This window comes from Bufo bufo, chromosome 3, assembly GCF_905171765.1.
Source record: "Bufo bufo chromosome 3, aBufBuf1.1, whole genome shotgun sequence".
NCBI classification, from domain to species: Eukaryota; Metazoa; Chordata; class Amphibia; order Anura; family Bufonidae; genus Bufo; species Bufo bufo.
The window spans coordinates 507,457,356-507,601,534 of record NC_053391.1 but is presented as its reverse complement, the minus strand read 5'-3'; the positions used below and the strand labels follow the sequence as shown (position 1 = coordinate 507,601,534).

Below are 144,179 nucleotides of genomic sequence, written 5' to 3'. Positions count from 1 at the left end.
TGCATGGGTTCCAGTCAGTGTGTCTGTGGCAGATGAGTGTGTTACTGGTTTCACTTACCTGCCATCTCCTTATAGCTGTATGTTTCCCCTCTCCTTGCAGCCTGGCCTCAGATAGAAACTCCTGTTACTCCATGACTGGGATGAACAGGTTGTCTCTCCCCTGCTCCTAAGTGAGGGATTACCAGGGCGACTTAGGGTTTCTAGGAATCCTGAGTATGAGTCGTCCTACCATCGGCGTCCGCTCATACTGTGAGGAGTCAGGGAGAGGATTAGGGATGCGGTAGGAGGTGACCTGCTCCCTTATTACTCCTTTTGGCCAGGCTGATCCCCCTTTACCCTCTGACACCTCACGGTGGGGGGTTTTCCCCACTCCCCGCCGTGACAATATGCTGGGCCAGTAAAACCACTGTAAAATACAATCCTGAGTTTTCTGCAGCCCCAGGTGACTCCCGAGAATGTTTTGGTGGGCTAGATCTAACACAAGATTGCAATAAGCCTTGGGGACCACCAACTGTTCAATAAGTTCACCCTGTAGTTGGTTTACCCGATACAACATATCTTGATAAACCACAAAACGGGGAAACACTGACTCTGCCCCAGGTTTTTGTGGTTCACTATCTACTATTAACAAATTGTCCCAGGTGCGGGATAGGGTTGGGTCCCGACATTGGGCGGTACCAAAATTATCCCCGGAAACATTGAGGTCGGTCAATTCAGGACCCGGCGGCAAGTCCTCCACGTCTCCCACCATCACACTTAGCGGGGTTGTCTACCCTTCTTCCACTTAAGTGGCGGTCACCCCTACTGCTGGCCCTTCAGTCTCAGGTTCCTAGGGTTCTGGTCTCCCCCCTGAGCCGGGCCACTCTGTTAGGGTTACTCCTGTCACATGGGTATCAGTCACTCTCATAGAAGGCCACAGTGCCAGGAAGCCCGGGAAGTCCCTCCCTCTTATAAGTTCATAGTGTAATTTGGGGCAAATGCCACTTTGTGAGTCCATCTGCCAGCCCCTGTGGTTAGAGACACCAGGGAGGTGGGAAAGTCTTTTAAGTCTCCATGGATGCACATGACCCCGGCTTTCCATCCAGTATACTTTGCTGACCATACCAGGGGAGCACTTACTAGAGACACCAGACTCCCTGAGTCCAGCAGAGCCTCCGCTGGAGTGTCTCCTACCTCCACCTGGTGCAGGTGGTCTAGAGATTTTGGGGTACCTGCTGCACACAGCTTCCTGGCATATAGCGACTGACAGTAGCCATAGTTAGCATCCATGGGTTCCGCCTGATGGGGACAATCAGCTCTTACATGGCCTGGCTCCGGACACCACCAGCAGACTATCGGAGCCAGGTCTGTAGAGGGTACACCCCGGGTGGGTTTGGTTGGTACAAGTCACCGGGTCTGGGATGGAGATTTACGGGGTTTGACTGCCCCCCTCCCAAAAGAACCCCCTGTAACAGTCTAAGTAGCCTCATAGCGCTCCACCAGGTCCACCATTTCTAGGGCGTTGCCAGGAGACACCTGGCGGATCCAGTGCTGGAGAGGGGGTGGCAGAGCCCTCCAGAACATATCAGCGAATAGTCTATTCATTTTGCAAGAGGTGGAGTAAGTCATAATACTGGGTCCTCGCAGGTTCAGCCGGCTTAAACCCCCACTGATGTACCCGCTGGGCCCGGACCAACACATTCACCCCTAGTCTTGCCAAAATCTCACCCTTTACTTTTTGGTAGTCGGCCGCTTGATCGTCCGGAAAGTCGAAATACACCCGCTGGGAATCGGATTCCAGGAATGGTGCGACAACCCACTGTTCACGGGATAGTTTTTCCCTGCTGACCACTTTCTCGTAGATCGCCAGATAGATTTTGATGTCGTCTGCGGGGACCATCTTAGGAATCGCGGCACAGACTGCTTTCCGCACATCATGGAAGCTCGGGGTTGCTCCTGCTGTCTGCAAAGCCATCACGTGTTGTAGCAGCAACTGGTTAGTCTCCTGCTGCTGCTTATTAGCCTCGCATTGCTGCAGGTTTGTCTCTCGCTGCTGCAGATTAGCCTCCATGAGGGCCTTCACAACAGCCTCCATTTTGTCGTGGGGCATTGGTTGTAATACAGCTGGTTTAATGTACGACATACAACCGTGCCTGAGAAATGCAGAAACCAAAAATATTGGCGTTCATGCTAGCCTCACTGCTTCTGCACGCATCCTCCACCAAATGTTGGGTTTCGCTCTGGTAGATAGGGTAAGCGGGCGCAGTACAGATTCAAAATACAAGTTCTTAATTCAAAACGTCAGTGTTTATTCACACTTGAGGCAATTGCACAAAACAGCATGTAACTTTGCAGTCTTGGTGTTAATTCACACACAATGGAAAGTTGATATAACACAAGTCACCTTGCTGGCAGTTCTGCCTCCAGTAGTCCACAGCAGGATTTAGGGGGCCTGTTTCACCATCACGGCACAAAGCCTCATAGCCCCAAAACAGAGACATCTCTGCTGAGCCCAGCTGCCTATTTAAGGACAGCCAGGTGCTGCCAAAACCTGGCCTGGACCAGGGGAGTAGTCACCCACCCAGCACTTTGACTACTCCCAGTAAGACTCATCCCGGATCAGCTATTTCCAGCCATACTAGCTAGCAAGGTGTCAAACAGCAACTGCTGCTGACACAGAAAACTGGCTCTTACTCCACCAAGGCCAGAAACCTCGGTGACACATACCTATCATTTACGATAGAAACATAGAAACATAGAATGTGTCGGCAGATAAGAACCATTTGGCCCATCCAGTCTGCCCAATATACTAAATACTATGGATAGCCCCTGGCCCTATCTTATATGAAGGATGGCCTTATGCCTATCCCATGCATGCTTAAACTCCTCCACTGTATTTGCAGCTACCACTTCTGCAGGAAGGCTATTCCATGCATCCACTACTCTCTCAGTAAAGTAATACTTCCTGATATTACTTTTAAACCTTTGCCCCTCTAATTTAAAACTATGTCCTCTTGTAGCAGTTTTTCTTCTTTTAAATATTCTCTCCTCTTTTACCTTGTTGATTCCCTTTATGTATTTAAAAGTTTCTATCATATCCCCTCTGTCTCGTCTTTCTTCCAAGCTATACATGTTAAGGTCCTTTAATCTTTCCTGGTAAGTTTTATCCTGCAATCCATGTGCCAGTTTAGTAGCTCTTCTCTGAACTCTCTCCAAAGTATCGATATCCTTCTGGAGATATACCTTCTTACAATATATATATATATATATATATATATATATATATATATATAGCCTCTCTTTCTCTCTCTCTCTCTATATATGTATATATATTTTAGGAAGGTGCAAGGGTCCGTCATTGACGGAAGGTACGTGTCACCGAGGTTCCTGGCCTCGGTGAGATAAGAACCGGTAATTTTGTGTGTCAGTGGCAGCTCGCTGAGACTGTTTTACTTAGTGTGGCTGTAAAGCCATTCCGGGCCAGTTCTTATTGGGAGCAGCCAAAGAGCAGGGAGCAGGTTTTGGGCTAGGTTTAAAAAAAAAAAACAGCCAGCAGCTCAGCTGGGTGTGGTATGATCCTCCAAGTGAAAGTGGAGATGTGGGACTCTGTGTTTTTGGGAGCTGAGGAGATCCGCCATATTGCAAGGCTGAGAGCTGCATGAGAGCCGCCTGCTGGGAGTCAGGCACCATAAAGCCTGCTGTGGTCTGCCAGGTGATTTAAGTTATTTTGGGAACTCTTGCTGTGTGAACTAACACCACGACCCTGTAAAGCATTGTTTTTCTTTTCTGGCTTCTCTGTGTGAATAAACACTGGACTTTTTTTTATTTAACCGCGGTCTTGCCTCTGTATTGCGTCCGCTTACTCTGCCTACCAGAGCAAATTCCTACACTAGGTGGAGGATGCGGGTAAGCGCAGTGAGGCTGGCGTGATCGCCGAAATATTTTTGGTTTGCACACGGGTGTATGTCGTTTATCAAACCTGCTAGATTTAAACCTGTGTCAAATGGAGGCTGTTTTGAAGGCCCTCATGCAGGCTAATCTGCAGCAGCGAGAGACCAACCTGCAGCAATGCGAGGCTAATAAGCAGCAGCAAGAGATCAACCAGTTGCTGCTACAACACGTGATGGCTTTGCAAACAGCAGGAGCAACCCCAAGCGTCCACGATGCTCAGAAGTCATTCCGTGCAGCGATCCCTAAGATGACACCCACAGATGACATTGAAACATACCTGGTGATGTATGAGAAAGTGACCATCAGGGTCGCTGAATGCGCTGGTCTGGGCCCAGCAAGTGCATCAGTGGGAGTTCAACCCGGCTGATCCCTTGAGACCCCAGTATTATAACCTACTCAACCTGTTGCAAAAGTGGCTACTACCTGACGTGCTGAGCCCCACTGCTATGCTGGACCAGTTGCTAGCAGACAGGTTCTGGAGGGCTCTGCCACCCCCTCTCCAGCAATGGATTCGCCAGGTCTATCCAGGTAATGCGCTGGAGATGGTCGACCTGGTGGAGCACTATGAGGCTACCCGGAAATTACAGGGGGGTTCTTTTGAGAGGGGGGCACTCAAATCCTGTGTCCCTCCGCCCTGGACCAGGCGACTGGTGCCCACCAAACCTGCCAGGGATGTGGCCCCTGTGGACCCCGCTCCAATGGTCTGCTGGCGGTGACGGGAGCCTGGCCATGTTTGAGCGAACTGCCCACAGCAGGGGGAACCCATGGACACGAACTATGGCTTCCGTCAATCATTATATGCCAGGAAACTGTGTGCCGTGGGTGCTCCGGAGTCTCTGAACCACCTGTGCCAAGTGGAGGTGGGAGACACTCCAGCGGAGGCTCTGTTGGACTCAGGGAGTCTGGTGACACTGGTAAGGGCTTCCCTGGTATGCTCCGCTGAGTACACCGGCCGTAAGGTTGGAGTCATGTGTATACATGGGGACTTAAAAGACTACCCTACTGCTATGGTGTCTATGTCCACGGTTTCCGGCAGGTGGACCCACAAGGTGGCTGTAGCAACCAACCTACACTATGAACTTATAATAGGGAGAGACTTCCCAGGCTTCCCGGCACTGTGGCCGGTTACGAGAGTGACTGATACCCATGAGACAGGGGTAACCCTAGCAGAATGGCCCGGCTCAGGGGGGAGACTAGAACCCTGGGAACCTGAGTCCGAAGGGCCAGCAGTAGGGGTGAAAGGGAAGAGGGGGAGACAACCTCGCTAAGTGTGATGGTGGGAGACATGGAGGACTTGCCACCGGGTCCTGAGCTGACAGAACTCGATGTCTCCGGGGATAATTTTGGTACCGCCCAGCATCGAGACCCAACCCTATCCCGAGCCTGGGAAAATGTATTAATAGTAGATGGTGAACCACAACAACCAGGGGAAGAGTCGTCTTCCCCCGTTTTGTGGTTCATCAGGATATGTTGTATCGGGTAAATCAGCTGCAAGGTGAATCCATTGAACAGTTGGTGGTGCCCCAGGCTTATCGCAAACTCTTGTTAGAGTTATCCCACCAGCATGTTCTCGGGGGTCATCTGGGAATGCAGAAAACACAGGATGGATACTACAATGGTTTTACTGGCCCAGTGTGTTTAAGGAGTTCTGTAAGTCTTGCCCGACCTGCCAGGCAACTAGCCCCCAGCACCTTTTTTGCAGTCCCTTAGTGCCTCTCCCGATCATCGAGGTACCATTTGAGCGAATCGCTATGGACCTAGTAGGCCCAGTACTGAAGTCCGCTAGGGGACATCAACACATCTTGGATGTCCTTGATTACGCCACTCGGTATTCGGAAGCAGTGCCACTCCGACATACATTGGTGAGACTTATAGCTAAAGAGCTAATGGAAATGTTCTCCCGAGTGTGGTTACCTAAAGAGGTCCTGACTGACCAGGGGACCCCTTTTATGTCCAAGGTCATGAGGGAACTCTGTAAGTTACTGCGTATTAAATAGTTATGGACGTCCGTGTACCATCCACAAACGGACTGGTTGAAAGGTTTAACAAAACTCTAAAAACCTTGTTAAAAAGGGTGGTGTCCAAAGATGGAAAGGATTTGGATCTTCTTCTGCCCTATCTCATGTTTGCAGTGCGAGAGGTGCCCCAGGCCTCTACTAGGTTCTCGCACTTCGAATTGTTATATGGCAGACATCCTCGTGGTTTGTTGGACGTAGCCAAAGAGGCATGGGAACAGCAACCCACTCCGCATAAAAGCGTCCTTTAATATGGTACCAGCGGATAGAGACCGTTTTGCCTCTTGTCAGGGAGTTGGTTCTATAATCGGCAGGCCTGGTTCCAGATCTTTAACCTGGGTGATCGGGTTTTAGTTCTGGTGCCGACCGTGGACAGTAAGTTCCTAGCCAGTTGGCAGGGTCTCTACGAGGTACGTGAAAAAATTGGAGAGGTAAATTGCAAAGTACACCACCCGGGGAGGCGAAAACCGGAGCAGGTTTACCATGTTAATTTACTCAAACCTTGGAAGGATAGGGAAACCTGAATGGAAGATAACCCGCGGCCGTGTTTTCTAGGGCAAGAGGTTCTGGCTCTTCTGTCTGATGCAAAGGAAGCAGTTGCCACAATAAAAATTGCTGACAGACTCTCCTCTAAACAGACTCAGGAAACCAGGGAGTTCGTTAGTCGGAACACGGATGTGTTCTCAGACCTCCCTGGACGCACTTCCGTAAACCAACATGACATTGTCACTGAGCCTCAGGCAAAAGTCTGGTTAAAGCCATACCGGGTACCCGAGGCTCGGAGAAAAGCCATCTCGGAGGAAGTGCAGCTCATGTTGCGGCTTGACTGTCACGGTGGGGAGTGGGGGAAACCCCCACCGTATAATTAGAGCTGTTACTAAGCCCGAAAACAGGGATAGGGAGCAGGTCACCTCCTACAGCCGCCCTAATCCTGACCCTGATCTTCTGACCGTATGAGCACCCCCTAAAGGTGGGAGGGCTCATGCACTCGAACCTGAATCCTACTGACCCTAACGGTCCCTTGCATAGAGGTCAGGGATAGGAGACAATCGGTTCCTCAAGGAAACAGACAAACCGGAGTCTCCAGCGGCCTAGTAATAGAAGGGAAAAGATAGAATCAGCAGCAACTGAACGGCAGGTAAGCACCTGGAGAAACAACAGCACAGCAGAACATCAAACACTTACCTGCCGCAGCAAAGATGGAAAAACACCAAAACAACCTGGACCCCCATGCGGACACTGATGCAAGGTGGCTCCAGGCAAGGCTGCAAATTTCTTTTAGGTTCACCCCTCCGGGAAACCAATGGGCCCTTTCGGAAGTAACAACAGACAGGGAAAAATATCAATCATCCAAGCAGATCACAACACCAAACCGACCTGACATGGAACACCAGACATGACATAAACAACTAAACCCCAACATAAACCACACCAAACAACATAACAGGTGAGGAGGGAAAAGGAGACAAAGGGATACAAACGTTGTCCAACTAGGATGCCCTCACACAGGTAAGACGACACATGCAGAAAGGAGCAGAGCTCCTACACATATACAGGCAAACAACCAACTGACCTTCAGTCTCACAACACTGTATAAGAAGAGCCAGAGGCCACACCCAGCTCCACCAAGCACACATCTTAACCCCGAACACACCAGGATGGGAAGGGACACACAACTTAAAGAGGAAGTGTCAAAACATGCAAAACAACATGTTGCTACCTGCAACAAGCATGCACGGCAAAATTGTTATGATCCACTACACCAGACCATGACACAGCCATGACACTCCCTCCCCTCAAAGCCCTCCCCAAAAAATAACGGGGAATAATACAATTTAAAAAAAAGTGCAGATTCTGTGTCAGCACATCCCTCAAAACTGGCGCCATCATGCCAGGACCACCAACTAGGCCCCTGGCAGCTAGCCAACAAGCAGTAAGGCGAAACCATACTGAACACAGCGTCCATCTCAGACACAGTTCACACTCTGGGCGGCTATCAGCAAGCATTCCCAACCAGCACACAACCAGTACACCAAAGGAATGCTGCCAGCAACCAGCCCAAGAGCAAGGAACAACTGAGAACGGAACGAGGGACACACCAACACAAGCAACGGTTCAACAACAATGGCAACACCTGTTACCCAGAATCGCGCCGTTAACAGTAACTCCCCTTTCACCCTCCCTCCGGAGGATAAGCATGTGCACCAAAAAATCGCAGGCGACACATGCTGAGCCCTCTTTCGAAGGCACCAAGCAGAGAGGCTCAGTTGGATATACTGTCATGGTGGGGAGTGGGGGAAACCCCCACCGTATAATTAGAGCTGTCACTAAGCCAAAAAACAGGGATAGGGAGCAGGTCACCTCCTACAGCCGCCCTAATCCTGACCCTGATCTCCTGACCGTATGAGCGCCCCCTAAAGGTGGGAGGGCTCATACACTCGAACCTGGATCCTACTGACCCTAATGGTCCTTTGCATAGAGGTTAGGGATAGGAGACAATCGGTTCCTCAAGGAAACAGACAAACCGGAGTCTCCAGCGGCTTAGTAACAGAAGGGAAAAGATAGAATCAGCAGCAACTGAACGGCAGGTAAGCACCTGGAGAAACAACAGCACACCAGAACATCAAACACTTACCTGCCGCAGGAAAGATGGAAAAAGCGCCAAAACAACCTGGACCCCCATGTGGACACCGATGCAAGGTGGCTCCAGGCAAGGCTGCAAATATCTTTTAGGTTCACCCGTCCGGGAAACCAATGGGACCCACTTTCAGAGGTAACAACAGACAGGGGAAAATATCAATCATCCAAGCAGATCACAACACCAAACCGACCTGACATGGAACACCAGACATGTCATAACTAAACCCCAACACAAACCACACCAAACAACATAACAGGTGAGGAGGGGAAAGGAGACAAAGGGAGACAAATGTTGTCCAACTAGGATGCCTATACACAGGTAAGATGACACATTCAGAAAGGAGCAGAGCTCCTACACATATACAGGCAAACAACCAACTGACCTTCAGGCTCACAACACTGTATAAGAAGAGCCAGAGGCCACACCCAGCTCCACCAAGCACACATCTTAACCCCAAACACACCAGGATGGTAAGGGACACACAGCTTAAAGGGGAAGTGTCAAAACATGCAAAACAACATGTTGCTACCAGCAACAAGCATGCACGGCAAAAGTGTCATGGTCCACTACACCAGACCATGACACAGCCGTGACATTGGCGTCATTGAGGAGTCTAAAAGTGAGTGGGCCAGTCCTATAGTCTTAATTCCCAAGCCAGACAGGACGTTACAATTTTGTAACGATTTTCGGAAATTAAACAAAATATCTAAGTTTGATGCATATCCCATACCTCGGGTAGATGTGTAGTGTACGGGGACTGTAATACCCGTCACTACCAAAGGTCACTTGGTGTGCTGTCGTCCCTCCTTAATTATGGAAAGTTGGTATATGTCAGTTTTATAAAATGTCATGTAATGTATGTATTTCCCTGTTACTGAAACTTGCATGTATAGGCCTGCTAGGGGTGTCATTCCTACTTCTAGTCCATAGAGGGAGCTAGGGAGCCCTAGTTTATATAAGGCCCAGACAAGGAAGTAAAAGGCAGTCTAGACCAGAGCTCAGAAGTTGCTAGAGCCTGAGGAACCATTCAGAAGCTGGGAGAGACAGAGGCAAAGATCAGAGGAGCCAGAGGTACTGAGAGAAACAGAGGAGGTACTTATAAGAGCCATAATCAAGGATATAAAGCCAGACTTAGGTTAATGGGCCTTGGTGAAGAATTGCTACATTCCAGGATCAGACAGAATTAGAGTGCAAGCTCCTGTGCTGCAAGTCCTGTGTTTAACACTCTGTAATTACCCTGCTGTACTGAATTGCCTGCATCGACCGAATTGCAAAATCGACTGTATGCTGAGGAACTGCGTTTCCAAGATTGTCTCTGCTTAAAACTACTAAAGTTCAAGTTCTGTTTTAATTCCACGTTTCCTCAATTTATTTCTGCTTTCCGCAAACGGCGTGCCACCGTTTACTTGGCACTGGCGTCACGAACTATTTCTAATTCTATACCTGCCCTTGCAGAGAGTCAGCTGTACCAGGTTAGTGTATATTGCACTACTACACCCAGAAACACCTACTACGCACAACTTGAGTACACTGCACCTCTCTTTTGGCGTCACGAACAGGATTCGCACGCTTTATAGTGCAAGAAGCGTGAACTTTGTGCCTTATACAAGTGCCCTGTGACCAAAGTGACAATTTGCCTGTTTTATTCAAGTGGACTTTGTGGACTGAAAATCATACCCAAAGTGTACCAAAAACTTCTAAAAAGCGCTGTGCAGTGTTGCGCTACCCAGAGGAAGAAAATCGCCGCATTGGAGTGTGGTTTTGTGGACTTTTTACAATCCTGCTTGCTGTCAGTGAATGGACAGCGTTTTGCTAAAGATGGCCACCGGCTGCCTGGAGTAAAGTTTCCCGCGGCGCTAAGGACATTCGTGGGCGGATCCCTGCAAAGACACAGAGAGTCCCGCCCCTCTTGATCATCGCACCGCCGCGGCCCTGCTTCTCCTGCGTCATCGGGTGCTCAGGACGTCCGGAACCTCGCGAGACTTGACCTGCGCAAGCCCGGCGATACCGGTAAGCACTTGTAACCGGAGGGAAGGGGAGTGTACCGGCCTCTTTAGTCGCCAGCGGCCACCTCTCAATAGACTACCATGTCAGAGCCAGGAGTGCATGAGCAGCCGGCCCCAGGAGAGCTTGCGGCTCCTGGTCATCCGGCGGCCCCCAGCATGATGCCCTTTACCATGCCCTACTATTTCGGGGCCCCATGGTTCCCCCGCTACAGGGGAGAGACCCATACCCTACGGGACTTTGAAGAAAAGTTGCTGGCACTATTCCGATTGTACCCTATAAATGCCGACCAGCAAATGGAAATCCTGCTGGCGCAACTGGAGGGGGCTGCCCGCAGGGAAGTGTTATCATGGCCTGCTACTGAGCGGAGTACTCTAGAACAGATCTTCACCCGCCTCAGAGCCACTTTTGAAACTAGGACTGCCTCAGAGATAAAGATGCACTTCTTTGGCAAGAGACAGAAACCCGGTGAGTCCCTCCGTGACTATGCCCTATCACTTCAGGAGGCTTTAGGGGCTGTAATTCAGATAGATCCCAAAGAGGCTGATAACCAGGACCAGACCCTGAGGGAACAATTTATCAACGGGGTGTCTAGTGAACAAATAAGGACCCAGTTAAAGATGCTGTCTGCCCAGCACCCTAACAGTGCCTTTCTAGACTTTAAAGAACTGGCTATAAAGATCCTGGGGTCCACCGTATCTCCTGAGTTGAGCGCCCTATCTGAGTCATCAGCCTGCAGGCCAAAACCGCTTATCACTAACCGAGCTGAGGCCGGCCAAGCTGTTCAAGTGTCAGCTACCGATACTATTGCCATGCTGACAGAGCAAGTAAATCACCTCACTAAAAGTTTAGAGAAGTGTGCAGAAAAATAGAGGAATGGGAAAAACCCATAATGACAGAAGAAGAATTCCTGTCATCTCCTAGGCCGTTCTCACCTCCATACCAAGAGACTCACCCCAGGGATCCTGGGAGGCGTAATAGAGGTCGCAAGAAGCCCGTGTGTACATACTGCAAAAAGCTGGGACACACAGAATCCACGTGCTGGCAGTTAAACAGGGCAACCCCTGAGGCTGAGGACCACCCCTCGGGAGGTAGAACACTAGGTCCAGAGGATCCAAAGTGGATGCCACGATATGTAGGATCCCATCCTAAAATCAATATAGAGATCAACGGGGTCCCTTTTGAAGCCCTATTAGATACTGGGTCTCAGGTCACTACTATTCAGCTGCCTGCATTTGAAAAGTTCTGGGACACCAACCAGTTGACCCAACCGCCTGAATCCTGGGTGGAAATTATCGCCAGCAATGGCAAACCAGTAAAGGTTCATGGATACTGGGAACCCACCCTGCAGGTGGGAGAAGTAACCCTGCCTCAACAGGGAGTGATCGTAGTACAGGCCGGTGACAGAGGAGGACATCCTGTCATTCTAGGCACCAATGTCTTCAAAAACTGTTATTCAGAAATACTTGCTGTATTACATCAGACTTTGCCCACTGCTTCCTCTGCATCCAGGAGGGTGATTCAAAAGACTATTACTGTGTTAAGTGCCCAGCAGAGGTTTGCTAATGAGAAAGGAGAAATTTGTACTGCCAGGATCCGTGATATTAAGCCTGTGACTTTGCCTCCCAATTCTCAAACTCTTTTGTGGTGTCGCGCTGTCCTGGGAGTCGAAGGCCGAGATTATCCAGCCCTGGTGGAACCGATCCAGATGGAGGATTATCCTTATGTGAGAGCTGCCAAGTGCCTGGTGAACGTCTCCCAAGGTAAAGTACCTGTCCGTCTGATTAACCTGAGTAATCATCCTGTTGCGCTTACTAAGCATTGCCCTGTTGCCCAGCTGTCCCAGGTGTCCTTCCAAGACATCATTCGTCTTCCAGTGACAGAAAAGCCGCCAGCTGCAGACAGCGGATGTTCGCCGGTGACCCAGCCACAAGTGCCCTGGTGGGAAGAGCTCCATGTCGGGGACGAGAATACCCCCCAACGGCAACAAGAAGGGATTATACAGCTTGTCAAAGAGCACCACCAGGCCTTCAGTAAGCATGCCACTGATTATGGAGAGGTGAGTGCCATACAACACACTATACCTACTGGCTCTCATCCTCCTATCAAGGAGAGGTACAGACCCTTACCGCCTACTTCATATCAGACTGTAAAGGAAATGATCCAAGAGATGAAAGACTCTAATGTAATCCGGGACAGCCGTAGTCCGTGGGCTGCACCCCTAGTCCTTGTAAAGAAGAAGGACGGTGGTATCCGTTTCTGTGTGGATTATAGGAAAATCAATCAAATAACCCACAAAGATGCATACCCATTGCCCCGCATTGAGGAGTCACTAACTGCTCTGGGCTCCTCTGCCTATTTCTCCACGTTGGACTTGACCAGTGGCTACTGGCAGGTACCCATGGCCCCTGCAGATAGGGAAAAGACTGCTTTCACTACTCCCATGGGCCTGTTTGAGTTCAATTGTATGCCGTTCGGGCTATGTAATGCCCCAGGGACTTTCCAGAGACTAATGGAGCGGTGTTTGGGTCACAAAAACTTCGAAACAGTGCTGCTGTATCTAGATGACGTCATTGTGTACTCAAAAACATATGAGGACCATCTGAAACATTTGGCAGAAGTATTTGAAATCCTTATCAAATATGGCTTGAAGGTAAAGCCATCCAAGTGTCACCTGCTCAAACCTGCAGTAAGATACCTGGGGCATATAGTAAGCGGAGAGGGAGTGCAACCTGACCCTGATAAATTGGCAGCTGTCCGTAATTGGCCGGTTCCTACTACTGTCAAAGAGGTGAGGAGTTTCCTGGGTTTTGCCGGCTACTATAGACGTTTTATCCCCCATTTTGCTCAAATAGCTGATCCTATCCAGGAGCTCTTGAGGGGGCAACCCAAAAAGAGTCCTAGAACTCCTGTGCCCATTGGGTGGAATGAGGAAAGAGAGATAGCGTTCCAATTGCTAAAAAAGAAACTGACCGAGCCTCCTGTGTTAGGTTATCCCGATTATAGCAAGCCTTTCCATCTGTATACCGATGCTAGCAAGCAAGGCCTGGGAGCTGTGTTAGCCCAAATCCAAGAGGGAAAAGAGAGAGTGATAGCATATGCAAGCCGCTCCCTGAAAGGAGCTGAGAAAAATGACCAGAATTATAGTTCCTTCAAACTAGAGTTCCTGGCATTAGTGTGGGCGGTGACGGAAAAATTCAAGGATTATCTAGCCGCCACCCCGTTCATTGCATTCACTGACAATAACCCTCTGGCACATCTAAATACAGCTAGATTGGGGGCCTTGGAGCAGAGATGGGCCTCTCGCCTTGCCAACTATGATTTCTCTGTAAAGTATCGTGCTGGACGTACTAATGATAATGCTGATGCTTTATCCAGGCTTCCCACAGAGACAGCTCCTGATGATGTGCGAGATGATTGGGAAGATGTAGAGATGCCGGCTTTCTATAACAAATTTGCTCAACAGGATCAGGCTCGAGCTACCAATAACAGAGCTGCAGTTCCTTCATCCTCCAATAGGCCTGAACCTAAAGAAGAAAGGTGGGTGAAACTACAGTCTGAAAGTAGAGTGCTGGGTGAGCTGTTGGACTTCATTACTAGTGGCAGAGCCCCTGAGAGGATTCGGCGTAAGAGTGCAGATCCTGAGCTCATCAAACTATGGAGACAGCGCCACCAACTCTTCATACAAAAGGGCCTGTTGCTACGGAGGAGCCTAGACCCAGTGTCCAACGAAAGAGTACACCAGATTCTCATACCCCGACGAGATGCAGGTATGGTGTTGGAGATGTACCACAATCAATCCGGTCACTTTGGGGTCCAAAAGACTGAGGCTACTATCCGCCAGCGGTTTTACTGGGTGGGCATGAGAGAAGACATGGAGAAGTGGTGTCGAGAGTGTGTAGCCTGTGCCTTGAAACGAAGTGAGCACCATGATCAGAGGGCACCACTGAGACCCATTGTAAGTACCCGTCCTCTTGAACTTGTCGCCATCGACCATGTAAAACTGGAGCCTAGTCGCTCAGGGTATGCTTATGCCATGACTATTATTGACCATTTCACAAAGTTTGTTGTAGCAGTGCCTGTGAGAGACCAGACAGCCAAGACTACAGCCGAAATGTTCTGGAAGCACTTCCTCCTGCCCTATGGATGCCCAGAAAAGATCCTCACCGACCAAGGACCTGCTTTTGAGTCCCATCTGTTCCATGAACTGTGCCGCTTACACAACTGTAAGAAGATCCGGACAACGGCCTACCATCCTCAAGGTAACGGATTATGTGAAAAAATGAATCAGACCTTGATAGAGATGCTGAGGGCCGTGCCTCCTGAAAACAGAGGAGATTGGCCCAGTCTGTTGCCACAGCTCATGTTCACATACAATCATACCATACATTGTTCCACCGGGTATACCCCCTTTTACTTGATGTTTGGGCGCCAAGGGACATTGCCTGCTGATCATTCATTGGACGTACATGTGCCTGACTGCATTAACCCGTTACCTAACACCGACTGGGTTGCTGAGCACCAAAGGCGATTGGATGCAGCCAAAGCCATTGTTCAGGAACGTATGGACTTTGCTAGAGACCGACAGCAGAGAGACTATGATCAGGCAGCCCATGCAGAACCCTTGACCATAGGGGACGTGGTATGGTTAAAGAATAACCGCCGTACCAGTAAATTGGACAGTAAATGGGAGCGAAGTCCTTATGTTGTCACTGCAACCCCAAATGTTGGAACTCACACTTATGAGATCACCCGGGAAGACAAGGGATCCCAAATTGTACACCGAAACCGGTTGAAGCTCTGCCTGACACCAGAACCTAGTGCCGAGAGTTCTGGATCTGAATATCCTGTGTCAGAGTCAGCAATACAGCCCGAGGATCCTATGCAGGCTGTTAGTAATCTGAGGTATGACGCTGATCCCATGCATTGGCTTCTGACGCCTTGGTTGAATTTGCTGGTGCCTGCTCCGGCCCCTGCTGTTTCTTCACCTCCAGAAGAGCCGGTTCAGGATGCCCCGGATCCAGTTTCCCCTCTCGTGGATATTGTTGTTCCAGTTGTTCCTGACCAAGGTCTCACGGATGGAGATCCTCCTGTTGCTCCTCTCTCATCTACCTCGTTGCTAAGGGGAGAGGAGACCCCTGTTTTGAGAAGGTCTACCCGGATGACCAGGGGACGCCCACCAGTCCGTTTAGGAGACTTTGATTATTCTGGTGGTGTCTCCTCCCAAACAGTTGCCACGGGCAATACTTTACTTGACATTTGTGCGCAAGAATGGACTCCCCCACGTGAGCCCTTGCCTGTGCTACACCCACAGGAAACCCCTGGGTAGTTCCGTTTTTATGCTGTCATTTTATTGTGCAACTTCATACTAAGGAAATGTGCCCAGAGATGGACTCCACCGCATGAGAGCCTCTGTGATTTAATAAGAAATAACCTGGGTACGGACTCATGTTTGGTATTTGAGCCTCCAAGAACTTTTATACCGTTTTCTACTGTTTTATCATGGACTTATTCATTGTCATGGACTATCCTGGTTCTAATGTTACGCTGTGCCAGGTCAGCGCCCCCGTTCCATTCATTATCCTGAGAGAAGAGAACGACGCCCCTTGTCACTACCCTGCACCTTTGCCAATTGGACCTGATGTAAATGCAGTTGAATTGCATATAGGTATGCCTGCATGTCTCTTTGTCTATTTCAGGTAGAGATTCCAGTTGGGCGACCCATGATGGAGTACGAGGGCGTACTCAGCTTAAAGCAGTGGGGTATGTAGTGTACGGGAACTGTAATACCCGTCACTACCAAAGGTCACTTGGTGTGCTGTCGTCCCTCCTTAATTATGGAAAGTTGGCATATGTCAGTTTTATAATATGTCATGTAATGTATGTATTTCCCTGTTACTGAAACTTGCATGTACAGGCCTGCTAGGGGTGTCATTCCTACTTCTAGTCCATAGAGGGAGCTAGGGAGCCCTAGTTTATATAAGGCCCAGACAAGGAAGTAAAAGGCAGTCTAGACCAGAGCTCAGAAGTTGCTAGAGCCTGAGGAACCATTCAGAAGCTGGGAGAGACAGAGGCAAAAATCAGAGGAGCCAGAGGTACTGAGAGAAACAGAGGAGGTACTTATAAGAGCCATAATCAAGGATATAAAGCCAGACTTAGGTTAATGGGCCTTGGTGAAGAATTGCTACATTCCAGGATCAGACGGAATTAGAGTGCAAGCTCCTGTGCTGCAAGTCCTGTGTTTAACACTCTGTAATTACACTGCTGTACTGAATTGCCTGCATCGACCGAATTGCAAAATCGACTGTATGCTGAGGAACTGCGTTTCCAAGATTGTCTCTGCTTAAAACTACTAAAGTTCAAGTTCTGTTTTAATTCCACGTTTCCTCAATTTATTTCTGCTTTCCGCAAACGGCGTGCCACCGTTTACTTGGCACTGGCGTCACGAACTATTTCTAATTCTATACCTGCCCTTGCAGAGAGTCAGCTGTACCAGGTTAGTGTATATTGCACTACTACACCCAGAACCACCTACTACGCACAACTTGAGTACACTGCAGATGAACTTATTGAGAGGTTAGGCCAAGCCAGGTATTTTTCTGTTTTGGACCTCACCAAAGGGTACTGGCAGGTACCCTTGACGGAGGCTGCCAAAAAGAAAACAGCCTTCATTACACCAGAGGGGCTGTACCAATATAAGGTCTTACCCTTTGGCCTGCATGGTGCCCCCACTACTTTCCAACGTCTAATGGATATTGTACTTCGTCCACATCGGCCATATGCCTCGGCTTACCTGGACGATATTTTCATTCCCAGTACCGACTGGAAAAGTCACCTGCCCAAAGTACAGGCCGTAGTGGACTCCCTTCGAAAGGCGGGATTAACAGCTTACCTAAAGAAATGTGCGATAGGGTTAGAGGAGACTAAATACCTTGGGTATGTCATTGGGCACGGAGTTATCAAACCCCAAGTAGGCAAAATAGAGGCAATACGAAATAGGCCCCGACCTGCCACCTCTAGACAAGTAAAGTCATTCCTGGGAATGGTGGGCTATTACATAAGGTTTGTCCCCCATTTTGCCTCTTTAGCGGCTCCGTTGAAAGGGCTCTTAAAGGGACGGAAGTCCCTGATAGTCCACTGGAATGACCAGGCGGAAGAGGCTTTCTCCGCTTTGAAGTCGGCCCTGTGTGGGTTCCCGGTTTTGGTGACACCCGACTTCAAGAGTGAATTTGTGGTACAGACTGATGCCTCCGAAATAGACCTCGGTGCGGTACTGTCTCAGGAAGTCAACGGGGCGGAGCATCCCGTTGTCTTCCTCAGCCGTAAGCTCACTCCAGCGGAGACCCCGTACAGTGTAGTGGAGAGAGAGTGCCTGGCCACCAAGTGGGCACTCGAGTCTCTCCGCTATTATCTGTTGGGGAAGAAGTTCCGTCTGGTGACCGATCACTCCCCTCTCAAGTGGATGAGCCAGGCCAAAGTGAGGAATGCTCGGGTCACCAGGTGGTTCTTGTCTCTGCAAAACTTTAAGTTCACAGTAGAACACAGGGCGGGCCGGTTACAGAGAAACGCGGATGCCCTGTCCCGGGTACACTGTCTGGCGTGTGTTCACCCCCTCAGGGTTGAAAAAATTGGGGAGGTATGTAGGAAGGCGCAAGGGTCCATCATTGACGGGAGGTACGTGTCACCGAAGTTCCTGGCCCTGATGAGATAAGAACTGGTAATTTTGTGTGTCAGCGGCCGCTAGTGCTCGCTGACACTGTTTTACTTAGTGTGGCTGTAAAGCCAATCCAGCCGGTTCTTATTGGGAGCAGCCAAAGAGCAGGCTGGGTGGCTGTTCCCCATGTCCAGGCCAGGTTTTGGGCTGGGTTTAAAAAAAAACAGCCAGCAGCTCAGCTGGGTGTGGTATGATCATCCAAGTGATAGTAGAGATGTGGAAGCTCTGTGTTTTTGGGAGCTGAGGAGATCCGCCATACTGCAAGGCTGAGAGCTGCATGAGAGATGCCTGCTGGGAGTCAGCGACCTACAGTATAGCCTGCTGTGGTCTGCCAGGTGATTTATGTTATTTTGGGAACTCTTGCTGTGTGAACTAACCTCAGGACCCTGTAAAGCATTGTTTTTCTTTTCTGCCTTCTCTGTGTGAATAAACACTGGACTTTTGTTTTTTCAACCGTGGTCTTGCCTCTGTATTGCGTCCACTTACCCTGCCTACCAGAGAAAATCCCTACAATATATATATATATATATATCAGTAAATATATCTGTATACACATATACATATATATCTATGTATCATTTATATATATGTATAGAGATATATATATTTACTGATATATCCCTATATACTGTATATGCTGGCGTATAAGACTACTTTCTAACACTAAAAATTATTTTCAAAAGTCGGGGGTCGTCTTATACGCCGGGTATACTCAGATCCGATGGTATATTCTAACACCCAGGCGTTCCCATGGTGACGGGGACACTTGCCTGGGGGTTAGAATATACAGGGCCCCGCCGCTCACAGGAGTATACATTTATTAACTGTAATCTGTAACTTTAACTTTAAATGAGCGCTCATGTCTTTACTAGGGTACCTTACTCTCAGCTCCGCTAACAGGCAGTGCGGGCGGTGCTCACTCACTGACGTCACGTGCCTGCTCCTCCCACTAGGTGGCGCAGGCGCGTGACGTCAGTGAGTGAGCGCCGCCCGCACTGCCTATTACCAGAGCTGAGAGTAAGGTACCCTAGTAAAGACATGAGCGCTCAGTTAAAGTTACAGATTACAGTTAATAAATGTATACTCCTCTGAGCGTCGGGGAGGGGGATCTGTGGATGGCACTGTCATGGGGGGGGGATCTGTGGATGGCACTGTTATGGGGAGGGAGATCTGTGGATGGCAGTGTTTAGGGGGGATCTGTGGATGGCACTATTTGGAGGGGGGTCTGTGGATGGCACTGTTATGGGAGGGGGATCTGTGGATGGCACTGTCATGGGGGGGATCTGTGGATGACACTGTTATGGGGAGGGGGATCTGTGGATGGCACTGTCATGGGGGGGGATCTGTGGATGACACTGTTATGGGAGGGGGATCTGTGGCTGGCACTGTCATGGGAGGTGATCTGTGGATGACACTGTTATGGGAGGGGGATCTGTGGCTGGCACTGTCATGGGAGGTGATCTGTGGATGACACTGTTATGGGTAGGGAGATCTGTGGATGGCACTGTTTAGGGGGGGGGGATCTGTGGATGGCACTGTTTAGGGGGGGATCTGTGGATGGCACTATTTGGAGGGGGATCTGTGGATGGCACTGTTATGGGGAGGGGGATCTGTGGATGACACTGTCATGGGGTGGATCTGTGGATGGATCTAAGATGCTATATAGTGTCATCCACTGATCCCCCTCCCCATAGCAGTGTCATCCACTGATCCCCCTCCCCATAGCAGTGTCATCCACTGATCCCCCTCCCCATAGCAGTGTCATCCACTGATCCCCCTCCCCATAGCAGTGTCATCCACTGATCACCCTCCCCATAGCAGTGTCATCCACTGATCCCCCTCCCCATAACAGTGCCATCCACAGATCCCAGTCAGTTCCCTGGACTGGAGAAGATAGTCTTGAAGACAGGGAGAGCTGGGCATTCAGGGGTAGTCTTATACGGCGAGTATAGCCCAAACCCTATATTTTAAATGGAAAAGTTGGGGGTCGTCTTATACGCCCAGTCGTCTTATACGCCGGCATATACGTACATAATATATAGATGATATGTATATATATATATATATATATATATATATATATACCAGTGGATATAAAAAGTCAGGTTTCTGTGCTGTAAAAAAATGAAACAAAGATAAATAATTTCTGAACTTTTTCCACCTTTAATGTGACCTATAAACTGTACAACTCAATTGAAAAACAAACTTGAAATCTTTTAGGTAGAGGGAAGAAAACATAAAAATTTAATAATATGGTTGCATACGTGTGCACATCCTTAAACTAATACTTTGTTGAAGCACCTTTTGATTTTATTACAGCACTCAGTCTTTTTGGGTTTGAGTCTATCAGCATGGCATATTTTGACTTGGCAAGATTTGCCCACTCTTCTTTGCAAAAACACTCCAAATCTGTCAGATTGCGAGGGCATCTCCTGTGCACAGCCCTCTTCAGATCACACCACAGATTCAGGTCTGGGCTCGGGCTGGGCCATTCCAAAACTTGAATCTGCTTCTGGTGAAGCCATTCCTTTGTTGATCTGGATGTATGCTTTGGGTCGTTGTCATGCTGAAAGATGAAGTATCTCTTCATGTTCAGCTTTCTAGCAGAAGCCTGAAGGTTTTGTGCCAATATTGACTGGTATTTGGAAATGTTCATAATTCCCTCTAGCTTAACTAAAGCCTCAGTTCCAGCTGAAGAAAAGCAGCTCCAAAGCATGATGCTGCCACCACCATGCTTCACTGTGGGTATGGTGTTCTTTTGGTGATGTGCAGTGTTGTTTTTGCGCCAAACATATCTTTTGGAATTATGGCCAAAAAGTTCAACCTTGGTTTCATCAGACCATAACACCTTTTCCCACATGCTTTTAGGAGATGTCAGATGTGTTCTTGCAAAATGTAGCCTGGCTTGGATGTTTTTTTTCATAAGAAAAGGCTTTTGTCTTGCCACTCTACCCCATAGCGCAGACATATGAAGAATACGGGAGATTGTTGTCACATGTACCACACAGCCAGTACTTGCCAGATATTCCTGCAGCTCCTTTAATGTTGCTGTTGGCCTCTTGGTAGCCTCCCAGACCAGTTTTCTTCTCGTCTTTTCATCAATTTTGGAGGAAGCCCAGTTCTTGGTAATGTCACTGTTAGGCCATATTTTCTCCACTTGATGATGACTGTCTTCACTGTGTTCCATGGTATATCTAATTAACAAACACATAAGGCAACCTCACTCTACAAACCAAAAGTAGAGTACAAAAATATATTACATTGTAAATGCTATGCTAATAACTTAGAGATGCTTAGCAAATACATTTTGTACAAAATCATTTGAGCCCGTCTGCCGCACGCCAAGGCAATCTCTATAAGACGGGTCCTAACACTAAAGCTCACCTGTTGGGTGCCTAACAGCGACCATGAAATCCAGGAAGTGCAGGTCCCACATGCATGCTGGGCCCCTGTTGATCCATATCTGTGTGGAGCCAAAATGGCCTTCATGGAATCCAGGGACTATAAATACAAGCATGCATGCTGAGCAGACTATATACTCATGCTAATTAAAATCAGCCTGTGAGGCAGAAGAGGCTAAGGGAGTGCACAACCCTGTCTATAGGAGTCAGCCACTACTCCTATATATACTACAAACACAAAAAGGGGCCCAGCATGCATGTGGGACCTGCACTTCCTGGATTTCCTTTTTGTGTTTGTAGTATATATAGGAGTAGTGGCTGACTCCTATAGACAGGGTTGTGCACTCCCTTAGCCTCTTCTGCCTCACAGGCTGATTTTAATTAGCATGAGTATATAGTCTGCTCAGCATGCATGCTTGTATTTATAGTCCCTGGATTCCATGAAGGCCATTTTGGCTCCACACAGATATGGATCAACAGGGGCCCAGCATGCATGTGGGACCTGCACTTCCTGGATTTCATGGTCGCAGTTAGGCACCCAACAGGTGAGCTTTAGTGTTAGGACCCGTCTTATAGAGATTGCCTTGGCGTGCGGCAGACGGGCTCAAATGATTTTGTACAAAATGTATTTGCTAAGCATCTCTAAGTAATGGTGTCACCCTTACTCCACAAGGGGTACCACTTATACGTGGACAATTTGTACTCAAGCGTGGCCGTCTTTCGGCACTTACATCTAGTCGGAATTCAATGTTGTGGCACCGCGCGACCTAGTCGCCGGGGCTTCCCCCAACGGCTCGTTAGTACCCAACTTGCATGGGGGGAGAGGGCTGCCTTGTGTGACCAAGAACTGCTCGCGGTGAAGTGGAGGGACAAGAGGGACGTTTACCTTCTGTCCACCATTCACGCAGACACGACTGTCCAAATTGAAAGGGCAACTGGAGTCATTGTGAAACCCCTCTCTGTCCACGACTATAACCTTCACATGGGAGGGGTGGACTTCAATGACCAGATGTTAGCTCCCTATTTAGTGTCCCGCCGCACCAGACGCTGGTATAAGAAGGTGTCTGTATATTTAATTCAATTGGCTGTATATAATAGTTTTGTTCTCTACAGTTAGGCTGGGAGAACAGGATCCTTCCTAAAATTCCAAGAAGAGATCATTTCAGAAATCCTGTATCCAGGAGGGTCCGTGCCCCAAGTCCCTGATGTAGTGAGCCGGCTACATGGCAGACACTTCCCGTCTGTCTATCCTGGTACCCCAACTCAATATTCCCCAAGAAAAAGATGTCGTGTCTGTAGCAGGGGTGGAATAAGGCGTGACACCACCTTTTTTTGTCCTGACTGTCCTGACCAGCCTGCCCTATGCATAGGGGAGTGTTTCTGCAAGTTCTACACACAGGTACACTATTAGTATAGGGATTGTGTGACACAGGACAGGCACACAGGGGTCTTAGGGCCCTTTCACACAGAGCTGCCACAAACCTCTCCTTTCACCTGGGACAAAGTGCATAATGTACTTCGCCACATCTCTGGGCGATTTGCGCTTTGCACATTGTCCCATGGGGAAGGAGAGGTTTGTCCTCAAAAGGTAAAAAAATTAAAAAAATCTAAATTTCTAATTCTAAAGAGCACCTTTAGGATTTCACAGGGCATTTTTTACGCATTTGGATTACAAACTACTTCTCACGCTTTAGGTCTTCTAAAATGCCAGGGCAGTATAAATACCCCACAAGTGACCCCATTTTGGAAAGAAGACACCCCAAGGTATTTTGTGAGGGGCATGGCGAGTTCATGTAAAATTTTATTTTTTGTCACAAGTTAGTGGAATATGAGACTTTGTAAGAAAAATAAATAAATAAAAAAATACATAATTTTCCGCTAACCAAAAAAATAAAAATTCTAGGAACTCGCCATGCCCCTCACGGAATACCTTGGGGTGTCTTCTTTCCAAAATGGGGTCACTTGTGGGGTATTTATACTATCCTGGCATTCTAGCACCTCAAGAAACATGACAGGTGCTCAGAAAGTCAGAGCTGCTTCAAAATGCGGAAATTCACATTTTTGTACCATAGTTTGTAAACGCTATAACTTTGGCGCAAACCGATAAATATACACTTATTGCATTTTTTTTTATCAAAGACATGTAGAACAATAAATTTAGAGAAATTTATATAGAAATGTAGTTTTATTTGAAAAATTTTACAACAGAAAGTGAAAAATGTCATTTTTTAGCAAAAATTTCGGTCAATTTTGATTAATATCAAAAAAAGTAAAAATGTCAGCAGCAATGAAATACCACCAAATGAAAGCTCTATTAGTGAGAAGAAAAGGAGGTAAAATTCATTTGGGTGCCAAGTTGCATGACCGAGCAATAAACCGTTAAAGTTGTGGAGTGCCGATTTGTAAAAAAGGGCCTGGTCAATAGGGGGGTTTAAACCTGTGGTCCTTAAGTGGTTAAAGGGCTTCTGTCACCCCCAAAACACATTTTTAAATTTTGGGCTTGTTAAAATCCTTATTGAACGACTATTCCCTATATAGGGCTATTACCTTGGTCTGTGGCTTCGTTTCATTAAAAATCGATCTTTTAAAATATGCAAATGACTTCACTACCAGCAAGTAGGGTGTCTACTTGCTGGTAGCCTCTGCAAAAAAAATGCCCCCTCCTCCTGTTGATTGACAGGGCCAGCGAGCGCTCTCCTCCTCCGGCTGGCCCTGTCAGCATTTCAAATCCCGCGCCTGTCTTCATTCGGCGCAGGTGCTCTGAGAGAAGGACGCTCGCCTCCTCAGCACTCCCTCAGTGCGCCTGCACCGATGATGTCTTCTCTTTCGGTGACGTCATCGGCGCAGGCGCACTGAGGGAGTGCTGAGGAGGCGAGCGTCCTTCTCTCAGAGCGCCTGCACCGAATGAAGAGAGGCGCGGAATTTGAAATGCTGACAGGGCCAGCCGGAGGAGGAGAGCGCTCGCTGGCCCTGTCAATCAACAGGAGGAGGGGGCGTTTTTTGAGGCGGCTACCAGCAAATAGACACCCTACTTGCTGGTAGTGAAGTCATTTGCATATTTTAAAAGATCGATTTTTAATGAAACGAAGCCACAGACCAAGGTAAGAGCCCTATATAGGGAATAGTCGTTCAATAAGGATTTTAACAAGCCCAAATTTGAAAAATGTGTTTTGGGGGTGACAGAAGCTCTTTAATTTGAGGGTATTTACATCCAAATCAGGTGAACGGTGTAGGAATTACAACAGTTTGCATATGTGCCTCCCACTTGTGAAGGGACCAAAAGTAATGGGCCAATTGTCTTCTCAGCTGTTCCAAGGCCAGGTGTGTGTTATTCCCTCATTATCCCAATCACAATGAACAGATAAAAGGTCCAGAGTTCATTTCAAGTGTTCTATTTGCATTTGGAATCTGTTGCTAGTTGAGATCCAAAGAGCTGTCACTATCAGTGAAGCAAGCCATCATTAGGCTGAAAAAACACAACAAACCCATCAGAGAGATAGAAAAAACATTAGGCGTGGCCAAAACAACTGTTTGGAACATTCTTAAAAAGAAGGAACGCACCGGTGAGCTCAACAACACCAAAAGACCCGGAAGACAACGGAAAACAACTGTGGTGGATGAGCGAAGAATTCTTTCCCTGGTGAAGAAAACACCCTTGACAACAGTTGGCCAGATCAAGAACACTCTCCAGGAGGTATTTGTATGTGTGTCAAAGTCAACAATCAAGAGAAGACTTCACGAGAGTGAATACAGAGGGTTCACCACAAGATGTAAACCATTGGTGAGCCTCAAAAACAGGAAGGCCAGATTAGAGTTTGCCAAACGACATCTAAAAAAGCCTTCACAGTTCTGGAACAACATCCTATGGACAGATGAGACCAAGATCAACTTGTGATGGGAAGAGAAGAGTATGGAGAAGGAAAGGAACTGCTCATGATCCTAAGTATACCACCTCATCAGTGAAGCATGGTGGTGGTAGTGTCATGGCGTGGGCATGTATGGCTGCCAATAGAACTGGTTCTCTTGTATTTATTGATGATGTGACTGCTGACAAAAGCAGCAGGATGAATTCTGAAGTGTTTTGGGCAATATTATCTGCTCATATTCAGCCAAATGCTTCAGAACTCATTGGACGGTGCTTCACAGTGCAGATGGACAATGACCCAAAGCATACTGCAAAAGCAACTAAAGAGTTTTTTAAGGGAAAGAAGTGGAATGTTCTGCAATGGCCAAGTCAATCACCTGACCTGAATCCGATTGAGCATGCATTTCACTTGCTGAAGACAAAACTAAAGGGAAAATGCCCCAAGAACAAGCAGGAACTGAAGACAGTTGCAGTAGAGGCCTGGCAGAGCATCACTAGGGATGAAACCCAGCATCTGGTTATGTCTATGCGTTCCAGACTTCAGGTTGTAATTGACTGCAAAGGATTTGCAACCAAGTATTAAAAATTGAAAGTTTGAGTTATGATTATTATTCTGTCCCATTACTTTTGGTCCCTTAACAAGTGGGAGGCACATATGCAAACAGTTGTAATTCCTGCACCGTTCACCTGATTTGGATGTAAATACCCTCAAATTAAAGCTGACAGTCTGCAGTTAAAGCACATCTTGTTCATTTCATTTCAAATCCATTGTGGTGGTGTATAGAGCCAAAAATGTTAGAATTGTGTCAATGTCCCAATATTTATGGACTTGGCTGTATATATATATATATATATATATATATACATAGAATAAAAAAAATGCCAGCACAGACACAAAAGCAATAGCAAATGGGAGCAAAGCCCAATGGGAATAAGCAATTACCCACAATATAAAAATCAAAAAGAGGACAGCACTCCAAGATAAAAAAAAAAATATTCACCCAAGTGGTACAGCGATGTTTTAACTCAACAATAGAGCCTTTCTCAAGCTTGAGAAAGGCTCTATTGTTGAGCTGAAACGTCGCTGTACCACTTGGGTGAATAAAAGTTTTTTCTTTTTTATCTTGGAGTGCTGCCCTCTTTTTGATATATAAAAAAATATGGGTGTCGTGGGGGGTGGCCTGGGAGTCTGATCGGCAGTATCTAATGTTTTCACAGGGCTGCAGCGATCCCTCACAGGAGCTGATCGGCAGCCAGATACAGCGAGAGAGGGGGGCGGGCACACAGGCTCTGACGTTTTGTGTACAGAGCAGGGCCACTCCCTCAGGCAGGGATTAGCTCGTACACAAAACGTCACTATAGGGAGCCTGGTGGTTGATGTCAGGGGTCACGTGATCCACAGCGGCGCGGCTGAAACAGGATAAATGGATAACGGTAAATATAATACATTACAAAAGTATTATTATGACTATAAGGAGACAAATTATAATATATAAATATAACTCAGACAACCCCTTTGAGTTAGGAGTCTGTGCCTGCTGCTGCTGTGCTATTCACCATGCTGCCCAGCATCTTCTGCGAGCTCCTGTCTATATTGCTCCAGTCTCTATTCCTTTAGGATGCACATGTGCTCACCTGTTGCCTCCTCAAGGGCCAGAGTGCACATCTGGAAATCCTTCCCCAGCCAATGGTTCCCTGGGTACATAAGGCTCTCTCTCCAGGCAGAGGTTCCCTGTGCTTAAGGTTACTTGTGACCAGAAAAGGTGTTGGGTCTTTTGCGACTCTCTTGCGTTATCCAGTCTGGGTTCCTGACTGGGTTCTTGCCATGTACCCATTCTGCCTGTGTTCTCCAGACCTCACAGTTCAGCTTTCAGTTCAGGTTCATGTTTAAGTTCTCCTAGTCTATCTGCCTGGCTGTTCTACAGTATCGGTTCCTGCGTGCCATCACTACCCTGCCTGTAAGCTCTCCTAGTGTTTCCAGTTCTATATTGCTAGGTTTCTATGTTGCTATGTTTTCAGTAATCAGAAAAGGTGTTTGGTCTTTTGTGTCACAGTTCAGCTTTCAGTACAGTATCGGTTCCTACCCGCAAGCTCTCCTAGTGTTTCCAGTTCTATGTTGACATTATCTGCAGTTCCAGTATTAGAGACAAGACTGTTTCTGCGATTGCGGTGTTGTTTCCTTTCATTTCTGCCATCCAGCCAAGTTTTCTACAGTCAAGCTTTGCAAAAAACCACTGTAACTGTTCAGATTGTACCTGTAGTTTTGGTGCATTTTATATGCTTAGAGCTTCTGGTGCTTGCACCAAAGTACCTAACCCTAGTTGATCAGCTGCAAACTATACTGGACTATCCTAAGAGGTAGCAGCCTGGTAGCTCTCCTGCAGCGAAATCTGGATCCCTTTATAGAAGGTTAAAGGTTGAATGCCAGGAGATCACCAGCTTTGGCACAGTTTCTCCACACTCACTGATCTCTGACAAATAATACAGTAAACTTACAGAAGTTGTTCTCTAGGCCAACTCTGTAATCTGAGGTGTTCATGTAGTTTTAAGCCAATTCAGCGTTGCTGTTCCATAATGGCCATGGATGGGATAGAATTTAAAACATATTGTAATGACACGTCTTTATTCACCAATATAAAATCAATCTGAGGAAAGAGCTTTTGATTTCAAAAGAATTTTTCATTGATAGATGTGGTGCTGTACATCACAGCTAGAAGGCATACAGTATAAGTAATGTCATCTGATAGTCATTACATTTACAGGTAATGATAGATTTATGTTTTTCTAATGTAGAGGTTACATCTGAACTTTTTACAACACGTAACAGAAATTTGCTAGAACGGCATTTGATGGTAACAATTTACAGACTAAAGTCAAATCTTTATTGAGTTGGCAGTAAGTTTCATGATAGAAAACCTTTTTCAATGTCATAAAATTCTTTCTGGCCCATAAGACTCCTTACACCTACTAGGCAATCTACATAAGGAGAAAAAGTACCTGTCCCCTACCCCAACCCCAAATACTGTCGACCTTTCACCTAGTTAAACCAGTTCACTCTGCTCTGAACTAATGAGGGTCAATCACCCTGAAACAGCTGTCTGCAGATGAGGTACTGGTTTATAATACTAAATTTTGACTCAAGACACCTTTTAAGGTTGAAAAATGACTTATAACTACCATTCATCTGGCGGAATTGGAGGGTCAGATTTATTTTCTTTTTGGAAAGGGAACTAATGTGTTAATCATAACATTTTGGAATGCTTGAATCCTTAAAGAAGTATTTCCCTTGGACATTTATGGCATGTCCAAATGATATGCCATAAATGTGTGATAGGTGTGGGTGCCACCTCTGGGACCTGCATCTATTTTTAGAATGCCAGTTATTTTTTAGAAACCCCACAAAAGTAAATGGAAAGAGTCATGCATGGGTGGCCATCAGAGTTTGTTTTCCAACTTTTTTTTAGTCCCACTAGGGGACCTGAATTTCCAATCTCAGTATTCTTTAATTTTTTTTTAAATAGACCTAATTTGTGTATCATAACAATTTGTGGAATGCTTGAATTTATTTTGACCTTTTTAGAGAGGCATTCCCATTTGTAAATGTCTGATAGGTGTGGGTCCCACCTCTGGGACCTGCACCTATCTTGAAAATGCCAGCTTTGGGTGGGGGGGGGGGGGGTGATGTTGTGGGCTCTGTATAGAACATAGCTTTTATCTATAATACAGAATATAGTATTAACCATACTAATTTTGGACCTATTTAGACATCAGTTTAGAAGAAAATAAGCTACATTACACAAGCTTTTATGCTGGCCATATGTTGGTTATTTCAGAAGGAATCTGTACTGTTTATATACCAATAACCAGGCTCGGACTTGCCCTCAGGGGAACAGATGAATCCCCCTATAGACCTCTGAGCAAGATGGGCCCCTAGTCCTCCACCACTAACACAAATTGCACACCATACAGTACACTGTCTGCATAGATAGGCAGCATACAGCATATCAGCCAGCCTATGTTCATAGAAAAGCTCTATAGATTATTTGGCAAACTACCCGTTTATTATCATAGATGCATCAGGAGTCTCATATAGCTTCTAGGTACAGATGCAAGTCATCCAGTGTCATCTTTCCCCTAGGATCTACCTTCTCAAAGTCACTGCAGACACCCCCATAAACACTCATCTTGTAGCATCTTGGTGATTCTGCCACTGTATGAGAAGATAATATTTGCAAGTAGTTGTACAGTGGGCCCCCCCAGAAAGAATTTTACTCATGTGATCGAGGCACCTCTGTTGGACACTGCCGATGTTTCTTCTTTGGCGCATGCACAGTACAGATTTCTTCTGCCTGGCAACCTTCAGGCTTGTACTGCGCAAGTGCTGATCCCCAAGGAAAACACGCAGGTGTGGGAGTTCAGGAGCAGGCATGATTGCGTTGACACCGCATTGGGGGGAGGGGGGCACAGCTTAGGTGCAACCAAGTGCAATGATGAAATATTCATTTCACCAAACAGGTCATTTGCATACAATAAAAAACATGAATTTCTCTGCAACAGGGCAATTGATCGAGATGGGGCAAAGTGTGTTGGAATCAACAGGCAAGCACACATCTAAAAAATAATTTAGATTAATTTGCAGGTATGTGGTGACAGATTAAGTATTTTAGATAAGAGATATTCTTTCCATCTATTTGGAAGTCACAGATTCTTCAGTAATGTCCAAATATCTGTTAAGTGAATAGTAGGTATTCTATGTCACTTACTGTATTAGACTTTTATTACACCAGAGATACTAGATGACAGAAGTTTGTTACAATGCAAAATTACTCCATTAAGGGCTCATGACTGTATGTTCGGTCCACATCCGATCTGCATTTTTTGCGGACTGCATGTGGACCCATAAATTTCAATAGGGCTGCAGAGATGTGAACGGCACACTGTGTGTTGTCTGCATTCATATGTCCTTTCCGTGGCCCCACAAAAAGATAGAACATGTCCTATACTTGTACATTTTGCGAACAAGTATAGGACATTTCTGCAGGAGTTAAAAAAGAAATGGAGGCATGAACTCCGCCGGTATCTGTGCTTTACGGATCCGCGAACTGTGGAATTCAAAATAGATATGGTCATGTGTATGAGCCCTAACTCTGATATTTTAATATTATATGTACCAACTAAAAGCCCAAAAAATTATAAACACTAAGACCCCTTTCACACGGGCGAGTATTCCGCACGGGTGCAATACGTGACGTGAACGCATTGCACCCGCACTGAATCCTGACCCATTCATTTCATTGGGGCTGTGTACATGAGCGTTGTTTTTCACACAGCACTTGTGTGTTGCGTGAAAATCGCAGCAGGTTCTATATTCTGCCTGGGAAGAAATAAGGTGAATGTAGGTATCAAGACCTATAGCTTAAAGAGGTTGTTCTCCTTTAGGCCTCCTGCACACGAACGTGTGCACCCCGTGGTCGTGCTGCGGCCCGCAAAATGCGAGCCGCAATACACGAACACCATCCGTGGGGCCGCCGCAGCGGATCGCGGACCCATTCACTTTAATGGGTCCGCGATCCGGCCGTTCCGCAAAAAGATATGACATGTTCTATATTTTTGCGGAACAGAAGTATGGGACGAAACCCCACGGAAGGGTTCCGTTCTGTGCTTCCGTTCCGCATCTCCGGATTTGCGGACCCATTGGAGTGAATGGGTCCACATCCGTAATGCGGAATGCACACGGAATGGTGCCCGTGTATTGCGGATCCGGAAATGCGGTCTGCAATACAGCCACGGAGCGCACACGTTCGTGTGCAGGAGGCCTTAGGATATATTTCACAGACTCCAGAGTGTGACTGAACCAACGGTGGTGATTATACTTACCCCCGGACAGTTGCGGCTCCAATGTATCCCAATATTAATACATACCACAATTTACTCCTTTAGAAACATATGAAACAAATCCCGCATCTCCTGTATATTATACCATAATGCCAAATGACTTATAAAAGGAACACAGACAATAACTAAAATAGCTTTATTGGACATTTTAATAAATTTGCATATGTTGCATTATAAAAGTTCTATATAAAGACACATATTTGATTTCCTTACCTAAATGAATTTTCTTTAATATATAACATAATAATATACAATGTAAATTATTCTATGAAAAATAACAATGCCATTTTGTGGTTACCCGTTTTGAGTATAAAATGCATCTGTACAAATATAAAATACATAACATAATTGTGGCACAAATACATGACATACCAGCTGTAGTCCACTGCTGAGCCACTGAATCCTCTACAAATAATACAATATTTTCATTTGTTTCATAATAGATAAATATTTTTGCTCATTTCAAAGACACAATTCGTTTGGCTGATATGACCAATAATAAGAATTTCATCTTTATTCTGTTCTATGGTAGAAATATGCAAAAAAAAACTGTACTTGAAAATGCAGATGACATCAAACATAGGCATGTAAAGTGAGGACATCTATAAGATGCCCATGAAGTGTTGAAGTATTGGTTGCAAATAACTCCCAATAGCATCTAAAAACAGAGCTAGTCCATGTTCACATTGTGTTTTTGTCCTTTGTATAATGCTTTCTCCAGGAAAAGCTCCCAATTTCTATGTTAAATGGAGGCTGTGATGGATATATGCTATACTGATACATCATAAAAGCCCATGTTGTATCTATTTAATGGATGACTATGATGAATACTATGGTGTGACATTTGTTATCTTTGCGCTACCAAAAAATAAAAATAAACACTTTATGTTATATGTTTTTGTACTGGACTACAGTAGATGGAACAGTATAGTCTTTAATACTTTCCTTTTAGTGGGATACTGACGTTTACTGGTTGGCCTGGCTAATAGACACGCATGGGCACATTTAGAGTATATGGTGAGAACCTTCCTTTGTACGTTCTAAACTTAAACAAAAACAGCAATCGGAATCCAGTTTTAGGGACACACTTTGCCTGGCATCCATCTTAAAAGGAACTATCACTTGCTGTCGGCGTTCTAGTATCACCAGATGTATTTACCAATGCTGATTGGCTGCTCTCTCGCATTTAAAGATGTTCCTCAGCAGATAATTGTTATCTTATAGTGGTAATACATGTAACGTTCTGTAACTTTCCATTTAAGAAATGTCTTGTGTTTCTCCATCCCAACAGGATGATGACATGTATCTTGATCTAGTGTTTCAAACGAATGACAGTTATATATACTAGATATTGTCATTGGTAGAAGTTTGATCCAAAGAACCCTGTGCCACAGAAAAAGACATTATAATAAAACACCTGGTAAATGGGGGGCTCTGTTACAGATTTTGCATCTATTTTTGTCTCTGTTATTAAGGGAATTTAAAATGGGTTGTCCAGGATTTTTCCATTTTTGGTTTATCCTCAGGATAGGCCATCAATATCTAATAGGCAGGGTCTGACACCTCGCACTCATGCTGATCAGCTATTTTCTGGTAGCTCTGGTGCCGGAACTGCACGGCCCGGTCAATTCTCTAGTGGATAGAACTAACTACTGCAGTGCTGATCCAGTTCATTTCAATGGGAGCAGCATTGCAGTAACTAGCTCCATCCACTACACAGTGGATGGACCATTGAAGTTCTGGTACCCATTTTCAATACCAGAGCTACTGTAGAACAGCTGATCTGAGGGGGGGGGGGTGATGTGGGGTGTGAGGCCCCATGATCAGATATTGAAGGCCTACCCTGAGGATAGACCATCAATAGTAAAATACTGGACAACTCCTTTAAGGCTCTTAAATGAAAAAGGGAATTTCTTAGTTATAGGTTTCCTTAAAAATTTGCGGGGAGATTTATCAAGACTGGCATTCCCATATGCCAGTCTTGATCTCCCTGTGCTGTAGTAAGATGCATCTAATTAATTAAGAAGCAGGTACCTCTTAATAAATTAGGCACATCTTTTGAAGTCCATGGGCCAGAAACTCAAGTCTACGCCAGCTAGGAGCTGATGCAGACTTGAGCCATAACTTATGCCAGTTTCTGGTGTAAGATATAGTAAATCTGGAGGGCCTTGCCAAACCCTGTCCCTTGCCGCTAAGCCCCACCCCTTTTCTCTACACTTTTGAAAAGTGGCAAGAACCTTTAAGAGTCACAAATTATGGAGAAAATATGGCGTGTAGCATGATTTGCGACTTTTTACTCCACAATAGTAGTGTAAAACCTTTGATAAATCTTCCCCTATGGTGGCCATGTCTAGTCATTATGTCAAAATAAAAAAAATCTCTAGGATTTTTTTTCTGTGTTAGCCATAAAATGTATACCAATAACTCAAGCAACAGATACATTTTTCAAAGTGCTGACACTGTTTGTTTTAGCAAATAGGACAACTTACGAATGTTTAGTTGTGTGTTTTGTTGAGGAATAGTAAATATTAAAGTATATATTCAACTATATCACCTATAACCCCCAACCAACCCCCCAAAAACCTGTTGATAAACATTTTCTTGGGCTCAAGACGCTTGACAGTATTTCACATGTGTTTACTACTTTTTTTAGTCAGTATTATTAAACCTAGATGGATTTGCTTAAGTGCTGATACAACACTTGAGTTGTGTTTTGGGTGTTCATAGTGTGCTTTTAGTCCTGCACCTTCAGAGGACCAACATATCAGAAGAGGTTTCCGTTTCATGGAGAATCGATTTATCTGCTTGGTTGAATGTCTCATATGCATGTTCATTGCCCTTGAACTTAATACAGGATGGTTTATCTTCCAGATTTGTTAAATCTTTTGGTTGACACCAACAGCATAAACATGACTGAAAAACAGAAAATATAAAAAATAAATTAAAAATGCATCCATATATGCACTGTACCTTATGAGAAGTCCATTTGGTGCAATTATATTCCCAAAGTAGGATGGGGCATAGTAACATTAACCTGTGCTATAAATATATATGGAGATGAATCACATAAGAGGCTTGGGAACTTTTCTTTTGTTCCAACTCAATTTTTCTTTGGTTAAAATTAAAACAGAAGGCAGAAAAGGTCCACAGTGAGACCAAGTATTTTGGGCTTACTGGATGGACCTAATGGGTCACACAGCTGAATAACAGCTATTCTTCCAAGCCTCCTATGCTCTATGGGAATCCAATATCATGCACACAACTGTAATTTTTGCCAACATCTGATCCATATTTTTTGTGGATCATATATGGACCCATAGAAAAAAAGACAATGCAGCAGCACCCTGCAAATCATATAAAGTACAATAATGCCATAGTCACAAAAAATATTATAGTGCTAATGCTACACTTATTTATAAAGTGAGATGCTTGGCAAATGCATTTTGTACAAAACCATCTGAGCCCGTCTGCTGTACGTCAAGGCGATCTCTGTAAGACGGGTCCTAACACTAAATACTACCTGTTATGCGCCATAATGGCCGCCATAAAGTTCAGGGAGTGTTGGATCCACATGCATGCTCTGTCCACTCTGCATTTTACCATTTTTGGTGCCATGATAGCCTCCATTACTTACAAGGGATGCAGGTACCAACAAGGCATGCACCTGCGCATTGGGAGGTGCTGACTAACCCCCTTTTCTTTGCTCATATACGGACCCATTGATTTCTATGGGGCCGCTAAAGATGCGGTTATTACACTGTGTGGTGTCCACATCTGTATTGCCGTTCTGTGCCTCTTCAGAAAATATAGAACATGTCCTATTCTTGTCCATATTGCAGACAAAAATAGGGATTTCTACAATAGTGCAAGACATGCAGAACGGTAAAGTGCAGGGCGTACACAGCCCGGCTACATTCTTTGTGGATCCGGAATGTGCAGACCACAAAACACTTATGGTTGTAGGAGACTCCCATAGACATTAGGTGGTCAGCTAGCCCCACTAAAATTGGTAGGTTCAGTTGGCATTTGTCTAATATGTAAGGCCACCTTAAAGGGCATCTTTCAGCAGATTTGTACCTATGAAACTGACTGACCTGTTGCATGTATGCTTGGCAGCTAAATGCATCTGTGTTGGTCCCATGGTCATATGTGCCCATATTGCTGAGATAAATAACATTTAAGATATGCAAATGAGCCTCTAGAAGCAATGGGGGGGGGGGGGGGGTTTGCAATTACAGCTAGAGGCGCATTTCTTTCTGCAACTGCCACACACTTGGACAACATTGTTCCCAGCAGTGACCTGGGAGTCCAAGATGCATCCAGACATCCTACGCATGCTGTTTCCGAAACAATTTCAGTGGTGTTTCCATCAATTTCTGTCCTTTCACTATGAACCAGACACCCTCCCCTCTTCAGAGCAGGGTGTACCTGGTTTAATGCTCAGGTTCCCCCATTGACTTCCATTGTGCTCGGGTTCTCGGTAGAGCACCCGAGCATCCCGAGGTGTTCTACTCGAGCACTTTGGTGCTTGATCAACACTACCCAAAATACATACATGGGGAAGGGTTTAAAAACAAAACATTCAATCCCTTTTACATGTATTTAACGATTCAGCTATACAAGGAAAAGTCATAGTCTTACTGTAAAAAAAAAAAAAAATCTGCATGATCATGGTAAGACTTTTTAGATGCCCCCCTAGCTTCTAGAGGCTCATACACGCACTCACCACATTCATGGACACACTCATACACACACTCACCACATACATGGACGCACTCATACACGCACTCACCACTTACATGGACACACTCACAACATACATCGACAGACTCACATACGCACTCACCACATACACTCACCTAAAGAATTATTAGGAACACCTGTTCTATTTCTCATTAATGCAATTATCTAGTCAACCAATCACATGGCAGTTTCTTCAATGCATTTAGGGGTGTGGTCCTGGTCAAGACAATCTCCTGAACTCCAAACTGAATGCCAGAATGGGAAAGAAAGGTGATTTAAGCAATTTTGAGCGTGGCATGGTTGTTGGTGCCAGACGGGCCGGTCTGAGTATTTCACAATCTGCTCAGTTACTGGGATTTTCACGCACAACCATTTCTAGGGTTTACAAAGAATGGTGTGAAAAGGGAAAAACATCCAGTATGCGGCAGTCCTGTGGGCAAAAATGCCTTGTGGATGCTAGAGGTCAGAGGAGAATGGATCGACTGATTCAAGCTGATAGAAGAGCAACGTTGACTGAAATAACCACTCGTTACAACCGAGGTATGCAGCAAAGCATTTGTGAAGCCACAACACGCACAACCTTGAGGCGGATGGGCTACAACAGCAGAAGACCCCACTGGGTACCACTCATCTCCACTACAAATAAGAAAATGAGGCTACAATTTGCACGAGCTAACCAAAATTGGACTGTTGAAGACTGGAAAAATGTTGCCTGGTCTGATGAGTCTCGATTTCTGTTGAGACATTCAAATGGTAGAGTCCGAATTTGGCGTAAACAGAATGAGAACATGTAACCATCCACTGATGGCTACTTCCAGCAGGATAATGCACCATGTCACAAAGCTCGAATCATTTCAAATTGGTTTCTTGAACATGACAATGAGTTCACTGTACTAAAATGGCCCCCACAGTCACCAGATCTCAACCCAATAGAGCATCTTTGGGATGTGGTGGAACGGGTGCATCCCTCAAATCTCCATCAACTGCAAGATGCTATCCTATCAATATGGGCCAACATTTCTAAAGAATGCTATCAGCACCTTGTTGAATCAATGCCACGTAGAATTAAGGCAGTTCTGAAGGCAAAAGGGGGTCCAACACCGTATTAGTATGGTGTTCCTAATAATTCTTTAGATGAGTGCATATGGACATATATACTGAAATATATATATATATATATATATATATATACAGTACAGTCCAAAAGTTTGGACACACCTTCTCAAAGAGTTTTCTTTATTTTCATGACTATGAAAATTGTAGATTCACACTGAAGGCATCAAAACTATGAATTAACACATGTGGAATTATATACATAACAAAAAAGTGTGAAACAACTGAAAATATGTCATATTCTAGGTTCTTCAAAGTAGCCACCTTTTGCTTTGATTACTGCTTTGCACACTCTTGGCATTCTCTTGATGAGCTTCAAGAGGTAGTCACCTGAAATGGTTTTCACTTCACAGGTGTGCCCTGTCAGGTTTAATAAGTGGGATTTCTTGCCTTATAAATGGGGTTGGGACCATCAGTTGCGTTGTGGAGAAGTCAGGTGGATACACAGCTGATAGGTCTACTGAATAGACTGTTAGACTTTGTATTATGGAAAGAAAAAAGCAGTTAAGTAAAGAAAAACGAGTGGCCATCATTACTTTAAGAAATGAAGGTCGGTCAGTCCAAAAAATTGGGAAAACTTTGAAAGTGTCCCCAAGTGCAGTCACAAAAACCATCAAGCGCTACAAAGAAACTGGCTCACATGCGGACCGCCCCAGGAAAGGAAGACCAAGAGTCACCTCTGCTGTGGAGGATAAGTTCATCTGAGTCACCAGCCTCAGAAATCGCAGGTTAACAGCAGCTCAGATTAGAGACCAGGTCAATGCCACACAGAGTTCTAGCAGCAGACACATCTCTAGAACAACTGTTAAGAGGAGACTGTGTGAATCAGGCCTTCATGGTAGAATATCTGCTAGGAAACCACTGCTAAGGACAGGCAACAAGCAGAAGAGACTTGTTTGGGCTAAAGAACACAAGGAATGGACATTAGACCAGTGGAAATCTGTGCTTTGGTCTGATGAGTCCAAATTTGAGATCTTTGGTTCCAACCACCGTGTCTTTGTGCGACGCAGAAAAGGTAAACGGATGGACTCTACATGCCTGGTTCCCACCGTGAAGCATGGAGGAGGAGGTGTGATGGTGTGGGGGTGTTTTTCTGGTGACACTGTTGGGGATTTATTCAAAATTGAAGCTCATCAAGAGAATGCCAAGAGTGTGCAAAGCAGTAATCAAAGCAAAAGGTGGCTACTTTGAAGAACCTAGAATATGACATATTTTCAGTTGTTTCACACTTTTTGTTATGTATATAATTCCACATGTGTTAATTCATAGTTTTGATGCCTTCAGTGTGAATCTACAATTTTCATAGTCATGAAAATAAAGAAAACTCTTTGAATGAGAAGGTGTGTCCAAACTTTTGGTCTGTACTGTATATATATATATATATATATATATACACTGCTCCAAAAAATAAAGGATAAAGGGAACACAAAAATAACACATCCTAGATCTGAATTAATTAAATATTCTTCTGAAATACTTTGTTCTTTACATAGTTGAATGTGCTGACAATAAAATCACACAAAAATAAAAATGGAGGTCTGGATTTGGAGTCACCCTCAAAATTAAAGTGGAAAAACACACTACAGGCTGATCCAACTTTGATGTAATGTCCTTAAAACAAGTCAAAATGAGGCTCAGTAGTGTGTGTGGCCTCCACGTGCCTGTATGACCTCCCTACAACGCCTGTGCATGCTCCTGATGAGGTGGCGGACGGTCTCCTGAGGGATCTCCTCCCAGACCTGGACTAAAGCATCTGCCAACTCCTGGACAGTCTGTGGTGCAACGTGACGTTGGTGGATAGAGCGAGACATGATGTCCCAGATGTGCTCAATTGGATTCAGGTCTGGGGAACGGGCGGGCCAGTCCATAGCATCAATGCCTTCATCTTGCAGGAACTGCTGACACACTCCAGCCACATGAGGTCTAGCATTGTCTTGCATTAGGAGGAACCCAGGGCCAACCGCACCAGCATATGGTCTCACAAGGGGTCTGAGGATCTCATCTCAGTACCTAATGGCAGTCAGGCTACCTCTGGCGAGCCCATGGAGGGCTGTGCGGCCCTCCAAAGAAATGCCACCCCACACCATTACTGACCCAATGCCAAACCGGTCATGCTGGAGGATGTTGCAGGCAGCAGAACGTTCTCCACGGTGTCTCTAGACTCTGTCATGTCTGTCACATGTGCTCAGTGTGAACCTGCTTTCATCTGTGAATAGCACAGGGCGCCAGTGGCGAATTTGCCAATCTTGGTGTTCTCTGGCAAATGCCAAACGTCCTGCACGGTGTTGGGCTGTAAGCACAACCCCCACCTGTGGACGTCGAGCCCTCATATCACCCTCATGGAGTCTGTTTCTGACCATTTGAGCAGACACATGCACATTTGTGGCCTGTTGGAGGTCATTTTGCAGGGCTCTGGCAGTGCTCCTCCTGTTCCTCCTTGCACAAAGGCGGAGGTAGCGGTCCTTGTTGCCCTCCTACGGCCTCCTCCACGTCTCCTTATGTACTGGCCTGTCTCCTGGTAGTGCCTCCATGCTCTGGACACTACGCTGACAGACACTGCAAACCTTCTTGCCACAGCTCGCATTGATGTGCCATCCTGGATAAGCTGCACTACCTGAGCCACTTGTGTGGGTTGTAGACTCCGTCTCATGCTACCACTAGAGTGAAAGCACTGCCAGCATTCAAAAGTGACCAAAACATCAGCCAGGAAGCATAGGAACTGAGAAGTGGTCTGTGGTTACCACCTGCAGAACCACTCCTTTATTGCGGGTGTCTTGCTAATTGCCTATAATTTCCACCTGTTGTCTATCCCATTTGCACAACAGCATGTGAAATTGATTGTCACTCAGTGTTGCTTCCTAAGTGGACAGTTTGATTTCACAGAAGTGTGATTGACTTGGCATTACATTGTGTTGTTTAAGTGTTCCCTTTATTTTTTTTGAGCAGTGTATATATATATATATATACACACACACACACATGAACATACAAGTAGTTACAGTTGCAAGAAAAAGTATGTGAACCCTTTGGAATGCTATGGATTTCTGCACAAATTGATCATAAAATGTGATCTGATCTTCATCTAAGTCAATCACAGTCTGCATTAAATGTTACCATGTTTTTAATGAACACACCATGTAAACATTCACATTGCAGGTGGAAAAAAGTATGTGAACCGTTGGATTTAATAACTGGTTGAGCCTCCTTTGGCAGCAATAATTTCAACCAAACATTTCCTGTAGTTGCAGATCAGACGTGCACAACGGTCAGGAGTAATTCTTAACCATTCCTCTTCACAGAACTGTTTCAGTTCAGCAATATTTTTGGGATGTCTGGTGTGAATCTCTTTCTTGAGGTCATGCCACAGCATCTCAATCGGGTTGAGGTCAGGACTCTGACTGGGCCACTCCAGAAGGCGTATTTTCTTCTGTTTAAGCCATTCTGTTGTTGATTTACTTCTATGCTTTGAGTCATTGTCCTGTTGCAACACCCATCTTCTTTTGAGCTTCAGCTGGTGGACAAATGGGGAATTCATTTTTCCTTAGATGATAGCAATCCGTCCAGGCCCTGATGCAGCAAAGCAGCCCCAAACCATGATGCCCCCACCACCATACTTCACAGTTGGGATGAGGTTTTGATGTTGGTGTGCTGTGCCTCTTTTTCTCCACACATAGTGGTGTGTGTTTCTTCCAAACAACTCAACTTTGGTTTCATCTGTCCACAGAATATTTTTGGACAGCAGTGGCTTCCTCTGTGGTATCCTCCCATGAAATCCATTCTTGTTTAGTGTTTTACGTATCATAGATTCACTAACAGGGATGTTAGCATATGCCAGAGACTTTTGTAAGTCTTTAGCTGACACTCTAGGATTCTTCTTCACCTCATTGAGCAGTCTGCGCTGTGCTCTTGCAGTCATCTTTACAGGATGGCCACTCCTAGGGAGAGTAGCAGCAGTGCTGAACTTTCTCCATTTATAGACAATTTGTCTTATCGTGGACTGATGAACAGCAAGGCTTTTGGAGATACCCATTCCAGCTTTATGCAAGTCAACAATTCTTAATCGTAGGTCTTCTGGGAGCTCCTTTGTGCGAGGCATCATTCACATCAGGCAATGCTTCTTGCGAAAAGCAAACCCAGAACTGGTGTGTGTTTTTTATAGGGCAGGGCAGCTGTAACCAACACCTCCAATCTCATCTCATTGATTGGACTCCAGTTGGCTGACACCTCACTCCAATTAGCTCTTGGAGATGTCATTAGTCTAGGGGTTCAAATACTTTTTCCACCTGCACTGTGAATGTTTTCATGGTGTGTTCAATAAAAACATGGTAACATTTAATTATTTGTGTCTTATTAGGTTAAGCAGACTGTGATTGTCTATTGTTGTGACTTAGATGAAGATCAGATCACATTTTATGACCAATTTGTGCAGAAATCCATATCATTCCAAAGGGTTCACATACCTTTTCTTGCAACTGTATACACCTATTTCTACACACAGACACTTATCTTTCCTGTAGACAGCTGATGTCTGGTCCTCACAGGCAGCCTGGAGATGTAGGTGCCATCACCCCTCTGTGCTATCCAGGGACAGCAGTGGAGGGGTTAATCAGTAACTTACTATGGGGGGGTCAGAGAACAAGACACATTGGGGGGCAGGCATTCTAGAGCTCTGAGTGCTGGAGCAGCCAGCCTGCTCTACAATAGCTTCACACTGGTGGGTGGGGCTTGATCGCATAAAGTTCTGCTATGGGCTGGCAGCTGATGTCATAGTAAGCTGCCAGCCAATAGAAAACAGAAAGCAGTATTGGCAAGTCATGTGCTAGTACTGCAGATCCCAGCGTGAGAACGGCCATAGGAGGAGGAGAAGACGGCAATTATACTGTATCTGCTCCTCACTGAGTAAGGACCTTCAGTGGGAGGAGCTCCAGCACTGCTGCTGTAAGTGGCATCTGCTTCTATAAGGTGCAGCAGTTGTGAGTAGGGGCAGCTCTAGATCTAATGAAACATTCAATACTGCTATGGGGCCCCTTCTGAGCTTGGGCCCTGAAGCAGATGCTTCCCCTGCTTCCCTGATACGCCACTGCTGTATATTACATAAAGGAGGGCCTCATTCACATTGAGGTACAATTGTTCAGGTAGTATGACTCCTACACTCATAAAGCCTATGCACTAAGTGAAAGGGCTGCCAAAAATGACAAGGAACCGGCACTCCAATACACCCTTTATTACACATAAAGGAGGGCATCATACACACCCTTGAAAAATTATGATTGATGGCCTGCTAGTGACCCTTAAAAACATTAGGAGAAAGGGCCTGATGGTGACCCTCTAAAACAATAGGGGCGAGGGCCTACTGCTGATCTGACATTCAAAAACATTAGGGGTGAGGGTCTGCTGCTGAGCTGACTCTCTAAAACATTAAGGTTGAGTGCCTGGCACTGATCTGACCATCTAAAACATCATGGGCGAGGGCCTGTTGCTGAGCTGACCATCGAAAACATTAGGGGCGAGGGCCTGCTGCCGATCTGACCATGTAATAAATTAAGGGTGAGGGCCTGCTGCTGAGCTGACCATCTAAAACATTATGGGCGAGGGCCGGCTGCCGAGCTGACCATCTAAAACATTATGGTCAAGGGCCTGCTGCTGAGTTGACCATTTAAAACATTATGGGCGAGAGCCTGCTGCTGAGCTGACCATCTAAAACATTAGGAGTGAGGGTCTGCTGCTGAGCTGACTCTCTAAAACATTAGGGGCGAGTTGCTGCGCTGAGCTGACCATCGAAAAAATTATGGTTGAGGGCCTGTTGCTGAGCTGACCATCGAAAAAATTATGGTTGAGTGTCTGCTGGTGAGCCGACTCTCTAAAACATTAGGGGCGAGTGCCTGCTGCTGATCTGACCATGGAAAAAATTATGGGCGAGGGCATGCTGCTGAGCTGACCATCCAAAAAATTATGGTTAATGGTCTGCTGCTGAACTGACTCTCTAAAACATTAGGGGCGAGTGCCTGCTGCTGATCTGACCATCGAGGGCAGCCTAATAAGCATGTTGATATGATGGAGGAGGAGGACGATGAGAAAAGGAAGATTGAGCCATATACCCTTGTTTGTGGGTGAAGGGGTGCATGGGAATATTCAATACACCAACCGGTGAGCATTTTCAGTTGACAGGCGGATGCGCTTATCAGTTTTATGCCCCCAGCAGCATTAAATACCCGCTCTGACAAAAAACTCTGGCGGCAGGACAGGCCAGCACCTTCAAGGCGTAGAGCGCCAGTTTGTGCCACGTGTCCAGCTTGGACACCCAATAGTTGTAAGGCACAGAGGGATCATTGAGAACACAGACACGGTCTGCTACGTACTCCACCATCTTCCAAAATGTTTCCCTCCTTGTGACAGTATGCCGCGCATCAGGGTGAGGGTGCTGGCGGGGTGTCATGAAACTGTCCCAGGCCTTTGGAGAGTGTTGCCCTGCCTCTGTTGGAACTGCTGTGTGTTCCCCTAGTCTCCCCTCCTCAGCTGCCCAAGGAACTACATACTCTGCCGCCAGAGTTGTTAGCTGAAAGTTTTTGGAGCAATTTTTCCACAAGGACCTTCTGGTATTGCACCATTTTGCTCTTCCTCTCCACCACAGGAATGAGAGATGAGAAGTTCTCTTTGTAGCGGGAAGGGGGAAGGGGGCGAGAAGTGTGAACAAAGGGTCACGGGAAAGGCAGCATAACAAAGTCAGCCATGTGTGCCAGAGTCCCAACAGACAAGACTTCGCTGTCCTCATCAGGAGGATGACTCTCAAACTCCTCATTCTCTTCCTCCTCTTCTGCGCATCCAAGCTAAACAGACGGAATAAACCTGCTATGGGTACTACCCTCTGTAGCAGAGGCAACCGTCTCCTGCTCCTCCTCTTCCTCATCATCATCCAATTTGCGCTGAGAAGACGAAATGAGGGTGGTCTGGCTATCACCCTGTGCACTGTCTTCCCCCATTTCCACCTCTTCCACATGCAAAGCGGCCACCTTCATTGTGAGCAGCAAACGTTTCAGTAGACACAGAAGTGGGATGGTTACGCGGATAATAGCGGCATCGCCGCTCACAATCTGTGTTGATACCCCAAAGTTGCGTAAAACCTCACAAAGGTTAGACATCCATGCCCACTCGTTGCTTGTGTAGAGCGGAAGCTGACTGGAAAGGCGACGACCATGTTGCAGCTGGTATTCCACTACTGCCCTCTGCTTCTCACAAAGCCTGGCCATGTGGAACGTGGAGTTCCAGCGAGTGCTCATGTTGCACAACAGTTGGTGAGCTGGCAATTGCAAGCGCTGCTGCAGCGTTGCCAGACTGGCAGCAGCTGTAGATGACTTTCGGAAATGGGCACACACGCGGCGCACCTTCACCAGTAGCTCAGGCAAATTGGGGTAAGTTTTGAGAATCCGCTGAACCACTAAGTTTAACACGTGGGCTAGGCATGGTATGTGTGTGAGCTTGCCAAGCTCCAAAGCCGCCACCAATTTACTACCATTATCAGACACAACCATGCCTGGTTGCAGGTTGAGTGGCGATATCCACAGCTCAGTCTGGTCCCTTATACCCTACGACAGCTCTGCGGTGGTGTGCAGTTTGTCACCTAAGCAAATAAGTTTCAGCACAGCCTGTTGCCGCTTCCCCACTGCAGTGCTACACTGCTTCCAGCTACTGACTGATAGCTGACTGGTGCTGAAAGATCACAATTTAGAGGTGGAAGTAGAGGAGGAGGTGGAGAAGGGGGGGTTGCAGTCACTAATGTAGGTGGTGGCGGAAATCCTGATGGAAGTAGGGCCTGCAATCCTTGGCATCGGTAGCACCTGTGCCATCCCAGGGTACGACTCACTCCTGGCCTCCACAACGTTCACCCAGTGTGCCGTCAGGAAAATGTAGCGTTTCTGGCCACAAGCACTTGTCCATTTGTCAGTCGTTGAGTGGACCTTCTCAATAACTGCCTTGGTCATGGCATGGGTGATGTTACGGGACACATGCTGGTGTAAGACGGGGACAGCACATCGGGCAAAATAGTGGCGGCTGGGGACTGAGTAATGAGGGGCGGCCACCGCAATCATGCTGCGGAAAGCCTTTGTTTACACAAGCCTAAATGGCAACATTTCCATGGAAAGGGACGCATTTAGTGCTATGGCCTGTGGGTGGGTGGCTGGGTATTTGCGCTTTCGTTCCAAGGCCTGGGGTATGGACATCTGTAAGCTGCGCTGAAACACAGAAGTGGATGGGCTAGCTGATGGTGCTTGCGAAGGTCCAGGTGCAGGGCGGGAGGCATCCGTGCCTGTGTCTTGGACAGGGAATTGGCCAGCACATAACACAGGGGAAAAGGAGGCAGTGGTGTGACCCGCCGACACTGATTGTTGACCCAGGCGTTCGGCCCACCTATTACGGTGCTTTGATGCCATGTGGCGGATCATGCTGGTAGTGGTGACGTTGCTAGTGTTCACACCCCTGCTCATTTTAGTATGGCATAGGTTGCAAATGACAATTCTTTTATCGTCCGCACTTTCCTCAAAAAAAAGCCAGACTGCGGAACACCTACCCCTTGGCAAGGGAGATTGCCGCAAGGGGGTGCTCCGGGTAACAGTTGCAGGCCTGTTTGGTGTTGCCCGCCTTCTCCCTTTTGCCACCCCACTGCCTCTTCCAGCCTGTTGCGGTGCTGCGGATCCCTCCCCCTCTGTAATGCTGTCCTCGCTCGGTTTGCTACCTTCCCAGGTTGGGCCATTGACTTCATCGTCCACCACCTCCTCTTCCACTTCCTTACTCTGCTCATCCTCCTGGCTTGTTGACCTAACAACAAAGAGCTCCTCGGAATAGCCAAGTGTGGGATCACTTATTTGCCAAGACTCTCCATGGTGGGAGGAAGGAGGATCAGGGAGAGGATTCTGTTGTCCAGACTCTTGGCTACTGAGACTGGACTTTGTGTAAGACAGGGTGGTGCTTAACCGACTGGAAGCATTATCTGCTGCAATCCAACCGACCACCTGGTCGCACTGGTGTGACGTCGAGAGTGGTGTCCTGTGCCGCCCTGCAAACTGGGACATGAAGCTAGGTATTGTGGATGAGTGTGTTTCTTGTGCTCTGGCAGCAGGCACAGTTTCACCGCGCACAGGGCCACGGCCTCTGCGTGCACGATCAGCAGCACAGCCACTTCCCTGTCCCTTACTGCTCGCCTTCCGCATATTAAATGGTATATATGCTTCCAAGTATGTCACACGTACAGTAGCGCAGGTTTTGAAAGTGTATGTGCAAAAAAATTGCACTGAATGTCACTGATATTTTGGATGCGCTAACGTTATACTGGAGATGTAGTGCAGGTAATGTCGTTGTCACCAGCAGCAAAAAAATTACACTGAATGTCACTGATATTTTGGATGCGCTAACGTTATACTGGAGATGTAGTGCAGGTAATGTCGCTGTCACCAGCGGCGAAAAAATTACACTGAATGTCACTGATATTTTGGATGCACTAACATTATACTGGAGATGTAGCGCAGGTAATGTCGCTGTCACCAGCGGTAACAAAATTACACTGAATGTCACTGATATTTTGGATGCGCTAACGTTATACTGGAGATTTAGTGCAGGTAATGTCGCTGTCACCAGCGGCGAAAAAATTACACTGAATGTCACTGATATTTCGGATGCGCTAACGTTATACTGGAGATGTAGTGCAGGTAATGTCTCAGCGGTAATGCAGCGGCCAAACAATTGCACTCAATTTAGACTTTTGGCTCTTTACAATTGCACGCAATTTAACGCAGGTTGCGCTAAAAATATATATTGCTGCCAGACACAACAATAGTCCTTAAAAGGACTTTCGGGTCTCTAACACCAACCCTGCCTAACAAAAAAATAAAATTCAATTGAATTAATTCCCTACACTATCTGTTCCTTCTACAGCACAGCTCTCACTGACTAAGGCCTCATGCACACGACCGTTGTGTGCATCCGTGGCCGTTGTGCCGTTTTCCGTTTTTTTTCGCGGACCCATTGACTTTCAATGGGTCCGTGGAAAAAATCGGAAAATTCACCGTTTTGCAGCCGAGACCGTGATCCGTGTATCCTGTCCGTCAAAAAAATATGACCTGTCCTATTTTTTTGACGGACAACGGTTCTCGGACCCATTCAAGTCCATGGGGCCGTGAAAGAACACGGATGCACACAAGATTGGCATCCGTGTCTGGGATCCGTGGCCGTAGGTTACTTTAATACAGACGGATCCGAAGATCCGTCTGCATAAAAGCTTTTTCAGAGCTGAGTTTTCACTCCGTGAAAACTCAGATCCGACAGTATATTCTAACACAGAGGAGTTCCCATGGTGATGGGGACGCTTCAAGTTAGAATATACTAAAAGAACTATGTACATGACTGCCCCCTGCTGCATGGCCCCCCCTCCCCTGTAGTTAACACATTGGTGGCCAGTGCGGCCGCCCCCCCCCCCCTCCCTTCCCTGTAGTTAACTCATTGGTGGCCAGTGGGCCCCCTCCCTCCCCTGTAGTTAACTCTTTGTTGTCCAGTGCGGCCGGCCCCCCTCCCTCCCCTGTAGTTAACTCGTTGGTCGCCAGTGGGCCCCTCCCTCCCCTGTAGTTAACTCGTTGGTGGCCAGTGCGGCCGGCCCCCCTCCCTCCCCTGTAGTTAACTCGTTGGTGGCCAGTGGGCCCCCCCCTCCCTCCCCTGTAGTTAACTCGTTGGTGGCCAGTGGGCCCTCTCCTCTCCCTCCCCCTCCTAATTAAAATCTCCCCCCCTATCATTGGTGGCAGCGGAGAGTACCGATCGGAGTCCCAGTTTAATCACTGGGGCTCCGATCGGTAACCATGGCAACCAGGACGCTACTGCAGTCCCGGTTGCCATGGTTACTTAGCAATTTGTAGAAGCATTATACTTACCTGCGAGCTGCGATGTCTGCGTCCGGCCGGGAGCTCCTCCTACTGGTAAGTGACAGGTCTGTGCGGCGCATTGCTTTATGACCTGTCACTTACCAGTAGGAGGAGCTCCCGGCCGGACGCAGACATCGCAGCTCGCAGGTAAGTATAATGCTTCTACAAATTGCTAAGTAACCATGGCAACCGGGACTGCAGTAGCGTCCTGGTTGCCATGGTTACCGATCGGAGCCCCAGTGATTAAACTGGGACTCCGATCGGTACTCTCCGCTGCCACCAATGATAGGGGGGGGAGATTTTAATTAGGAGGGGGAGGGAGGGGAGAGGCCCACTGGCCACCAACGAGTTAACTACAGGGGAGGGAGGGGGGGGCCCACTGACCACCAACGAGTTAACTACAGGGGAGGGAGGGGGGCCGGCCGCACTGGCCACCAACGAGTTAACTACAGGGGAGGGAGGGGGCCGGCCGCACTGGACAGCAAAGAGTTAACTACAGGGGAGGGAGGGGGGCCCACTGGCCACCAATGAGTTAACTACAGGGGAGGGAGGGGGGGGCCGGCCGCACTGGCCACCAATGTGTTAACTACAGGGGGGGTCTGCCCCCTGCTGCCTGGCAGCACCTGCCAGGCAGCAGGGGGCAGTCATGTACACAGTTCTTTTAGTATATTCTAACCTGAAGCGTCCCCATCACCATGGGAACGCCTCTGTGTTAGAATATACTGTCGGTTTTGAGTTTCACGATCTAACTCATATCCGACAGTATATTCTAACATAGAGGCGTTCCCATGGTGATGGGGACGCTTCAAGTTAAAATATACCATCGGATTGGAGAAAACTCCGATCCTATGGTATATTAACTCCTGACTTTACATTGAAAGTCAATAGGGGACGGATCCGTTTGAAATTGCACCATATTGTGTCAACGTCAAACGGATCCGTCCCCATTGACTTGCATTGTAATTCAGGACGGATCCGTTTGGCTCCGCACGGCCAGGCGGACACCAAAACGACTTTTTTTTCATGTCCGTGGATCCTCCAAAAATCAAGGAAGACCCACGGACGAAAAAACGGACACGGATCACGGAAAAACGGAACCCGTTTTTGCGGACCGCAAAAAAATACGGTCGTGTGCATGAGGCCTAACACTGAGCCGAACCACGTGTCATCGGGTGCAATAACTTTTAGATTTTTCCCTCAATTTACTGTAGCATTATGAGGGCATCTTTTTTTGCGGGACAAATAGTAGTTTTTAATCACACCATTGTTGGGTACATGTAACTTATTCAATAACTTTTATCAACTCTTCCTGGGGACGAAAAGATAAAAAAACTATTTACGTTGTCATTTTTGTGACATTCACTTTGCAGCACAAATAACATGATAACTTTACTCCCCGGGTCAGTACAATTACAGCGATATACCAAATACATATAGTTTTCTTTTGCATTTTACTACTTTTGTTCATTTTATTACTTTTTTTGTTTGTTTTTATTAAATATGCTTTTGCTTCGCTGCATCCTAAGACATTTGTGGGACAAGGGAGCCCCCACCCTCTGAAACCACTTAGATCCCTTGGCAGCATCAAAAGGGTTAAACGGCCAATATCGGCACTTCTGATGATCTGATCTGTTAGACCAGGAGCCGGCTGTCATACAAGAGCTGAGCTCCTACTTTTCACTGCAGTGCTTAGACTATGCCGCCTAGAATAAGGCTCCTTTATAACTTCCATAAAAAGGCGTATCAGTGGTCATTAAAGGGATCAACACATCATATTTCAAGTTATCTACACTAGGTTGTTTGAAATGGGTAGCTGCTACAGATGAGTCTAGTCAGGAAGGATTTATAGGGTCTGGTATCTCTTTTTCGGCATCATGTTGTTACAGAGTAGGTACACTTTGGCCAAACTTTTGATGTGTCATAGTGACATACTGATCACTAAAACGAGGAGTTAGAGGCAGGGGCATTGCTAGGTTAAAACATTCGGGGCCTGGGCCCCTGATGTTTTTTCCCAAGCTCCGAATGTCCTGCCTGCCAGATAGATCCAACTGTATTGCCATCCTCAGGAGGGCAATACAATTGAATCTAATGCCTTGCAAGAGCTGAAGGACCTGTGATGACATCACAGTCCATGTGATCAGTTCTAAATGCAGTAGCTGAAAAGGACCTGCAATGATGTCACCATCAGTGCAGTAGAGGACGGCTCAGCAGTGAAGAGAAGTCCTGGGAAGAAGCTGTGGTAAGGTCTGCTACATGAGGAGAGGTAAGTGAAGGGGTAAATTACTCAGTGTGAGAGGCAGAGCAATATTGGGAGTTGTAGTTATTTAACTGGGACTGTATGTTAGGGCTGAAGTAATTTACGTGGGACAGTGGGGTAGAGTGATTTTATTTACATGGGACTGTATGTTGAAGGTGGCTGGGGAGGGGGTGATCTTATTTACGTGGGACTGTATTTTGTAGGGGGCTGTAGATAGAGAGGGATCTTATTTACGTGGGACTGTATTTTGGAGGGGGATGTAGATAGAGAGGGATGTTATTTACATGGGACTGTATATTGGAGGGGGCTGGAGAGATGGTGTGGTGGTATTTACATGGGACTCTATGGCGGAGGAGGGAAATAATATTATTTACATGGGACTGTATGGTGGAGGGGCTGAGGAATTATAATTTCTGAGGACAGTAAACGGAGGAATATAACTACAGTGGGCACTGCAGGGGGCATTATAAATACTGGGGGCGCTTCAAGGCAAGCATTATAATAGTAGGGGGCAATATAAATACTGGGGGCACTGTGTGGGCATTATAACAGTAGGGGCAACATAAATACTGGGGCACTTCAGGGTGAGCATTATAACAGTAGGGGGTATTATAAATACTGGGGGCACTGTGGGGACATTTTAAATCCAGGTGACATTAGGCATTCTTGTTACTACCGGTGGCTCTATAGGAGGGAATTTTAGATCCACATTATTTCTATTAGGAGCATTATGGGGGCCTTATTACTACTGAGGGGTCTGTAGAGAGCTTTATTACCACTGGGATAACAATAGGGGGGCCTTATTTCTACTAGGGGCTCTGTAAGGACATTTTTAATACCGGAGGGCTCTTCTACTAATGGGGGCACTATCACTGTTGGGGGCACTGTAGAGGGCAGTATTACTAACGAGGGCATTCTAGGAGGGAATTACTATTGTTGAGACTATGAGGAGTACTATTACTATGGGGGGCACTCATTTTTCTTCAGGATAGTATTTGGGGGTAGAGAAAAGTGAGGAAGCTAAGATGTCTGTGTTTCACACTCTGCAGAAATGAGGCGCAGCTGAGAGAAGTTGTCCGGACCGAATGGAGAAGATGATGACAGAGAAGATCTACATCAGAGGAGACGTCACCTGGGAGGCACTGGATGTGAAAGGTACGTGCTGCTGTATAGCTGTATAGCAAGTACAGTGAAATGTCTTCAGTGCTAGTGTTTGTTCATTGGGGCTTGGGCCCCGGATCTTTTGAGACCCTAGCAATGCCCCTGGTTAGAGGCATTCAGCTGAATGCTTTTACTCCTAGCTGCTGAAGATTGAAATGGAGATGGCTTCATAGTCTTCAGTTTTGTTTCCAGCAGAGAGTTGAGATAGTACTTGGCTGAATCCTTCTAAGGGCTGTATTACACTGGCTGATGGTTGGCCAGATTATCGCTAACGATCATCTGTAGGAACACTCATTAGCGATGATCTGGCTGTGTAATACTGCCACCGATTACCTGACGAACGATCGGGCAAACCAGATTTTTAAGCATGCTTACAAATTCTTGTTTACCAGCAGCAGATCATGCTGTCTCATCATAATCTGCTGCCGGTAAACCATGATTAAGTATGGGGATGAGCAGTCGCTAATGCTGTGGAGTAGATTGCTACATGTAATAGCAGCGGCCTCCTCCACTGACAAGCAGGCGATTGCTGGATAGTAACGCTTCCCTCCCGACAATTGCCTGCCTGATCGTGTAATGTAATATAAGCCTAACTCCTCTTTGTAGTGATAAGGAGGGGTCTTAGCACTCAAATTGTGACATATCAAAAGGTTTGCTAAAGTGTAGTTAGTCGTTAACCTACAAGAGCTTGCATCTTTTTACAAATGTACAGGGTGGGCCATTCATATGGATACACCTTAATAAAATGGGAATGGTTGGTGATATTAACTTCCTGTTTGTGGCACATTAGTATATGTGAGGGGGGAAACTTTTCACAATGGGTGGTGACCATGGCGGCCATTTTGAAGTCGGCCATTTTGAATCCAACTTTTGTTTTTTCAATAGGAAGAGGGTCATGTGACACATGAAACTTATTGGGAATTTCACAAGAAAAACAATGGTGTGCTTGGTTTTAACGTAACTTTATTCTTTCATGAGTTATTTACAAGTTTCTGACCACTTATAAAATGTGTTCAATGTGCTGCCCATTGTGTTGGATTGTCAATGCAACCCTCTTCTCCCACTCTTCACACACTGATAGCAACACTGCAGGAGAAATGCTAGCACAGGCTTCCAGTATCCGTAGTTTCAGGTGCTGCACATCTCGTATCTTCACAGCATAGACAATTGCCTTCAGATGACCCCAAAGATAAAAGTCTAAGGGGGTCACTGGATATGCGAAATTGCTACATGATGATGTGTTTCCCTCTTTATGCACTGAAGCTGGCACGTTCCCTGAGTTTTTCCAGCAAGATGGTGCACCCCCACATTATGGGTGTCAGGTCCGAGCATTCCTAGATGAACAGTTTCCTGGAAAGTGGATTGGTCGTCGTGGGCCAGTTGAATGGCCCCCAAGGTCTCCCGATCTGACCCCCTTAGACTTATATCTTTGGGGTCATCTGAAGGCAATTGTCTATGCTGTGAAGATACGAGATGTGCAGCACCTGAAACTACGGATACTGGAAGCCTGTGCTAGCATTTCTCCTGCGGTGTTGCTATCAGTGTGTGAAGAGTGGGAGAAGAGGGTTGCATTGACAATCCAACACAATGGGCAGCACATTGAACACATTTTATAAGTGGTCAGAAACTTGTAAATAACTCATGAAAGAATAAAGTTACGTTAAAACCAAGCACACCATTGTTTTTCTTGTGAAATTCCCAATAAGTTTCATGTGTCACATGACCCTCTTCCTATTGAAAAAACAAAAGTTGGATTCAAAATGGCCGACTTCAAAATGGCCACCATGGTCACCACCCATCTTGAAAAGTTTCCCCCCTCACATATACTAATGTGCCACAAACAAGAAGTTAATATCACCAACCATTCCCATTTTATTAAGGTGTATCCATATAAATGGCCCACTCTGTATTATGTTATCACATACAGTACACCAAACTTTACTTGTATAATGTTCTCATCCTTTAACATAATCGGAAACCTCAATATGACTTGTGTCTTTTGATCCCATAATGCACAGAAATATGCATTTCATTTGGTGATCTTTACTAAAATTTGTTTAGTCTGCATACAACTATTTAAGTATTTGCAGTCATCACCTTTATCCTTTACATCAAGTAATGTTACCTGGTAGATAGGAGCATTTTTATACTGTGTTTTGTTTTATTCATCTTATGATGAGATGTTATTCAACAAAGCTTATTACAACACATAAAATATTGTAAAGTAATATGAATGATGCTACAAGAATATCTTACCTTGAAGCAGTTTTTATATTTTGTACTGACCAAGTAAAGAGCTATTGGATTAATACAGGAATTTAAATCTGCCATATTCAAACCAATGTAGTTCACTGACATAAAAAAACTGTAATGGAAAAAAAGACACACATATCAATTGTAAGGCATACAGTATTTTATACAGTATAACAAAGGTACTACATCATTATAGCACAAAGTATTGACTTACCCCCAAAGCAATTTCATTTATGACACAAAAGGGCTTAGCATAAAAAAAAAGCCCCTCACCTATTCACTTGGAACTCCATTCCGGTGCTTAGGTTCTTCGGAATCAGAATCAGCTTTATTTGCCAAACACGACACAATCGATCGTGCTCGGAATTGGGTTAGGCACAGGTACAGGCATAGTACTAGGGGGGGGGGGTGTAGGGTTCTGCGATGGGCACATCAGGGGCAAGGGATTATGAGCGGGAGATGAGGCGTGGTGAGTTCAGCAGTCTGACGGCCATTAGGAAGAAAGTGTTCAGCCTCCTCGATGTCCTTGCAGGGATGGCCTGATACCTGCGGCCGGACTTTAGACGTCTGAAGAGATGATGGCCCGGATGGGAGTGGTCATTGGATATTTTCAGAGCCCTGGAGCGCAGTCTGTTGGAGAAGATAGAGTCAAGGGGTGGTAGTGGCAGTTGAGTAGTTCTCTCCGCCGAGCTGATGGCCCTTTGTAGTTTGCGCTTGTCACTGGCTGATAAGCCGGCATACCAAACCAGAAGAGACGAGCACAGTACCGACTCGATGGTGCAGGAGTAGAAGGACTTCAGTAGGTCCTGTGCCATGCCGAACTTCTTCAGTTGTCGAAGGAAGTAGAGCCGCTGGTGAGCCTTCTTTATGATGGACGAGATGTTGGGATGCCAGGATAGGTCCTCAGAGATTGTCGTGCCTAGGAGGCGGGCGCTGGGTAACCTTGTGACTTCAGATCCGTCAATGTAGGTCGGGGGGGGGGGAACTACACTTCTCTTCCTGAAGTCGATGACCAGCTTGACCGTCTTTGTGGTGTTTAGGACCAGATTGTGCGCGCCACACCAGTTTCTGACCCTGTCGATTTCCTTACGGTAGGCCTGCTCATCGCTGTCGCTAATCAGGCCCACGAGTGTGGTGTCATCTGCGAACTTGATGACTTTAACTGAGGCCTCCTCCGATCTGCACTCGTTCGTGTACAGAGAAAACAGGAACGGCGATAGTACACATCCCTGAGGGGCGCCAGTGTTGGTGACCTGTCCCCATTGCTTCCGTTTCCCTGTAGACTAAAAGTGTGATGTCCTATCCATCATCATGTGCACCACTGTAGCCATTCACTGGCTTCAGCGGTGATTTGTCTCCAGTTGGCACGTGACCATTGAGGCTGGTGAATAATTATGGAGTTAAAGGGGTTGTCCACCTTTTTATTGACTTCAATAGGAGCAGTCCACTGCAAAGTAGATGAAGCTGTCTACTTGTAGTGTTGAACCCCTGCCGATACTCAGGATAGTACATCACTTAATAAAAACTGGACAACCCCTTTGAGGCAAAAACTAAGCTACTTCCTTAAGTTGTTAAAAAAGGGTTAATCTCACTAAGATAGCCCTTTCTTTATGATATATTATGGTATATGGACATCAAAAATGGGGTTTCTCTAATTGGAAACTCTGTTAAGAGGTCGTAAGTTTCAGTGGCTGGGCAGGTGACCTGGGCTGTGCATGTATTACATGAAAGGTCCTTCACTTAAATAGCTGAAATTCTACTTTGTATGGTTGGCTGTAATTTAACTCCAGCAAAATGAGTTTATTGCTATGGTTTTCAGGTCCTGGACATGGCTGGGCAGGTTTTATTCAAGAAGTCACAAAGCACCTTCACCAGTATAAAATATAACCTTTAATGGTATTTGTTAAAAATATCCCAATTCGTGCCTAAAATCTCAATCCACTTAGGCTGGGTATATATGGACTATTGCTGGGGAAAGGAAAATTACCTGACCCTCCAGCTTGCCCTATAATCTATTAACCCTGCCTACCAAAACGGAATAGCTGCCCCGATAGGGGCGATCCTGTGTCAGGAACCTCCTAATCACCCTGTATGGCCCTGACAAGGGATAGATACCACCACCTACAGAGACCCACTGTATAAATGTCAGGTGTCAAACATCAGTGGTTTAAAAGTACATCAAAAACAAAAAAGATTAATAATGAAATTTCATCAATAAATGATAGTTTCACACAAACTCCATATATATCAGTATGCCCAGTAAGTTGGTATATATAATACTGTAACCATGATGTAACAGCCTCTGTCACAACGTGTTTCCCTGATATGTTTTGCAGGTATCAGTTCATCAGGGGACTTACAATAAATTTTTATCCCTTTCAATATACTTCAGGGAAAAGAAAAAAATCCTATTATATACTGTATATATATATATATATATATATATATATATATATATATATATATATATATATATATATCTCTATCTATCTATCTATCTATATATATATATATATATATATATATATATAGATATTTTTTTTAGTGAATAATTGCCCATACAACCATTGATCACATATCCATTAACCAGAGAGAACCACTGTAACACTAGTTAACAATACTATGAAAGATAACTTATTTAATGCTGGAGCATGGATCCAATAGATCCACTTGATACACAGATTACGCATATGGCAATTGCTCTTAAGAGACTTATAAATAAACCTGCATATAGGGAAGGTATACAGATATTTCCCCCATCAAATTGCAATCAGTAGCTAGATGTCAGATATGCGCCTGAAAACACTTACATGCTACTCATATAGGGGTAATGAAAAGAATACTTGTATGTCAGTGACAATAAATATCAGGTTCTAAAATATACTTGCTCCAACTGTAGTTAAATCTTTAGTTTTGGCATTGGTGGTGCAGTGGCTGCCTCCATGGTGGAAAGTCTGGTGCCTGTCCATACCTGCATAAGCTCGGCGTTCCTCTAGTTACCTGCGCGCTCTAAAACCGGAAGTCACGTAACCGGAAGGTGCGGCTTGCGGTGGAACCCATTATGGAACGCATGGTGGAATGCAAATACAGGAAATAGATCACAACTGTGATTCTACACACAGGATAAAAGTGTCATATCAATAACCTCATCTCATATAGACCACTGTCTCTTAAATTGCTCAACAAATACTTGGCTATCCATTAGAAGTATTATTTAAATAATTTGGGTTATGCATTATCAGTCAATGCCAACTATCAAAAAAGGGGCGGGACAAAGAAGTGGTTACCAACCTCATTATAGAATACTTGCAGTGTTTGGTTGCACTTATTCTGCACTGCTATCACTCCTCCCCTTGGTATACACTTAAGTAGAATGGTTAGTTTAGCATTTGATATTTAGATAAAACATGCAAAGTCTATGAATTCATTCAGTCCAAATGGGGTTATGGTATTCAACCTATAAGTCCATCTGGCCTCTTTTTGTTTCGAGATGGTATCAAGATCTCCACCTCTAATGCCAGTATTTATTGTCTAAATCACAGAAAAAGACAAAACTCGGACATCGCCAACATGTTTCAACGTTATATGTCTAGAGATGGGTTTGTCACATTTATTTCTCACATCCCCTATATGCTCTAAAATCAGTTTTTTAACTCTCAACATGTCTTGCCCACATATATTAGGTTACACATGCATTTAGATAAGTATATTACACCTTCGGTGTTACAGGTAGCAAATTAACCAATGTAGTATATTTTTTGTCCGCCAGAATCAGAGAAGTTTAACCCTCTATAGATAAAAGGACAAGCCCTACAATGACCACATCAGAAGGTACCCAATTGTCTATTTGTTAACCAGGTTTCTTTCTTGGGGTTTCAAAGTGACTATGAAGCAATGTATCCCTTATATTGCGGCCTCGTCTATACATTATTCCTGGAGAGTCTGGGACCATTCCTACAATGTCTGGATCAGATTTTAATAGTGACCAGCATTTGCCTAGTATGTTTCTCACTTCTTGGTCCACAGAGTCATAGGTTCCAATAATACGTATGGTTTTGTCTTCCTCTTTTCTATTTTTGGGGGTCAGTAATGTAGTTCTATCACACCTACGTGCATGTTCCCATGCTTCCTTTAGTATTTTATCTGGGTATCTTCTCTCCCGAAATCTATGATATAGGATGCTACCCTCTTTCTCAAAATCCTCATCTCTTGTACAATTCCTCCATATTCTGAGGAATTGTCCTTTTGGGATCCCTTTCTTTAAAGGGGTAGGGTGAAAAATCCCCTATTGTAGAAAACTGTTAGTTGAGGTAAATTTCCGGTATAGGGATGTATGGATGACATTATCCTTTTTTCATAGCTGAATATCCAAGAAGGCAATTGTTTCCTTCTGTATCTCATGAGTAAAGAATAAACAAATGCTGTTCTGATTAAGTGCTTTAACAAAAAGAATAAATTCCTGTTTCTCCCCTGACCACAACACTAGAATACCATCTATAAATCGTACCCATAAAAGGATTCGAGAGGTCTATTTGTTGTACTGGTCTGAGAATACTATTGTGTCCTCCCACCAGCCCAGGAGCAAATTAGAGTAAGTCGGCGCATACGGGCTACACATCGCGGTGCCCCTGAGCTGGTGGTAGTACTTTGAATCGAACACGAAATAGTTATGAGTGAGAATAAATTTCAACAGGCGGAGAACAAAACTATTATAACCCTGAAAATGATTACTTTTGGTGTCCAAAAAATATTTGGTGGCCCTTAATCCCATGGAATGTGGGATAGATGTGTAGAGGGCCTCAACATCAATTGAGGCCAACTACACATCCGCTTCAACCACAATACCCTCAATTCTCTTAAGTAGATCCATTGTGTCTCTTATATATGAGGTTAGAGATAAAAACAAAAGGGCACAAAATTTTATGGATGTAGGTACCCGCATTCTGGGAGAGATTACCAATAGGGATAAGCGAATCGACTTCGGATGAAACATCCAAAGTTGATTCGCATAAAACTTTGTTCTAATACTGTATGGAGCAGGAGCTCCGTACAGTATTAGAATGTATTGGCTCCGATGAGCCAAAGTTATTGCTTTGTGAAGTCTCGCGAGACTTTGCACAATAACTTCATAAATTAATTTGTACTGTAAAAAAACATTTCCCGAACTCGGGTTCGGTTCCAAGTGGTACCTTGGAACCGAACCCTAGTTTGGGAAATGGTTTTTTACAGTACAAATTAATTTATAAAGTTATTACGCGAAGTCTCGCGAGACTTCGCAAGGCAATAACTTCGGCTCATTGGAGCCAATACATTCTAATACGTACAGTATTAGAATGAAGTTTTATGCGAATCGACTTTGGATATTTCATCCGAAGTCGATTCGCTCATCCCTAATTACCAACTCCAGATACAATTGGTCTTCCTTTCAATGGATCTGAGCCTTTATTTACTTTTGGAAGTCCATAAAAAGTTGCGGTTTTGGGATGCTGGGGAAATAAAAATTCATATTCATTACGGTCAATCCAATGATTCGCTAAAGCCTCTTTTAGTAGTACCAATAATTCAGATTGATATTGTTTACTGTAGTTGGGTCCCTAGTCAGGACCTCATATCTTTTCATGTCAGATAGAAGAGATAGACACATCTGTTTAGATTGCTTACGGTTTAGTATCACAATATTCCCTCTTTTATCAGATGGTTTGATTATCAAATCCTTCTTCTCATTTACATTTTTTAGACCCTCAATCTCACTTGTCAAATAATTTTTATTATGACTGATATTGTCATTCTGATCCAGCTGTTCCAAATCCCTAATTACTCAGTTGAGAAATAGATCAATGTGTTGATCTGCCCCTTTTGGTGGCATTTTTCTACTTTTGTTCCTCAAATTAGTAAAGGGCCCTTTCCCTCTTTCTCTAAGGCCTCTTTCACACTGGCGTGTGCGGCCCGTTGCCGTATTGCGGACCACATTTGCGGATCCGCAATACACGAGTGGCGTTCCGTGGGCATTCTGCATCACGGATGAGGACCCATTCACTTGAATGGGTCCGCAAATCCGGAGATGCGGAATGGTGCGGATTGGAACCACGGAACGGAACCCTACGGAAGCACTATGGAGTGCTTCCGTGGGGTTTAGTCCCGCACTTCCGTTCCGCAAAAAGATAGAACATGTCCTATCTTTTTGCGGAACGTCCGGATCGCGGCTGCCCCACGGACTGTGCTCTTGTATTGCGGCCCGCATTTTGCGGGCCGCAATACAGCAACGGGCCACACGCGCCAGTGTGAAAGAGGCCTAATACTAGCATTAGAGGTGGAGATCTTGATACCATCTTGAAACAAAAAGAGGCCAGATGGACTTATAGGTTGAATACCATAACCCCATTTGGACTGAATGAATTCATAGACTTTGCATGTTTTCTCTAAATATCAAATGCTAAACTAACCATTCTACTTAAGTGTATACCAGGGGGAGGAGTGATAGCAGTGCAGAATAAGTGCAACCAAACACTGCAATCTAAGTATTCTATAATGAAGTTGGTAACCACTTCTTTGTCCCGCCCCTTTTTTATAGTTGGCATTTACTGATAATGCATAACCCTAATTATTTAAATAATACTTCTAATGGATAGCCAAGTATTTGTTGAGCAATTTAAGAGACAGTGGTCTTATATGAGATGAGGTTATTGATATGCCCAATGACACTTTTATCCTGTGTGTAGAATCACAGTTGTGATCTACTTCCTGTATTTGCGTTCCACCATGCGTTCCATTATGTGTTCCACTGCAAGCCGCGCTTTCTGGTCACGTGGCTTTCGGTTTTAGAGCGCGCGGGTATTTATATGAACGCCGAGCTTATGCAGGTATGAACAGGCATCAGACTTTCCATCATGGAGGCAGTGTTACAGTGGTTCGCTCTGATTAATAGATATGTGATCAATGGTTGTATGGGCAATTATTCACTAACAAAAATATCCATATATATACAGTGGGATGCGAAAGTTTGGGCAACCTTGTTAATCGTCATGATTTTCTTGTATAAATCGTTGGTTGTTACGATAAAAAATTTCATTTAAATATATCATATAGGAGACACACACAGTGATATTTGAGAAGTGAAATGAAGTTTATTGTATTTCCAGAAAGTGTGCTATAATTGTTTAAACAAAATTAGGCAGGTGCATAAATTTGGGCACCACAAAAAAGAAATTAAATCAATATTTAGTAAATCCTCCTTTTGCAGAAATTACAACCTCTAAACGCTTCCTGTAGGTTCCAATGAGAGTCTGGATTCTGGTTGAAGGTTTTTTGGACCATTCCTCTTTACAAAACATCTTTAGTCCATTCAGGTTTGATGGCTTCCGAGCATGGACAGCTCTCTTTAAGTCACACCACAGATTTTCAATTATATTCAGGTCTGGGGACTGAGATGGCCATTCCAGAACGTTGTACTTGTTCCTCTGCATAAATGCCTTAGTGGATTTTGAGCAGTGTTTAGGGTCGTTGTCTTGTTGAAAGATCCAGTCCCGGCTTAGGTTCAGCTTTGTCACTGATTCCTGTACATTAGTCTCCAGAATCTGCTGATACTGAGTGGAATCTATGCGTCCCTCAACTTTGACAAGATTCCCAGTCCCTGCACTCGCCACACAGCCCCACAGCATGATGGAACCACCACCATATTTTACTGTAGGTAGAAGGTGTTTTTCTTGGAATGCTATGCTCTTTTTCCTCCATGCATAACGCCCCTTGTTATGGCCAAATAACTCAATTTTAGTTTCATCAGTCCACAGCACCTTATTCCAAAATGAAGCTGGCTTGTCCAAATCTGCTTTAGCCCACCGCAAGTGGCACTTTTTGTGCTGTTGGCGGAGAAAAGGCTTCCTCTGCATCACTCTCGCATACAGCATCTCCTTGTGTAAAGTGCGCCGAATGGTTGAACGATGCACAGTGACTCCATCTGCAGCAAGATGATGTTGTAGGTCTTTGGTGCTGGTCTGTGGGTTGGCTCTGACTGTTCTCACCATTCGTCACTTCTTTCTATCCGAGATTTTTCTTGGTCTGCCCCTTCGAGCCTTAACTTGAACTGAGCCTGTGGTCTTCCATTTCCTCAATATGTTCCTAACTGTGGAAACAGACAGCTGAAATCTCTGAGACAGCTTTCTGTATCCTTCCCCTAAACCATGATGGTGAACAATCTTTGTCTTCGGGTCATTTGAGAGTTGTTTTGAGACCCCCATGTTGCTACTCTTCAGAGAAAATTAAAAGAGTAGGGAAACTTACAATTGACCCCCTTAAATACTCTTTCTCATAATTGGATTCACCTGTGTATGTAGGTCAGGGGTCACTGAGCTTACCAAGCCAATTTGAGTTCCAATAATTAGTTCTAAAGGTTTTGGAGTCAATAAAATGACAACAGTGCCCAAATTTATGCACCTGCCTAATTTTGTTTAAACAATTATAGGACACTTTCTGTAAATCCAATAAACTTCATTTCACTTCTCAAATATCACTGTGTGTGTCTGCTATATGATATATTTAACTGACATTTTTTTTATTGTAACAACCAACGATTTATACAGGAAAATCATGACGATTAACAAGGTTGCCCAAACTTTCGCATCCCACTGTATATATATATATAATAGGATTTTTTTCTTTTACATGAAGTGTAAGGAAGGGATAAAAATTTATTGTAAGTCCCCTTATGAACTGATACCTGCAAAACATATCAGGGAAACGCATCGGGACAGAGGCTGTTACATCATGAATACAGTATTATATATAAATTGAAAACTTCAGTATTGTAAAAGTGGCTCACCCTCTGGTTACCCTGGATTAATGTGCTCTATCTTTAACCCCGTCACACAAAATATAAAAAAATCACTAGTAAAATAATAGATAGGCATACTTAATCTGAAATCAGAGACCTGAATATAAGTCATTTATTAAAACATTTATTAAAATATAAAAATATATCCCTGAAACAATGTTATTCCAAATGCATGCAACCTACATTAAAACAAAACATAGAATAAAACACTAGATGTTTAACTTTCCATCAATGTGCAACTTGGCTATGTATATTCCTGCACAAGTGTGCGCTGTGGTGTTAATACTATCTTGATGGTTGCTAATAGTTACTCTAGTTCAGTATATAACATAGCCACTGAGCACATATGGTCATCAAACATCCACACAATATATGATGGACAATAATATCAAACAATATATACGGAATATAGCATCAATTATCTGTGTTTAAATAATATCCAGTGTTGAGCGAGCACCAAAGTGCTTGTGCCGAACACATCGGTATGCTCGTGTGTTCTACCGAGCACCCGTGCACAATGGAAGTCAATGGGAGAACACCAGGCACCCCCTGCTCGGAAGAGAAGAGGGTGTCTGGTTCATAAAAAAAAGGTTAGAAATTGATGGAAACCCCATCAAAATGGTTTGGAAACAGCATTAAGAGGATAGCTGGATGCGTCTTAGACTCCTATTATGTACGACATACAATAGACAACCACACAAAGGCTATATACCAAAAGCCAGGTATGTGCAAGCTTGGTAATAACTCAGTGAAGATATCTGACACTGGGAAAGCTGGGTAATAACTCAGTGTAGATCGCGAATATTCTAATCGCAAATTTTATTTTGCGACTTTTCGATGCAAAAGGCTACACTAATAAGCTTGTCATAAGACTCATAGCAAAATATTCTTGTCAGAAGACTATGAAATCAATAGATGGCGCTATTGAGTTATGAACCATCTATTGGTTTCATAGTATTCTGACAAAACTATTAGTCTACTCTTGTCATAAGACTGTGAAATCAATAGATGGCGCTGTTCATAACTCAATAGCGCCATCTATTGGTTTTCATAGTCTTATGACAGCTGAAAAAAAGGCAGATTCTGCTCATTTGCATGTCTTTCCCATATGCCCATGTTTATGCAAATAAGTTTTTACTTGACAAAACTGTATAGAAAAGTTATTAAATATTATGTTCAGAAAACTTTTTGTCGCCCTAATGATATTGACCTAGGTGTGCAGGTCCACCCAAGCCATCCAACAGATGCAAAATAATTTTGAGGTTTACTGGATCTCAGTCAGATGAGAGCTGGTTTGGAATATCTCATAGTGCACAAGGCTGCTATTCTAAGGTATGCTGGCTATTATCTGTCTCATGGATAGATTGATGGCTTGCACATGCCTGGCTTTTGACATATAGCCTTTGTGTGGTTGTCTATTGTATATCATACATAATAGGAGTCTAAGATGCATCCAGCTATCCTCTTAATGCTGTTTCCAAACTATTTTGATGGGGTTTCCATCAATTTCTAACCTTTTTTTGTGAACCAGACACTCTCTCTTCTTTAGAGCAGGGGATGCCTGGTTTGAAACTCGGGTCTCCCATTGACTTTCATTGTATTAAACTCTACTCGAGCACCCGAAGTATTCGGCTGAGCACTCGGATCGCCGAGCATAGCGATGCTCGAGCCGAACAGCAGTTCGGCCGAGCATGCTCGCTCAACACTAATAGTATTGTTTGTACTCTGCAAATCCAGGTAGTCCAGCTCTCTGAATATGTCTTTACTCCTTAATAGGAGCTTGATGGTTCTTAATACCATTTGTATTTAGTCCACAGTCACTTTCAAATTACTGCCATTCCTCCTTTAATAATACAGACATTAATCCTTTGATATGTTTGCTGAACAGCATTCGTGTTCTCACTCGTTGATGGATAGTGATGTATCAGCTGTGGCGTCCCACGTGATCTTGCTGCTGGTTACCACTTACCTCCACCATGCGGTTAAACCTTGGCTATATGAACTTTGAGATCCTTTAAATATGTGGTTGCAATCCCTTTCATCACTTGGGACACCAAGATTTAACCGCATGGTGAAGGTAAGTGGTAACCAGCAGCAAGATCACGTGGGACACCACTATCCACCAACGAGTGAGAACACAAATGCTGTTCAGCAAACATATCAAAGGATTAATGTCTGTATTATTAAATGAGGAATGGCAGTAATTTGAAATATATTATTATTTGATGTACATTTAGACCACTGACCTTTGACACTTGACAGTTATACAGTGGGTGTCTGTAGGTGGTGATATCTATCCCTTGTCAGGGCCATACAGGGTGATTAGGAGGTACCTGACACGGGATCGCCCCTATCGGGGCAACTATTCCATTTTTATAGGCAGGGTTAGTAGGTTATAGGGCAAGCTGGAGGTTCAGTTAATTTTTCTTTCCAGAGCAATAGTCCATATATACCCAGCCTAAGTGGATAGAGATTTTAGGCACGAATTGGGTTATTTTAAACAAATACCATTAAAGGTTATGCTTTATACTGGTGAAGGTGCTCTGTGACTTCTTGAATAAAATGGCACCAGTGACGAACTTGGACTTCTGATGTCCGTATTGATCAGAACTGTGATTTAGGTTTCATCATAAAAAGCAGTTGCATTTTTGAGAGTGTATTAGGTTAAAGGCAGATACGACTTTGCAGTATATTATACGATGTTACGCTTGGACAAATGCAGAGACAAAAAGGTAAAATTACTTTCACTGTAAAAAGTAAACTTTACCTCAGAAGTTCACATTGGATGGTATATCCTCTGTAGTCAAATATGAACTTGATCATCTTACTGAGGTGTAGAGGTAGCCAGCAAATGGCAAATACCAGCACCAAGCAAAATACAGTTTTAGCAACATCACGTCTCTGAAACGGAAATATAAGTATGATTACTTTCTTCCTTTTATTCTAGAGATCAAGTACATTTATCAAAATTCTAAATTGGCAGGAGACTGGTCTCATATTCAAGATAAAAGTGAGCATCATACATTAGAGGATAATCAGGAGAGCTGAAACTGTCCTGCATTTTTTGGCAAAAAAAATAAAATAAATCCAGTGATTAAAACTCCTTGAAAACTTTATTTGTAGATGCATATTTTAGCTGCTATGCAGAAGCACATATCTGTACAAAACGCGTAAGTGATTCTTGTAAACCAGATACTTTTTTTGTAAGTTTGGAATTTTTTACAAACAAAATTTTCTAGGATTTTAAGACACTGGATTTAATTTTTTTCTACTTGGTGTGTTTATGCTCCTGGACTGGTAGCTCCAAATCCAGTGGTCATCAATATATATATAGGTGTCGCACTTTCTGCATGTGGTTTGGTGAGTTCTCTACTGTTTAAGAGTTAAAATCCCAATCATGTAATATCTTACTGTTGATGTAAATATGAGACATGCATACAACATAATATTTGAGAATTAGTAGAAAATATAATATTCAAACTATATTTCTCAAAACCATTGCAGTTAATGGGTGGCAGATAAACAGTGCAATCACTTTGAAGGCTTGTGCTGTACCTGCTTTATATGGTCAGTCAATGAAATTGTAATTCCACTTTTCTTCTGTAGCAACTCAAATGTCATTAGAGAATAAAAAATGGCAGTAACAAGCAGAGGGAGGCAAAAATAGAAGCTGAAAAGCCATGGGTCCTTATAGGTCTTGTAAAGCTTAAAAAAAGAAAAAAGGAAAATGGTATGTAAAGTACAAATAAAGGCTATACAATGAATTGATATACAATCACTGATGATAAACATTCACTATATATTGAGCAAATATAAACTCTAGCTCCAATGTATCTCAAGTTACCATTTGCAGTTTAACTGTCCTTCAGGACTAATTCTGAATGATAAATGGTGACACGTTCCCTTTAAATTCTACATAAAGAAATTTTAGGCATACTACTATCCATCCTACCTCTAGGAATGGTGAAATTTGGCTTGGGTTAAACATACAGGTTTTCATGTCTTGTCCATTATAGTCATATTTTATAACATTATAGCCTATGGCCTCTGGGATTGCCAGAATGACTGATATCATCCATATAAATGTAATTTCCAATACAGTCCATTTAGTAGCACGATTCCCACCAATGTGATTCCAGGATGCAACAGCTCTGTACCTGAATTTGAAAAAAAAAACATTATTCATACATAAGAATCCTTTAATCCACCACGAGTACAGTATGTTCTATACTTCATTTTTAGTATGTTGTACAACACCGACAAGTTGAACCCTAGAGCCAAATGAACACTATATGAAAGGCCACACATGTGTATGTACAGTATTTGCACAATTAAGATAAAGAAAATGTAATCTTAATTTTAAATCTTTTTTTTGTTAAACAAAGAATAGAAACCTCATATATAGGGATAAGTGAATCGACTTCGGATGAAACATCTGAAGTCGATTCGCATGAAACTTTGTTCCAATGCTGTACGGAGCAGGAGCCGTAAAAAAACATTTCCCAAACTCGGATTCGGTTCCAAGTGGTAATGGTTTCCCTGCTTCGTACAGTATTAGAGCAAAGTTTTATGTGAATCGCCTTCGGATGTTTCATCCAAAGTCGATTTGCTCATCCCTACTCATATACATTAAAAACATTTAAAAGTGAATTGTCTGGAGTTACAGGATAATGTGGGGCCACGGCAGAAGGGCCTCTATCTAGCAGGCAACATTTATCCCTTTCTCTACTGCACTTGTATATTTTTTCTCTCCTGGCTGATTTCCTGGAACATGCACAAAAATATTTTTTGGGGATGTCATATTATTGCAGTGAATTGATAATATTTTTCATTGACTTTTATATTTATTTGATGAACTGTCTCTTTCTGCTTTGTTCTGCATCAGCACATTATTCATAGTATGGAAGGAGATGTATTTTATTGACGGTGGTCTTTGATTTTCTTTCCTGCTGATATTATCTTGTGAGCCCTAGTTCCTGACGGTTCATTTTAAATGATTTAACAAATGTGATGTTTTCATTGTTGGTTTAATAAAGATGACTTATTTTCCTGATCTTAGATGTGCATATACCTATACATGTGTCGCTTTTAAGATAACATGATTAGTTATGAGCGTTTGTTTTTGCAATATTTCGAGAATTTTTCGCATAATATTCGCGAATTCGCGATCTCCAGTCATTATTTGCGATTGCGCAAAACGGCACTAATGATGTGCATATTTTTTGCGAAATACATGCAACTTCACATTTTATAAGGTCTGAGTAGATATTACTGATTGGTGCACTAAGTATTGTTGTGACATCACAGCACTATGTCTGTAGTATGGACAGCAGAGAAACAGTAATTCCCATCACACTACCTAACACCCTGCATTGGAACCTATCAGCTACACTATATCACTATCTAACCTACACTGACTATCTCCCACTAACTATCTGTATTATATATATAAGCTAACTAACTATCTAATGTAATTAGATAAGGAATAGGATCCAGATGAAAGCACAGAGCACAGCAATGCCACTGCTCTCTCAGAACTGCAAAAAAACTACAGAAAATGGCTACTGGGGAGGTTCTTATATAGTAAGTAGGCAACTTTCCTATTGGTTGCTAGGGGTGTTGCTAAGCTCTGACAAAAATATTGCAGCCTTCTCACTGGCCCACAAGCAAGAAGGGAGGTTACTGATGAAAAAAAAACTAGAACATTCGCAATTACGAATATATAGCACTATATTCTACAGTACATCTTCACAAATTCTCAAAGTGCCAATATTCGCGATAAAAATTTGCAATTAGAATATTCGCGATCAACACTTAACATTATTGTGGATCTTTGACTAGCTCGACCTGGCCAACACAGCAAGCAGGTGAATCCCCTGGTGGGCCTCTCAGGCTGTTTCGACCCCTAATACCCCACCTCCTACACAAGTGGCATATAGCACCGTACGCTGACTGCAACTCTTACAGATAAGCAAATATATCAATAATTATAGGAGGCTGAGATGAACTCTAGCACAGAGATGAGCTAACAGGGTCTCCAGGACAGAACAGTCTGAGGCACAAGCTAGGCAACAGACCACTACTGAGAAGAATAAATGTGTTTTAAGGATTTATCAAGAGAAGTCAGATAATTTTTGCCTGTTATAGTAGGCACCCAGAAAGATCTGTTCTGGTGGGCCCCATGCTGTCCTGTCCAACACTGTTCTTTGAAGCATGCTTTCACCACACACATTATATGATGGGCCTACCATCCAATTTGCATTCAAACCCTAGAACTCAAAAAGGACAAGTACTCTTGACCTGATGCCACTCAGAGAAAATTAAACCATGACCGTCTGCCATTACAGTAAGTGCTGTATATATGTAGCTATATATGTAGTACAGAGCATATGGATAAATGTCATGCTAAAAAAAACTTGTGTAAAAGATGATATCCTCCAATTAAAGAATAAGGTCTATTATTACCTATCAATACTAAGTGCGCACAAGCTGAGAACTGTTATCCCAACTGAAGACTTTTGCAGGAATGGAATCAGTTTGCAGATTTCAATTCCAAAGGGCCATTTTGAGGATAGTAGCTGTAAACAGAAAGATAGAAAAATTAGGTTTTAGGCATCATTATATACAGTAGAGCATTTAGAATCTATAATATAGATCCAATGCTAAAAAAAGACTTGTGTAATGATAAAGTGCAAGGGGAAAATGTATCATTTGCAGTGGTTTTGTTGTCAGTTTTGAACCTGTCTTTACTTTGTGAGATTGCGCCAAATTTATGAAATAATATATTTGTCGCAAGTGCAATGTGGTGTATGCCTGTATCTGTAAAAGTACACCAAAGAGGATGCGACTTTTTTGCAACCTTTCCAAAGTTGGACATCATAAATGAGATTTCAAGGTGTTCTAATCTGAAATCCTGCCTCAAATGTCGCACATTGGCATCATTTACGAAATTTTTACACCTCAAAACTGGCATAACAGACTTGATAAATGTCCCCCCAGCTTGTGTCAATTATCATGAGGAGGAAGTTGAACCCTACATAGAAAAATACTGCGTCTACAAATGGTTTCTCTATCAGTCAGAATATTGTGAGAGACAATGTACTGAGGCAAACAATCACTGTAACTGAAGATAGCTTAACTTGATAACGGCCATGTGCTGTGCACATATGGACCGTGGTGCTGGGCTTTAATTCATCATCTATGGCATGGCTTCAAAGCTCCTGCAATCTAGCAGGAGAAGTTAGTAATGGTTTACAACCATCCATTCAGTGCTATGAAATTTGGCTTCTTCTTCTCAAACCAGTTATCACATGATGTATTTAGGTATCATAGAGCTGTTGTGTCTTAGCAAACTTCCCTCTTCCTGTGTAAAATGCCCCTACAGACACTACATCCATGCCACTGTTTATATTGGAGAGGGCTTGACATAGGCCGCATAATTGTAGATTTTCAATGTAACATGTTCATGTGGCAATGCGGGAGGGGAGGGGGGACTCACGAAAGTAATCCACATGGTATTTGGGAAAAAAACATATTAGGGTTGGGTAGTTTAAGGGAAAAACTTTAAAGAGGACCTTTCGCCTGGATATCCTTAATCTAATTATTATCCTACCTTATAGTGCGGCCCCCACTGATGTCTTGGCACTTTTTTTTTTCTAAAGAACCCCCCGTTTGTCCGCTGTGATCCCCGTATCTTTTGGTGCCTCATATGCTAATGAAGCGACTCAGTGATACTAGGTGTGGACTTGTGTTTCTCCTGGGCGCGGTTATCTTCTCCCTGGCTGCAAGCGCATCCAATCAGAGCGCCCCGCTCTTAGCCAGGGAGAAGGAGCTCAAGTTCTTGCGAGAATCGCAGCTCCTTCTCTCGTGAGAACTTGAGCTCCTTCTCCCTGGCTAAGAGCAGGGCCAGGGCACTCTGATTGGAAGTGAGTCACCTCATTAGCATATGAGGCGCCAAAAGATACGGGGACCACAGCAGACGAACAGGGGGTTCTTGGCCAGCAATTGATGAACATGTAGACGGCACATCACACTTTTTTTTGTCCAGTGGGGATTGGAAGCATTGAAGACCAAAGGTGCAGCACAGGAACCGGAGGCTCTGACAAGGTGAGTAGTGTTATTGTTTGATTTTCAGTCCATGCCTGGCCACAGCTAAATTTTTAAAGATCTGGGACAATCCTTTAATGAGGTGGCCAATCCTTAAATTAGAAGTTGAAAATCGAGAATCCCATAGGTTTTCCACACAGAGGTCCACTGTTGTAGGTGTCCATTGGAAAGTTGTATCCTGCATTGTGATCCTCACTCAGTGTCTTAATATTACCAATAAACAAATCTATAGTTTTTGTTAGTAAAATTGTTTGTAAGGAAAGCCTGAATCAAATAATAAAACATCGACTGTGTTTTTGGAAGCTATGGCTACTAAATTATGGCTGCACATGGTTTTTGGATTACAGGTGGGACATCTTTGGCACATTTATAACCAGATACACAGAAGAAAAATGATTATGCTCAAACCCTTAGCTCTGTTGGATGCTCATATAACAGGTGCTAGGAGATGTCCTGAGCAGGAAACAGGTGAATCCACAATGAACAAATTCAAAATTAAAAACTTCATTATGTAAAAACTTCACTTTTTTATTGGAAAATCTTTAAAACATCTTGTGCAACAATTCAAAACCATACATATGTGTTTCAGTCACAGTATGACTTGTCCTTAATCATGGTATAGAATATCATACTATGCCCAAAACACGTGGGTATGTTCTTTAATAATTGAGACGAGACTCTCAGACTGCAACATGTATTTTGCTTTCCGTCCTGTGAAACTGATCAAGATGGATCCGTCATGACCCCCAATGCAAGTCAAAGGGGACAGATCCGTTTTCTCTGCCACAATAGAAAACGGATCCGTCCCTCATTGACTTTCTTTTTTTAAACCATGAAGTTTTTATTATTTTTCAATAAAACAGATGCGATCAATTATCAGAGTCCTATCTTACATCAGTAAGTAATCTAGTTTACATAGGAGTTAGAATACAGAGTGGAGGTACGTATACCTCTGAACTTTCCAACACTGAAGGCGATGTATGAATTCTAACTGAAGTAGTGGTTAGGTCTGGGCCCAAAATGTGGGTCCCATTGAATTTGCAAACAAACAGAGACAAGAATAAAACTAACACATAAATAATCATAAGAATAAAAAGAAAGAGTGTCCGAGTTAGTGATACCGGCTTTCACCTATACATCGTTCTGATGAGCAGGATCACTTAGACGTTTTAACCTAGGGGATTACCAGAGGGTTGTTATCACATTGGTGGGTAAGCTAGGTCACAAACCAACAGCTAGACAGCCATATTGACCAGGTAGTGTAGAATTTTGTCATAGAAGGTTGTGTGTAGAACATTTTCTTGTACATACAGGTCAAGTTAACCAGGGCAGTCACTTCCAACAAGGTAGGGGTGTGTGGACTTTTCCAGTGTCGGGTGATGATTAGTTTGGTTGCCATAAGTATATGAGTGGCTACTATTCTTTATGGGTGTGCCAGGGTATTAATAACAATAAAGAGAAGCGCTAGCTCTGGAGTTAGTATTAGTCTGTTGGGAATAAGGTCATCTAAAAACTTCTTTACACTGTTCCACAGCGGCGAGATTTTGGGGCATGACCATAATATGTGGAGGAGAAATCCTCTATGCCCACAACCCCTCCAGCAGTCAGACCCTCATTGACTTTCAATGGAGTTAATGACAGATCTGTCTTGGCAATGTTAAAGATATGTTAAAGATAATACAACGGGATCCGTTCATAACAGATGCAGACCTTTGTATTATCAGTAATGGAAGCGTTTTTGCTGGACCCTGCCGGATCCAGCAAAACGCTAGTGTGAATGTACCCTTAAGGATTTTCCAATAAAGAAGTAAAGTTTTTATAGTGTGTTGGAAATGTTTCATTTTAAATTTGTACATTTATAACCAGACTTTGCTGTAGGATATTTTAATTCCACTATTTCTGTTTGTTGCCTAACAAATCAATGTGCTTATCATTAAATACTTTTTGTAAAAACCTGCAGAGATGAATTCCAACATGGCATTGTTGGAGAGATTGTTATCTGTGTGGCAATATAGTCAAAGAAATGGCTCAAAATATCCCCAAAAACACGTTTTAGATTTGGATAGTTTAATATCTGTTCTTGGGCAATGGATCAGACTGAGGGTTATGGATTCTGTTATTAATCCTGATTCAATGTAGTGGTTAGTTAATAAGTCTATTATATGGCAGACCAAAAGAGTAGTAGGATAAATATTTTCTATAGAGCAATGGTGCATTTGCCATATTAAGTTGTTACCTTTATATTAATACCAAAGGCTTTAGCTACATATGCAACAATATGATATGACTTCCTAAAATACGCTTCACCCCCTGCTGCTGATACAAATTTTTCTCCAGGTCCCCAAAAAGCTTGAGACCTTTTCCTGTCAACGTATGTGACATGCAAAAGCTTAACAGATACCAGCCGAAGTATGTTGTTGGCATACTCAGAAATTTGTTCATGACAATATATCGCAACAACAATATATCGCAGCAACAAACTTTTCATGTAACCTATTAATGACAAGGGCCACCTAAACACCCAATGTTCAGTTAAAAATTCTGCTAAAAATTACATTCACATTTTCTCAGTATCCTTATTCTGGTAAAAATAAAATCTTGACTGGGAAAAAGATAATGGTAGAACCTAATATTCCCATTTCCCAATAAACAGAGCTCAACCCAGCTTTGTGGCACTCCTGTCCATATGTTGTGCTAGGAAATGCAACCATGTTGCTAAGAAAATCTGTCTGTCCTAAGAATGATCATTTTTGGTCATGATGGAATCACAGTTCAGAGCCTCATTTTCTGACCAGTGGGTCCCTGTATTTTCCAATGTCATAACCTAAAAGGGGTAAAACTGTAGATAATATCCTGCTTGCTTTCTTCTTTTACTAATTCGTCATAGTTCCCCAAAGTTCATCACATTTACCAACTGACAGATATGATCACATGCATCTATTATGGCCTGTATAGTAGTACTATTGTGGTAATCTGACGCTGCTCAAAGTCAGTGTTGAGTAGTTACATTCCATTCCCAGACCTTTTCCTGTTGTGTAACACCCAATAAAACCTTTTAGAACCCTTAAGACAAAACATGCTTTTGAAAGTACTAGTAGTTTTGGGATAGACTTGAACTTTTATGAATACTATAATAAAATAACTGTTCAAGTAAGCTGTATAGAAATTAAATAATTGCTGAAACTGCGACTTTTTTAGAAATACAATTTACTCTTCCAATGTAAATATTTAAGAGAATAAAGAAACAATATTCCAAGCATTAGAAAAAAATAAAGGGTAAGGTTTAAATGAGTGTTGATTGTGGAAGCTTATGGGGGTCATTTATGACCCAATAAACACAACTTTTGTGGTGTATATCTGGGGCAGATTCTGTCTCACGCCATGCTGCTGCAGAATCTGTGACTTCTTTCCCGCTCGCATCAGGTCTAAAAAAAGTGGGCGTGGCATGGGCGGTGAAGAGCCGGTCCATCTCATTTACCATTTTCTATGCCTGGTTTAGGCTTACAAAATGGTGTAAATGTAACACAGCTAGGAAGCTGTCATACATTGAGAATCGGTGCTGGATGCACCAAAGTTATGTAGAGGCTGGTGCCTCTACAGCTATAAGCTATAGGGCTTATTAAGACCGGCATCTAAAACGCCGGTCTTAATAAATGTGCCCCTCCCTATATTTTTGGACCATGATCTAATAAAATATTAGGGATGAAATGTCATAGTAAAACAGCGATTGCTGCTGGAGTCTTGCATCTCAGCCTGTTAAACTGTATATTATGCACTTGAGGGTTACTGATTGATCAGTGGTCAAATTGCTGTGAGCACTACATTTTTTGTTTTATCCGTTCTTGAACTGTTTTGGCCTTAACTTTGTTGCAGATTAACAGTACGTCCCATGTCATTCATGATCTCCAATCATCCAGGTAAAGGGCAGCAGTACTGATCATGTTATTTCTTGAATGGTCTACATTGGGAACCTCCTTCTACAGTTTAATCATTTTGGGTATATTACCCACAGAAAGAAATAATATCATACGCACTATCATACGGATTTGCTGGAAATTTATTTCAAAATGATACTTACTAAAAGCCAATTTACATTTATACATGTTGGTTATAGCGAAGCAAATGATTACTTATCTTTTAACCCCGTAAGGACAAGGACAATTTTCTCTTTTTAATTTAGTTTTTTCCTCCTCACCTTCCAAGAGCCATAACTTTTTAAAATTTCTACTCACAAAGCCGTATGAAGACGTATTTTTTTGTGGGACAACTGGTAGTTTACCAGAGCTGGGATTGGAAAACTGGAAAATAAATATTTATAGGGTTAAACTGAATTTTTTTTTGTGTTTACGGAGTTCACAGTGCGCTAAAAATGACATGACAATATGACAACCTTCTGCGGGTCAGAAAAAGAACAATTTTTTTTTTCATTGCATTGCCATAATCCGACAGGCATAACTTTTTAATTTTTCTGTTTTCAGAGCTTTTTTTGTAGACAAAACTGTAGTTTAAATTTGTAACATTTTGGCGTACACACAATCACTTTTATAAAAAAAAATTTGGAGGAAAACAGCAAATCAACAATTTTTTTTTCTGTTATGGCGTTTACTGCACACAATAAATATCGCTATATGTTAATACTTCAGACATTTTTGAACATGGCAATGCCTACTATGTTAATTTTTATAGTTTATTTTAATATTTTAATATTTAAATTTGGAAAAGGGAGTGTTTTGATTTTCTTTTTAAATTTTTTTACGAAACCTTTTTTAACTGTACTTTTAAGTTTTCTTAGGAGACTTGAGCATGCAAACTTCTGATTGCTTGTACCATAGACTGCAATTGTATTCAATATCTATGGGATTTTCACAGGCTGCCTGTCAGGCTGTTGCCCCAGGCTCAGCTTCACAGGCAGCTCACTATGAAAGTGCTGGGAGCCTTAATAGCAACCATTTGGAGCCCTGTGATTTTGCCATGGGGGCTTCAACTAGAGGACAGTCTCCCTATGTATTATACATCTATGACTGGCCATGTATGGCCAATCATGTCACTGTAAGTAATTATGCGTTAAGGAGTTAATGGGAACTTGTCACCATAAAAATGCAGTCCAATCTTTAGGTAATATGATATAGATCAGGAGGAGCTGGGTAGATTGATATATAGTTTTTGTGTGAGGGTTGAGTGGTTAATAGACAAAAATAAATCCATCCTGGCTGACCACTGGTAATCAGCTGTTAACAGAAGCTCAGTGCAGCTAGGAGAGGCATAGTATTGCTTGTATATATACAGACATAGCAATCTTCATCTTGATTTTTCACAACTCGCTTTTTGGCATTTTTTTCCCCATTGGCTTCAATGACTTTTGTGCTGTGATGTCATCGTGAGACTTGATATCACACTCAAGTTTAGAACTGTTACATATCATCTGATCCACACACTTGTTATTTTTGCCAGATAAATGGAATTTTACTGAATATTGATAAGAACGACCCTAACTGTAATGTAATAATCCCTTGGGGATAATCGCTTTTTTTCTACTCTGGCTCAGCAGATTGTGGCTAGAGAAATATTTCTAAATGCTTATGGACTATAAAATTAACAAGTGTATGGTCAGCACATTTTTGAAGAATATTATAAGGCAAAACATTCTATTTAAATTGAATTAGGCAGCAAGTAGCGGTGGAATTGACATGTGTAGTCTTAATCTGATTTGGCTTGACTGATGTTTAGATTAGTGTGCCAGAACAATAATAGATGAATAATACATAGGCTCTAAGGATTTCTGATTAAATTGTAAATGAAGATAAATGCACAATGATTTTAATATATTCACCACTATATGCGCAGCCTATCATCAAAAAATGTTTATGTTTATGTGAATATTCAATTTAAAAAAAAGAGTTGATGGTTTGCTGGATATAATGTTTTTTGTCATTTCATATATTCTATTTCCTGTCCTGGAAAGAGAACCAGTCTTTGAGAAATGTTGTGCAGTCTGTAGGCTGCATAACTTATAAAGCAGGATAAACTGTATGTATTTCAAGGGGGAAAAGTTTCGGTAAAACTTGTTAATTATGCCTTTAAAGGGCAGATTTGTACCTATGAAACTGGCTGACCTGTGTTGGTCCCATGTTCATATGTGCCACATTGCTGAGAAAAATGATGTTTTGATATACGTGTTACTGAGGTGCCTGGCCTCAGTGAAATGAACTGGTAACGTTTTGTCAGTAACCCTAGGTTAGGTTAGTAGTAGTTTAGCTGCTGGCTGCAGCTGATCCGGTCTGGGTTTCATTGGAGTAGTCAAAAAGCAGGGTGGGATGACTACTCAAATGTATCCAGACCAGGTTTTGGCTGGCCTGTGTAAGCTAGGAAGCCCAGGAGAGCTAGGGGTGTGGTTCCTAGTCTGGAAGTGTGATAGACTGGGACTACAGCTCTGTGGAGTGTTTCAGCGGAGAAGCCTGCTATCGCCAAGTCTTTTCCCCCTCAAGATGGTGGTAGAAACCAGGAACTACAGAGGACTATGAGTCAGACTACTTCACATGGACTGTGTTTTTTGTGTATTTACATGCTGAAGTAAATGAGTATTTGTTGAATCCGTTTTGGACAAAATAAAAAAGACTATTTGAACTATATCTGAAGTCACCATTTGAGCTGATTGCCACAACACCTAGAGGCTCTGCTCCCTCTGCAACTTTCATGTGCTCTGCAGCTTGATTGACAGGGCTAGGCATTCTAAACGTGATCATGCCTAGCCCTGACTTCAATGTGGGCACATATGAACATGGGACCAACACAGATGCCTTCAGCTGCCAAGCGCACATGCAACAGATCAGCCAGTTTCATAGGTACAAATCTGCTGACAGATGCCCTTTAAATCTCTGCTTTTTCAGAGCTCAGTAGCGAAGTGTGTGATCCTATCAGTGATTGATAACATTTCCTTTATAAGTGTGTATCCAGAGATAAAACTATCCGTAATTGGTAAAACCATCCACTTGGGCAACTGAGCTCTGAAAATGAGTTTTAAATGTATACATTACAAGTTTTATTGAATCTTTTCCCTCAAAGCTATACATCAATCTGCTCAGTAGTGATAAGCAGCATAGGCAATATTCAAATTCACAATATTTCTCAAATTTTTAGCTGAATATTCAACATAAATTTGCGAATACCTTCCAATGGCCTTGAGACATACAAGATCAGCACTCTATCCAAAAGGAGAAAGCCAGCAAGCCTGAAAGTTGCTTTAATTGAGTTGGATGGCTTGGGAGACCTGTGCCCCTAGATCATTATCATTAGGGTGACAAAAATTGTAAACTTTTTTTTTGGATGCCAGCTAACTTTTCTCTCACTGCCTAGGAGGGCTGCATAAAAATTTTCAGTTTTCTAATTGTCCTAGCATTATATTCAATAACCTTTCTACACAGTTTTGTCATGTAAACTCATTTGAACTCAAACTTGGGCATACAGGAAAGATATGCAAATTAGCAGAATCTGCCTTGTTTTTCAGCTGAAACACTATTTGCATGTCTTTCCCATATGCCCAAGTTTATGAAAGTGAGTTTACAGAAGTAAATAGCAGCCAGGTGCAAAGTCCTTGCAGGATTCCTGATGAAAAATCCACAAACTGTATTGTATAATTGAAACAAAGCAGCACTCCGGTCTTATGGCTCCACATTGGGTGTAATAAAGGATCCACTTTCCTTCTCTAAGACCGGAGTGTTGCCTTGTTTCAATTTTTACATATATATATATATATATATATATATATATATATATATATATATATATATATATATCTTTGGAATGGAAGTGTCCCTTTAGATATTGACCAAAGATGTATTTTGGTCTTCATCGAATGTATAACAATTTGTAAAAGTTAGTCCAAGTTTCCACTTCAGTTATTTCCATCAGATATTGTGAGCCAAAACTCGGTGCGCATCAAAAATACAGAACAGGAGGATATCTTTCCATTATCCCTTATCTCTCAGTAGCCTCCACTGCAGGTTTTGGTTCACAATAATGGAAATGACTGATGAAATAACTGGTGTGAACTTTAACTAGGTTTAACTTTTTTATTTAATGTTTTACTTATTAATGAAATTAAGTGAAAAGGCAACTAAAGTATTAAAATACTTAGATGGTGCTCCATAGGAACTATCACTGTAGTAGCCTTGGATACTTCAGATGGGCTGAGGCTATGATTGAGAATGAATGGCTCCACCAATCGCTGTGCAGGGGAACCATTCATCCCTAGGAGCTCAGTCTTCCCAGGGAAAGCCGCCTCAGATGCCATGGTTACAAATGACCATAGCATCTGAGTGGTTAAATGTTTATGATTGACATTATTGCTGATCAGAGACATTCGTTCCAGGAATCTGCTGTTTTATATAGCAGAAATCTGGTGGCTATGGCGCCCACTGCGCAATGGAGTGGGTGCAATTTTTAAAGAATCAACTACCATCATACATGTACGGCAGATGTCCTTAAGGGGTAAATTAACTATATGTTGCATGTCTCTTTTATTGCCTTTTTCACTAACAATCAAAGTTCACTTTATACTAGAATTTACCTTTGAATTTCTCTACGTAAGAAGAAAAACATAAGGATCATTTGCTGAACTTTTATTTCTATGTAAAGTGAACTAGTATAAAAGATGTCAGTTTATATAATTTTGTATCAATTTAGTTAGGACCATTTTGTTACAAGATCCAGCATGTCTAGTGGGACAAAATAATTACTGAAAAGCTGATAAAAACTGACATTGCATGGATCAGTAATTCTATCAGTTTGTGTTAGTGCCCAGATAAATCAAAAAGAGAAAGATGCAGCAAAAGCTATTGTGAGTGGAGCCTAACATGGATGTATGATGCTAAAAGTAGCAATTAGTGTCAGAAGGAGAACAATTGTTACTCAGAAGTGAATTGTCAGTTGAGAAATAGTTGCTTGTTATGCAGGTCACAAAGGTTCTTGTTAAGTTTAGACGCAAGTATATAATGAAAAAACAACATGTGGGCAAGATGATGAAACATTGCGGATTGCTTTGTGAAGCAAATGTGAGATGGTATTGTGTATACTAGAGATGAGCGAAGTACTGAAAAATTTGATTCGGCTGCTTGGCTATATAAAAAATAAAAAAAATAGCTTTGTGATGAATTAGGGGAACGGTGATTGTGCCGCTCTCCATCGTTGTACCCCTCAGATGCCACTTTCATAGCTGATCGCGGCATCTCATATTGATATAACAGTGTAACATTTCTTAAAAAATTTATAAAATCTTACCTCATCCATTTGATCGTGAAGAGACTCCATACATCACCATGCACAGGATTACGAGCAGGAACTTCAATCAAGATGGTGGTGGCTGACTCTTCACGCTCAAACAGATGAGGTAGGTATGATTTATTCATTTTTATTTTTTACTGCCATTCAGGAAAAATCGATTCGTTACTATGAAACACAAGGACATTTGGTTTCATGGTGAAATCCCTGAAATTCGGATCAAAGTCCACGAAGTGTAGACGGGATACAACAATGAACAAGTTCAAGAGAAAATGCATGTTGTAGTGGAAAGGAGGGTGGGGAAAAAAGTGGAGCAACAGGTGGTGGAGAGGATTAAACAAAAAAAGACTCTTTGTAGAGAAATATAGATGGATAGAACTAAGAAATAAATGTACAGAGTTTAGGATAAAAATTTAAAATTGAAGGATGAGGTTAGAAAGATAATAAAGGAATAAGGAAATTCTCCAGAGTGGTGTACTACCAATAGATGCAATCAATCCAATTTATTGCATTAAAGCAATAAAGACATGAGGAAGGGGTCCTAACCCAGAAATGTGTGTAAACAGCAATCGCGGCATCGGTGAGGCCAACGGATGTGGCTCCCTCTGCCTTCCAATCGGAGACACTGCAGTGAAATTGGTTACCATGGCAGCCTGGACACTTCTAAAGCTACCCAGGCCTGCCATGGTAAGCTCCCTGCTGTGCTGTGCACGAGACACAGCTCAGCAGGGAGAATGTCTGAATCCTAATCACCCTGAAATAATCTCTATTAGGGTGAATAGGACAAGGGATCAAAAGGTCCCAGGTAGTCCCCTAAGGGACTACCATGTTACCAAAAACCTAGCTAAAACTCTTCTATTTATAGCATATTTTTAAAGTTAATTTCACCAGTTCAATTTATATCCATTTTAATAAAACATTTAAAAAAGGCCCCAATGAATCATTAATATGTGTCACAAGAAAACACTCCCACAAAAATCCAAAAACTAATTCTCATGCACTTAACCCGTTAACGCTCCTACGGCGAGCCTGACATCTCTATGGCGGGGCTGTGACAAACAACCTTGCTGAAAGTGGGGCTGGTCAGCCTATCATGGAGCAAAGATGATGGGCTATCAGGTTCGGCACCGATGTCTGATGGCGGAGTATTTAAACAAGCGACTGCTCACCACAGTTGTCTGTGATTGATTTTCTTGCCTCACAAGCATTCTGTCACTTGTTCTCTGGATTCCGGGATCTCTGGCCTTCTGCCTATTTGTTACCTCGCCTCTGATGTTTGACCCTGCTTGGTATTTGTCTCTCTCTTAGTTCAGGCATTACTCACTGGTTCTGACCTGGTCTGTACACCACATTCGCCCACAGGTACTGTGCACTGAGCCAGGTTAGGGACCATCGCCTATTTGGGGGCTGCTATTTTGGGAGTATTGTCCAAGTAATTAGGGACAGTACTGGGGGTAGAGTTCAGTATGGCACTGTTCCCTACATAACGTGACACTAACATACAGTAAACTTAAACTGTAGACTTGCATTATCACAAATGATTGCTTTACTAATCCCAACTAGATTCTTTGACATTGAATTACCCCTGCATGTTCACAGTCAGCATGTGAAAAGAAATGACACAAATGTTGAAATAATTAGTAAGACATCATGGATTAAGTCACTGTTTACATGTCTGCTTCATGCATGGTTACCATTAGTTATGTTCTTATCTAATGTTTCATCCAATTTCAGCATTGTACATGACCTGTCTAATATTACAAATTGCTTCCTCTTTGACTTAACCTCTGTGTCAGTCTATTTACAGTACAGGCCACCCTACCCCATCCTCTTAGAACACATCACATTTCTTCAAAAGATTGTAATTGTTTTGTTGACTATGTGGCTTGCTTAAGGGAGTTTACACCTAACATAACAAGCAGACGTTTCAAAGATTCATCTGTGAGATCAGATCTATGCATCCATTACATAGGTAAATTATGGCAGTTTTATTGCATCTGGGACTTTGCCTTGTGTAAAGGAAAGCTTAGCTACAACTTTCTATGTAAATGTCCATTAAAAAAGAAGGAATACAAAGTTACATAAATTGCAGATTAATTGAAAACTTTGTAGTAAGATGCCTTATGTGAGTAGTCAAAGAAATATACTCAGCTCATATTGTACAATAGACTAGCTAAACATATACCATAATTAGGAAATTACTTTGTCCCTCCTCCCATTGCTTCACATAGAAAATAAACAGATAATAAACAGCCATGAAAGCTGCCGCTCAGGTTCCACCTTTGGTAACTCTTTTATCATTCTAAATTGACAATATTTCTAGTTCCATCTTCTGATTTTGCCTTTGAGGAAGCATACTGATAAACCGTTAAGATACAATGGTATATTTGCCTAAGGGTGCTTTTCACACATAGGATTTTAGTGATGTTTTTCTGCACTTTCATATTTTTATTTTGCAGTGTTTTTGCACAAATGGATTTTTGCTAGTGGCATTTTGTTCATTGGGTCATGTTTTTAGTCTTTATTGCTGCTTCTCTATATGGGAAAAATATTTTTAAGAAAAAGCCTGTGATAAGCTATACTGCGTGCAACAAATGCTAGAAAAAAAGCACCAAAACTGCAGATAGCAAAAAAGTGCTTATTCTGATGTCAAAGACAAATTCACGTGTAAGGAACCTAACAGTGCTTTTACACACAGATTTTTGCTGGCATTTTTCAGTAATTTTGCATATGCAGTGGCATTTTTTTGTTCCTGTTTTTTTTTGAACCAGCATTTTTAGCAGTATAATTGCCAGCTCCAGATGTTAGCTGAAAGTCTATGGGAATTATGAAACGCAGGACATACAAGCATTTTTTCCATCTCTTTCACTATATAGAAAAAAGCCAGAAAAAACAATTCACACAGTCATTTGTAAAAAAAATAAATATAGAAAAATGCCACAAAAAACACATCATGAAATGCAGTTGCACCCCAATCCAATAAAAAAACATATTGCCAGATTTGTCATTACTCTGACAGCTCACTCCACTTTCACATATGGCTAAAGTCAGTTTTAGCCAAGTCAGATTTATGATCGGCCCTTTAAGACTGTAATAAATATGGTTTGACGGTAGCAGTTTATCCGTCAGTAAGCAGCTTTACAAAAGTCGCACGTCTTTACGAAAAAGTCACACGTTTTTATGAAAAAGTGGCATGTTCTATTAAAAAGTCTCATAAGATAAGCATGGTCCTCACTAGAGTGAAATTGCGCATTTTTTGGCGACTTTTTTGCGACTTTTTAAATAGTCCCAATAGTAAATCTGTCTAGAGATTAATTTACATAAGAAAACACGCCCACTTTCAGAAAACTGGCGAGCATAGTGCAGAGCAGAAAAAAGTTGCAAATTTGTGCGAGGTTTTAGCGTTTGCGCATTTTTTTGCGACTTTTTCACTCAATTATTCTGACTTGAGCTAATGATAAATCTGGCCCATTGTTTTTTTGTGTTGAAAACTGCTAGTGCAAAATTCATGTGTGTGAGAACCCATATTGAACATTTTTGCTCCTTCTTTTCAGTGAGCTAAGTGTACAGACATTTTTGTAAGCTTGTATTAAGGTGCGACCACAATGTGAGGTTTCCGGATGCAGTTTTGGGACCTAAAATTAAGAGTGGATCATAAAGGAGACAAAGTATAAAAGACAGATATGACTTCTCTTTTTTCCAATTCACCCTTTGCTTCCGCTTCCAAAACTGCATCAGGAAACCTGAATGTGTGGCCGTCCCCTTGGTTTGCAGAGAGCTGTGGCATTGTATTTTTTTCTTTGTGTTTTCAGCCATAGCAACGTGCACCTGCTGATTGGGATGTGCGGACTGACCCCTTTTTTTCTTTGCCGTCCCCTTAATGGTATGCAAAGACAGAATTAGGAATTGATGAATATATTTGCAGATATAAAAATGTAAAAAATGCCTAATCATTGAATGAAGAAAAGTTGAAATAATGGAAAGAAACATTGTAATATACTTTAGTGGAATTTCTTAACCTATGTATGCCAATTTTCAGATGTGAAAATAGTAATATTTTTTTGCATGTGCCACATTTTACACCAAAATTTGCACTTTTCTGCCATTCTTACCACTTTTAAAAAGTGTGTGGAGCCTAGCAGAAGGGATGTTACCATCTGTTACTATAATTTAAACCATTTTGACTCGTATTACTCCAGTGCACTTTTCAAATATGAAATGCCATTCTTAATTAATACCCCCTTTGTGCTTTCATTACCCATCATATTCTAAATCTTTGCTGTCAGTGGATAAAAGCTTTTCTAATACAATCCTGCTGAGAAGTGGATGCATTGTATCCAGTCCAGACAATGCTCTGTGATATAAACAGCCTGATACATTTAGTACACATTGTAGCGAATGATCAGAGAGATTAGTGCAGCTGCTGCTGACCCATTGAGCTCGCAAAATATTACATGGGCTGGATACAATTGTGTCTGTTTCTCAGCTCTGAGCAAGAACAGATAGGGCGCCTTTACACACTGCGGATTTTCTGCAACTGAAAATCAGTCCCATTCCCCTGAATGGGGCTTGCAGAAATCCATGGAATTAATGTCATTGATTTTCAGCCGTGGAAAATTCTGCAACAAAATCCACAGCATGCGAAGGCACCCTTGGGAACAGATTTTAAGTCCCTGCATGTAAACAAAAGTGTTATAATTCAATGAAGGTCTTGAAAATTTTGAGATATTAAAACACAAAGCATATTAGAAATTTGTAGAACCTTACTATACAGCAATTAAGCTGTATTTTCATTTATTTTCATTTTAAATCATTTTAAAATATATAATAATAAAATGTAGGCACCCTAATTTTAACAATATGAGAGGAGAAATTGAGCTAAAACCATCTTGTTCTTACCTTATACGTGGTGATTGGTATGTCAATTATGATATGCAGCAGGTCGCCTAGGGCCAGGCTGGCAATCAGCAAGTTGGTATTGTTTCTCATGCTCTTGTTTTTATAGATTATCCTCAACAGGGTTGAGTTCCCAATCACTCCGACTATGAATATCAGGCATGATATCACTGTGTTAATATATTTGAAAGTGTCCTTGATCTCGAGCTTAGGCCCACACACTGAATACATCCTACTCTGTCTTGATTGATAACCTTTGTTTTGGGTCATGCTATGATTTAGTAGATGATGGGCATCTGAGGTCTTCATTTCATTTGCCTTTAATGTTGTGGGTACACTTCCCAGCAATGGTAGCTCTTCATTAGAGGATGGTTGAAGGGAAGGAATAGGTTCTTCACCAAAGACTATGACTGTACAGAACAGCAAGAGCGCCAGTCTTACATAGTGCCATGTAATCTCCATGATGCGTAGGGATTGCAAAGTTTTGGGTAGCCGCTCACAGCCAAATGAAACAGTGAGCTTATATATTCACTCAGGACCTGTCCGAGAAGACAGAATATTACTAGTTGTGCTTGCACTTATCTTTTTTAAAGACAGATAATATTAAAAAAATCATTGCATATTATTATACACGATAAGGCTACTTTCACACTAGCGTTAAAGTTTTCCGGTATTGAGTTCCGTCATAGGAGCTCAATACCGGCAAAACCGCTTCGGATCCCTTCATAACGGATGCAGATGGTCGTATTATCAGTAACAGAAGCGTTTTTGCTGAGCCCTGCCGGATCTAGCAAAAATGCTAGTGTGAAAGTAGCCTAAGCATCACAGTTTTATTTATCATAGCAAACATAAGGTACATGTACTGTATAGAACATAGTAATGTGTTATTGATTCATTTTTCTCATTTGATATATAGATATAGGAAAGCTGAACTCATCATTTGACTCTTTGCCGTTAACAGGAGTGGAGATTTTGCTTCACTCCTATGTAAAGGGATATAATCATAATATCATAATTCAGCTACATCTTTAAATATATGTATTTATATATATGTGTGTGTATGTATATATATATATGTATGTGTGTGTGTGTGTGTGTATATATATAGCTTCAAATAGAATAGGTCTGATACCATAAACAAGAGACAAGAGTACATTAGCATCCTGTAAATGTAAAACTAGGTAAAAGGTGACATAAATGTATCTATTTTCTACAGAATACCAGAAAACTTTGTGTCGCAAAATGTTGCAAATAAAACTGCCATTAAAAATATAAACATGATAACTAATCACATAAATTGTAAAATACCTTAATTAAATCCAGCCATAGAGTGAAACAGTGAAGATGTAGGAAGTAAAGGATATTTCTTCAGCTGGTGAGACGTCCTGGGGAGTTACATCAGGCTGGGGATCTTCTGAAATGTCTCAGTGGACATGGATGGAATGAACATTTCAAACCTTTCTCCTGGTATGTGTTTGTGTCTGAAAACCACTAGTCAAATACTTGTACATTAGTCACTGACAGACCCCGCCTGCTCCCTCCTACAGCAACCTATCCCTAGACCACTCTTGTTCCTGAAGTGTGGCTAGCATCATTGAAAGATCAAACTGGGCTACATTCACGTGTTTTGCGCATAGGATAAATTACTTAGCACGTATTTATTATATTAGCTCCAAATTTGTGTAGCCCTTCTATAAAATGCTTGAATATCAGTAGTTACATGTCCTTGCATAAGACAATATAGAAAGCAAATTATACACATGGAGGTTCAATTTCTGTACTTGGCTTATAATATTGTAGTTCCAGTTCCATCTTGTAAGTAGGGGATTGCAGAAATTCACGCACATACTGAAATGACCCCATTCACATGTATGGAATGGAATTAAGTCATACATTTCTTTAGTGAATTTGCTCCTTAAACTTTAGTGACACTTTCTATAGACCCCACGGAATGGGCGGATCTGCGGTGGTAATCATGTTTAGGGTGGGTTCGCATCAGCATTTCCGTTATACTGTTCTGTTATACCAGGGCTATAGCGGAAAAAAAAACAGAAATGCAAAACGGAACCCATTAAGAGGCATTCCGTTTTGCTCCATCCTAATACATTTCTATGGGCACAAATAACGGTTCAGTTTTTTTCTGTTATGTATGACGGGGAAAACAAAGCCCTGTCAATAGAACTTTTTTCCATCATACATAACGGAAAAAAAACTGAACCGTTGTTTGTGCCTCCTAATGGGTTTCGTTTTGCATTCAGTCCTAAGGCCTAGTTCACACGAACGTATGGCTTTTATAGTTTTTTGCGGTCCGTTTTTCATGGATCCATTGTTCCGTTTTTGAGTTCCGTTGTGTTTCTGTTTCCTTTCCGTTTTTCCTTATGGCATATAAAGTATACAGTAATTACATAGAAAAAATTGGGCTGGGCATAACATTTTCAATAGATGGTTCAGCAAAAACGGAACAGACACGGAAGACATACGGATGCATTTTCGTATGTGTTCAGTTTTTTTTGCGGAACCATTGACTTTAATGGAGCCACGGAACGTGATTTGCGGCCAAATATAGGACATGTTCTATCTTTCAACAGAACGGAAAAACGGAAATACGGAAACGAAATGCATACGGAACACATTCCGTTTTTTTTTTGCGGAACCATTGAAATGAATGGTTCCGTATACGGACCGTATACGGACCACAAAAAAAGGCTCGTACACTAACGCTGATGCAAATCCGCCCTTACTATATCTATTGCATAAAATGACATTATCATAGGGAATGGCCACATAGTCAGGTTCCTGATGCAGCTTTGGAAGCCAAATCCAGGAGTGAGTTCAAGAAAAGAGGAAAAGTCGTATCTGTCTTTTATACTTTCTCTCCTTTTATGATCCACTCCTAATTTTGGTTTCCAAAGCTGCATGCAGAAATCTTACCGTGTGGTTGTACAATTCTTAGTTAAAAAATAAATAAATCATATGGTGGCTTTACTTAGACTGTCTGCTGGCCCAGTCCATTTTTTGTACCCAGGAGCTGGATTTTATATTGGAACTTGTCAGACTCAAAGGTTGTATGTAATAAACGTGACACCGGCTTTCTCCTTCTATATTTAGTGTGAGTTTGGGTGATTTGGGGGCATAACCAGGTGGTATGGACTGACTTGTGAATGGAACTGAATAAGACTATTGTGATGAAGTGTTGTGCCCTGGAAGACACAGACTGGAATGTTAGTAAGGATATGAAGCAGAATGCAGCCCCCAGGGCAGAGATTGACATCTGTGTGTGTCTCTGTTAGCATCCAGATAAACCTGATTTATCATGCTTATTCCACAATTCTGGCTCTAAAAAGTCACAATCTCACTCCAGTAGGAGGGTGGAGCAGGAAAACTGGAGCAGCTTTTCATGATAAATGTCCCACATGAGCCTGCATTGCTGTTCACGTCTAGCTATTATTTTACAGATTTTATTATTCCGCTCTTACTTCTTAAAGGGCTTCTGTCACCCCCCAAAACACATTCTTCATTTTTGGGCTTGTTAAAATCCTTATTGAACGACTATTCCCTATATAGGGCTCTTACCTTGTTCTGTGGCTTCGTTTCATTAAAAATCGAGCTTTTAAAATATGCAAATGACTTCACTACCAGCAAGTAGGGCGTCTACTTGCTGGTAGCCGCCGCATCCTCCTTTTAAAAAACCGCCCCCTCCTCCAGTTGATTGACAGGGCCAGCGAGCGCTCTCCTCCTCCGGCTGGCGCTGTCAGCATTTCAAATCCCGCGCCTGTCTTCATTCGGTGCAGGCGCACTGAGGGAGTGCTGAGGAGGCGAGCGTCCTTCTCTCAGAACGCCTGCGCCGAATGAAGACAGGCGCAGGATTTGAAATGAAGAATTGTTCTCAGATCCACCTCTAACAGTTATATACAATATCACTGTCTATACTGATTAGTTCTCTGTACGGTACTGGCTGATTCACAACATTTTACAACTGAGAAATTGTTTTTGTCCTAAATAAACTGTGAGAAACGCACCTCTTAGGTTGGAGGTGTCAAGGACATTATAGAAGGGGAATTATAAATCAACATCTTCATACATGATTCCCAGGGGTACGAGAAGGGGGACCACCAGGGCAAGAATAGTGATCTCCAGGTGATCGCCAATCCCAACTGTATTGGCTTCAGCAGTCATATGCTCCCAGCCCTTCAATTCACCATCTTGATCAAATGACTCCTTTTGGAGAACATATGTCAATTACTTTTACTGTACTGCATTCACTTATACAGTCTGCAGAGCAACTAATACCTAACACAACTACCTATCACAGGTAATACATGTCCTTGTATAATGGACTTTGTTCAGTATAGTATGGTAATATTATTTAGTTCCTATGTAGTGCTATCTGTATTTAGGTAGCATTGGTCATGCTGTGGTGATAATTGGGTTTTGGGCCCCCCACAGGCCTCAGATGTGTTTTGCCCCCTCCCCTTCCTAAGTTGAACCCCCAGCTATCCCTCTGCTCTTGATATCTAGATTGTTGTCCACCCTGATAAAATGACGCAATGAAATCATTCAGAGGGCACTACTGTTTCTCACTGAAGAGTGAATTATTGTAAATATTCCAGATGTAGAGAATGATTAACATAGGGCAGATCTGTACAACTGCGTCTAGTTTAAATCACAAAACCCTTTTAATAGATAAAAACTTTTTTTTTTCCTCTGGGACTGCCAGGTCATTCAGTCATTGAGATAAGGTTGAGTTTAAAGCCCCTGTATATGCAATTCAAGGCTACTGTCAGCCAAACATGCCATTTTCAGCAGACAGTCTAATGTATATGGGGAGCTCCTGACTCTTCCCTGACAGATGATGTTGGGGGAGAAAAGGACTGGTGCATTGAATTTCAACACTCAATGCTTTTGTTCTCTGAGGAGAGAAGCAGCCGCCTGAGGTGTCTGGCAGCAACTTTCTCCTCTCTACCCATAGAAAACACATACACGTCAGCATTTATGTGTATGAAGAAATTGGGAAAGATAGCTGTCGTCTGAATGATCATTTGGCTGAAGGGGTATGGGAACCTTTAATGCTTGCTTAGGATCCGATAGAAATTTCTATCATTCCATTATTATCAGGAATCAACACTGTTGCACAGGGAAGGCTAATTAGACTACAATAGATATAGTAATTGTCACTACTATTGTCACTAGCCCTGATATTGATGATTTTCATAACGGTCTGATAGATCAAGATTGATCAATTTATAGTAAAATCGTTAATAGTTAAATCTGTAGACTTCTTTGAACAATATAAATGATTTTAACTTTCTATACAGTAGTTATGCTAACGGCATGGAGAACAATTGTCCATAGAGGCCCACTACATTTGACCTATGCCCTGAATCTACTAGTATTTTAAAGCAACCCTGGTGCCACTGTTATATGTCCCCTGAGGGTCTAGTTACACTATGTTTTTGTGCATTGTGCAACAAACCATTCATAGTAGATTTTACTATACAGTCATTTGTAAAAAAAATCCCTCTTCATGATCTTGTAAGTTTTCTCATCTGTTTCCAGCAAATTTACTCTTAGAGGTCCATGTCCAACACACATGTAGGTTGAAGACTGTTCAGATTTAAACTAGAGCAAATCATTTCAAACAACTGATTGAAAGGTATATATTATTCCCTCTCCATGGATGTCCATGCTTATTAGAGTGGCTCTGTTCAGGTCCACATGTAACAGGGTTTTCACCCTTTAACCACTTTACAGGGATCTGGTTTTCGCTTCAGGCAGGCAGCAACCCCTTGAAATAGTGCCATTGTAGTTGGCAGCTGACTCACTGGGGTCAGAGACACCGGTGTGAAACTCCAAAATATCAAGAAATACTTGTAGTTAGGAAATAGGCTGAGGTCAGGGCAGTTAGAGTTCACATGCATCCATAAAACTTGCCTGAAGTGAGAGAGTAGGTGGCTGAGGGTCAACATGGTGAACAAGCAGAATCAGGATAAGGCAGAGGAGGGACAGAGTCAGAAAACAGGCAGAGGTAGGTACATACCTGTAGGCAGGCAGACAGGAACGGAACATTCTTCACAAAGTAACTAGCAAGCTACAATACTCTAACCCTAGACACCCTCTGCCTAGGGAAGGTGTCTTATATACACACAGAAAAACAGCCATAGGCTGAGGAAGAAGTTGGGTGCGTATGCTGGTCCTTTAAGAGCCAGGATTCACACATGCCCTATACGCAGGGATTGCTGGCTGAACTGGGAAGCACAGGCTACAGCCTGCAGAAGAAGAATAAGAGCCTGATGTCCTGCTGAGGGTGAAGAAGAGGAGGGGCAGCAGGCGCTGGCCGCTGGTCAGGAGGTAGAAGGTGAGTAAGGTAGCACCCATGCTCATCACTGTCCCACTCTCCCAGGCAGGCATGTACTGCCACAGTAATACCACACTGGTGCCATGGCTTTTATTTTTGACAGATCCATTGATAGCTCAAATTTTGATAAAGCAAAGTAAAAGTCTAAAGGTTCCAAGACATCTTAAATAGCTGTCAACCAACAGCTATCTCTACTTACTCCCCCATACACATACATGCTCGGTTCGGCAGCGCTACATGTGTTTTCAGTTGTCATAGAGGAAAAAGTCACATCTATTCCTTCTCTCCCCTGACATAATCTGCTGGGCCGTGTCAGGATCATCTCATAAACATTAGATTGTCGGCCAGCTCCGCTGAAAATGGCACCTTCAGTCGACGAAATACTGATGGCATCATGATGTACTCCATTGGTCTCAACTGGATTAATCAGATACCTTCTTTTTTATATACAGTAGTGTAGTAAACAATGCTATTCTGCCCTTTAAAAGAAGCAGAAACCTGGTGGAAGAATAGTTGAAACCAACTGTGGACAAAAATAAATAAATAATCCCACTGAAATAAGAATATTAATGGGAATATTTCTCTATAATTATACGTAACAAGTATTAAGGCTGATTTCAGCCTGTATTTGTGGGCAGGGCGTTGGCTCCCTATATATACCTGCCAATTCCTTCCCTCAGGTGGTGTGTCTCACTTACTTTGTAGGAGGAGCCACATCTAGCTGCCATGCAAGCTTCACGTCTGTTTTTTCCAGCTTCACGTCGGGTTGTTCAAGTGCGATTCGCTACACAGCGCCACGATATCAAGAGAGGTCGTTCGGTTACACGTAAGTTCTTGGAGCATGAGCTCCCGCCTACTCACGGCTACGGGCAGTAGCACTCCTCCACAAAGGTTCTGCGGTTCAAGGTGGAACGCATCCACTTCCGCCTGCCCTCCTCAGGCCTGCCCTCCTCCAGCCGAGCACTGATCGCAACACCTCCCACACACGTCCGACCACTCCAGGCTCGCACTTGGGGACTGCACATTCCAGTCCAAGCAGGGTAGCAGGCACGGGCGTCCCCCTTCCCCTCCCTGCAGCGGCCATGAGTGCGCCACATGCCCACTCGGAAATATCCACCCCAGATTAAAAAAAAAAAAAACGGGGGATAATAAATCATTGCCCCAGCAGAGACGCTATATAGCAGAGGCGGCACAGATGGGAAGCAGTGGGCATTGTTGCCGGCGTTACGCCAAACTGCGGCAGCCCAGCTTCCAGCCTGTGTCAGGGGCATTTTTGGTGTGCGTATTTGCATATATTAATCAACAGCACATGGGCCAGTAAGTTACTTGGTCCCTGCAAGTCAGAATTGTGTCACGGCATGGAAGCAGGGATTCACACTGCCAGCAGGTGTCAGGGGTCCAAAATTGCGTGTGGCAGGCTCCCTGTTTCCAAACGCAGGTTTGGCTGGAAAGATTCGTCAGCGGCGCGCGATCAGTTCAGTTATCACATATACCGCGTACTTAAATCATCTGTCGCCTGGACCACTCAGGCCAAGTTCAATGTTGTACGTCACCTAGATCGTCCAGGCCGTGTTTAATGTTATGTCACCTGGATCGTCCAGGCCAACTTTAAACGTTGTATGTCACCTGGATCGTCCAGGCCGAGTTCAATGTTGTATGTCACTTGGATCGTCCAGGCCAACTTTAGCGTTGTATGTCAACTGGATCGTCCAGGCCGTGTTTAATGTTATGTCACCTGGATCGTCCAGGCCAACTTTAGCATTGTATGTCACCTGGATCGTCCAGGCCGTGTTTAATGTTATGTCACCTGGATCGTCCAGGCCAACTTTAAACGTTGTATGTCACCTGGATCGTCCAGGCCGAGTTCAATGTTGTATGTCACCTGGATCGTCCAGGCCAACTTTAGCGTTGTATGTCACCTGGATCGTCTAGGTTCAGCTACCACTGATACCATGTCACATCATTTATCTTGCCTCTGGGTCACGCCAGGATGAGCTAAATGTTGGGCGACAACTGGACCTTCAATTTAGCCACTGTTGTGACACGCAGTTAGTTTTTCAAACGAGCCAATGTAACACGTCACCTGGATCGTCCAGGCCGAGTTTTTTATATGTCCCCTGGATCATACGGGGCCGAGTTTTACGTAGTATGTTACCTGGAGAGTCTAATGTTGTGCGTCGTCTGGATCATCCAGGCCGGGTTCAATGTTGTATGTCACCTGGATTGTCCAGGCTATGTTCAATATGGTATTTCCCCTGGATCGTCCAGGCCAAGTCTAATGTTATGTCACCTGGATCGTCCAGGCCACGTTTTTAAGTAGTATGTTACCTGGATCGTCCAGGCCATGTTTAATGTAGTATGTCACCTGGATCGTCCAGGCCATGTTTAATGTAGTATGTCACCAGGATCGTCCAGGCCATGTTTAATGTAGTATGTCACCTGGATCGTCCAGGCCATGTTTAATGTAGTATGTCACCTGGATCGTCCAGGCCATGTTTAATGTAGTATGTCACCTGGATCGTCCAGGCCATGTTTAATGTAGTATGTCACCTAGATCGTCCAGGCCATGTTTAATGTAGTATGTCACCTGGATCGTCCAGGCCATGTTTAATGTAGTACATCACATAGGTTGTCCAGGTTCAGCTACCACTGATAACATGTCACACCATTTGTCCTGTCCGGGTTACCCCTAGGATGAGCTAAATGTTGAGTGACAACTGGACCTCCAAGATAGCCACTGCTGTATCCACATCATATGTCATATTGTGTTCGCCACACCCCGTTCTAGTCTGTCCAGGCTCGGGTTTTAGGAGCCTTCCGGACGATCAAGGGGTTTCACGGTCCCCATCCTTTTCTCACGGTTATTCAGTTTACTTAAATGTTTTCCCTCAGAATCCTAGAAGTGTCTCCGGCCACTATCATTCTCAAAGCAGGCTAAAAGTCCCGCAAGGTAAGTCATACGCAACGAGGGTAATAGCACTGGGAGGTTCTATCCTTGCATATCCCAGTCTGTATATACCTTATTTAGCTCTTATTGTTGGTTTTTTCTGTTCGCGGCAATCCAGATCAAGTCATTCATCAAAGTCAGGTTCAGTCAAAGGCGGATCCACGATGTCTCAGGGTCAAAGAAATGTAGCAGCAGATGCACTGTCTAGATTTAATTTTTTGGTCTTCTTTCAGGAGATGCCCGACGCGGACCCCACGGGAGCCTCAATCCCGACACACAACACTCTAGTGATGGGCTAGAGTCTTTGATTTCGACAGCAAAACACCTCATAAGTCAATCATTAGCCCCAAATACGGCCAGGAATTACAGAGCCGGGTTGAAAGCGTTTGACAGTTTTAGACTCCTTTACCCTCAGGGCGGCCGTGACGAAACATCATACTTGCTGGCGTTCATAGCTTTCTGTTATTCCCAACTTAAACTCTCTTATAATACCATCAAATTATACCTAGCGGGCCTCCAACATCACTTCATGCTCAGTAATCCGGGTCGATCTTCTATTTTTTCAAACCAGGCAATCAAGGCGGCCCTCAGGGGAATACAAAAAAATGCAAAACAGGCTCCCACCCGTAGACAACCGGTGTCCAGCAAGCTGTTCAGGGATTTGTCTTCTGCCCTAGATGGCTGTCCTTTTGGGCCCTTGACCAGCACGGTAATACAAGCAGCCATGTTTTTAAGTTTTTACGGCTTCCTCCGGCCAGGAGAATTCACTGGCAGCTCTCCGTGGCATAATGACTATTTCATACTCAGCCTTTCACTGACCAAAACAAACCAAGCAGGGCCACCCACGGAGATTAAATATTTCCCTACCCAAAATAACTGGTGCCCAGTTCGGATCCTCAACAAATTATTATCCCTGTTACAGACAGTGCCTCGTAATAGTCCTCTCCTGCCCTTCAAAGACAAACCCCTCTCTTCAAACCAATTCACGTCCCATATCCGTTCTCTGGCAACAGGCCTTGGGTACGACCCAGGAGTCATCTCGGGTCACTCGTTCCGCATCGGAGCGGCTTCGTCAGCGTCGAAAACACCAAGTCCCTGCTCATGTCATTCGTTCCATGGGGCACTGGAGATCATCTTGTTTCATTAGATACATTCCAAACCCACACAGGAAAATATCCCAGGCTTTTCAGTCATTGTCGTTATAGGTCATGCGAGTTGGAAGTATATGAATAAACCGGTTTAGACAACATAGTGTACTTGTCTTTTTGCCCTCTCCAGGCTTACCCACGCCCGTGGCTCTCGGCACAACTCAGCCATAGTTCAGGTTCGGCATGCCTTACCCATGTCCAAGACGCATTCAGCCCTGCCCATAAGTATTAAGGCTGATTTCAGCCTGTATTTGTGGGCAGGGCGTTGGCTCCCTATATATACCTGCCAATTCCTTCCCTCAGGTGGTGTGTCTCACTTACCCCTCCCTCCCACCCCTTTTTTCACACACTCCAATAGGGTACGCCCTCTCCAGGCTTACCCACGCCCGTGGCTCCCGGCACAACTCAGCCATAGTTCAGGTTCGGCATGCCTTACCCACGTCCAAGACGCATTCAGCCCTGCCCATAATTATATTACAGCAGTTCAGCTCAAAGCTGAAATGAAATTGCACTGACTGAAGAAGAAAGCAGGGCAGGAGTCAAGTTACTTCTCTTACTCAGCCTGCAGTAGTAATCAAATTTTGATTTTGATATTGATGGCCTATCCAAAGGACCGCTATACAATGGACAGCACTATGCTTGGTAAGCTGCAAGGAGGACATCTCAAACAGCTGATTGGCTGTGGTGCCTGATGTCAGACGCCCACCAATCTGATATTGATGACCTATCTTGAGGTGAGGTCATCAAAGGGCGCATGACTACTGTGTGGGGGCACTAAGGGAACATACTACTATGCGGGGGCACTAAGGGAGCATAACTACTGCATGGAGGCACTAGGGGGCACTCCACTGTGCAGGGGCACTAAGGGGGGCATAAATATCGAGTGGTTAGGGGGTTGTATGGTGAGCATGTGCAGTCTGAGCAGAGGGAAAGTGGATTCAAGGGAAGCTGCTAGTGAAACAGAGATCCGTTCCCAAATTTGCTGTGGGGCCAAGCCTTTTCTAGTTATGCCCCAGGGCAGACAGTTATTATGCTGATTTTAATAAGTATAGCTATGTTCTGAAGAGGAAACATCTTGAGCTTGATATATAAATATTTACCAAGGGATTTAATAATACCTTTATATGAAAAGTTAGAAGATACAAATGAAACATAAATGGCTCCTAATGCATTTTTTATTACTTAGATTTGGAAGTTTCTACTAGGTCCTTCAATAAGGTCAAAATATTTCAGGTGTCTCTGTATCAGAATTATTTGAATGCCTAGATTCACTAATGGAAATGGATAATGGATAAATTAAATAAGGATGACAAAGGAGTTTTATTTCACCATATCCTAAATGTGCATTATTGGAGTAAATCATGTGACTATTCAGGACTTTACAATCAACTCATTGACATGTTAGTGAAAAAAATTGGAGATGTTTTTTCACTTTTCTCCACGGTGTGTTTTGCAGTTGGAAGTAGCCATTAGAAGATGGATAGTCTGTGGCTGTTATAGGATGCACATGGTGAGCAATATTTAGGTAGGTTCTGGCATTTAAACTTGTCTTAGTTAGTATTGAGGGGCCAAATGGTTCCTCAACATTGCATCAATACTTGGATAGACTGAGGCTTTAGATGAGGAATCCAGGCACCAGACCTAATGCATTGGTCACACATGTACTGTTCTGCCTCCAGCAGAGGGAGATTAATTTCAGTTCACGTCTATTTCATTTCTAATTCATTCTGCTGCAATTTCTGCATTCCTGTATTTATTAGTTAGGTAACAGCCCCATCTAGCGGTGGTAAAAATGTATTGCACCTTGTTTTCTTGTTAATAGTTAATAAAGATTATTGCTTTGTGGGAGGTGCTAGGCATTGTGGGTAGTGCAAGGCATTCTGGGAAGGAGAATCCCCAGTCTTCAGTCTACATCCAGACTACAGGACAGACATCAGAAGAGCTGTTCCATGCAGTTCTCCTTCTTAAACTCCACCATCTTTGTGCAAATACATCTGGTGAGTGACATCCAGCTTTGTTTCAGGAACAGTATGTTATGCAGAGCTGTTTAGCTAGGTATAAGTGTCACTCAGTGATTTATGTCTGTTACCTAGCCATGCAATCTATGTTTAGGCAGCCATTTTTGACATCTGCTTTCTCTGTCAATGTATTACTGTACATGCTATTCTATATGTTTTACTTACACAAGCCATTTGTATTTTTGTAGTTTTACCATTTCACAATCCTATTGACCAATAAACAAGTTAGATTACAGAAAACAGTCCTCTTATTTGGAAGACAGGAATGGTTTATACTGAATGTCAGACTGCACACTGTGTGAACGTGTATGAAGACAGAGCATATACCACTTATCTGTCAAGAGGTGTGTGTTTGAGTATACACTGTAACCCACATCTATTTATTGGGTAATAATTGTTGCTGAGTACTAGAGATTTGCCAAATTTTCCAAAACAATTTGAGTTAATTAGTGGCGTATCTCGTTAAAAAACTGCTATTTCTTGGCTGCAGAGAGCCTGTATAGTGGTGTAAAGCAGTGTGCCTTGCAGCAAAACGCATAGTGAGTCTACTGTGATAGTGAAACAATACTGTGAGTCAGTATGACACGCAGATGACAGGCGTCACTGTTAGAATAACTGCACACTTCACTTCTTTGGGCAGTTACGGGGAAAACTGACCAAATAACTCAAGTGTGACCTCAACCTTACAGGTTGATGTTAACTTCAGGTATAAAAAACTGTGCAGAGGCCCAAGATCCTAATATAGCATGAAAGAGCGCACTTCTTTTATACCATCGTCAGCTGATTCCACATAGATGTCTACAGAATGTTTGCCCAGCGGTCCGTGCCGGCGCTGCTGCCTATAACAGTGGGCAGGGGCGCCTGGCTCCCTCTTTCCCTGCCACCATGCGCCGTGCTGACAAGCGCAGGCAGCAGATAGCTTAACTATGATATCTGTGTTCCATGCCTGAGCTCCATGCTGGAGACTTGTACTGGTGTTTGAGCTTGCGTGGGTGTGTCTCTCTTCACCTATGAGGCTACACATACACGCCCTCTATCTCACCAGCCTATGGCTGGATTGCAGCAGGTAATTAAATTGGTTGTCCAGGTTCAGAGCTGACCCCAGACATACCCCCATTTTCACCCAGGCAGCCCCCCTGACTTGAGCATCGGAGCAGTTCATGCTCTTATGCTCTCCTTTGCCCTGCACTAAATCGTGCAGGGAAAAGGCATTTCCTGGAGTTCCGGTGATGAACCAGGCTCTCTATATGGCTTCCAGGAAGCCAGGTGATGTCACTGGCACTGATGGGTGGGCTTTAGCGTTGCCCTAGCCTGTAAAACGGCTAGGGCAGCGCTAAAGCCCGGCCATCAGAGCCGCTGATATCACCGAACACACTGCTGGGCAGAAGCCTCTGCCCGGCAGTGTGTTATTGTAAATAAAAGGGCCCTTGCCCTCCGCGATTCAGCGCAGGGCAAGGGAGGGCATCGGAGCATGAAATGCATCAGAGGGGCTGCCTGGGTAATATTATGGGTATGTCCGGGTTCAGCTATGAACCCGGACTACCCCTTTAAAGGCGCTTCCTACTACAGATTCCTGAGAAACCTCATGGTTTTAGCTTGTCTATCTCCAAGTGCTATGGTGTCTCTCTTGTCTGCTTCGCTGTGTACCGGACCTTGCTTATTGAACTCCTGGCCTTTGCCTGTTTACCGTTTGCCTCTGACCTTAGACTTCATTTATGAACTTTGCCTGTTTGCCGCCTGCCCCTGACCTCTGATCTCGTTTATGGACTTTGTTTATTGACCGCCTGCCTCTGACATCGGACTTTGCTTACTGACTTCGATTGATTGCCGCCTGTCCAGACCCGTAACCTCCTGGCCACGCAAGTCCTCTGACCCCCTGGTCAGCTGCCACTGACTCGGGGACTGCTCTGGAGTAGCCCCTGGCAACTACCCTAATGGCCCAAGGCTATCCCTACCATCAGACGCTCTAGTGAAGACCAGGTAATGGCTTAGTTACGCCCCTCCATAATATACTCAGTCAGTGGCACAGTGGATCCACACCCACTTGCATAACACAGAACCTGTTCTATTAAACGCTTATACAAGTAGAGCCCCCCTGACAGAGTGGAGAGGGTTTCAGCAGTAAGTTTGTGTTGACACTGATTATTTTGCCCTTCCTCTGATCCATCAGAATAACCCCCAAAAAAGGATCCTGTCTGTTGATCATCTGCCTTCACTCGGTCAGAATTTAGTCAGTAAATGTAATCCATCAGTATTGCTAATGCCAAAAAAAACAGGAGTGAATCCAAAAAAGAGATGACAAGTGAATGGAATATTTACATGTCTTCTGTGTTTTGTACCCACTCCTGCTTTTGGCTACCAAAAGGGACCATGCAGGCATTAAAGCTGCTACACAGACAGGATCCGTTGTGAGTCTTCTTTTACCTTCTTTCTGACAGATCAGAAGAAGGGTCAAATAAATGATGATGTCAACCAGGCCAAAAAGGCAAAATATTTGCCCAGTCATGAAGTGGGGAGGGTGGGAACAGCATGAGTAGTCCACAGAGTGGCACAATAGTGTGGATGTGGCAGCAGCAGCATGAGGAGGCCACAGAGTGGCAAGGTGACATAGTGTTGAGGTCGCAGCAGCATCAGGAGACCACAGAGTGGCAAAGTGACATAGTGTGTAGGTGGCAGCAGCATCAGGAGACCACAGAGTGACCCGGTGACAGAGTGGGGAGGTGGGTGGCACTAACAGTACCCGCTGACGATGGTCGGTGTAAGAAGGAGCCCTTGGCATCAGAATGGGAGCTGAGGCAGGTATCTAGAAGAAACCGGTCTCTTTTGTCAAGGTTTGGGTGAAGCAGCATGGATGATCTAATCTCATGCATCAGGCATTGGTGGGTGGAAATCCTGGCTAATCCATGCCTGATTCACCTTGTCAAAGGTCAGTCTCTCCACATTTTGGGGGGACAGGCGAGTTCTCCTTGGGGTAACTATCTCTGGCTGATCCTCTTCTCCTGTCACTCTGATGCCACACCACTGGCCGGGCAGGACACTTTTAAAAGTGCAAACTTGGCCAGTTGCAGCCACAAATCCAGTTTGTCTGCCCAGCGGATCTTCAATGACGGCTGGCAGGGTGCACTCCAAGCATGCCACCACCTGCTGGTTCAGGTTCTGCTCCAGGTGTAGCTGCTGGTGAGTAGTTTCTTCACTATGCGGGTGAAGAAAGCTGCTCATCAGCGACTCTAGACTCAGGCTACTGCTGATGGAGCTGGTACTGCTCCTGCCACCACACTCCCCCCAGCAGCCATGGCAGTGGAACATGAGCGCAGAGGGCCCCCCTGGTCAGACCTGCGAGGGGATGGACAATGGCGCAGATATGCACCGGCCAACTGACTACATAGGATGTTTCTATAGTAGTTCAGTTTGTCCTCCCTCTCAGAGGGTGTAAAAAAGGCCCCCATTTTGGACCGGTAGCGAGGGTCTAACATGGTGGAGAGCTAGTAGTCATCCCTCTGCTGCATAGTGAGCATGCATTGGGCCATTTGCGTAGGTGACTCAAAGGGACTCCCTGCCTCCATCTCCACTGCATACTGCTTGGTGTGTCTGGGTCATCTGCCTCGTCTTCCTCATCTCTGGCTGATCCTCTTCTCCTGTCACCTGAGTAGAAAAAACACCCATTTCGCTACACATTGCTTGTGCTCCAATGTCCTCCTCCTCCCCTGTTCAGCCCTCACAGGACTCATGTGGCCGTTAGATGTAGGCACCACGTCTCCAGTCCCCTGACCAGCCAGTCTTTTACAGGATATGGATCAGTAAAATTGCGTTGTTCATCCTGTAGTCAGGGCCATTTCTAGAGGCGGGCGAGGGGTGCGACCACACAGGGAGCATCCCTCAGGACAGAAGAGGGGGCGCCGTCTGCAGGGCCCAGCACCGGAGAGGGGCCCTTTCTGTCCGGAGGCATCAGGAGTGAAGATGAGCGCTCATCTCCAAATTCATCTGTATCGTCGTCCTCAGGACAGCGATACAGATGAACGGTGCGGAGAAGCAAGGGAGAGTCGTCTCCCTTGGCCCTTCCTCTGATAGGCTACAGGCCTACTGCCTGTAGCCTATCAGAGGCCGGTGCAGGCGGCGCGATGATGTCATTGGGCCGCCTGAGCCGTACAGAACGGGACACAGGCCGGAAAAGGGCCTGCATCGCATTGCTAAGCAGTATAAGGTAAGTATTTGTGTTTATTGTTTTTATTATTTATAGTATACTGTGGCAAGAAGGGGGGTGGGGGCCCTATATACTGGCACAATATGGAGAGGCACTATGGGGGCCCTATATACTGGCACAATATGGAGGGGGCACTATGGAGAAGATAGAAAGCATTATGGGGGCCCTATATACTGGCACAATATGGGGGGCACTATGGAGAAGAGGGGACGCATCTACTGGGGGCCCTATATACTAGCACACTATGGGAAGGTACTATGGAGAAGAGGGGAAGCACTATGGGGGCCCTAAATACTGGCACAATATGGGGGGGGCACTATGAGGGCCCTATATACTCGCATAATATGGAGGGGGCACTATGGAGAAGAGGGAAAGCACTATGGGGGCTCTATATATTGGCACAATATGGGGGGCACTATGGAGAAGAGGGGACGCATCTACTGGGGGCCCTATATACTGGCACAATACGGGGGGCACTATGGAGAAGAGGGGAAGCACTATGGGGCTCTATATACTGGCACAATATGGGGGGCACTATGGAGAAGAGGGGAAGCACTATGGGGGCACTATATACTGGTAAAATATGGGGGGCACTATGGAGAAGAGGGGACGCATCTACTGGGGGCCCTATATACTAGCACACTATGGGGGGCACTATTGAGAAGAGGGGAAGCACTATGGAGGCTCTATATAATGGCACAATATGGGGGGCTCTATGGGGGCCCTATATACGGGCACAATATGGAGGAGGCACTATGGAGAAGAGGAGAAGCACTATGGGGGCCCTATATACGGTCACAATATGGGGGGCACTATGGAGAAAAAGGGACGCATATACTGAGGGCCCTATATACTGGCATAATATGGGGGGCTCTATGGGGGCCCTATATACTGGCACAATATGGAGGGGGCACTATGGAGAAGAGGAGAAGCACTATGGGGGCCCTATATACTGGCACAATATGGAGGGCACTATGGAGAAGAGGGGACGCATCTACCGGGGGCCCTATATACTGGCAAAATATGGGGGGCACTATGGAGAAGAGGGTACACATCTACTGGGGGCACTATATACTGGCACAATATGAAGGGGGCACTATGGAGAAGAGGGGAAGCACTATGGGGGCTCTATATACTGGCACAATATGGGGGCACTATGAAGAAGAGGGGACGCATCTACTGGGGGGCCCTATATACTGGCACAATATGGGAGGGAACCATGGAGAAGAGGGGAAGCACTATGGGGGCCTAATATACTGGCACAATATGGGGGGCACTATGGAGAGGAGGGGAAGCACTATGGGGGCCCTATATTCTGTCACAATATGGGGGAGGCACAATGAAGAAGAAGGGAAGCACTATGGGGGCCCAATATACTGGCACAATATGGGGGTGCACTATGGAGAAGAGCGGAAGAACTATGGGGGCCCTATATACTGGCACAATATGGGGGGCACTATGAAGATGAGGGGACGCATCTACTGGGGGCCCTATATACTGGCACTCATTATGGGGGGCTCTATGGAGAATTGAGGGAGGAGAGCACTATGGGGGCATTATATAGGGGTATTTAATACTGGCAACCATTTTAGTGCCACTATGGGGAAGGGGGAGAGGAGCATTATGGGGGCATCTATGTGGGACAGTCTATAGGGGCATTTTATACTGGCACATTATGGACGACACTATGGGGACAGGGGAGGGGCACTATGGGACATCTTCTGGGGGCACTATATAGGAGTATTTTATAGTGTCACAAATTAAAGGGGCACTATGGGCACCTAAGCTCAACTGGGGGAACTAAGTGTTTTTTCTAGTGGCACACAGTACGGGTCATTGGAACACATGAGGGCTTTCTGGGGGCATTGGCTCCACTGGGGGCACTAAGATGTTTGTTTTTTGTCTTTTTTTACTGACACACAACGGGGCATTTTTTGCACTGGCGCACACTATAAATAGAATTATTACTACCAGGGGCATTATGGTGGGCTTTAATACAACTGGGGGACTATGGGAGCATTATTACCGTACTTCTGGGACACAATTACTGTTGGGGGAACTGTAGGAGCACTATTACTACTAAGTGCACTCTGGCACAGAATTATCACTATTGTTGGGATTTTTGGGAGCACTATTACTTTGGGGGCACCCTGGCACAGTATCAGCTTAGCACAGTTGTTTTTGGGGGACATTGTGCTCAGTACTGGAGACCATATCTCCAGAAGGATATTGATACTTTGGAGAGAGTTCAGAGAAAAGCTACTAAACTAGTGCATGGATTGCAGGACAAAACTTACCAGGAAAGATTAAAGGACCTTAACATGTATAGCTTGGAAGAAAGACGAGACAGAGGGGATATGATAAAAACTTTTAAATACATAAAGGGAATCAACAAGGTAAAAGAGGAGAAAATATTTAAAAGAAGAAAAACTGCTACAAGAGGACATAGTTTTAAATTAGAGGGGCAAAGGTTTAAAAGTAATATCAGGAAGTATTACTTTACTGAGAGAGTAGTGGATGCATGGAATAGCCTTCCTGCAGAAGTGGTAGCTGCAAATACAGTGAAGGAGTTTAAGAATGCATGGAATAGGCATAAGGCCATCCTTCATATAAGATAGGGCCAGGGGCTATTCATAGTATTCAGTATATTGGGCAGACTAGATGGGCCAAATGGTTCTTATCTGCCGACACATTCTATGTTTCTATTATGGTTACACTATTAGTGTCAGGGACACTATTTGCTGTGTGCAGTTATTTTTTAGAGCATTGTGTTCCAATAATTATTGAAGGGGGCGCTATCTGTGTGTAACTAGTATTTTCAGGGGGTTTATCAATTTATGCAGTATAGTTTAGGGGTGCATGATGGGATGTTGAGAAGGTGGGAGGATGATGGAAAAGTAGGACACTAAGATGTCTGTCAAACTCAGCAGAGAGAAGAGATGGCTGAAAGAAATCATCATGGTGGTCTGGTCTGAATGAAGAAGATAAAGAAAGAGAACATCTACATAAAAGGAGACATCACTGGATGTAAGAGGTATGTGGACCTGTATTAGGCTACTTTCACAACTGCATTAGTGATTCTGGCAGGCTGTTCCAGGTGAGAACAACCTTCGGGAATTCACTGGATCCGGCACTGCAGACTGAATGTCCGCCGCCCCCATCAACTACAATGGGGTACTGCAGAGATCCGCCCACAATCGCTTCTTTGATATTCGCCCTATTGGTAAATTTCCCTAGAAACTGCCCTGCCCATAGTCTTGGTGACTGACGAATAAAGTGGCCTCCTCAAGGGGCATGAGAAAACGGCAGGTGTCACGCATGAGCTGCCACTGGCTAACATCGAAGTTACATAGGGGAGTATCTCTGTCCGCCTGTATCATCAAGAAATCGTTTATGGCCTTTCTCTGTTCGTACAGTCAGTCCAACATAAGGAGGGTGGAATTCCAGCGGGTGGAAACGTCGCATATCAGCCTATGTTGGGGTATGCTGTTCTGCCGCTGTAGCTCAAGGAGGGTGTGCTTGGTGGTGTACGAGTGGCTGAAGTGCATGCAAAGTTTCCTGGCCATTTTTAGGATGACTTGCAGATGGGTGGAAGACTTCAGGAAATGCTTGACAACCAGATTGAACATGTGCGCCATGCAGGGCGCATGTTTCAGCCCTCCTTGACGCAGCACTGACACATGTTCTTCCCATTGTCGGTCACCATGGTTCCGATTTTGATTTGTTGCGGAGAAAGACAGGATTCGATTTCTTGATGAAGGACGCAGAGCAGTTCCTTCCCTGTGTGACTCCGTTAGCCCAGGCAACCTAGGTGCAGAACAGAGTCACACCGCCGTGTCCTGTACATGTGGTATTCTGGTGGGGCACATTGAATTGTCCCTGCAGTGGAGGCTGAGAACAAGGTGGAGGATGAGGAGGCAGAGGCAAACATTGTCACAGGACCAACAGCATGAGAACGTGGAGGCGGAAGCGGCGTCACCTGGCCAAGTTTCTGGTTTTACTGGGCAGGAACCACATTTACCCAGTGGGCAGTAAAGAACATATATTGTCCTTGACCGTAGTTACAGTTCCACACGTAGGCGCTGCCGTGCACTTTGGCAGACACCGACAGGCTCAAGGACTGACCCACCTTCTGTTCTACATATGTGTGCAGGGCTGGTACTGCATTTTTGGCAAAGGAATGATGGCTTGCGACTCTTCACCTCAGCTCGGCACAAGCCATCAGTTCTCTGAAATGTGCAAGTCCACCACTTGGAAAGGGAGGGACTGCAGTACCAGCAGCTTGGCCAGGAGCACGTTCAGCTTCTGCGCCGTTGGATGAGTGCATGCATACTGTTGTCTCTTGGCAATCACTTCGGTGATCGATTGCTGACGGAATGACTGACTACGAGGAGGAGAAGCAGGAGCATCAGGACCAGCAGACGATGGGAAGGACGGACAGCTTTCTTTGGCTGAAGTGGTGGAGCCTTGACTGCCTGAAATGTGTGTGTGCGTGCCACTGGGTGATCGAGCAGTTGCCACCACCACATTGGAGCCATGGTTCTCCCAGGCCACTTTTTGGTGAGGCTGCATATGTTGACGCAGGACTGTGGTGCCAACATTGGCACCTGGCAAAGCTTAACCTTCTGCTGACAGATTCGACAAATGGCCATGTTCACCCCCCGGCGGCTTAACAAGAAACTGCCACACTGCCGAGTAGGCAAATTTAACCTCAACACTCTGCACTGACTGACTGCTACCGCCACTGCCTCCGTGAACCACTTCTTTCCGGGCAGGTAGGCTCCTGCGAAGCGGGTGGTCTACCCCCGGCACGTTTGGCTCCCAACCTCCCACTGCTGCCACCCAATTGCGATCGGCTGCATCATTATCGAGTACTGTCTACACGTCACTGATGTTCTCCTCAACGGTCTCTGAGCCAGGAGCCTGACCGTTCATAACACCAGCTCCCACACCACTCTCCTCATCACTACTTGCCCGCCTACCAGAGGAAGAGGCGGATGTCTCCTCCGGATCTTGACTGGGCAGTGGCTGCTGATCGTCCTCGCTGTATAGTGGAGCTGAGCCCACAGGATATAGTATTCTCTGGCTGAGGGAACAGAAAAAGACAGAAGCAGGTTGTGGATAGGTGAGGGCACAGGGCCTGCTCCCAGACCATGCCAACTAAGGGTTGTGTCTGACAAACCCACTGACTCTTGGCTGGGGGTGTCTGATGTCACAAGATCGAGTCAATCATTTAAGAACCGCTGGGTTGCTGGTCAAGACACGACAACAAGCTGACACTGGGAGCTCAGGCCTCTCGAGGTGACTCTGCTGCCACTCCCCCCTTACTCTGCTGCGACCTGTGCCTGCGCCAGAAACTTTTAGGCCCGTGCCCCTCCCCTGTACAGGGCCTGTCACTTCTCTGTCTGACATACTGTTACATCAAATAAGTAAATAAAAGGAAATTAATACACGCCAAAAAGGGCTTTAATTTTCTCACTTCACCACACAACGGCTAATAAGCCCTTTCCCCCCCACTAATACACTCCAAAAAAAGGCTTTAGAACATATAACGGCGGCCGTGAACGGCAAATAATATTTTTTTTGCCACTAATACAAGCCAAAAAAGGCTGTAATTTTCTCACTTCAACACACAATGACTAATAAGCCCTTTTTCTTTTTCCCCACTAAAAAACGCCAAAAAAAGACTTTAGAACAAATAACTGCGGCCGTAAACGACAAATAAAGTTTTTTTTGCCACTAATACACACCAAAAAGGGCTGTAATTTTTTCACTTCACCATACAATGGCTAATAAGTAGAGTTGAGCGAACACCTAGATGTTCGGGTTCGGGGAGTTCGGCCGAACTTTAAAAAAACATTGTTATAACAGAGAATAATAGTATTAGCTTTTTCAGATCTGAGTTTTCACAATCGTGAAAACTCAGATCCGACAGTATATTCTAACACAGAGGCATTCCCATGGTGATTGGGATGCTTCAAGTTAGAATATACTAAGAACTGTGTACATAACTGCCCCCTGCCGCACCTGAGGGGTTAATTGTGCGGATCACAGCCCCCTGTAAGAGATCAGGTGCTGCCAGGCAGCAGGGGCCAGACCCCCCTCCCTCCCCAGTATTAAAATCATTGGTGGCCAGTGTGGCCCCCCCTCCCTCCATCCCCAGTATTAAAATCATTGGAGGCCAGTGCGGCCCCCCCTATTAAAATCATTGTGGTTAGTGCGGCCCCCCCTATTAAAATTATTAGTGTCCAGTGCGGCCTCCCCTCTCCCCCCCTAATTAAAATCATTGGTTAACAACCCCCTCCCCCCATCATTGGTGGCCGCGGCGCGGCAGTTCCGATCGGAGTCCCAGTTTAATCGCTGGGGCTTCGATCGGTTACCATGGCAGCCAGGATGCTACTACAGTCCTGGCTGCCATGGTTACTTAGCACTTTTAGCAGCATTATACCTACGTGCACTGTCTGTGGCCGGCTGGAAGCTCCTCCTACTGGTAAGTGACAGGTCTGTGCTATAAGCAATGCGACGCACAGACCTTTCACTTACCAGTAGGAGGCGCGCCGGCCGGCCACAGACAGCGCATGTAAGTATAATGCTGCTAAAAGTGCTAAGTAACTGTAACGGTCGCGTACACACACACACAGGGGGGAGGGAAGTAACCACTGCACTCCACCCTTACCCCTGGCCCTGCCTACTTGCCTCGCGAGTCCTAATGACAGGGGACAACTGGACGGCAATCCCTAGCTTGGACTAAGTGCAGGGATGACAGACAGACAAACAACAGAATGAGAACAGACCGAGTCAATACCAGGAAAAGCTACAAAGTACAAATGGAGCAAGCAGAGAATTGTCAGGAGAAGCCAGTGTCATAAATACCAGGAGAGTCGTGTAGTACCAAAGGAGTCAGCAGAGGATCGTCAGGAGGAGGCCGGGGTCAGAATACCAGGAGAGCAGCAAAGTACACAAGGAGCAGGCAGAGGATCGTCAGGAATTCAGCAGGAGGTAAGTACGCCAGGAAAGACAAAACCACAGGTGGAACCTAAATTAACAGGCAACCTGTGGCCAGCAGGCTGCCTGTATTTATAGTGGGGAGTGAGGGTCATGTGACGTGGCCAGCGTCACATGACCGACAGACCAACCAGTCGAGCACCGAGTGATCAGCTCGGCGCTCAGGGCAGACTTAGGAGCAGTGAGCCACCCAGCTAGTAAAGCTGCACTGGGAACGAGGTCAAACACAGATCCTCAATCCTGAAGATAAGCAGCAGGTCTGCGGCCAATGGGGGACCAAGTGCACCTTTTGAACCCCGCTACAGTAACCATGGCAGCCAGGACTGCAGTAGCGTCCTGGCTGCCATGGTAACCGAACGGAGCCCCAGCGATTAAACTGCTCGGAACTGCTGCTCTGCTGCCACCAATGATTGGGGGGGGTTGTTAACCATTGATTTTAATTAGGGGGGGGAGAAGGGAGGCCGCACTGGACACCAATGATTTTAATAGGGGGTGGGTGGGCCGCACTAGCCACCAATGATTTTAATAGGGGGTGGGGTGGCTGCACTAGCCACCAATGATTTGAATAGGGAGGGGGTGGGGGGGCCGCACTGGCCACCAATAATTTTAATACTGGGGAGGGATGGGGGGGCCGCACTGGCCACCAATGATTTTAATACTGAGGAGGGAGGGGGGTCTGGCCCCCTGCTGCCTGGCAGCACCTGATCTCTTACAGGGGGCTGTGATCCGCACAATAAACCCCTCAGGTCCACAGTTCTCAGTATATTCTAACTTGAAGCGTCCCCATCACTATGGGAACGCCTCTGTGTTAGAATATACTGTCGGATCTGAGTTTTCACGATCTAACTCAAATCCGATGGCATATTCTAACATAGAGGCGTTCCCATGGTGATGGGGACGCTTTAAGTTAAAATATACCATCGGATTTGAGAAAACTCCCATCCGATGGTATATTAATATTACCCGAACACCGAACCCGAACCCGAACTTTTACTGAAATGTTTGGGTTCGGGTGCCGAACACCGTAAAGTTCGGTACGAACACAAACTTTGCAGTTCGGGTTCGCTCAACCCTACTAATAAGCCCTTTTTTTTTTCCCCACTAATACATGCCAAAAAAAGACTTTAGAACATATAACTGCGGCCGTGAACGGCAAATAAAGTTTATTTTTGCCACTAATACACGCCAAAAAGGGCTTTAATTTTCTCACCTCACCGCACAACGGCTAATAAGCCCCTTCCCCCCCCCCACTAATACATGATAAAAAAAGGCTTTAGAACATATATATAACTGCACCGCACAAGGGCTAATAAGGCCCCAATAACAAGAACGGTTTGCTGGAATTACAGAGGTATTGCAAACCTGAAATGAGCAGCAGTATAATGGCAGTTTGGATCCCCAGAATTGTTCCTATTACCCCGGCTGTAAACACCCCTATTGAAACCTGTTCTGCTTCAATACTGTGTAATAATTCCTCCCTATCCTTTCCGCACACTTCTAATGCTCTATCCCTGAACTTCTATTGAGCAAAATATAAGTTTTCAAGTCTTTCCTAGCACTTTCCCTAGCACCTGCTAATGTCTCTCCCTGCACTAAGTACACTGGAAAATGGCTGAATCCGAGATGGCTGAGGCTATTTATAGGCCTGTTGCATCACAGGGCTGGCTGGCTGCTGATTGACTGCATGCATGGCATTGTCGGCGATCCCTTGCTCCCAGAGTTCCTTGCTCCATGTCCTAACATGTGCAGCAGCCATTTTAGGATAAAATGCGAATTATTACCACGAAGCTTGAGGAAATTCAGATTCGGTGCAAATCGAATAATTCCTGAAATTCGGATCGAATTCCACTTCGTCAGCTTTGATTTGCTCATCTCTACTTAAGACACATGATTATGCATATGTTTGCAGCTAGGTAGTGCATAATTTACTTCACTAGTGTACTTCGGTATTGTACTTACCTATCCGGGCTCCAGCGCTGTGGTCCCTGGCTTTGGCGCAGCCACGCCAGGAGAGACGCGCTGCTGGGCCACACCCCCATTCCATTCTGCATGGCAACACCCCCCTGTGATGCGGCAGCGTCCTTAGGAACAGAATACAATGCTCTTTCTCCCCCTCAGTGGACATGTGCTGGGGGAGAATAGCAGTGGGCTGATTGCTCAGCTGATCTATTCCTGTGTGCTAGTGTTTTGACTAATGGATCCTGGGACTCTGTGCTCTATTTAAACCGCATCCTGCCCTTATACCAGTGCCAGTGAAAGTCTCTGACTCCCTAGATTTTCCCCCAGTTCCAGTTCTATCTATGTGTTTGGATTGCTCATATTACTGACCATAGCTTGTTTTTACCACTCTCTGCTTGTGTTTTTGGTACTGTGTCTTCAGTTTAGTTCTGATCTTGGCTTGTCTATTTGACTACCCTCTGTCTCTTGATTTGGTATTGTATCGTCCTGGTTCCGAACCATTCCTGTACGACTCTGCTTTTGTGTGGTTTCGTCTGTCTTGCACCTTAGTAGGATAGGGAACACCGACCAGTTGCGGACTTGCTGACTAGGGCTTGCACTGCAAGTAGGCACGGAAAGCGGGCGGGGTTCCAGTTAGGGCTCACTGTCCGCATTTTCCCTACTGACTGCTATAACAGTGTGGTTGTCTGTTGAGGGATTTCCATTTCATCTCAAAGTAGAACTCTGCCAGTAAACTGTACTTATATCTTACACCATCTGGCATAAACTTACACAGTTATTGAACAAACATTCTATGTTGAAATATGTAAAGTGACATGATGGGTTTTTATGTTGTATAAACCTACTGTATATTGTATGTGCCTCCTTACATGCTGGGGTGTGGTGTTTGTATCTATTCCACCAATTATTTGGCATTCTAATGTTTCTCGATGAACTATTGTTTATTTTTATAGATAAACGTGTTAGAACTTGTATGGTGCTCCTATGACTGCATAGACATCTTGAATTGGAATTAGTCTTTTTGTAAATAAATATTTGACAATATAACAGTTTGGCTCTGGTGCTGTGAGTTACAGATTCAGATGTGGTTTGAGTGTGTAAGTTTTTGGTGGGTGTTTGTCTTCCACACCAGCTCCATCAGTGTGCATCCACCATACTGTTGTCAAGTATTTGATGCATATTTCATATATCCACCAATATCGTAGATGGAACAGCCTTCGTTGTGGTGGTGGTGGTACTGTATCTGTTTCAGGGACTACCAGGCTTATATTTGGCAGAAACATCATGGGATTTAACCTTTATGGAATAAACCTCAGTTTCACCTTTGCAACTCACACTCGCGTTTTGGCTTTCCGTTTGTGATATCCATTCAGGGCTCTCACAAGCGGTCCAAAATTGATCAGTTTGTATTCTAATGCATTCTGAATGGAAAAGGATCCGCTCAGAATGCATCACTTTGCATCAGTTCAGTCTCCATTCCGCTATGGAGACGGACACCAAAACGCTGCTTGCAAGCAGCGTTTTCACTGACACAATCTGGGACAATAAAAAAGGTATCCGTCTATCATTGAGTTTCAATGGTGTTCAAGACCGATCCGTCTTGGCTATATTAAAGATAATACACACGGATCCGTTCTTAACGGATGCAGACGGTTGTATTATCTGAACGGATCCGTCCATGACAGATCCACATGCAGCACGCCAGACCTACAGGGTACAGCGACAGTGAGGTCACGGTATGGGCAATCGAGGGTTACTCACTTTTCTGAGGAGAACCCTGGGCAGGCATGCAACAGTGAAGGAGAGGCAGACACTAGTTCCTCTGGGGCCCACTCTGTAGATAGGGACCAGGCCTGATGTTGGGTGAGGTGCCCTGGATGTTGTAGGTGTTTTGAGTGCCTTAGGTAAGGTCCCTTTAAGGATCGTGACGCCAGTGCCTGTAACGATGGCACACCGATTTGTAGGAGGATTAATAGAGTACGCAGTTGGTAAATCAAATGTTGCTTTACTTCAGGAAACAGTCCAACTTTATACATACAGTTGCAGTAGATGATAATGCAGTCCTTTACAATACTAAATGCACAGCAGGTTTACTTCACAGCAGGTTTCAATCTTGCAAGATACTTGGAGGGCAAACAGTTAATGCTTTGCAGTGCAATGCTGCTCTATCCCCACAGCTATTCTAGCTGGCTGGATCCCAAGGCCGGGTGCCTAAGTGCTGGCTTAAATCCTTGGTATAAAAATCCTTCCTCCAGTATTGGCACTTGCTTAAGGTTACAATACATTCTTTTCCTAGCTGTCTTCACTGCTGGATTTGAAAGGTGGCTGCAGGTTTCTCCCAGGAGGTGCTGTCCTACTACTGGGGTATCTCATCTGTGTTAGTTGGATGACTGGTCTCCAGGCAGGCTGTACTCTTCCTAGCCTCCTAGTGCAACTAGAAACCAGGACTATCTAGCTGCATGTCAGGAGGAGGCTCTCAGCATATCTCGGGCTGGTGCCTTCTCACTTCTGTCTCCACAGACTCCTGACTATGACCTAAACTCCTCCCTGTCTGGGCCTGAACATTTATACTAGGGGCTCCCTATCTCCCTCTAGTGTCTAGGATGCCTAACTTCACCCTAATAGGCCTGCTATGCATGACACAGGGGAAACATTGCATGTAAAAATACATCGAAAAATACATTAAAGTGCACAGTTAAATGTAATATTACTGTCCCTTGTGAGCAGGAGTAACACGTCACCCAATTGACCCTTGTGTAGTGCCCACGCCTACCTAGTGGGACACTACACACACAAAGCCTAAGTACAAGTGCTGCAGTCATTTTCCATTTGAGAATAGGTTCCTGACACAGGATCACCCTTATCAAGTGGGACATTCAATCTGGAGCAAGAATAAATAGGGATATCATAGGTTGAAATCTTCACCTCTCCTCTAGCTTTATTTTTTTTATTTTCTTTGTCCTGGCCTCTTTTTGAGATTTTGATGGAATGTGTTTTAAAATTATCCCCGTTACCTATTTTGGAATTCAGGATAGAACCCCATTTTTTCAAATCGGACTTGTCTACGGTATTTAAGTGGTAATATCTTTGGAGCGCTTTTACCTGTCCATTGGATTCTGATATTGCTTTTTGTAGTACTTTGTGTTAGTGGTAAATTTAGGTTGACAAGCTTTTTGTTTTTGTGTAATAAAAATCTGAAATTTAACAAGAATTGGGTAAAATTAGATACTTTTAAAATTTAAAATTTTATGCAATGAAATCTTGAAGTCATGTAATACAAAATAGCTCTTATTTAACATTTGCCATGTGTCTACTTTACGTTGTCATCATTTTTTAAATACACTTTAATATTTTTAGGATGCTAGAGAGATTATTGGTTTAACAGCAATTTTACAAATTTTCTAGAACATTTCAAAAAGCTAGGGACCGATGCAGGTCCTATGTGGCTTTGAGGTTACTACATATTAGAAACCTACCATAAATCGCCCCATTTTAGTACACCCCTCAAAGTATTCAAAATTACATTTAGAATTTTTAACCCTTTAGAGTTTTCACATGAATTATTGAAAATTGGAGATAAAGGTTTTTTCTGTACAAGAAAAAAATCTAAACTCCATATTTTTTACCATGAATCAGAAATTTTTGAAATATCCCATTTGTGGCCCTAGAGCGCTACTTGACCCGAATTCCATCCTCAGAAATGAAGAAACACGTTGTGGATTTTGGGGCCTCATTTTTATTAAGAAATTTTTTTCAGATTCAGATAGCATTTTAGGTTTGCAGAGGCCTTGAGGTGCCAAAACAAAAGAATCCCCCCTAAAACCCGCTTTTTGGAAAATACACCCCTTGCTCACAGACTTGATTAGAAGAAGGCTAAGAAATTGAAAATATTCTTTTTTCGAATATGTGGTTTTAGTTTAAAATTTTCTTTTTCAAAAGGGGTACTAGTAGACAAAGCACCCACAAGTTGTTACAATGCAATTTTTCCATAGTAGGGCAATTCCTTATATGTGGTGGTAAACTATTGTTTGGGCACGAAGGCTTCCAAATGGAAGGAACACTATTTGGCTTTTGGAGCACAGATTTGACTTGAATGGTTTTTGGGTGCCATCTTGAGTTAGCAGAGTACTAGTACAGTTGAAACGCACAAGAAGTGACTTCATTTTGGGAACTATAACCCTTAAATCAATCATCTAGGGGTGTATCGATAATTTTGACCCACAGTTGTTGGGTTAATACACAGGGGCTGGTAAAGAGTGAAAATTACAATTGAAGTGCCAAATATATTGTGCCCAGCTTGTGTCACTAGAAACAACTGCCCTGAAAGTTGTTCAGTTGGTGCTATCAGGTACCGCAGTACTTCACATGTGACTGCTATGTGCCACCTACTTGCCACATGGAAGGGCTCAGAATGGAAGGAGCACCTTTGGCTTATTGAGCCAAGGATTTTGTTTGAACGGTTTATGGGTGCATTGTCACATTTGCAGTAGGCTTTAGTGAACATTTTGTCCTAAATTTGTCCTAAAGATAATGTGCATCAGATTGGGCAGAGTTTTCAGATATACCATTTAAGTGCTAAATATATTGTTCCCAGCTGGTGTTCCTGGTGACGACCACCACAAAATTTGTTAATATTGCTTTTCCCATGTACCACAGTACTCCAAATGTGGCTGTTATCTGCTATCTGGGCTCAGATGGAAAGGAGCACCTTTGCTGTACAGGAACACAGATTTTGCTTGAACGGTTTATGGCTGCCTGGTTAAATTTACAGAGCCTTTGATGTACTAGTATAGTTGAAACCATTTAAGAAACAACATTCCTTAAGGTGTTTATCTAGCAGTGGAGTGGGCATTTTGACCCAGATGTGGATCCAAAATTAATGTGCAGTAGATAGTGAGGGGGCAAAATTGCAATTTTTTTCTCAGAAGTCCCAGTTCAACGATACTCTGCATTAACCCATATAGGACTGCTATGTATTACCTGAACACACAGCATGGATGAAAATTAAAAAGGTAATGTGCCTTGCTAATGCAACTTCAGCCTCGCACATAAATGTGGGGTCTTCTGGACACCGCAAAACCTACACAGGGCAGTTATCTGCAGCCTGGCATGCAGCAGAGGTCAGAAGGGAGGGAGCAGCATGCAGCATTTGGGGTGGTAAAAGCTGCGGAGTAAATTAAGGTAAAGAAAAGGTGGTTTAAATAAAAAATGAAAAGATAAGTTCTAAAACATTCTTTCATACACAGTCCTGGTTTATTGGGGCAGGTGTTGTATTGATAAATGGTGTCCTTTCTAATCCCTATCTTGGAACACACTCCTTTTTTGTTCTTTATCTTTTCCTTGTTTGGGAACTTAGTTTGAAAAATGTTGCCCTTGTAAAACGTTATCCTATGGCCTGCACATTGATGTAGCAGGTATGTATTCTACAATGCCGTCTGCATAATATGCATGGGCAGTTTTTTGTACCACACCCTCAATTTCTGCAGGGTTCTGTACGGCTTCAGGAATTGATCTGACAAGGTCACTCCTCCCATTTTCATATTAGTCAATGATACATTCTGGCTTGAAGGTCTCTGTACTGGTACCTGGTAATGAGATGCAGTGGCTGCCATGGACATTAATGGTTGTTAATATAAGGACATCCATCTTATCTTTATACTTGACACACAATACACTATTATTGAATACTTTTCTGCTTGAGAACCTCCGTAGTGTTTGCCCTACCAGTGTTTTAGGAAGTTTTTTTTTTTTTTCTGATGGGGCCACTTGCTGCTGTACTTCTGAAAGCGAGGTACTTGAAAAATAGGACACAAGTATAAAAATTATCCAGATAGAGGTGGCAACCCTAAACCAGCAGGCACTAATGGGGCATTATTATTACTGGAGCACATTATGGGGCATTATAGGGGAATTAAAGGGGGTATTATAGGGGCATTATTATTACTGGGTGCACTATAGGGAGCATTATTACTGGAAGTACTGTAAAAGGCATTACCAATTCTGGCAGCACTACTGGTGCATTATTAATGCTAGGGCAGTACAGGGGCATTATTATTACAGGAGGCACTTATTTTCTGTAGTATAGTATTTTGGGGTATTAGAGTGCACAGTGGGCACAGTATTGGGGTTGGCTGCAGGTTGATACTGTTGAGGCACCAGGATGGGAGCATGATCGAAAAGTGAGAAATCTAAGATATCTGTGTGGCAAACTTTGCAAAGGTAAGACACGGCCGAAAGAAGTTGTCATAACAATCTGACCCTAATGGAGAAGATGAGGAAAAAGAATGTCTACATCAGTGGAGATGTCACTGAAAGAAGTCGTTATGGTGGCTTGGACCTGTGAACACAACAATATAGGCACTTATTCAAGAAGGCAGAGGAAGGAAGTTTCAGAAAGGTGAGAGGAAAGGGTGAAAGGAAAAGTGTAATGTGAGCAAGCAGCATATAGAATGTGAGGAGAAAACACGCAGGGCCAGATTTATCATTAGCTCAGGTCAGAATAATGGAGTGAAAAAGTCCCAACAAAAGTCCCAAACGCTAAAACTGCGTACAAATTTGCGACTTTTTTCTGCTCTGCACTATGCTCGCCAGTTTTCTGAAAGTGGGCATGTTTTCTTATGTAAATTAATCTCTAGACAGATTTACTATTGGGACTATTTAAAAAGTCGCAAAAAAGTCGCAATTTCACTCCAGTGAGGACCATGCTTATCTTATGAGACTTTTTAATAGAACATGCGACTTTTTCATAAAAACGTGGGACTTTTTCGTAAAGATGTGCGACTTTTGTAAAGCTGCTTACTGACAGATAAACTGCTACTGTCAAACCACATTTATTACAGTCTTAAAGGGCCAATCATAAATCTGACTTGGCTAAAACTGACTTTAGCCATATGTTAAAGTGGAGTGAGCTGTCAGAGTCATGATAAATCTGGCCCGCAGTGTACATGTATAACCATGTGCTGAAACTGAAAAGTGATGTGAACTGGATCCATGCAGTCATTGCCATAATGCATTTCAGGCTCTCCCTGAAGATGAGGAAAGAGAATGAGTAGACACTACGGGATGTAGTGCTTTATTCTTCTGTACGTATGATAGCGCTGAAAGACCAGGCAGGATCCTCAAGGTAAGGCTGGCTCTGTGCTGGCGGCCTCAGGTCTTCATTTGCCTTTTCCATATCCTAAGTATAGACAAGTGGAGAAGGAGAGCCCCCACAAAGGGGCAGCTTCTGGGGACGTGTATTTTATGGTGCTGTGGCAGAATATTTTGCTGCACTGTGATATTTGGATGAGTTTATATGGATAAGTTTATATTGAGCGCTGCAACACTTGGGCAAGGCCAAATCCCACATAAATGTTTTTATTTTATTTTAATTTCTGCTTCCTCTTTCATCAATTCTCTCTGACATGTATTATAATTCCTGGTAACCCTCTAAAATACGAAAGGGTTCAAGCTTTTCATTTAAAACATCTATTTTCTTATTTAACCTCCTCAGGACCGCCGTACGCAGGATTGCGTCTTTGCGGCGGCCCTGCTCTTCTGGGTGGACGCGCCGGCGCGTCCTCTCGCGAGACGCGAGATTTCCTGTGAACGCGCGCACACAGGCGCGCGCGCTCACAGGAACGGAAGGTAAGAGAGTTGATCTCCAGCCTGCCAGCGGCGATCGTTCGCTGGCAGGCTGGAGATGTGTTTTTTTTAACCCCTAACAGGTATATTAGACGCTGTTTTGATAACAGCGTCTAATATACCTGCTACCTGGTCCTCTGGTGGTCCCCTTTGTTTGGATCGACCACCAGAGGACACAGGTAGCTCAGTAAAGTCCCACCAAGCACCACTACACTACACTACACCCCCCCCCGTCACTTATTAACCCCTTATTAGCCCCTGATCACCCCATATAGACTCCCTGATCACCCCCCTGTCATTGATTACCCCCCTGTCATTGATCAACCCCCTGTAAAGCTCCATTCAGACGTCCGCATGATTTTTACGGATCCACTGATAGATGGATCGGATCCGCAAAACGCATCCGGACGTCTGAATGAAGCCTTACAGGGGCATGATCAATGACTGTGGTGATCACCCCATATAGACTCCCTGATCACCCCCCTGTCATTGATTACCCCCCTGTCATTGATTACCCCCCTGTAAAGCTCCATTCAGACGTCCGCATGATTTTTACGGATCCACTGATAGATGGATCGGATCCGCAAAACGCATCCGGACGTCTGAATGAAGCCTTACAGGGGCATGATCAATGACTGTGGTGATCACCCCATATAGACTCCCTGATCACCCCCCTGTAAAGCTCCATTCAGATGTCCGCATGATTTTTACGGATGCACTGATACATGGATCGGATCCGCAAAACGCATCCGGTCGTCTGAATGAAGCCTTACAGGGGCATGATCAATGACTGTGGTGATCACCCCCCTGTCATTGATTACCCCCCTGTAAAGCTCCATTCAGATGTCCGCATGATTTTTACGGATGCACTGATAGATGGATCGGATCCGCAAAACGCATCCGGACGTCTGAATGAAGCCTTACAGGGGCATGATCAATGACTGTGGTGATCACCCCATATAGACTCCCTGATCACCCCCCTGTCATTGATTACCCCCCTGTCAAGCTCCATTCAGACGTCCGCATGATTTTTACGGATGCACTGATAGATGGATCGGATCCGCAAAACGCATCCGGACGTCTGAATGAAGCCTTACAGGGGCATGATCAATGACTGTGGTGATCACCCCATATAGACTCCCTGATCACCCCCCTGTCATTGATTACCCCCCCTGTAAAGCTCCATTCAGACGTCCGCATGATTTTTACGGATGCACTGATAGATGGATCGGATCCGCAAAACGCATCCGGACGTCTGAATGAAGCCTTACAGGGGCATGATCAATGACTGTGGTGATCACCCCATATAGACTCCCTGATCACCCCCCTGTCATTGATTACCCCCCTGTCATTGATTACCCCCCTGTAAAGCTCCATTCAGACGTCCGCATGATTTTTACGGATGCACTGATAGATGGATCGGATCCGCAAAACGCATCCGGACGTCTGAATGAAGCCTTACACGGGCGTGATCAATGACTGTGGTGATCACTCCATATAGACTCCCTGATCACCCCCCTGTCATTGATTACCCCCCTGTAAAGCTCCATTCAGATGTCCGCATGATTTTTACGGATGCACTGATAGATGGATCGGATCCGCAAAACGCATCCGGACGTCTGAATGAAGCCTTACACGGGCGTGATCAATGACTGTGGTTATCACCCCATATAGACTCCCTGATCACCCCCCTGTCATTGATCACCCCCCTGTCATTGATCACCCCCCTGTCATTGATCAACCCCCTGTCATTGATCAACCCCCCTGTCATTGATCAACCCCCTGTCATTGATCAACCCCCTGTCATTGATCACCCCTCTGTAAGGCTCCATTCAGATATTTTTTTGGCCCAAGTTAGCGGAATTTTTTTTTTTTTTTTCTTACAAAGTCTCATATTCCACTAACTTGTGTCAAAAAATAAAATCTCACATGAACTCACCATACCCCTCACGGAATCCAAATGCGTAAATTTTTTTAGACATTTATATTCCAGACTTCTTCTCACGCTTTAGGGCCCCTAGAATGCCAGGGCAGTATAAATACCCCACATGTGACCCCATTTCGGAAAGAAGACACCCCCAGGTATTCCGTGAGGGGCATATTGAGTCCATGAAAGATTGAAATTTTTGTCCCAAGTTAGCGGAACGGGAGACTTTGTGAGAAAAAAATAAAAAATATCAATTTCCGCTAACTTGTGCCAAAAAAAAAAAAATTCTATGAACTCGCCATGCCCCTCATTGAATACCTTGGGGTGTCTTCTTTCCAAAATGGGGTCACATGTGGGGTATTTATACTGCCCTGGCATTCTAGGGGTCCTAAAGCGTGAGAAGAAGTCTGGGATCCAAATGTCTAAAAATGCCCTCATAAAATGAATGTGGGCCCCTTTGCGCATCTAGGCTGCAAAAAAGTGTCACACATGTGGTATCGCCGTACTCAGGAGAAGTTGGGGAATGTGTTTTGGGGTGTCATTTTACATATACCCATGCTGGGTGAGATAAATATCTTGGTCAAATGCCAACTTTGTATAAAAAAATGGGAAAAGTTGTCTTTTGCCGAGATATTTCTTTCACCCAGCATGGGTATATGTAAAAAGACACCCCAAAACACATTCCCCAACGTCTCCTGAGTACGGCGATACCACATGTGTGACACTTTTTTGCAGCCTAGGTGGGCAAAGGGGCCCACATTCCAAAGAGCACCTTTAGGATTTCACAGGTCATTTACCTACTTACCACACATTAGGGCCCCTGGAAAATGCCAGGGCAGTATAACTACCCCACAAGTGACCCCATTTTGGAAAGAAGACACCCCAAGGTATTCCGTGAGGGGCATGGCGAGTTCCTAGAATTTTTTATTTTTTGTCACAAGTTAGTGGAAAATTATGATTTTTTTTTATTTATTTTTTTTCATACAAAGTCTCATATTCCACTAACTTGTGACAAAAAATAAAAACTTCCATGAACTCACTATGCCCATCAGCGAATACCTTGGGGTCTCTTCTTTCCAAAATGGGGTCACTTGTGGGGTAGTTATACTGCCCTGGCATTCTAGGGGCCCAAATGTGTGGTAAGGAGTTTGAAATCAAATTCTGTAAAAAATGACCAGTGAAATCCGAAAGGTGCTCTTTGGAATATGGGCCCCTTTGCCCACCTAGGCTGCAAAAAAGTGTCACACATCTGGTATCTCCGTACTCAGGAGAAGTTGGGGAATATGTTTTGGGGTGTCATTTTACATATACCCATGCTGGGTGAGAGAAATATCTTGGCAAAAGACAACTTTTCCCATTTTTTTAGACAAAGTTGGCATTTGACCAAGATATTTATCTCACCCAGCATGGGTATATGTAAAAAGACACCCCAAAACACATTCCTCAACTTCTCCTGAATACAGAGATACCAGATGTGTGACACTTTTTTGCAGCCTAGGTGGGCAAAGGGGCCCATATTCCAAAGAGCACCTTTCGGATTTCACAGGTCATTTTTTACAGAATTTGATTTCAAACTCCTTACCACACATTTGGGCCCCTAGAATGCCAGGGCAGTATAACTACCCCACAAGTGACCCCATTTTGGAAAGAAGAGACCCCAAGGTATTCGCTGATGGGCATAGTGAGTTCATGGAAGTTTTTATTTTTTGTCACAAGTTAGTGGAATATGAGACTTTGTATGAAAAAAAAAAAAAAAAAAAATCATCATTTTCCACTAACTTGTGACAAAAAATAAAAAATTCTAGGAACTCGCCATGCCCCTCACGGAATACCTTGGGGTGTCTTCTTTCCAAAATGGGGTCACTTGTGGGGTAGTTATACTGCCCTGGCATTCTAGGGGCCCAAATGTGTGGTAAGGAGTTTGAAATCAAATTCTGTAAAAAATGACCTGTGAAATCCTAAAGGTGCTCTTTGGAATATGGGCCCCTTTGCCCACCTAGGCTGCAAAAAAGTGTCACACATCTGGTATCTCCGTACTCAGGAGAAGGTGGGGAATGTGTTTTGGGGTGTCATTTTACATATACCCATGCTGGGTGAGAGAAATATCTTGGCAAAAGACAACTTTTCCCATTTTTTTATACAAAGTTGGCATTTGACCAAGATATTTATCTCACCCAGCATGGGTATATGTAAAAAGACACCCCAAAACACATTCCTCAACTTCTCCTGAATACAGAGATACCAGATGTGTGACACTTTTTTGCAGCCTAGGTGGGCAAAGGGGCCCATATTCCAAAGAGCACCTTTCGGATTTCACAGGGCATTTTTTACAGAATTTGATTTCAAACTCCTTACCACACATTTGGGCCCCTAGAATGCCAGGGCAGTATAACTACCCCACAAGTGACCCCATTTTGGAAAGAAGAGACCCCAAGGTATTTCGTGATGGGCATAGTGAGTTCATAGAACTTTTTATTTTTTGTCACAAGTTAGTGGAATATGAGACTTTGTAAGAAAAAAAAAAAAAAGAAAAAAAATCATCATTTTCCGCTAACTTGTGACAAAAAATAAAAAGTTCTATGAACTCACTATGCCCATCAGCGAATACCTTAGGGTGTGTACTTTCCGAAATGGGGTCATTTGTGGGGTGTTTGTACTGTCTGGGCATTGTAGAACCTCAGGAAACATGACAGGGGCTCAGAAAGTCAGAGCTGCTTCAAAAAGCGGAAATTCACATTTTTGTACCATAGTTTGTAAACGCTATAACTTTTACCCAAACCATTTTTTTTTTACCCAAACATTTTTTTTTTATCAAAGACATGTAGAACAATAAATTTAGAGCAAAATTTCTATATGGATCTCGTTTTTTTTGCAAAATTTTACAACTGAAAGTGAAAAATGTCATTTTTTTGCAAAAAAATCGTTAAATTTCGATTAATAACAAAAAAAGTAAAAATGTCAGCAGCAATGAAATACCACCAAATGAAAGCTCTATTAGTGAGAAGAAAAGGAGGTAAAATTCATTTGGGTGGTAAGTTGCATGACCGAGCAATAAACGGTGAAAGTAGTGTAGGTCAGAAGTGTAAAAAGTGGTCTGGTCTTTCAGGGTGTTTAAGCACTGGGGGCTGAGGTGGTTAAGATGCCCTATTTCATTTCTCTCTTGCTTGTAATAAATCCCATCACATTAAAACCACATTGGTTCATGAAGCCTTCCCAATCATTTAAATCATCATCTGTGTTGATGCCATCTTAAACCTTCAGGGATCTTTTTTTCACTTAAATATTTCTCTAAAGATATAATCCCACATGGTTCTTATTTCTTTAACAAGCCGAAATAAAAAAAATCGAATATTCACTCCAAATCATTCTTGTTACTATTACTTTCATACTCAGTGTCAAATAGTTAATCAATATTAGGTTGGAAACTAGTTCTATGAGCAAAAATGTTCTTCTTAAAATGCGAAGCATCCAATATTACCTGACTAAACAGTAATCGCACATCTGGGAAGAGAGACGGACAAATACTGGGGAATTTTAATCTAATAGCACTCAGAAGACCTGTGATGCTTTAGGCTAATTTAGTTGTCAGAATAGTGGAGGTGTTAAAATGCTGGAGTGCCCAGGTTGGGACCTCCACAGGACCCCACCCCTTAACACTGAACTCCATAGGGGATCGTACCCTTATCTGTGACCTCCACTGTTCCCTGCCCCTTAACAGAGACCTCCACAGCACCCGTCCCTTTAACACTGACCTCGACAGTACCCCGTTCCCTTTACAGTGACCTCACAGTACTCCGCTGCCTTAACAGTGACCTCCACAGCAACTGCTCCTTTAGTAGTGGCCCCTGCCCCCTTAACAGTGTCCACAGCAGCAGCTCCTTGAGGAAGAAAAAAAGGTCTTTGAACAGACCTTGTCTAAACTGAGAGAGCTCACAGAGAGTGCTCTGAAGTATAAATCGGATACGGAGTTTAATAAGAGAGAATCTTCACTTCAGACATCTGTTGAGCGTTTCCAGAATCTTCTAAAAGAGAGAAAGCACAGACAATTTACTAGGGACCTAACTGAATTCTAGGAGAACAAGGCATATCATTTTGAAAACAAGACAACTGCCCATTCTGAATCTGAGGTGTCCTCCTCTGAGGCAGATTTGTCTGACTCAGAAGTCTCAGGTATATACAAAAACACCAATTTTAGTAAAGGTGGTTACAAGGTTACAACTCTTCCACCCGTAGACTCCGATGTAGGTGGCAAAAATGGGGAAGGCAGTGGGGGTATGCAGGTCGAGCAGGTGGGGGTTTACCTCCCCCTCTCCTTCCTCCTCTTCCTCATTTACTTCCTCCCAACAACTCCTGGTTCCTTTTTCATCCAGCTATCAGTTGAGAGAGCATACAAAGGGGGGCGACAATCACTCATAACTGACAGTCTTCAGATTATCAAACTTTCCTCTCGCGTACTGACACTGAAATCGATATATTACAGAAAGGCCTCTCTTTTGTACTGACCACAAATTTCAATACATTTACATGGATTAAAGATCTTAATCTCTTCTGTAGAAGGATGAAGTGGCATAAGTTTTGTCAAAACACCAATAGACAAACATGCACGGAATTGGGAATTAATCCAGATGACTTCCTGGATTTCCAGATTCTGATGGATCTGTGGGAGGAGGGAATAAAGAAACCAGGGGATGGCCCCTTTACTAATCTCCGTCCATCAAGTACCAAACTACCACCCTTTATGAGTTCAGAACACATTGATATCTTTTTACGATTAGTAAGTGCCGACTTAGAGCGACTCAATACTAATCAATCTAGGCAACACAACTTGTCTCGATGAGAATTCACAGCTAATCTGTTTATACTTGACCATTCCAAATATCAGAAGATATATTTATATTTACTAAAGGATCTAAATAGCTATAAAATCTTACCCCTCTCCTACATTTCAAACATGGCTTAAATCCATCCTTCAGCAAGGTCTGGAACAAGGAGTCATCAGTAAATCTGAATATATATTCTTGCTTCCTAAATCTCCTCAACTGGCGACTTTTTATAGCCTCCCTAAAGTACATAAAGGGTTGAATCCCCTTAAAGGTCGCCCTATTGTCTCAGGGGTGGACTCCCTTACCCATCACTGTGGCGTTTATCTTGACAGAGTCCTTAGAGAGTTCGTATCTTGTTTGGCATCTTTTACAAGAGATACAATGGACTTCCTGCGCAAGATTGAAACCATCTCAATTGATTCCCAATGTTATCTTGCAAGTATTGACGTGGAATCATTGTACACCTTAATACCTCATGACAAAGGGCTAGCAGCAACAGCGTACTACCTGAGGTCCAGAGGTACCCAATTCCAGAACCACAACCAATTAATTATGTGTCTCCTCGAATACACTCTTAGGCATAACTTTTTCCTATTTAACGGATCCTTTTACCTACAGCTCAGGGGGACAGCAATGGGTAGTCCATGTGCCCCGACGTATGCCATCTCCTCCTGGGCTGGTGGGAAGACAAGTATGTGTACCCGGACCATAACGTCTGGTGGAACAATAAGATCGTGTTTTGGACTTGCTATATAGACGAAATTTTTCTGATCTAAAATGATAGTAGGGAAAAGTTTGGTAATTTTATTTCTACTCTTAATGATAATGATGTAGGTTTGAGTTTTACCTTCGAGATACAGACTGAATGTATCACCTTCCTCGACGTGGAGGTGAGACTGACAGCTGGCAACCTCACTACCACTGTATTTCGCAAACCCACCACCACCAATAACATTCTTCTTTGGAGTAGTCACCATCCCTTTGCAGTAAAAAGAGGTATTCCAAAGGGATAATACCTGCGCATGCGAAGGAACTGTTCTAACAACGAGAATTTTCACAATGAATCCAAAAAACTACAAAATAGGCTACTCCAGAGAGGTTATCCCCGATTCATTCTGAGGGAAGCCTTTCATGTAGCAGAAAATAGTAACAGAGCCGACCTGTTGGTACCCAGAACAAAGGAGAAAAAAGATGAAAGTCTGATGCGTCTGATCTCTACCTTTGATGTAGCTAACAGGAAAGTTCTAGCCATCTTGAAAACCTATTGGCCCATTTTGACTATGGATAATGATCTGTCTAAAGCCATCTCCCCCTTTCCACAAATTACATACCGTGAAGGTAGGAGTCTAAAAGATAGACTCATACATAGACATTACACCGGTGTGAGGAAAGAGGGTACTTGGCTTGGCAGGAAATCTAAGGGGATGTTTAGATGTGGCACATGCAAGGCCTGCAAACACATATGCATAACAAAAACGGTAACTTGCTCTATGACCAATCACACTTACTCCATAGGTGATTTTGTTAATTGTAAAACTAGGGGAGTTATTTATATCTGTCAGTGTACCTGCCCTAAGGATTATATTGGAAAGACCTATAGGGAGCTGAGACAGAGAGTGTGCGAACACGTTAATGACATAGTCAAACAGAATGATACCTCTATAGCTAATCATGTGAATCAACATCATAAAGGGGATCTCAACTCCATTAGAATCGCCGTACTAAAAGTTGTCCCTATGCCACCCAGAAAGGGTGACTGGGATCGGCAGATTCTCCAAAGGGAGACTGAATGGATCTATCGCTTCAATTCCCAGTCGCCAGGAGGCCTTAATGAAAGATTGACTTTTACTTTTTTATTTGACTCGGTGTTTTCATGTTAGACATAGCCTTTTCCTCTGCTATCTTAGTTGTCCCCATCTAGACCATGTGGGTGCGAGATGCACCTCTGTTTCTAGGTGACATTTGCATTATATGTCCCTTTATCCTTTCCACTGAGATTATTGGTTACCCTCTATCTATGGTGGGGTCCACTTAATTGGCTTTTGGCTTTTATTAACATATATTTTGTTATTTTTGTTATTTTCTCCCTCCCTTAGTAGTTTTGGCTAGTGTTTCTTTATCTTAATGTGAGCATCATCTAAGAATTCATGGGGTCCCTTACTGGTCTTTTGGACATTTGTATCCACCATCGGTCCATTCTAGACACCCCCAGTAACCTCCGATGCTCTCCAGCACTTCCGTCACGTGTTGCGTCACTGCGATGCATTCCAATTACCGGAAATACGATGTCATTGCGTCCAGATGTTCCATGTGGTGCCGGCGCTTAAATTCTGAGCGCCGGCGCCCTTACACTAGCTGCATCAGCTTCCTGGATATCTATACAAGTGTGCTGTCGGCTCCCTAGCCATTAAGTACAATATACTTAGACAGTCTATATGTATATCACCTGTCTTTGTGACACCTTCCTCTTTGGTTGCAGGTTCTATATCTACTGGCAGAGTTACCTCATTATTTCTATATCTGATCTCCACAAGCCACTAATGGGAGCTAAGTATCTATTACATCTATCTATTTACATTCCTTACGATTAATCCTGGTCTATCACCCCCTGATGAACTGCCAGGTGCAGGTGAAACGCGTCAGAGTCTTTAAAGTTTTTAGGTATCTTTTTTCCTTCTATGGGCTACTATTGGCTAATGCAGGCCATTTTTGGGGAATATCTCAGGAACGGTACGTCCTAGAGAGCTGATATCTGGTCTAAAACCTTCCCGGACACCTGATGTACCTATGTGCCAAATTTGCTGAAGATCGGTTCAGTCGTTTAGTCGCATATAAAGAACAGACAGACAGACGTCAAGACAGAAAGAAACTCATTTTTATATATATAGGAGACTTGCAGAAGGACCTGGCTTCGCACGGGTATATTTCATCTATTTTATTTAATGTTTCTGTGTGTCATTAAAAGATATTGACGGTATCCCCCATAACAGTGACCTCTACAGCACCCCACCCTACTGTCTGCTGAGCTGTGTATCTAATCCTATCCTATGTGATACTGTCCACTGAGCTATGTATCTAATCATATCCTGTGTGATACTGTCTGCTGAGCTGTCTATCTAATCCTATCCTGTGTGATACTGTCTGCTGAGCTGTGTATCTAATCCTATCCTGGGTGATACTGTCCGCTGAGCAATGTATCTAATCCTATCCTGTGTGATACTGTCTGCTGAGATGTGTATCTAATCTTATGTTGTGTGATACTGTCTGCTGAGCTGTGTATCTAATCCTATCTTATGTGATACTGTCTGCTGAGCTATGCATCTAATATCCTATCCTGTGTGATACTGCCTGCTGAGCTATATATCTAATCCTGTCATGTGCGATACTGTCTGCTAAGCTATGTATCTAATCCTATCCTATGTGATACTTGCTGCTGAGCTATGTATCTAACCCTATCCTGTGTGATACTGTCTGCTGAGCTGTGTCTCTAATCCTATCCTGTGTGATACTGTCTGGTGAGCTATGTATCTAATCCAATCCTTTGCGATACCGTCTGCTGAGCTGTGTATCTAATCCTGTCATGTGTGATACTGTCTGCTCAGCTGTGTATGAAATCCTATCCTGTGTGATACTGTCTGCTAAACTATGTATCTAATCATATCCTGTGTGATACTGTCTGCTAAGCTATGCCTCTAATCCTATCCTGTGTGATTTTGCCTGCTAAGCTGTGTATCTAATCCTATCCTGTTTGATACTGCTAAACTGTGTATCTAATCCTATTCTGTGCGATACTGTCTACTAAGCTGTGTATCTAATCTTATCCTGTATGATACTGCCTATTGAGCTGTGTATCTAATCCTGTCATGTGTGATACTGTCTGCTAAGCTGTGTATCTAATCTTATCATGTGTGATACTATCTGCTAAGCTGTGTATCTAATCATATGCTGTGTGATACTGCCTGTTGAGCTGTGTATCTAATCCTGTCATGTGTGATACTGTCTGCTAAGCTGTGTATCTAATCTTATCATGTGTGATACTGTCTGCTAAACTGTGTATCTAATCATATCCTGTGTGATACTGCCTGCTGAGCTGTGTATATAATCCTATCCTGTGTGATACTGTCTGCTGAGCTATGTATCTAATCATATCCTGTGATACTGTCTGCTGAGCTGTGTATCTAATCCTATCCTGTGTGATACTGTCTGCTGAGCTATTTATCTAATCTTATCTTGTGTGATACTGTCTGCTGAGCTGTGTATCTATTCCTATCCTGTGTGATATCGTCTGCTGAGCTATGTATCTAATCCTGTCATGTGGGATACTGTTTGCTCAGTTGTGTATCAAATCCTATCCTGTGTGATACTGTCTGCTAAACTATGTAACTAATCTTATTCTGTGTGATACTGTCTGCTGAGCTGTGTATCTAATCCTATCCTGTGTGATACTGTCTGCTAAGCTGTGTATCTAATCCTATCCTGTGTGATACTTTCTGCTAAGCTGTGTATCTAAAAGCCTATCCTATGTGAGGGGCGTCACTCTTGCAGGAAGGAGCCCAGACACACCCCCTGCCACAATGTGTCCACCCTCAAAAGATGAACCTCAAACCCCCACCCCCAGATCTCGCTAAGCCATACCCCTGATCCAATTAGGCCAAGCCCCTCCTAGTCCTCAGCCTAAAGGGATTGAAAAAAGTCTGCTGTCAGCTGCAGGGGTGGGAGGGAGGGTGTGCTTCTGTCTTAGAGTGAGCTGTTCAAAAGGACATGCCACCGATTCGGTAAGGCCACGCCCCCTCCCACTCCTCAGCCGACAGAGATTGAAAAAATGAAGTTAAAAATCAACTTCAAGGTCCCACTAAACCACGCCCCCGATCTGGTTAGGCCACACACCCCACTCAGCCGACAGGGATTGAAAAAATGAAGTTAAAAATGAACTTCTGTAAGCTGCAGAGGTGGGAGGGAAGGTGACTTTCTCCCTGCAGCTCACACTCGGATAGCACAGTGCTGTTGTCTTAGAGTGTGCGGCTCAAAAGGACATGCCCCCGATCCGGTTAGGCCATGCCCCCTCCCCTCCTCAGCCGTCAGGGATTGAAAAAATTAAGTTAAAAATCTATTTGTAGGTCCTGCTAAGCCACGGCCCCGATCTGGTTAGGCCACGTCCCCTCACACTCAGCAGACAGGGATTGAAAAAATGAAGTTAAAAATCAACTTCTGTTAGCTGCAGAGGTGGGAGGGAGGGTGATTTTCTCCCTGCAGCTCACACTCAGACAGCACAGTGCTGCTGTCTGAGAGTGAGCTGTTCAAAAGGACATGCCCGATCCAATTAGACAACGCCCCCTCCCACCCCTCAGCTGACAGGGATTGAAAGAATGAAGTTAAAAATATAGCGAAGCCAGGTCCTTCAGCTAGGATATTATATTAAAATTGGTTTAATCACACATTCCTTATCAGCTCATTTTCAAAATGTCATAATTTCTCAGATTCCAAGGGATTGAGTTAATATCAAAGAAATGGAGAGGTGTTGATAAGATACAGTATATCAATCAGTGGGAGACTTATTGAAGATACATAATGGGCACTTTATCCCCTTGCGGTCTGAACATGAATTTTGATCTAATCTGAAACCTTTGTTAGTGTAGTCCATTTACCCTTAAGGATAGGAAGTTCTTACTTCCAGGGGCATTGCTAGGTTAAAACATTCGGGGCCTTGGGCCCCTGATTAGTAGCAGTCGGCACAGGAAAATACTGGCAATTAATATTTCCGGTAGAAAAAATTTACCGGCCACTAAATTGCCGCCCTTGCCGTTGAGATACCGGCCGGGTAGCTACCCTAATCATCATAACGCTAATGGGGGCATTACTATTACTGGGGGCATTATTAATTCTGGGGGCACTAATGGGCGCATTAAAATTATTGGGAGCCACAGTATGATAGCAACTTAACACCCCATTTTAAGCCACGCCCCCACAACTACACCCCCTTTGGGGTGTGTCTTTACTTGCCCGATATTTTTTGTTGGGAAAGGCGGCAACCCTAGTGATGATATGGTGGGGTTTACACTTATATCACTTCTCCAATAATAATTTCTTTTATGGCAGAATTACTGATGAAGGGTAAACAATTTTGGAGCATCTTTATTTACAACTCTATTGTTGTGTTCCTCTATTATTCTGCCTGAAAGAGTATGACGACTCTTGAATACATGGAGACTTTTTGTAAAGTTTAACTATGGAGTACACAGGCTTACATTGAGTATAGTCTTGTAGACTGCAGTTGTCACTTGCTATAATCACAGATAAAATGAATCAGAAGCTCTACAGAAAGTCTCCTTGTAGCCCAGGCCTTATTAGCAACTGGGTGTTACCACTCCCCTTGTCAGTGAGATGTGTGACTACAAAGTGTGATATTGTCAGCAATGATTGGACACTGTCAGTATGCAGGAGCCCAGCCCTTTCACAAGGAAAATGGTGACAACCAGTTGTGATTTTATTCATCGATTTCCAGGAGGAATAGGAGTGTTTAGTAAACAGACATGTCTAGAGAGGTGACAGGTCCTCTGAGGGTACCTGCACACCAGTACAGATCTCAAAACACAAAATGGGCACATTTTTATTTCCGTACCAGATCCGCCTCAAAAACCGCATGTGTTACTTGCAGTGTTTGGCGTTGATTCCATGTGGTTTTGCCACAGATCTCACCCTTCTATTACAAATGGTGAAATCCGCACTCAAACAATTGACATGCTGTGAATTTCTAAATCTGCATGTTAGGTCAATTTCCACATGGAAGAAAGAAGCAAAGTGTACAGTCGTGGCCAAAAGTTTTGAGAATTACAAAAATATTTGTTTTCACAAAGTTTGCTGCTAAACTGCTTTTAGATCTTTGTTTCAGTTGTTTCTGTGATGTAGTGAAATATAATTACACGCACTTCATATGTTTCAAAGGCTTTTATCGACAATTACATGACATTTATGCAAAGAGTCAGTATTTGCAGTGTTGGCCCTTCTTTTTCAGGACCTCTGCAATTCGACTGGGCATGCTCTCAATCAACTTCTGGGCCAATTCCTGACTGATAGAAACCCATTCTTTCATAATCACTTCTTGGAGTTTGTCAGAATTAGTGGGTTTTTGTTTGTCCACCCGCCTCTTGAGGATTGACCACAAGTTCTCAATGGGATTAAGATCTGGGGAGTTTCCAGGCCATGGACCCAAAATGTCAACGTTTTGGTCCCCGAGCCACTTAGTTATCACTTTTGCCTTATGGCACGGTGCTCCATCGTGCTGGAAAATGCATTGTTCTTCACCAAAGTGTTGTTGGATTGTTGGAAGAAGTTGCTGTTGGAGGGTGTTTTGGTACCATTCTTTATTCATGGCTGTGTTTTTGGGCAAAATTGTGAGTGAGCCCACTCCCTTGGATGAGAAGCAACCCCACACATGAATGGTCTCAGGATGCTTTACTGTTGGCATGACACAGGACTGATGGTAGCGCTCACCTTTTTTTCTCCGGACAAGCCTTTTTCCAGTTGCCCCAAACAATCGGAAAGAGGCTTCATCGGAGAATATGACTTTGCCCCAGTCCTCAGCAGTCCATTCACCATACTTTCTGCAGAAGATCAATCTGTCCCTGATGTTTTTTTTGGAGAGAAGTGGCTTCTTTGCTGCCCTTCTTGACATCCGGCCATCTTCCAAAAGTCTTCGCCTCACTGTGCGTGCAGATGCGCTCACACCTGCCTGCTGCCATTCCGGAGCAAGCTCTGCACTGGTGGCACTCCCATCCCGCAGCTGAATCCCCTTTAGGAGACGATCCTGGCGCTTGCTGGACTTTCTTGGACGCCCTGAAGCCTTCTTAACAAAAATTGAACCTCTTTGCTTGAAGTTCTTGATGATCCTATAAATTGTTGTTTGAGGTGCAATCTTAGTAGCCACAATATCCTTGCCTGTGAAGCCATTTTTATGCAACGCAATGATGGCTGCACGCGATGGGTGCAATCAGTTTTGATGCGTTTTCACATGCGCGAAAAAAAACTGAAGGTTTACAAACAACATCTCCTAGCAACTATCAGTGAAAAACGCATTGCATCTGGATGTAATCCGGATGCAAATCGTTTTTCCCTGAAGCCCCATTCACTTCTATGGGGCCAAGGCTGCGTGAAAAACGCAGAATATAGAACATGCTGCGATTCTCACATAACGCAGAACTGATGAGTGAAAAAAAAATGCTCATGTACACAGACCCATTGAAATGAATGGGTCCGGATTCAGTGCGGGTGCTATGCCTTCACTACACGCATCGCACCCACATGGAAAACTCGCTCGTGTGAAAGGGACCTAATTGTTATGTAGTCTGCAGGGTGATAATACTTTGCTGAGCTCCTGTATGGACCTGTCATCTATTAAATGGTCATGTCATGTGGTGGTGTATGGTGGTATTATTGGTCATATTGGTGCTTGCATAGTGATAATATTCTCCTGGCATTGACCTAAAAAGCTATGGTACACTTGTCCCTGACTGAATGGTTAGGTGTTTCTGTATTTCACTAGCCATGACCAAATTAATTCATCATAGCATGATATGTGGCATGTATGTGTGTTTGTGGGGTCTGGGCACCAGGGCTGCCTTATAGACCCAGTCTAGCCCTGGTCATCAGCGATGGATTAACCAACATAGGCTGCAGAGACGTCATGGTTTTTACTTTGTCCTGAATCAGAAAGTTTACTTCCTTTTGTTATTCTTATTGTAATGAAAGGTCAGAATGATAACTGTGTCTCTGAGCAAGTTTGGTGGGTGTGGATGGTGTCAAGGATAAATTGCAGGCGGTTCAAGGTTCTGGGAAAGTTACCTGGGATTTGGAAACACATTGAGGTTCAGCAGCTCCAGGATGCAGACATCCTGTTTATTCTTGTTATATTTAGCTTGAAGGAAGTGTTACCTGGGTCTGCTCTACATTCTCCAGTAGATTAGGACTATTACATGCAGTCTAGATGTCTGCTTCTAGAATAACCAGTGTTTGCCTACTGTTTATTGAACTACAAATGTTCAAGAAATATTCAAGGAATGGTGGCCAAGAATACTGCAAAGTATACCAGCATTTGTAAGGAACCTGTAACCATGATCTATTTTCCAGGCAATAAGTGATTGCTGGAACTGGGTAAAGACACACCAAGACAAGTGGTGGTGTGGTGAGGATTGGGGAATTCCTCCTTTTGTTACCTTATAGCATTTTTAGCCATTGGCATATTTATTTATAGGGTTGGAGAATCCTTTGAATATTCAGATTGGTCCAAAAGTATGGAGACACCTGGATAAATTAAAACGTTGTTTGGGAATGCCATCCTTTGTGTGGCATGTTGTTATGGGGAAGGGGGGAAATCTGTGGGGGTAGGTATCCAACACAGCAGCCATTTTGAAAGCTGCCCTCTTAGAATCAAGTCCATATTTTCAACTGGGAGGAGGAGCGTGTGACATATGTATCTGAATGCGGAATCCAAATCTGTGCTTACATGTGTCGTACCTTTATTCCTGCCAAAGTTATTATTTTTTCTGTGACATGGAACTTAATGACAAACCACTACAGGATATGCTTGATGTGCTCCACGTTGTTTCAAATTATCAAGCCGATCCTCTTCTACGATTCCTGATGCACCTTTGCATAAATGCTTGCAATGGCATGCAGGATGTGTTGCATGTGTGCCACACTCTAGATTTTCACTGCATGAACCATGGACTTGACATTACTCACAGGTAGAAGTCCAAGGTGGTGAGATCTAGCGAGCGTGGGGGGACCCTCCACCAGGCCAGGATACCCAATTCACTTCCTCAGATACTGCTGATCCAAAAACTTGTGGACATCACGTCCATAATGTGAGAGGGGGGAAGGGGGGGCACCAACCTGCTGAAAGAACACTGGTAATGTGTGATCTTTTTTTGCACAATGACAGAGTCATAGAAACATAGAAGCATAGAATGTGTCTGCAGATAAGAACCATTTGGCCCATCTAGTCTGCCCAATATACTGAATACTATGAATAGCCCTTGGCCCTATCTTGTATAAAGGATGGCCTTATACCTATCCCATGCATGCTTAAACTCCTTCACTGTATTTGCAGCTACCACTTCTGCAGGAAGGCTATTCCATGCATCCACTACTCTCTCAGTAAAGTAATACTTCCTTATATTACTTTTAAACCTTTGCCCCTCTAATTTAAAACTATGTCCTCTTGTAGCAGTTTTTCTTCTTTTAAATATTCTTTCCTCTTTTACCTTGTTGATTCCCTTTATGTATTTAAAAGTTTCTATCATATCCCCTCTGTCTCGTCTTTCTTCCAAGCTATACATGTTAAGGTCCTTTAATCTTTCCTGGTAAGTTTTATCCTGCAATCCATGTACTAGTTTAGTAGCTCTTCTCTGAACTCTCTCCAAAGTATCAATATCCTTCTGAAGATATGGTCTTCAGTACTGCGCACAATACTCCAAATGAGGTCTCACTAGTGCTCTGTAGAGCGGCATGAGCACCTTCCTCTTTCTACTGGTAATGCCTCTCCCTATACACCCAAGCATTATGCTAGCATTTCCTGCTGCTCTATGACATTGTCTGCCTACCTTTAGGTCTTCTGAAATAATGACCCCTAAATCCCTTTTCACAGATACTGAGGTTAGGACTGTATCACTGATTTTATATTCTGCTCTTGGGTTTTTACGCCCCAGGTGCATTATTTTGCACTTATCAACATTAAATTTTAGTTGCCAGATTTTTGACCATTCCTCTATTTTTCCTAAATCCTTTTCCATTTGGTGTATCCCTCCAGGAAATCTTTGTGTCATCAGCAAAAAGACACACCTTACCATCGAGGCCTGCAATTTCGCTGATAAAGATATTAAACAATATGGGTCCCAGAACAGATCCCTGAGGTACCCCACTGGTAACAAGACCATGGTCTGAATATACTCCATTGACTACAACCCTCTGTTGTCTGTCCCTCCGCCACTGCCTAATCCATTCAACCATATGGGAGTCCAAGCACAAAGACTGCCATTTATTGATAAGCCTTCTATGTGGTACAATATCAAAAGCCTTACTAAAATCTAGATAAGCTATGTCTACTGCACCTCCTCCATCTATTATTTTAGTCACCCAATCAAAAAAATCAATAAAATTTGTTTGACATGATCTCCCTGAAGTAAACCAATGCTGTTTTTCATCTTTCAATCCATGGGATTTTAGATGTTCCACAATCCTCTCCTTAAGTATGGTTTCCATTATTTTCCCCACTAATTGATGTCAAGCTTACTGGCCTATAGTTGCCTGATTCCTCCCTACTACCTTTCTTGTGAATGGGCATAACATTTGCTAATTTCCAATCTTTTGGGACAACTCTTGTTACCAGTGATTGGTTAAATAAATCTGTTAATGATTTTGCTAGTTCATCTTATTTGTATTAATTTTTGACAGCTGACTTAAAACCTTTTCCTCTGTAAAGACATCACATAGCACATAGCATAGTCACATAGCAATTGCAGATACTTTTAACGATAAGGTTACTGTCGATGAAGAATGGGCCTACTATCTTCGTCCCCCACACATCACACCATGAATTGAAGGGATCTTAAAGTTCCCGGGTTTGGGGTAGCCCCAACGCTATGCTGGGTTCTCCAGACACCTTCAAGGTGTCACCACATGCTGCTGCTCTCCGGAAGGGAAGCCATGGTGCACCCCAATGGGAAATAAGTTCAGAGAGTCAGGGTCTGCAGCAAACCAGTGTGCTTCTTTCTTTAATGGAGGAATTCAGGTGCAAAACAATACAGGGGGCCATAGGGCTGGCTTCTCCAATCTCCTCCCTGACAGAAGAAGGGTCTGATGCTGAGGAAAGGCCTGAGATAGCTGTCCCTCCCTCTCTTTCAGAAGGCTGGTAACCTGGCCAAAGGCTGGAGGCCCATGGTCTGTAGCTCAGTAGTCCAGGTGGCTTCTTGGTCACAGGGCTGGTAACCCATGGTCTGAGGCTCAGTATCCCCATCTCAGTGTCTTCTGCTGGTCATTCATGAAGGCAGTCATGAGTCTCCCCTCCAGGCACTGGTCACTAACTACAGAACACTATGGGCTCTGACTGCTCTCCTTTGTACAATTTCTAGCTAGACTGGAACCTTCTAGTAGGAGGGGTGGAGTGGAGAAACTCAGCACAAAAAATTACAAAGTTACCACTCTTGTCTGTCATAGACGTACATTAGAGCTTCATTGATACTCAATGGCAATGACACAGCAGTTTTGCCAGACACAAACAAGTTTCCAGACGCAACAACAGAGCTAAAATCAGACATTCAAAAGGTCAGTCTGTCTGTTTTTTTGTGGTAAACAAGTCTGGCTTTTTCCCCCCAAAACATACTCTTCATTAAACCCTATGGCAGCAGTGGAAAATTACCAGCTTCTCATTCAAAGTCCCAAAAGTCTCTGAGTGTTCATTAATAGTGTTGGGCGCGAATATTCAAATCGCTAAATAAAATTGTGAATATTGCCAAATATAGTGCTATATATTTGTATTCGCGAATATTCTAGATTTTTTTTATCTGAATTCATGATCCCTCCCTGCTTCTTGCTTGTGGACCAATGAGAAGGCTGCAATGTATTTGTCTGAGCTTAGCAACATCCCTAGCGTGTCCAGATTAGGTCCGGATGCGTTGCGTCTGTGGTCAGGGAAAATCGTGTGAGTAGGTACGCAATTGCAGTCAGTTTTGACTGCGATTGCGTTACAATCTTCAGTTTTGCGCGCGTGATAAAAAACTGACTGTGGTACCCAGACCCGAACCCAGACTTCTTCACTGAAGTTCGGGTTTGGGATCGGTGTTCTGTATATTTTATTATTTTCCATTATAACATGGGTCTTCTATCTTCATTCAGCAGGACCTACGCTGACGTCACCGCGCTCACCACATGGTGAGAGCGATGACGTCACCGAAGGTTCTTTTCCAGCCAGGTCCAGCAAGAAGAAGAAGAAAGAAGACCAGCCTGGCTGCGCGATCAAGTGGATGCGGTGAGTTAATATTTTTTTATTTTTAACCCCACAATGGACTTTTTATTTAGCATTCTGAATTAAAGAATGCTATTATTTTCCATTATAACCATGTTATAATGGAAAATAATAAAGTAAATGGGGTCCCGGGTAACTCATCCCTTGTCTTGTTAGCAACTATTCGTGAAAATCGCATTGTATCTGCACTTGCTTGCGGATGCTTGCGATTTTCACGCATCCACATTCTTTTCTATGGTGCCTGCGTTGCGTGAAAAACGCAGAATATAGAACATGCTGCGATTTTCACGCAACGCACAAGTGATGCGTGAAAATCACCACTCATCTGAACAGCCCCATTAAAGTGAATAGGTTCAGATTTTTTGCAGTTTTGAGAGAGACAGCAGTGTCATTGCTGTGCTCTGTGCTTTGCTGTGTCATTACATTAGATAGTTAGTTAGCTTATATATATAATACAGATAGTTAGTGGGAGGTTATATCCTGATATAGTGTAGCTGATAGGTTCTGCTGTCCATACATACATGCTACAGACATAGTGCTGTGATGTCACAAGTTCACAACAATACTTAGTGCACCAATCAGTAATATGTAGTCAGACCTGCTATAATGTGAAGTTGCAGGTATTGCGCCAAAATATGCGCATCATTAATTGCCGATTTGCGCAATCGCAAATATATTGGAGCACTCTATCTGCATATAAAGCTATTGTAATGTTCTGCCGTGCCAACCATTTTCTCCAGTCTCAGGAAACTTCTAGCAGCTTGAAAAATGTAGCAAAATTGACCCATGCCTGTATTGCGCACGCAATCCGCGCATATTACATTGCCCATTTTTGCAATCAAGAAAATAATGGTCAATTCTCGAATTTATGATGAATATTTGCCCAAATAATCGCGGAATATTGCGAATTCGAATATTGCCCCTGCCGCTCATTACTATTCATTAACCCTCATTAATAGGCAAATGTCCAGACTTCACAGTACCCCTGGAACCAATACTCAGATATATGGATCAAAAACTAATCACAAATCATAACTCCACCAACAATTGTATTTAAATAATCATCAATTTTATTAGGTACTACTGGAGTTACAAAAATCTGGCCTCACATAAATTAAGAACATTTAAAATCCTTCTTAGACTTTGGGTGTATGGTAGTTTCAATTTATACATATAAAAGTGCAAGTGCAATAATACATATGGGATAGTGGGAGCAGTGCATACAAAAAGTGCTGTCCTGTCCACAAAGTATGGAGGTCACAGAGTCAGACTTCCGACCCTGGATCTCATGGACATTACAACGCACATTGCCATACATCAATATCATATAGTTGGCATAAAACCTAGCATACTGACCCAAGTATCTACCACACCACCGTCAGACTGTGCCCCGACGCGCATTTCGCCGTCAGCTTTTTCAAGGGATTATCCTTGAAAAAGCTGACAGCGAAACGCGCGTCGGGGCACAGTCTGACGGTGGTGTGGTAGATACTTGGGTCAGTATGCTAGGTTTTATGCCAACTATATGATATTGATGTATGGCAATGTGCGTTGTAATGTCCATGAGATCCACGGTCGGAAGTCTGACTCTGTGACCTCCATACTTTGTGGACAGGACAGCACTTTTTGTATGCACTGCTCCCACTATCCCATATGTATTATTGCACTTGCACTTTTATATGTATAAATTGTAACTACCATACACCCAAAGTCTGAGAAGGATTTTAAATGTTCTTAATTTATGTGAGGCCAGATTTTTGTAACTCCAGTAGTACCTAATAAAATTGATGATTATTTAAATACAATTGTTGGTGGAGTTATGATTTGTGATTAGTTTTTGATCTATATATCTGAGTATTGGTTCCATTGATAGTGATATTGGGTCACTGATATAGTAAGTAAAAAGGGAAATATTTATTGGTTGTTTCACAGTACCCCTGCTCCAGGGCATTGTAATCTGTCCAGTCCATATTTGTGTCAGACCAGTTTCAAATATTTTGTTTGTTCATCTCTCCGCTCACATAGAAGTTTGCTTCATTACTGGACTGGACTGTCTCTGTGAAATATGGGTCCCATTGCAATTACTGTTATACTCATACTCATTAAGATGAAGAAACAACTGGATCTTTTTGTGTAGTATTCATCCGATGATAGTTAAAGTAGTTTTCCTGTGACAGATGGCGGGTGCTACAATGTAAGGCCAGGACGGCCATTGTTGTTGTTTCGTCTGTGGCATTCTGTTTGTCAAAATTTGGCAAGAAATCCACTTCAATGACTCAGGTACAGTGAGATTCCTTGGTACACATGCAACACATCCTGGACGCTTGTTCAAGCATTTCTGCTGAGGTGTTATGCTCACTGCATCTTGAATGGGAGAACAGGATCGCCTTGATGATTCGAAACAATGGGGGTCACATAAAGCATATTCTTTGGTGGATCGTTGTTGTGTACCATGTCACGGAACAATTGTTAATAACTTTGGCATGAATAAAGGTATGCCATATGTAAGCACATATTTCCGATACATACCATATTCTTCGCCCTTCAGATGCATGCAGGAGCACAATAAGAAAAAAATGTTTTTCATTAGACCTCAGGTCAGACCACCAATCAGACCCCCAATGTTAATAAGACCCCCAACAAGACCTCAGCTCAGACCTTAATGTGAATGACCCCAATCAGATCTCAGATAAGAGCCCCATGCCTCTCATCAGCCCCCAGCAGTCTCATATCAGCCTCCATACCCCCAGCAGCCCCCATTGCCTAATATCAGCCCCAAAAAAACCCCATTGGTTCTCATATTAGCCCCTAGCAGCCTCCAGTGCCTCATAAAAGCCACCAGCAGCGTCCATTGCCTCAGATCAGCTCCTATTGCCTTAGATCAGACACCAGCAGCCCCTATTGCCTCATAAAATAAAATAAACACTTATCTCTCCTACTCCGGACACTGCCTTCCTCCTCCCTTGGCTGTGCTGTGATCTGACACGCACAGCGAGAGGTCACATTAGCACCCTCACACTGTGCGCAGCCACTGCACAGCCGACAGCCGAGGACCAGGAATCGGAGAGTACAGAGCCTTCACCGCTTCCCGGTCCTCCGGTACTAATGAGCGCTTCCATAATGGAAGCACTCATTAGTATTCGCCCCATAAGACGCTGGGACATTTTCCCCCGACTTTTGGGGAAAAAATTTGTTTTGTTGAGCGAAAAATACTGTATGTGAAATACACCCCTTGCCATTTGAAAATATGGACTTGGTTTCAAGCTTTCAAAATAATGGCCGTGTTGGACACTGCCCATCACAGATTTGGCCCCTTCTCCTTAGCAACATGCCACACACAGGATGGCCTTCCCAACCATCTTTTTCCATTTAATCAGACCACCCTATGTATGGGAATTGCAATGTCATTTCTCTAATGTAATGTTTATAACAGGAACAACAAGCATTTGTAATGTGCCTTTCTAACAAGTGACTGGTCCGTGGGACAAGTATTATCAGACAGTTTACCTTTTATTTCAGAAAAATATTTTTATGAGTTTATTTCCATTCTCATTAATTATGTTTTTTTTTTTTGTTTTTTTTACTGAAAGGGTTGGCTGGGATTGGACAAAATCTAGCCAATTGGGAGAAATGCCATAAAAAAGACCCCTTAGTTACCTGGTAAAATCCTGGTACACAGCTGAGGCCAGAGATAAGCTGCAGCAGTCATGTGTTGTCAATATGATACCATCACTGCAGCTACAGTACGTAAGCCAAACCCCTCAGGCAAGACCAGAGTGACTGTACTGTTAGGAAGGGTGGGATTTACCGGGGAGGTAATGGGTCTTTTGGTTTTCTTTTTATGGCATTCACCTCCCTCGTCTAGACTTTGTTTGATCTTGTGGCTCAGTGGTGAGGACAGGCACCAATGAACTGTAATGTATATCTCTGTATAGTGCTGTGCTATATGTTGGAGTCATAACTATGAATAAAATATTAATAATGAGCCCTTTAAAAGTCTTCTCGATGGTAGTAGTCTGCTTTGCTTCTAAATATACTGTTGTTCTGTTAGTAAAACCAATTCGCAACGCATCGTAATTGACAATGTCACTGAAGTCTTAGATCTGTTGGCGCAAACCAATGTCTTGTATTTGTTACATATGGTTGAGAGGAAGTATTCTCTAAACAAAATTGTGCCTGGCTAGAGTTTTCTCGTATTATTAGATTGTAAAACAGAAATAGCTCTATGAAGATTGGTTTTCAGAGCTTATTTCAGATATAAACAGAACGTAGAGGGCACAAAAGAAAAAAAGATTCAAATATTTTGTGCACCTATGAATAAACACGCATGTGTCTCGCCCTGCCAACGTGGAATATCTGCATGGTTGTGTTTGCAGTAATTAATAGAGAGTAGCAGATAACTATGAGAATAACAGGAGAGCAGATTACACAGCGGCCTCTGTGTCAATGTCCCCAATCATTTATGGTCATGGAGTTCTAAGAATTCCAATTAGAACAAACATATTCTGCACTTATTTGACTTTTCTCCTTTCCCTTTGTACTACATGATTAAGTATTGTCATATGAAAATTTTATTTCTTGCAGATGGCCTTGATGCAAAAACAAAAAAATCAGTCTTGGTTTGGTATGTCTATTTTTGTAACAAAATTATAGGTGCAGGACACATTTTGTAAACTATAAAACTTTCAAAGCTTGGAGATATATTTGCTTAAAACATTTTTTTTAAAGCTTTATTGTGGAATATGTGGATTTTTCCTGATATTCTACAACCAAATATGGACTGACAGCAGAAGAACAGAGGCATTCATGGGAACTGCTAATTGTGGCAAAAAGCATTCGTGGGGGGTAATTTGTCCAAGTTCCTCACTCACCCACTGACCTTTGTAAAGAGGGGTTGTATTGTAGCACATCATCAATACTATAGCAACGGTGATATACATAATTCAAACTAGCCAACTCATTCAGTAAAATATAAAGTTAATTAGGAGAAATTTGTAAGCTAAAGGCATCCAAATTTGGTCTCAATTTGTACCAAGAAAGTGGTGTATAGAGATCAGTGAATTTCACTGGATTCCGTTACCACGGACCATAATGCAATTGTATGATATAATACATAACGGAATTCCTTTAGAGGCATTCCATTATTCATTCAGTCATAAAAGAAGTTTATGGGCTGCAAAACAGATCCATTCTGTTTCCGTAATTCAGGGGAGTCTTCTCCTGCGTAACGGAAATGGGAAGGATCTGTTTTGCAGCCCATAGACTTCTATTATGACGGAATGAATAACAGAATGCCTCTAAAGGCATTCCATTGTGCATTCCATCATCTAATTGCATTATGGTCTGTGGTAACGGAATCCATAATGCAACTCACTTTTTACCAACAAACAAAGTGTGAACGAATTTCATAACCTGAAATTCACTCCTCTCTAGTGGTGTACATATCTTGTGCCAAATCTATTATGTGTTTTAATATGCATTTCTTTGGCTCATTGTACAAGAGGCTCAGCTTATTATAAAATAGTATGGATCAAATTTGGTAACATCACCCGGCAAGTTAGCAGCAAAGTACTGTAAGTTAACACCTAGTAAGTTGCACTAAATTGGATACATTCAAATATTACCTGCTCACATAGCAGAAAGATGCTACCAGATAACAAGGGCTTCTGCCACACCACTAAAGTCATTTATATTTTTTTTGGCTACTTAAATTCCTTATACTGCAATATATCAATATATAATGCTCTTACTGATATTCGTTCTGTAGTTTCTTAAAAAAACTGACTTTTATAATATGTAAATTACCTCTCTACCAGCAAGTAGGACGGCTACTTGCTGGTAGCAGCCGCATCCTCCTTTCATAATGACGCCCCATCCTCATGTTGATTGACAGAGCCAGCGAACGTGCTCGTCCTCTGGCTGGCCCTGTCTGCGTTTTAAATCTCACGCCTTCGCCATACCGGTCTTCAGTCGGCGCAGGCGCACTGATAGGAGGACGCTCGCTAGGCCGCTCCTTCCTCAGTGCGCCTGCGTCGGGTGTAGATGTGACGTCATCAGCGCAGGCGCATTGAGGATGGAGCGGCCGAGCGAGCGTCCTCCTCTCAGTGCGCCTGCGCCGACTGAAGACCGGTACGGCGCAGGCGCGAAATTTTTA

At 43.7% G+C, this 144,179-nt stretch overlaps 1 protein-coding gene across 1 annotated transcript; it reads right to left on the bottom strand.

Moving 5' to 3' along the window:
* Window positions 1–31,582: 31,582 nt before the first annotated feature.
* On the bottom strand, window positions 31,583–86,495 carry EDNRB (endothelin receptor type B). The gene is made up of 8 exons (XM_040425326.1): window positions 86,310–86,495; window positions 85,005–85,540; window positions 69,189–69,301; window positions 66,676–66,880; window positions 66,279–66,428; window positions 65,491–65,624; window positions 53,900–54,008; window positions 31,583–34,378 (listed from the first exon to the last, which is right to left on the bottom strand). The coding sequence occupies exons 2-8, from the start codon at window positions 85,461–85,463 to the stop codon at window positions 34,214–34,216; spliced, it is 1,335 nt and encodes a 444-aa protein (XP_040281260.1). The 5' UTR covers window positions 85,464–85,540; window positions 86,310–86,495; the 3' UTR covers window positions 31,583–34,213.
* Window positions 86,496–144,179: the final 57,684 nt, after the last annotated feature.

What these genes read in the sequence shown, in the direction of transcription:
- EDNRB (XM_040425326.1), bottom strand. Translation starts at nt 85,463, where the DNA reads ATGGAGATTACATGGCACTATGTAAGACTGGCGCTCTTGCTGTTCTGT. An exon ending in TACCAATCACCACGTATAAG is followed by an intron (nt 69,302 to 85,004) that starts GTAAGAACAAGA and finishes TTCTGTTTACAG; the next exon opens with CTACTATCCTCAAAATGGCC. An exon ending in ATCCAATGTGAACTTCTGAG is followed by an intron (nt 54,009 to 65,490) that starts GTAAAGTTTACT and finishes TTTCCATTACAG; the next exon opens with TTTTTTTATGTCAGTGAACT.